The sequence below is a fragment of the Ochotona curzoniae genome, unplaced genomic scaffold (genome assembly GCF_017591425.1).
Source record: "Ochotona curzoniae isolate NIBS_2020 unplaced genomic scaffold, NIBS_Ocur_1.0 scaffold_4701, whole genome shotgun sequence".
Taxonomy (NCBI): Eukaryota; Metazoa; Chordata; class Mammalia; order Lagomorpha; family Ochotonidae; genus Ochotona; species Ochotona curzoniae.
Genome location: NW_024467122.1, coordinates 16,577,215 through 16,680,276, shown reverse-complemented (window position 1 = coordinate 16,680,276; position 103,062 = coordinate 16,577,215). Strand labels below are relative to the sequence as shown.

Sequence of the window (103,062 nt, the reverse complement as noted above, 5' to 3'; positions counted from 1 at the left end):
ATGCAAGGTGAAGCCTTTAGCCACTAGCTACCACAGGTAATTTTTAAAATAAAAGACAGATAGTGGCAAAAGTTGTTAAATCTGTGAACAAGGGATGGCTGTGGCAGACCAATGGCCACCGGAAGTTTTAGCCCAATAGGCAAATGAACAATTTCCACCTCTATGTATGTGCTGGTGCTCGGCAGTGTTGTGCAGACTGACAGTCTCTCCCAAGCTACATGGATCAGTGTGACTCATGTTGCCAGATGTGATCATGGGAAATAACCATCAGCCAACCAGAAGGCCATGAACAAGAAGGCCTCCTGGAATTGCTTCACCAGAAATGAGAATGTCAATTTGTGGCACCTTGGGTTCATTGAGAGCTTTGCTGAAATGACCAGGGGCAGGAATGAGTGGGACACAGGTGTGGGCACCGTCCTGTCCTTCCTGGGTTTTGCTGCCCTTGTTCTGATCTGGGAGAAGCAGCTTGTGTGTGGCCCAGCCCGTACATCCCTAACAAAGTGGATGCTAGACATGGAGGTCAGCCCCACCAAGGGCTTTTCTACCTAGCGGGCTCCAACAAGAGCAAGTAGAGCTCCCTACTGTGGCTCAGAGCTTTCTGTGTCCTCTCTTCAACCGCTGCTGTGGATTTGCTGGAAACCCACACGTCCAATAGCACCAATCCTAATAAATGACCCGCTTGTATGGGAGATGGAGGGGAAAATGCAAAGAAACCAAAACTTGCATGCATTGCTTGTGAGAATACAAAATAATACGACTGCTTTACTTTAGAAAATAATCTGGCAGTTCCTCAAAATATTCAGCATAGAGTTCCTCTGTGACCTAGCAATTCCACAAAGACAATGCGCATCCACATGAAAACGCATACATGGATGTTCATAACAGTGTAATTCACATTAGCCGAAAACAACCCAAAAGCTCATGTGGCCATCCACTCATGAATGGATGGCAAAGTGTACCTATACATACAGTGGGATATTGTTCTACCATAACAACAAATGAAGCACTGTCATCTCCTCAGCAGGGATAAGCCTTAAAAACACACAAGCTTTAGGAAGCTACAGACAAAAGGTCACCTACTGTATCATGTGAAATATTCAGAATAAGCAAACACACAGGTTTATATATGCAACTATTGGGGGCTACAAGTAACGGGGAGCAGGGAAGGAATCCTAACCCTAATTGGCAAGGGGTTCTGTTTGGGGTGATGTGCATTCATAGAATTAGACAGTGGTGGCAGTGAAAAAACTAAAAACTGGTTTTTCATTTTCACTTAGTTTTTTGTGAAAAACCTAAAAATCACTGAATTGCACACTGTGAAAGCATGCATTTTTGTGGCATGGGAATTCTATCTCAAGAGAATTTCTCTCTTAAACATTAAAAATATAATTTGTAAAAGTTTACAAACAGTAGCTTTCAGAATGAAGTGTTGTGAGGTGTTTTTCTTTGAGATGGAATGCTAAAAAGCAAGCTGGATAAAGCATCAAAGCATTCAAAAAGGAAAAGAGAATCAAATTCCCCTCTAGGGCGGCTAGGAGTACAGAGATCAGTGCCAAGTTCTCCACAGCAGCATCTATTGCCAGTGTGTGAAGACATACAGGAAAGTGTGTGGTACCCATCAGATTGCATCCACACAGTAGGTAACAGGTGGACCACCTCAGACATGCATGGACTCAGAAAGCACGACTCTACCAGTCCTCCCTGAGAAAACCATTTCACATGACATCTTACTAGTTAAGAGAGAATCGAAAGAACTCGAGAGTGAAAGAATTACATAAACAGTGTAAACAGAAAACAAGCTGGAAAGTTACATTTAAATAAAAGGCAGGTGTGGTGGCTCAATAGATTAATCCATTGCCTGCAAGTGATGGCATCCCATATAAGTGACAGTTCAAGTCCCGATTGCTCCGTCTCCCATCCAGCTCCCTGTTTATGGTCCAGGAAAGCAACAGAAGATGGCCCAAGTCCTTGTGTCCCTACACCCATGCAGGGGATCCAAAGGAAGCGCCTGGCTTCACATCAACTCAGTCCCACTTGTTGTGGCCATTTGAGGAATGAGCCAGCAAAAAAGACTTCTTTCTCTGTCTCTCCTTTTCTTTGTTTTTTTTTTTTTGTTTTTGTTTTTTGTTTTTTTTTTTAAAGATTTATTTTTATTATTTTTTTTATTGGAAAGGTGGATATACAGAGAGGAGATACAGAGAGGAAGATCTTCCATCCGATGATTCACTCCCCAAGTGAGCCGCAACGGGTCGATACTATGCCGATCCGAAGGCAGGAGCCTCTTCCGGGTCTCCCACGCGGGTGCAGGTTCCCAAAGCTTTGGGCCGTCCTCTGCTGCTTTCCCAGGCCACAGGCAGGGAGCTGGAAGGGAAGCGGGGCTGCCGGGATTAGAACCGGCGCCCATATGGGATCCCGGGCGTGCAAGGCGAGGACTTAACCACTTGCGCCACCGCGCCGGGCCCTCTCCTTTTCTTTGTAAATTTGTTTTTCAGACATTTATTCAACTAAAAATAAAATCTTTTTTAAAAAAGAAAACTATTTAAATGTAATACCAATACTAACTAGAAGTCTCTGTTACAGAGGAACATTTGAACAATGCAAATTGGGACAAGAACACAAGTAGCTGAAATCAAGAAGAGAAAGGGAAGCAGGCACAGAGGAGACAATGACATTATTTAAGCTAAGCCAGAGTAGTGAAAAAAAATCAACAACTCACACCTCTTCATGCTGTTATAGCTTTTCATTTATTTTTATTTGAAAGGCAGATTTAGAGAGAAGGAAACAGAGAGAAAGCTTCCTTCTGCTGGTTCACTGCCCAAGTGGCCTCAATTACCAGAGCTAAGCTGATCTGAAGCCAGGAGCCAGGAGCTTCTTCTGGGTCTCCTGCATGAGTCAGGATACAAGGCTTTGGACCATTCTCCACTGCTCTCTCAGGCTACAAGCAGGGAGCTGGACAGGAAGCGGAGCTACTAGGACATGAACCAGTACCCATATGGGATATTGGTCTTGTTGGTGGAAGATTAACCAATTAAACATTGTACTACCACCATGAAAATGTGGCGATTTTAAGAATCACAGCATCTGGGAGGCAAGAAAGCCAGGATGGGAGAGGCCTGTGAATAGAAGGAATGCCCAGATACCGGCGTGGTAGCCTAGCAGCTAAAATCTTCGCCTTGCATGTGCCAGGATCCCATATGGGCGCCAGTTCTAATCTCAGCCACCTCACTTCCCATCCAGCTCTCTGCTTGTGGCTCAGCTCCAACCATTGCAGCCACTTGGGGAGTGAATCGTAGGATGGAAAATCTTCCTCCTGTCTCTCCTTTCTGTATATCTGACTTTCCAATTAAAAAAAAATGAATGAATGCACATATGGAAGAAACCTGATGGAGCTTGTTTGCCACATGCACACACAATGAAAGTTGACATATAAAAGGAAGATGGGGGCACGGCGCTATAGCCTAGAGGTCAAGGTCCTTGCCTTGAACATGCTGGGATCCCATATGGGTACCGGTTCTAATCCCGGCGGCTCCACTTCCCATCCAGCTCCCTGTTTGTCTCCTGGGAAAAGCAGTCGAGGATGGCCCAAAGCCTTGGGACCCTGCACCCATGTGGGAGACCTGGAGGAAGTTCCTGGCGCCTGGCATTGGATTGGTGCAGCACTGCCTGCTGTGGCCACTTGGGGAGTGAATTATCAGATAGAAGATCTTCCTCTCTGTCTCTCCTCCTCTCTATATATCTGACTTTGCAATAAAAATAAATAAATCTTAAAAAAAAAGAGGAAGATGGAAGATCTTTCTGTCTCTCCTTTTCTCTATAAATCTGCCTTTCTTTCCAATAAAAAATAAATCTTTTCTAAAATAAAATAAACAAAAATTTTACAATAAATATATAAATATGTAACAATTTACCAGTAGGTTTTAACCATAATTAATAGCAAGAATGGGGCAAAGCATGGCAGCCTAGTGGCTAAAGTTCTTACTTTACGTGCACCAGGATCCTACATGAGTGTCAGTTCCTATCCTGGCTGTTCCACTTCCCATCCAGCACCCTGCTTACGGCCTGGGAAAGCAGTAGAGGACAGTCTAAAGCCTTGAGACCCTGCACGAATGTGAGAGACATGGAGCAAGCTCCTGGCTCCTGGCTTCAGTTTGGTTCAGCTCCGGCTGTTGCAGCTACTTGTGGAATGAACCAGCTGATGGAAGATCTTTCTCTTTGTATCTTCTTCCCTCTGTAAATCTGACTTTCCAATAAAAAAAAAATCTTTAAAAAAAATAGCAAAAATATTTGTAATAGAAAGTGAATATTTTAGTTCTAGAAAGTTCCCTTGGAACTTGATTTAATTTGAAGAATCCAAAAATGGACAGAAAATGTGAAAATACTATTTATCATTTACTGAAAATTAATCAGAATCAAGCAAAACATTTCTAAAATTACAAGTCAGCAGGATATTATTTAAGACTTTCAGCAATACTTGCACACTCCAACAAGGGAGCTAAAATTACACAGTGAACACTATGGATTTGGTTATTTTTACACAGAACTTGTTATAATACTTGACATGGAAGTATATGCAAAATTATAGCTCTAAAGACATATTTCTATGAATGAATTCACTACTAAATGTTCACTTTCATAGTGCTTGCCTACGACTCGTGAAGTGGCACAACTCAGCAAGAAAGCTTGTCAAGTTTAGACACAATGGGAGTACTGGGGCACACGTCTACCCTCATGGACATTGATGATCTAATGTCTGCCGGGCATCGTCTCCAACACAACAGAATCTGATCACACCTGCTCATCCCTACTCCCACAATTCCTCCTTCAATTAGGCAGTAGCCATTTTGGGAGGGTGTCTAGCTTACCAGAGTAGATGATTTGTTTTCTAGTCAACAGACACTTCCAAGTGGCAATTTAACTGCCATCAAAAAATAAATAAAAGGTGGTACGAATTCTGTAAGATTCTAGCAGTTCAGGAAAGCTGTTGTTATTGAATGGCTCTCCCCTCAGTTGCCTGGGGAACTGCATTCTAATGTCACACATCGAGCTGTTCTCTCTCGAATGTAATTGTAGTGTTTTTCTGACACTACAGTTAAAGCTGTTCAAATGTTTGGCTTCTGGCAAATATTTCCTAACATCATTCATGACAGTGATGGAACTGAAGCAATTTTAATGCATTTTTAAATCCCACTAACTTTTAGATAACCAAAGAATCCTCTATAAGTTGAATACATCTCTATTACCAGATGTGTCTAGAAAGATGCATGTCAATCTAAAGATCTGATGTTGTCAGTCTTTGTAAGGCAGCATCTTGGAGGCCAGTCATGAGGTCCCACCAGGGACGCCAGACAGCAAAGTGAAGCCCAACTCCAGATGGAGCACTGCTTCTTGGCAATCACACCAGAGGACAATCCCAGGACCTTTTTGTCTTCTTTCATTATGAGATGTCCAGTTTAGTTCAGAGAGGTACTGGACCTGAACTTAGCCTAAAAACAAGCAAGATTTCAAGTTCCCTGCAGTTACATTGACCACGTGCAAAGTTCTGCCCAATGAGTTGCTGGATGGCACTTCTGGGCGAGGTTTTCAAACTGGCTGGTGGCAGCTAACAGTCCCTTCTCTCCTTCACATTCCTTCTTTGTCAGGAACACAAAACATATGTCAACAGATTAGCCACCTTGTGCCCAGGAGGCCCTGGGCACATGCTCAGAACGACTCACCAAAAAGATCCTGTACCTCGGATCAGTGACAGGGCCTCTATTCTAGACCTGCACAACATTCCTCGGAACTACTACTACTTAGAGAGAAAAGAATAGATATTACTGACCCACTGCAGTTGAAGCCCTTTCATTAAGTCAAACACATTGCAGACTGATAGAAAATGAAGTTAAGCCTAATTGTAATGAATCTCAGTAGCCAGTCAAACTCAACCACATTAGCAGTCCTTTATCCACAACTGCTAGGACAGCTTGAGCAAGAATAACCTGACACAGGGAGAGATAGTTGGCATAGCAGTTAAGCTACCACTTACAGCTTCCATGTTGCAATGCCTGAATTCATTCCTGGCTCCTCCACTTCTGACTCAGCTTCCTTCCTATGTACATCCTGGGAGGCAGCAAGTGAAGGCTTCCCAGTTACACACTCCGGGGAATTTTTTTTAAAAAGATTTATTGGAAAGTCAGATACACAGAGAGGAAGATCTTCTGTCTACAGATTCACTCCCCAAGTGGCCACAATGGCTGGAGCTAAGCTCCAACCTGCAGCCAGAAGCCAGGAGTTTAATTCTGGGTCTCCCAAACAGGTGAAGGGTCCCAAGGCTTTGGGCTGCCTGGACTGCTTCGTCAGACCACAAGCAGGGAGCTGGATGGGAAGCAGGGCCGCCGGGACACGAAAGAGTGCATATATGGGATCCCGGCATGTGCAAGGCGAGGACTTTAGCCTCTATGCTACCGTGCAGGGCCTGGGCAATTTTCTGTAAATAGATATACTTGGATTTTTGTTAAAGTCTGAAGGAACAATGTAGAAAGGGGACTAACACTGTGCCCAATAGATCTCAATGTGCTCAGTTTTTGTTGTCTAATCTGGACGTCAAAGGATGTTGAAAGATATGTAATTGAAAAATCTCTAAGAATGAAGTCCAGTTTTCAAACTTTCAATGGTTTGTGCTGCTGTTAACACGATTGCGAACTGTTGGGGTTGGCATAGCAATTGGAGCTACACTGTTATCTGCATCAAGAAAGGATGTTGGGTGGAAGACATGAAAATTCACACCCAAGAGCCTAGACCCAGATGTCACTTGATTGCAGTCCTAGTTTCGGGTCCCATTGGAGGGGTCTTGGAACCTTTCCCTTCTAGAATCCACTCACCATTTAGGTCTCATATGTCAATTTACAACTAAAGCTGAGTTTCCACTAAGTGCAAAACAAATCCTCCCTTGGAAAAGCTTGACCAAAGACCTGCTGATCCCAGCAAACCCTGGCTTAGCGACCCTGGTTTTTGCAACCCATAGAAGACATTTCAAATGAAATCCTCATTTCCATGGCTTTCTCTCACTATCCCAGCTTTCTCATCAGCTTAGCTACAGGATTTCATCCACTAGAGCCTGTGTCTGTTTGGATTTCAGTCAGTGTGGATTCCATGAAAGGGACAGGGGACACCCTGAAGGCCTCTCATTCCCCAATTCAAGTTCCCTTATTGACTCCTTCAAATGGATCACAATTAGACCAAAACCTTTCTGTTGAAAATAAAAATAAGATATTTATATAGACAAGCAAAATGTACCTTCACACAAAATCTGAAAATCAGCTTAATTTGGTTGAGCCTACCCTCCCCACCCCTCATTCCCACCCTGCCAGGGAAAAAGTAAGAAGTGACCTCTGAATTAGCTGCAAAGAGGAGATAAACGCAAAATGTCAAGTTCAAACAAATGGGGATGATTACTTGGGGGAAGTGAAAAGGCCACAAGCAGGGAGCTGGATGGGAAGCAGGCCTGCCGGGATTAGAACCAGCGCTCATATGGGATCCTGGTGTACAAGGTAAGAACTTCAGCTACTAGGCTACTGTGCTGGGCCCAGTCCCATTTATTTTTAAATTATTTATTATTTTAATGCTATGAAATTAAGAATTGCATCAGTAGCTTGCACGTATGGATCACTTGCTATTTCTATTGGACAGCCCAGACGAATGTGTTCCAGACCTCAGGAATCCTCAGCTCTTCCAGATTTTTGTAATATGTACTATTACTGGTAGTGTTCCTATTATTCACTTAATAATGACACATTTTACTCAACAGCTATTTAAAGGAAACTGGAGAGAATGGATTTAAGGTATTCATATTACCCACAATTCGCAATACACATTTCTTACCTAATTCTAGCAGAAAATTCTGCTAGGTCCCTTCCCTAAGAAGTGCTACCTCAAGCTGCAAAGCTCTGGCCAGGAAGGACCATGGCCTTAACAGCACTCCTGAGCCAGAGGTGGCTCTGAATGTCAGAGGGAGGGACTGCCTTGGGGATGGGGCCAGCTGACTAACAGGCATCTCAGGGACATCTCAAGGACAATGGCCTGTTAGGATTATCAGCACAGCTGGGTGATAAAAATCTCTCCCTCTTCCCCAGTCCCCTCAAAGCAGCAGGCCCATCTTGCTTGGCCAACACACATCTCCAGGACATCTCCCGGACAATTAGCCTACTGGGTGATAAACACCTTCTTCTCTCCCCCAGCCCAGAAAAGCAGCCAGCTACCTCTCCCTCCTTGGAAATTCCTCAAAGGACAGTTTGTCCAGACTGACCTAGGGGAGTTGGAACCAGGCTTCATTTGGTCTAGAAAAATAATGTCATGTTCACCATCCCTATATCCCAACAAATTTCCTTTTTTTTTTTAAGGTATATTAATTTGAAAAGTAGAGTAAGAGACACAGAAAGGTTTCCCACCCACTGATTTACTCCCCAAATAGCTACAATGGTAAGGGTTTGTACCACCGAAGCCAAGAGCCTGGAACTCAATTCAGTTCCCCTAGGTGAGTGGTAGAGGTTCCAACACTTGGGCCATCTTCTGTCTCCCCAGGTGGCTTGGCAGGAAGATGGATTGGAACTGTAGTCATCAGGACTTGAACAGGCCCTCAGATATGCAAGGCTGGCATCACAAGCAGCAGGTTAACTTGCTGTGCCACACTGCCAACCCCCTGTTTACATTTTAGTATTATCCCCTGATCACAAGAAAATGGCCATTTGGCAGCTATGGGGATAAAAGCCCAGGGTCAAATGTAATAGGCAGGCACTCTAAATTTCAGCTCTGTCCTTACTGTGTGACCTTGGTGGAAATACTTAGCTCTTCTATGCTTCAATGCTTCCCCTCTACTTGACAAAAGCAAGAGCAGTCTTGAAAATAATAATATGGGGCCCGGCGGTATAGCCTAGTGGCTAAAGTCCTCGCCTTGAACGCCTCGGGATCCCATATGGGTGCCGGTTCTAATCCTGGCAGCTCCACTTCCCATCCAGCTCTGCTTGTGGCCTGGGAAAGCAGTCAAGGACGGCCCAAAGCTTTGGGACCCTGCACCCATGTGGGATACCCAGAAGAAGTTCCTGAATCCTGGCTTCAGATTGGCATAGCATCGGCCGTTGAGCTCACTGGGGAGTGAATCATCGGACAGAAGATCTTCCTCTCTGTGTCTCCTCCTCTCTGTATATCTGACTTTCCAATAAATAAATAAATCTTAAAAAGAAAATAATAATACGTGCCAGAGTTGTGGCATAGTTGGTTAAGCTGCGTCTTAACAGCAGCATCGCATAGAACACCAAATGAGCCCTGAATGTACCATTTCCAATCCAGCTCAGTGCCGATGCACCTGGGAAAGCAGTGGGAGATGGCCTGGGTGCTTGGACCCTTGCCACATGAAGACTCAAATGAAGATCCACACTCCTGGCTTTGGCCTGGCCCAGTCCCAGCTGTTGCTACCATTTAGAGTGACCAGTGGATAAAGGATCTCTCTCTCTCTCTCTCTCTCTCTCTCTCTCTCTCCTTCCTTCCCATCTCCCCTCTCTTACTCAATATGTGCAAAAGACCTCATAAAGAGACCGAAGTGACAATGATTGAAATGATCCTAGCAAACAGTTCTCCTTATTCTCTTTCTGCAAAAAATGTTCCTTTAGCTTTAACACAAAACAAGAAGAAGCCTTTCATCTAAGGAGAAGACGGGAAAAAAGAGGCTAAATGGCGCCTGTGTAGCTGCACCTGTCTGTTCACTTACTTAGTGTCACCATTTCCTGGGAATCAATATAGTAATTTGCCTCTGGACATAGTTTCCCAGCAACCCATACCTTGAACCAATTTAAGTGAATTTCCTTTGTCATTTAGGGCCACTTGGCTCCTGCATCAAGTGGCTTTTTGTAGGCTTCCATAAATATTAGTATTATGTGTGCTGCTTGAGGGAAATGAACAAATGTTATGTTTGTACCTCGTCTTCCTCCTGAGATTTGATAACGCTGAGCGAAGTGCTGTCAGCTGCCACCGTCGCTTTGCAGGCTGTTGGCCGCATGTCTTTGGTGGTCTGCAAACTGAGCCCAAGAGCATGTCTCCTTAGGGTCCTGCGCTGTTCAGGAAAAGGAGTGATTCCAACCGGAAGCCTCAGCAATCACCATGAGGATCACACAGACCCAGGGAATCATCTGAATTTCCCATGCAAGATCTAACTTGACATTTTCTCTTTCCTCCCACCGGGAGCCAACTGGCAGGCCCCTTTCAGGCAAAACGACAGTCAAGTTATTGCCAAATCATTTAGCAAATAGTGTATGAATTTTCCTTGTGTTAAGTGTAAATATTCTTTCTTTTAAATTCCCTTTATCCTTCCAAGGTTGATATTTAAAAACAAAAATTTGTGTTTGAATCCTTCAGGTCAGATATTTACTTTGAGATCCATTAGGTGAGTTTTGGGGATGGCTAAGTAAGCGTCTCATGTTTGACTTCTAATTTTTGTTTGCCTCATTGAAATTGTATGCAGTTTGTTTGACAAATTACATTTGACAGAATTAAACGCTCGCATAATTGTACCTACCACAAGATTATAATTTATCTCAGTGTATTTTTACATTTTTTAAGAGAAGATTATCCATGGCCCAGTGCAGTAGCCTATCAACTAAAGTCCTCGCCTTGCACGCACTGGGATCCCATATAGGTGTCAGTTCTAATCCTGGTAGTCCTGCTTCCCATCCAGCTCCCTGCTTATGGCCTGGGAAAGCAGTCAAGGATGGCTCAAAGCCTTGGGATCCTGCACCTATGTGGGAGACCTGGAAGAGGCTCCTGGTTCCTGGCTCCTGATCGGCTCAGCTCTGGCCATTGCAGTTACTTGGGGAGTGAATCATTGGACATAAGATCTTCCTCTCTTTCTCTCCTCTCTGTATATCTGCCTTTCCAGTAAAACTAAATTGAAAAAAAAATTTAAAAAAAAAGATTTATCCATTTTATTTGACAGCCAGAATTACGGGGGACTTGGGGTAAGTGTGAGATCTTCTGTCCACTCCAAGTTGAAGCCAAGAGCCAGAATCTTCTGTGTGTCTCCCAAATGGGTGCAAGGGCTTAAGTACTTGGGCCTTCTTCCATTGCTTCCCCAGGTATGTAACATCAAGCAGGGAGCTAGATCATATATGGTATAGCCGGGACTCAAAACAAGACCCTATGGGATGCTGATACTGTGGGCAGTTGCTTAACCTACCCCATTTACTGACCCCTGTTTGACAGTGTTAGGCTTTTCCCTTTAACCACTCTACCAGTATTACAGTGTGTTATACAAATTAATGTTAAAACAAAATTATCACAGCTACCTTTAAAAAATACCTTCTTACTATCAACTAACTTCAAAATTTCTTTTTCTTTATTTGAAAGTCAGAGTTACAAAAAAGAAAGGAAGAGGCAGAAAGGGAAAGCAGAAGGGGGGTGGTCTTTCCTCTGCTAGTTCACTACCCAGAGGACCCCAATGGCCAGGACAGCACCAGGCTAAAGCCAGGGGCTTCATCTGAATCTCCCACATGGATGGCAGGGTCCCAAGGATCTGGGCCATCATCCACTGCCTTTCCCAGGCCATGAGCAGGTTGCTCTATCAGAAATGGAAGTCAGGACTCAAACTGGTGCCCATAGGGCATGCTGGCATCACAAGTGACAGCTTCACTTGCTGAGCCACAACACTGGCGCCATTATCCAGCTAGGTTGATATAATCTGTTGCTGATCATAGATAGCACCCTTCTTTATCATTAACTGTTGCTCAAGGACAATAGCTAAGATGACCTGGGTCAGGATCTTAAACCGGTGCCTAGTGTAAATAAACAAACGACTCCTGGCTTTTAGGGCACTTTTCCTTCATCTGCCTTTATGGAAACTTAACACACACACACACACGGATAGCACAAGCTAAGTAAGATACTTAGCTTCTCCAAACACAGCCTTGCTTTTCTGTGTAATGGGGATAATAATAGTTCAATCATTCCAATTTAGAAAACCTGAGATCAGTGCCTCTCACATAACCAGCAATCACCAATACCCTCATCAATGAGGTGTACGCTTTCAACAAGATTCCTTTCCAGTCCACAACCAATGAAAAAGGAAGAGCTGGAGGAGCAAATTACAATGTGCTCTGGGACAGCACTTCGGGGGCAGCTCAAGAAATACAAGTGGCACACAAAATTGTCATCTCCTGGTCCAGCAGCGTCAGGCCTGCCTTTGCCAGGGGCAGAGCCACTGACAGATGACACAGCTGCTGTCTGCGCCGGGCTGGGCGGGCGCTGTGCCCCCAGGCAGGTGGTTCAGCTGGCCTGACTCTGTGGAGGCCCCATCAGACAAAAAGGTTTCCTGCTGACAGCAGGATGTTTACCCTTCTTTAACTCTCATTTCAGATATTGATGCCAACAGGATTTACTTTTAGCCTACTGATATGAAAGGAAAAAAACAGGACCAGCACATTGGCACTGCCAGCTAATCCTCCCCCTGCAGGCGCTGGCATCCAATATGGATGCTCGTTTATATGCAGGCTGCTTCACTTCCGATCCGGTTTCTGGCTAATGGCCTGGGAAAGCAGCAAAAGATGGCCCAAAGCCTGGGACCCTGCTCCTGGCTCTGGACAGACCCAGCTCTAGCCACTGTGGCCACTTCCATTTTCAATGTGAACCAGGAGATGAAATATCTGTCTCTGTCCCTCTCCACAACTTTTTCAAGTAAAATGGAAAGAGGGAAAGGAAAAAAGAAAAGAAGAAAAATTTAGCCTCATTCACTCCCCTCCCCAATATCATGATTAGTTTCCCTACTCATCATCCCTACGTTTTTCAATCAACAAATGCAATTCTAAGTTTTTGGCCCAGCCATGATAGAAAGTGACTTGAGAACTCTTATTATGTAATTCTGCACCTTTGACCCTGCTTCTGAAGGCTACCTCTCTCCTTCCATATCATCAATTTGTAGTATTTTTGTTCTGTTCTAGAGGATACTTCAAAACACTTCCTGAAAAATAGGAAAGGTAAATTTCTTTAGATGCCCAAAAACTTGAAATTCACACATACAAGAGGTCATCAGAAACTTCACGAAAAACAGCCATTATGAAATAATTCTGTGCACATTTGAAAATGTGGCTTGCATCATCAAAATAAACTCACCTGAATTCCAATTTCCAGACTTCTCGGAGTTCCCTTGTAGAACAGTCGCATGAGGAGGAGAACCCAGCACTAGGGTCATTTTTTGTTTTCTTCCCAGGTGTTAGCAGGGAGCTTGATCAAAAGTGGCATAGTCTTGAGACCCAAACAGGTGCTCCACATGAGATGCAGGCCTCACATGTCAGGGCTTAAAGCCCTGTGCTCCCCCTCCCAGCCTCCGACATGCAGTTTGACTATAGGAAAGTGGGGCAGGACAGAGTACACTCAGAGTACACATTTCAATGTGGCCTAAAGAATCACCTCCACTGGGTGTCCCCCCGGAGAAGGAGGGATCCCGGCAGCTGCTTACTGTGCGGCAACTCCAAGAGTAGCAGAAAAGTCAGCTCTTCCTGCAGGTTTTCCCACTTGGAAGGTTGACAAATATGAACATTTCAGTGATGGTCCCGGCTTTGACCTGGCCACCATTTGGGAAGTGAACTAGGGTAGGAAGATTGATCTATTTCTACCTCTCTGTGTAACTCTTTCAAAAAAAATCATTAGAAATGAAAATAAGAAAGCTTCCTAGTTTTTCAAACACTGGGTCGTACCTGTTGACTCGCTGTCCTGGCGCCCAGGTCCCTTCTCCATGGCAGGAGGATTATGGGGGACTGCTCTGGTTCCCCCTAGAAAACATGCTTGTTTTCTTTCAGCCAAACCTTCTCATTCGTTGAATCCAACAAAATTGAGATTCCTTTCATGATTCTTAAGTTTCTTCTAAAATCCCAAGCCGGGATCCCTGTGACATACTGCCCGGCTGTGCCTGCAGGTGGGGAGCAGCAGCAATGGCAGCTCCCCTGCTCTCCTGTCCAGGCCTACTGCCAGGAGTGGATTTCCAACACGTGAACACCAAGCTTGGAACCATGCTACACCGCTGCCATGTGTTGGGAGCTGCTCTCAGGTTCCACAGGGCAGGCTGCGCTTTTCTGTGGCCGCAGTTCCTCCTAAGGAAGGTTCCCTCGCTTCCATGCAAGATCCACGGAAAGAATAGCCTGGGGAGCATCAGCTGAGCCACACCTGGGACCTTTCACTGAGATTCCAGGTGAATCCTATCCCCACTGCCTACTGTCGCTTCCCTGGCTTGCTTCATTGGGAAGCCTTCTCTTTCCTTGGCCAGTTGTCAAACTTGTTCCCTTGGTGTAGCTTGGTGAATCCAATCTGGCTTTCCCCTGGCATGACAGGGACTCATGTACTTCAGCTGCCTCGCATCCCAGGGTGAACACTGGCAGGAAACTATTCAGTAGTGGAACTAAGACACAAGGCCAGGCACTCCGGTATGAGTTGTGAGCATTCCAACTGGCATCTTGTTTAACCTTTGTACTATCTAGCTATCCAAGAAACAGGTCTTCAAATTACAGTAGCAGGGCCCAGTGCAGTAGCCTATCAACTAAAGTCCTCGCCTTGCATGCACTGGGATCCCATATGGGCGCCAGTACTAATCCTACCAGTTCCACTTCCCATCCAGCTCCCTGCTTGTGGCCTGGGAAAACAGTCGAGGATGGCCCAAGGCCTTGGGACCCTGCACCCACGTGGGAGACCTGGAGGAGGTTCTTGGCTTCTGGTTTCAGATCGGCTCGGCTCCTGCTGTTGTGGTCATTTGGGGAGTGAACCAGAGGATGGAAGATCTTTGTCTCTCCTTCTCTCTGTAGATCTGACTTTCCAATTAAAAAAAAAAAACAAATTAATTAAAAAAAGAGCAGCATGTTATTGTAACCCAAATTTTGTCTTCTCTACTTGTTTGTACTTGGCGATTCGTCTCTCAGTAAGAGTACACACTGAAAGGCTGACAGATGCTTATGATCTGAGCAGAACAAGTCCTCAGGTGGGTTAAACTTGATGCCTTGTAGTTGGTTAGCTCACACCTGAGAGACTCAGAAATGCTGTTGCTTTAAGACAGTGGCCACAGGCTTGCAGAAATGTCAGCTGTACAGCACAATCTACAATAGCAAAGACATGGAAACAAACCAGATGTGCATCCAAGAGAGAGTGGTTAAAGAAACTGTGGTACATCTACTCCATGGAATATTATTCAGCTATTAGGAAGAATGCAATTATTCTATTTACACCCAGGTGGTCCCAACAAGAAACCATTATGCTCAGTGAAATGAGTCAATCACAAAAGAACAAATACCATATATTCTCTCTCATATAAGGAAGCCAACATGGAAAGTGTAACTCCAACAGTCCAATCTATACTGCTTTTTTTTTTATTGTTTGTTTGCTTTTTTGGCTGTATCCCATGTGTTTTGATGTTTTCATTTCAGTTTGGTTCCTTCCAAATAATCTCTCTTCTCTAGTAGAATTCATCACGTGCTCATGAAGTATATGATGGCATCATTTTTACCAAGAGACTTCTGTGTTTCCTTTTGTCACACACGTATTGGTCACTCAGTGGCGTATTATTTTTTCAGGGTGCGATAATTTGTTGTTGATGTTGTTGTTGTTGTTATTGATGTGGCTGGTATGAAATGATGGCAATCGGAAAAACAGTAATATTATTTCAACTCCAAACAGCCTGTATCTCATGCAATAAGATATTGTGAAGTAACCAATGAACCAACAATCGATATGAGTCAGATTGCTTATGATCTACATGAAAGAACTGTAAAACCTAATATACTTGTAAGACCCTATGCTGCTTGGAAATGGGGAGAGAGAGCAGAGAAATCTTCCATTTCCTTAGAATGTGAGAGGAAGATGGGAAGTATAACTTATCAGGAACATAACAGGTAACTTATGGACAACAGACTCAAATCAGCATTAGACAATAGTAAAACTACAAAGATATACAGGTGGAATCAAGAGCAATCCTGACAACCTCTTAAAAGGAGGTCATATGCACACAGCAGGGGAAGACCCCAGGGTGGAGCAGGTGGACAGGAGGAGGCTTGTATCCCAACTCTGGGGACTCCCGGGTCCTCACTCCTCACCAAGGACTATCAGTATGGGCACCAAGGACTACATCCCAACTGCCAAGCAGACCATGGGAAACTGGAATGCCTTCGGAGGCCGAGAACTCTGAGGTCATCCACTCCCGTTTGGATCTACCACATGGGATGGAAGAAGCCCAATCCCTGCCTTGCAGGATCCAAGGTCATCAGCACAGTAAGCTTCCTTCAGGACTAGGGAGAGAGCTTTCTCTGGTCCTCACTTAGTTCCAACTTTGGATCCCCACCCTATCTTGCAATGATCATCAGGGTTGCTCCGAAGCCCCCCACCTCAAAACACACACACACACACCAATTGGAATAGACAGAGAACAAGGAAAGCTTAGAACCAGACAGGAAATGGTCAGCGTGGACTCACACATGCCTTACTAGGTAGGGACAAAGATTAGTTATTCCTCACTAAAGTATTGAAGTTTCTCTGCACACCCCTCCTAAAACTGTTCTGCACTTCAACTGTTGACATATGTCTTGTTAGAGTTATAAGCCAGTTTAGACTATCCCAAAATCTGACAAGTTCGGCAAAATTAAGCTTCAACACTATAAACTGCTGAATGCTAAAATGAAAATAGTCACGAGACAGCTAAATAGTACCCTATAGCCATTTTAAGGTGTGTAGCAGCCGGTTCTGTGTATAAACCAAAACTGAAATGTCAATGAAGTAGTCAGAGGATGTGGTTAAGAACTTGCATTTTTTAACATATCGGTTACTCAATACCATGTCAATTAATTCCATAATGTTGTAAATTGTTGCTGATGTTATGTTGTGGCTTTTAATTGATTGGGATGATATTCTGCCAGCTCTGCTTTCAGACCAAAGATGGTCTCCCCAAGAAACTGCTGAATTTATCTGGACAAGATGCTGGGTCAATGCTTGCAATGAAAGAATCTTAACTGACCTTGAACTGTAATACTGCAACAAGGTGGAGGAATTCACCATGGGGAGAGGGCACGGGGAGGGGTTAGGGGAATCCCAGAGCCTATGAAACAGTGTCACATAATGCAATGTAATCAATAAAAAATAATATAACAAACAAACAAACAAAAGAAATGTCAGCTGTAAACAAGCCAATAGGAAATCACAGTACGAACAGAGGCAGCAGAAGATTGGACAGGAAAGGGGCCTCACCACATTTCTTCATGACTCTGGCTGTATTTTTATTTTTAGCACGACAAATGCTACTGGACATTTATCCCAGCCAGACAGCCAAGTGTGTGTGGCCCAATTAGCTGCAGTGCTATGAGTTTCAGATGGATACACCAGAGCTGATGAGAAAACAAATTGGTTCTGCCTTGTCACCACTTTGAAGCCCTGTTTTCCATCAGAAATGACACAAGTGGTTGAACAGCCAACAAACAGTGGCTTAACCCAGGGGTTTTCAAACTTGGCTGCTCCTTGAAATCACCTGGAAATCTGGCTCTTCCTTGGTGAGTCTGGTATTTCATTGGTTTGAGGTGTAGCTTGGGCATTAAGAGTGGTTCTCAGAAGGCTTATGCTATGGCAGAGTAGGTTAAGCCACCTCCTGCAGTGTCAGCACCACTATATAAGAAGTGGCTTATGTCATGGCTGCTCCACTTCCAATCCAACTTTCTCACAATGTGCCTGGGAAAGCAGTGGAGCATGAATACAGCAAATGGCTCAAGTACTTGGGTTCTTGCCACCCCACACGTGAGATCCAGAAGTTCCTGGCTCCTGGCTTTGGTTTGGTCCAACACAGGTTGCTGCAGCCACTTGTGGAATGAACCAGTGGATGGAAGATCTGTCTCTCCCTCTCTCTGTTACTCTGCCTTTCAAACAAATCTTTTTTAAAAAATAGTTTATTCCTTTTTATTGCTAAGTGGTTTACAATGGAATGGATGTATCAATTTAACCATTCATCCACTGAAAGACATTTGGTATTTCACAACTGTGGACTATTAGAAAAAAGCTCCTATGAACAGTCACGTACAAGGTCCAGTGTGAAAGCTTCTCCAGACACATGCCTAAGGGGTCAGTTGTTGGGGCATGTGGTAAATCCATTTTGGCTTTCAAGGAAACGGAACTATTTTCTAGGATGGTTGAGCAAATTCATGTGCCTGTAGCAATACACAAGTGACCCAGTTTCCTTGTAATCCTCATTGGCATTTGGTCTTCTGTTTCCCATCTTGGTTATTTTGATATGTTATACCACATGTTTTAGTTGTAGTGTGCCTTTCTGGAATGGCTAATGATAGAAAATACCTTTGCAATGTGCTTATGTGTCATGTAGGTGCATGTCTTCTCATATTTTTTTTGTTTTTCTTCTTGTGCTCATTTTTTCATAGAAGTGAACAGATAAGCAGGATTTATTGGGGGCAATCCTGCTAGAACTCTTCTGCTCATTTTCTAACTCGATTGCCTGTTTTGTTTTTGCCTTGCAAGTTTGAGAAGTTTTATATATATTTTAGATACACCCAGCTACTACCTTAATCAGCTGCCATAACATTTAATTGGAGGGGGAAATGACATCATGAGCGTCTCTATCTCGTGGGACCACATTAATACTCCTCCCTCTTTAGAGAACCCTTCTCTATCAATCCCAGTCCAGCTGTCTTTAACACTGGGCAACCAGTGCCAGCCTTGGGTCAAACATTTTATTTGCAATTAATCTTCTCTATACTCTTCTTTCAGAACTAAAATGCCAGTTCTTCATCCTTCTTTCTCTTAGGTTTGTGTTATCAGAGCCACAGAAGTAGCTTTGACGATGACAGTGTGACTTTCCTGTTTTTAATTTTTCCACATTTCCCGAATTTGCCTTTTCCACTTTCCCACAGCTTAAGCTTTCCCAGGTTGTGGCTGCAGCATTGCCTCTATAAGGCCACACAATCAGGCCTAACATCGTAGCCTAGTGGCTAAAGTCCTCACCTTGAATGCACTGGGATCCCATACGGCTGCCGGTTCTAATCCTGGCAGCACCGCTTCTCATCCAGCTCCCTGCTTGTGGCCTGGGAAAATTGTGAAGGACGGGAGACCTGCACCTGCGTGGGAGACCTGGAAGAAGCCCCGGGTTCCTCATCGGCTCAGCTCTGGCCATTGTGGCTACTTGGGGAGTGAGTAAATGGAAGGAAGATCTTCCTCTCTGTCTCTCCTCCTCTCTGTATACCTGCCTTTCCAGTAAAAATAAATAAATCTTAAACAAAAACAAAAAAAAACACAGTCTTGTTTTATGAATTACAATTCTGCTTCCAGATCCAAATTTTAAGTATCTGAGAGAGACATTGGAACCTCTGCCCACCCCCTTACCCCTCTGCTGGAGTTGGCTGTGCACTGCCAGTGCAGTTGTGGCCTTGGGAAGTGATGGCAAGGGCTATGAGGGTTATTGCTTTGGGGATGTGCTCTGTGCAGGCCACCTAAACAGGAAACTTTCATCTTTATAACAAGGATTAGAAGGATGGGAAAGAGAAGTTAAGTGGTTTCCCAGAGCCACCAGCTGTGGTGTCCACAGAATCAGCAGACAAACCCCACTTGCACCCAACTCCAAAGCTCGTGCTGTACTGACTGTGCCAATCACCTCACCAACGAGGTTCCTGCCTTCAGAAACTCGGGTCTCTTGGGGAAATCAGCTAGTGTGCACAATCAAAACAGACACATAAATTCTGACAGAATTATGAATATACAAGGAGGAAACACAAGATAGCACTCCATTGAATTCAACACAAGATGATTTTAAACTGGTCAAAAGGTGTAAATAGAAATACCAAAGACTGTTCAGCACCACTAATCATCAGGGAAAGCAATCAAAACAACATCACCTCATTCCAGTTATTAAAAAGGATATTATAAAAAAGACAATAGGTAGAAAGTGTTGACAAGCATGTGGAGAAAAGGAAACACATACACAGCTGGTGGTATGTAACTAGCCTAACTGTTGTCAAAAGCAGGGAAGCTCCCCACAAAATTTAAACACTGAATTACAGAGTGGGAATTGAGCCAAGTAGTTGAGATGCTTGCCTCCCATACTGCAGTATGTGAGTCCCACTTTTCAGTCCTGGCTCCTGACTCCAGCTCTCTGCTAAGGAAGCCCTTGGGAGACAGTGGCGATGGGTCAAATGGCTGGGTTCCTGTCGGCCCACCTGAGTCCTACAGTGTTCCTGGCTCCTGGTTTCCAGCCCGGCTCAGCCTTATCCACCACAGCTATCTGAAGCTCTCTCTTTCTAATTACAAACAAAACTACCAAGTGACCCAGCAACCCATCTCTGAGTATATATCCTAAGGAGATGAGGTCAGTAGGCGTGGAACAGTGGCATCTGCAGTCCCGGGGTTACTGCAGTGCTCTTCATAGTAACCAAGAGAGGGGGGCAGCTTAAGTGTTCATCAACAGATGAATTAATAAAAAGACAGTACATACACCCCTAGGAAAAGATGAAATACTATCATCTGCAACTTAGGTGGAACTAGAGGCCACGTCAAGTGAAATAAGCCAAACAAAATCACAAATACCACATGACCTCACTAATGTAGAATCTCATTGAAGACAGTAGAATGATGATGGCTACTTGAGGCTAGGGAAAGAGTGGAAAGAAAGGTAAAGATGGATTAATGGGTCCTAAGTTACAGTTAAAAAGTTCTGGTGTTTTAGACCCAGTGGCTAATCCTTCACTTCATATTGAGCTCCCTGCTTGTGGCTGGGGAAAGCAAAGGATGGTCCAAAACCTTGGGACCCTGCACCTGAGAAGGAAACCCAAAAGGGGTTCCTGGCTCCTGGTTTCAAACTGGCTTACCTCCAGCCATTGTGGTTACTTGGGCAGTGAGCTATTGCATTATTCCAATGAAAAGAAAACTTTTTTAAAAAATGATTTACAGGGCCCGGTGGTGTGGCCTAGCAGTTAAAGTTCTCGCCTTGAACGTGCCAGGATCCCATATGGGTGCTGGTTCCAATCCTGGCCACTCCAATTCCCATCCAGCTCCCTGCTTGTAGCCTGGGAAAGCAGCAGAGGACAGCCCAAAGCCTTGGGAACCTGCACCTGCGTGGGAGACCTGGAGGAGGTTCCTGGCTCCTGGCTTTGGATCAGCTCAGCTCCAGGCGTTGTGGTCGCTTGGGGAATGAATCATCGGACGGAAAATCTTCCTCTCTGATCTTCTCTCCTCCTCTCTGTATATCTGACTTTCCAATAAAAATAAATAAATCTTTAAAAATTAAAAAGCATGGAAGATCTCTTTGTCTTTGTCTCTCCCCCTCTCCTATCACTCTGCCTCCCAAATAAAATAAATCTTAAAAACAAATAAACAAAAACCTAATGGCAAAGCAGAATGAAATGGCCAGGAGCTTAATATCTAATATGCAAAACAATATCATGTGTCACAAACTAAGTTGCTTAATTTGATTCTCATCTCAACTGTATGCAGTACGTATTATTTATACTGTTCTTACAGATGAATAGGTGAAAACCAGAATTTGCCTGAGGTTAAGCAACTGCATGGTGACGGCATGGGTCTTCAAACCTGGCTGGACAGCCTGGCTCTGGAAGCTGTGTTTTGGACCACTATGCTATAATGTCTCTCAGTACCAGTTAGTAATTAGTAAGTTAGAACTTTATATTCTCCTCACCTTGATCAACCTTTGGCTCCTGGCATGTCTACATTTTCAATATATTTTGATGCTTTTAATCTATGAACTAGTGTCAATTTTGAGCTGATTCTATTTTACGATTTCATTTCCCCCCTCTGTACTTTTGCCCCATTTGTTTTAGTTCTTGCTTAAAATAACCTAAACCATCTAATTAAACCTGTTTGTTTGAATTAATAGAGGAATTAAACCCTTCTCTAACTCTACTCTCTTATCAAGCCCTTAAAGACGCGCAGACAAGTACTGCCAGTGCTGATAACTGAGTACCATGCCAGGCACGCAGTATGACCTGGGTGCCAATACCAGCAAGGCTACGCCTCCAGTTCTTTTCCACTCGGTCTATTACTGGAGCAAGATGCGAGTCGCAGAAATTATGAAGGTAAATATACAGTTTCCAGAAATAGTTCCATTTCATGGAAATACAATGTAAAGACCATATGAAGTCAAATAGGAAAATCAGAAATCTTTATTTTTCTAAAACGAAACCCAAGCTAAGCAGACAAGTCAAAGTGATAGACAAAGAAATTCCTAAAGCACACAAACAGGAAACAGTCCTGTCTCTAAGACTATTCACATGCTAGGGCCCATAATAAAAAAACACCTTTCCCAAGGTCTAACACAGACACAGGTCAGTGCATGGCAACACACTTGGAAGAGACCGCTGCAGGACTTCCCACCTTGCACAGGACATGACCAGATAAGGAAATCCCTAGAAAGTACTGCAATTTGCAAAGGTTTTAAGACTTTGGCTTTGATGACTTTTGAAGATGACAAACTAAACTAAACTGGCTTTCTGAGAGATGTGGTGGTGACCTCAAGTCAGTAACCACAATCACAAGGTTTCTGAATGGCCCTTTAGTCGGGAGCAGAGCAACCTGTATAAATGGTTTATACATGCTCTGTTACCTTTAACAATAAAACTACATTATCGTACAAACAGTTGTCTATAAATTATTCTAGAAATACACGAGTGTACTAAAAATTTTTCAAGACACCAGAGTCATCAAAAATGAGTGGCAAGTCTACCACTTTCCACAGGCCACTTTCTACCTTCATTCCTGCTTGAATGCAAAAGCTGACAGTTTCTGATTTGCAGAAACATGTAAAGGTTTTTGTTTTTTAGGCCCATTCAGATTCTCCTTGGCTTTTTCCTTGTGGTCTTCTGTCTCTTCATTTTCATCGGGCACACGCTTTCGCTTCTTTGCTTCAGCTCCCTCAGCAGCATTTGCACCCTTGGCCTTGTCAGTCCACGCCTTGGCAAACAAAGAAAACAGGAGGAAAATTCTTTTTAAGGCAATGCTCATATTTACATGAAGCAGGACAATTAGCACCTGAATTAATCATCAAGGGTTCTCAGTGTTAACAGGCTTTTATTACTTAATAACAGAGAATGTTAAAAATTTTTCAATATGCTTCCATAATATTTCAGTCTAATCTTTTTAACCAAAGTGCAAAATACCTCAGTAGCAGCAGCAGCAGCTCTTATTTTTAATGAAATGGAACATTTGCATTTTCACATACAACAGTAATAAATAATGTGGTAAGATCCAGTGCTGCCCTCACCCAGTTTTCCCTGATGGTGCCCTCTTAGCAAGCCGAGGACAACTGCAATAACTCGGATACTGACACTAACAACGCTGAGTTTCACTCAGTGCTCAGTCCTCCTCATGTTGCCCAGCTCTCCAAAACCCTACCTCTAAGAAAAATCACTGCTCCATTCTTCAACTTTAACACACTGTCATTTCAGGAATAATACATATTGAATTGCACAGTATATGCTCTTCTAGGATTGGTTTTTATTCACTCAGCACGAGCCTAACAAAGTCGACCTGTTTCATCTGCCTCTTGAATCTCAATTTTAAATGGTTTTACGATTTCATTTCCTTGAAGAAGAGGCCTTACGAGCTAGAATTTCCACTTTAACAAGGGATTTAAGGACTGACACTGTGGCATAGTAGATAAAAATGCCACCTACAACATCAGAAACTCATACTGGTGATGGTCCAAGACCTGTCTTCTCCATTTTCAACCCCCTCTTACTACTGTACCTGGGAAAGCAGCAGAGAATGGCCCAAGTGCTTGAGCCCTTGCACCAGAATGGGAGACCCAGAAAAAGCTCCAGGCTCCTGGCTTCAGTCTTGCCCAGCCCCAGCGATTACTGCTATTTGGGGAGTGAACCAAAGGATGGAAGATCTCTCTTTCGAATAAATAAAATAAATCATTTAAAAAATGGATTTAAGCAAATATTTAGAATTTCCATAAATATTGATCCCATTTTTAAAAAAGATTTATTTTTATTGGAAAGTCAGATATACAGAGGAGGACAGACAGAGCAAGATCTGCCTGCTGATTCACTCCCCATGTGACCGCAACAGCCAATCCAGAGCCAGGAGCCAGGAGCTTCCTTCAGGTTTCCCACGCGGATGCAGGGTCCCAAGTCTTTGGGTCGTTCTCGACTGCTTTCCCAGGCCACAACCAGGGAGCTGGATGGGAAGCCAGTACATGAACCAGCACCCATATGGGATCAGGGCGCATGCAAGATGAGGACTTAAGCCACTAGGCTACCGTGCCAGACCCTACTGATCATTTTAAAGCACTCAAAATCACAACTAATGCCAAGTATTCATATGTAGTAAAGGATTTCATTCAGATGCCATTTTATCTAACTCTTTAGAATCTTTTATCCCTTCATAAAAATAAACACACAATTGCTAATGAGTTCAAAATCAGGTTAGAGGTGGTTATACCAGTTTCTACCTTCCTCATTATGCAACCCCTTTGTTCACAAACTCTAGTTCATCCAATCACGATCCTACAGCAGCAGGTGCCCAGGGAATACACTGCTATACTTGAGAATTCAATTGGCAAACTACTCACATACCCTCCCCCTGATCTGCAGGCTGCCCCCTCCTTCACACCACAGCCCACCAATGTCCTAAGCTCCAGGTAAAAGGTAGAAGTCGCACACAGGCTTTTCTCCCCTCTAGAAAGGATTGTTCTTCTTTATTGCTCCATGCATTAAGCAGATGGCATTTTTCAAAATTATGCTTGTATGGCTAGCACTGTGGCACAGTAAGCAGAGCTGACGCCTGTGGAATCAGCCCCCCACAAGGGTTCTAATCCAGCTCCCTGCTAAAGCACCCGGGAGAGCAGCAGAGGACAGTTCAAAACTCGGGCCCTCTGCACCTACATGGGAAACACAATGAAACTCCAGGCTTCTGGCTGCAGCTTGTCAGCCCTGACCAGCCCTGGCCGTTGTGCCCAACTGAGGAATGAATGGATGGAAGATTTTCTCACTCCCTTTTAAACAAGTAAGTAAATCTTTAAAGAAGAAATTGTACTTGCAAGGATCCTAAGGAGTATTACAAAGATATGAATGATTCTTTTCCTTTGGATTTATAGCTAACATACCTGTTCTTGGGGTATTCCTTTATATAGAGTAACCCCCTTACCTTTCTTTCTTCAGTTGACAATACTCTAAATCGAATCATTCCCTCTTTTATTATATCTGCTTCATCTGAAAAATCAGGATTGTCAGACAAGATACTGCTTCTGTTTTCTTCCAGCCACATCTGGAACCCAGTCTTTGGCCTAAAATAGCAATTAAATAAAAGCAAATGACACTTGAGACAAATGTAAGGTACCTTTATGATTGTTCAAGTCATTCATTAATCTTCGTATGTGTATTCAAGTAAGCAAAACACAACCACAGCGGTTAATGTTTACGTAACTTCAGATGGCCTAGACACTACAGGATTTATGAACTAAATGTCCTTTTAAGGTCCTTCAGGAGGATTCCTCACATCTGTATTTCCAAAGCACCTAACTGTGAACTCTGCACTTTCCACTCTGCACGTTCAAGGTGAATGCTGACGAGCTCAAGGTCTGCATCTGGTCTGGTGGCTTTTCCCACCCGTCTCTCATAGGCTCTTCTTCCATCTTCCAGATCAACTTTAAAACATCGTCACAGCCTCTTTGGCTCCATTCACTTCACCCTGACTTTCACAACCAACCTCTACATTACCTGCACTATTTCATTTAAATGGCAAAAATCCTATTACAGAGGTATCATCTTCATACTGTAGGTGAAAGAATCAAGACTCAGAGATGAATCAACGTCGCCCAGGTGACACAGGTAACAAGTCTAATCTGGGATTGAACAGCCAGGAAATGTGACTCCAGACCCCCCATGTTCAACCACTCTGCTGAAGCTGAATACCAAGTTGAAAATATCAGGAGAATGATTGTAACATTTTACACAAAAACAAACAAAAGCTATAAAATTACATTACATAGAAAAGCTTAAACTTGAAAAGATTAGAAAAAATATATCTATAAAAGTTATTCAGACCTGGCGCAGTAGCCTAGTAGTTAATGTCCTCATCTTGAATGTGCCAGAATCCCATATGGGCACCAGTTCTAATCCCAGCACGCCCTCTTCCCATTCAGCTCCTTGCTGTGGCCTGGGAAAGCAGTTGAGGACAGCCCAAAGCTTGGGACGATGCACCTGCATGGGAGACCCCCAAGAGGCTCTGGGCTCCTGGCTTCAGATCGGTTTAGCCCAGTTCCAGCTATTGCAGCCGCTTAGGGAAGGAATCAATGGATGGAAGATCTTCGTCTGTCTTTCCTTCTCTCTGTATATCAGACTTTCCGATAAAAATAAAATAAATCTTTTAAAAAGTCTGCCTTTCAAATAAAAATCCTTTTAAAAAAATAATTAAATGTTTTTTTATTTAAATCTTTCAATTTTGGTAAAGATTTATTTTATTTATTTATTGACTTAAAGATTTATTTATTTATTACAAAGTCAGATATACAGAGAGGAGGAGAGACAGAGAGGAAGATCTTCCGTCCGATGATTCACTCCCTAAGTGCGCACAACGGCCGATGCTATGCTGATCCGAAGCCAGGAGCCAGGAACCTCCTCCAGGTCTCCCATGCAGGTGCAGGGTCCCAAGGCTTTGGGCGATCCTTGACTGCTTTCCCAGGCCACAAGCAGGGAGCTGGATGGGAAGCTGAGCTGCCGGGATCAGAACCGGCGCCCATATGGGATCCCGGGGCATTCAAGGCGAGGACTTTAGCCACTAGGCTATAGCGCCTGGCCCTAAAGATTTATTTTTAAAACTTAAGTGACAATAACCGCTTGCCTAATTTCTGCAAATACACAAGTTTTAAGTAATCTTCTGCAATTCTATTTGCTGAAAAGTATAAGACAGATCAAAACAAACAAAACCAATGCTAAACGAACTGTGAGAAACAACATGATCCATTTAAACTATACTTGGGAATACGTCACAAATCTAGGTAACAGCCGCTCCCCTAAGTTAAACTGGTTAACATTAATAATGACAATAACAATAATAACAATGAGGGAAGAAGCACTGAGTCTAGCAGTTAAGGTGCTTATGTACCACCCTGGAGTGCCTGGGTCTGACTCCCAGCTCTGGCGTCTGACTTAGCTTCCTGCTAACGCAGCGCTCAGGATGCAGCAATGATACCTCCAGCAGCAGGGTCTCCGCCATCCAGAGACCTGGAGTGCATTTCTGGTTCCCAGCTTCAGCCTGCTTGCTTTAAGGCATCCGAGAGTGAGACAACAGCTGGTCAAGCAATCTCTCTCTCTCTGTACACTGATTTATTTATTTATTTGAAAGGCAGTGACACAGACAGGAAGGAAAGAGGGATGTTCATTTGCTGGTTCAGTCTGAAACAGACTGAAGCCTCAGATCAGCAATCCCTTCAGGATTTGGAACACAGCAAGCAGGGACCCAAGTACTCGAACCACCACTCACTGCCCTCCCGGGTGCATGAACATGAAGTGGGATCAGAAGCACCCAGGCCAGGACGTCAACCTGGACAGCACTGCAAGCTGCAGCTTAACGCGATGTTCTGCAAAGCTGACCCCTAAAACATTTCAGAGGAAAGGAGAAAGAAAAAGGAAGGAAGGAAGAGAGAGAAGGAGGGAGGGAGGGAGGAAGAAAAGAAAGAACAGGAGAGACACACAATGCTAAAAATGAAAACGTTGACTTAAAATTAAACTAAATTCAGCACACAGCAGATACCTTGAAACACAGAAACACACAGGATTGGTGAACACATCAGACACAGCATCACAATACTACTGAAGGGCAAGCACACATTCTCTCGAGTCCTACAAGAATCCATCTTCTAACTACTTCTGCTTATGTGAAAGCTTACACTCATGCATCATCCTCTTCTTTATTCATTGTAACTTTAATATTAAAAAAAAATATGTTAGAGCCTGGCGTGGTGGCCTAGCAGCTAAGGTCTTTGCTTTGAACATGCAAGGATCCTATATGGGCACCAGTTCTAATGCCAGTGGCCCAGCTTCTCATGCAGCTCCCTGCTTGTGGCCTGGGAAAGCAGTCAAGGATGGCCCAGAGCCTTGGTACCCTGTACTCACGTGGAAGACCCAAAAGAAGCTCCTGGCTCCTGGCTCCTGGCTTTGGACTGGCACAGCTCTGGCTGATGTGGTCACTTGGGAAATAAATCATCGGACAGAAGATGTTCCTCTATCTCTCCTCCTCTCTGTATATCTGACTTTCCAATAGAAATCAATAAGTCTTAAAAAAATAAATAAAAGGGGTTGGAGCTATGGCAGAGCAGGTTAAGTCATTACCCACAACGCTGGCATCCCACAGGGGCACTAGTTTGAGTTCTGGCTGTTCTACCTGCAACCTAGTTTCCTGCTAATATGCTGGAGAAAGCAGTGCAAGATGGCCCGAGTGCTTGGGCTCACACAGGAGATCCAGAGATAAAGCTCATAGCCGGCATTCGGGCAGTGAACCAGCAGAAGGACAATTTCTCTCTCTCTGTCTCCTTAAGCCTGCCTTTCAAATAAATAAACAAATGAGTAAATACAAGTGTGTATGGCTGGTACTACGGGCTTTTCACTAAAGGACACTGCATCTTGATGCTCAGTGCTCCCGTGTATTGACCTTTGGTTGTCAGTGTTGTCAGGACACGGAGCTGAGTTTTCAGAGGATGAATTTTTAGGATTTTCTTCTTCTTTCACTTCCTCAGTCGTATCAGCCTGAGAAGATTTTTTTTGGAAATACGATGCTGCAGATGCCTGGAAAAAACAAGTGGGTAATGCAACAAAAGTTCTGAAATAAGTGAAAAAACATTTTAATAATTCAGTATTCTTCTAATACCAACAATTAAAGTCTTGAGCTCTCAGCTGAAACATACACAGGCACTCATGGACACACACAATCTATACTTCAAATTTCACATTTTCTCAATAAATTACATAAAATGGAAAAGACTAACCATAGATCTATCTTGCTGATGACACTTCTGAGGTGAAATGATTATGACAATAGACAGAAAAATCAGAATGCAAAACTTGATACAAAGCAGTATGCATCTCTACTTCCAAATCAGACAGACTCCCAATGAAACTGTTCAATATATCTTGATAATAGGATGCTGTACTCCCTACCATTGTCCATATCAACAATGTCAGGATACAGCAAAATAGCAGAATAATGGAGGGGAGGGGACTTAAGGAGAAGGGCTGGGGAAATTCCAGAACCTATGAACTGTATCATAAAACAATTAAATAAAAAATGAGTAGGTGTTGACATTGTACCACTCACTACTAAATAAGGATATTTGTATCCAAACCATCTAAGCTATTTTTAAAAATATACAGATGCCCGAGTCCCTGGGGATGGGGACATTCTTTCAAAACATTCATTTGTTTTTATTGGAAAGGCAGATTTAGAAAGATTTTCTGTCTACTTGTTTGCTCCTCAAGTGGCCAAAACAGCCAGAGTTGAGCTGAACCAAAGCCAGGAGCCTGGAGCTTCCTGTGGGTTGCCTATGTGGGTGCAGGGTCCTAAGGCATTAGGCTACCCTCCTCTGCCTCCCCAGGCTACAAGCAGGGAGCTGGATGGGAAGCGGAACAGCTGGGACACGAATCAGCTCCTTATGGGACATTGCACTTGAGCTGGAGGATTAGCCAGTTAAGCCAACACAGCCCCCACACCGAGGGTACATATATTTTTGAAAACTGAGTTTGTGAAGTTGGTGCTGTGGAACAGGAGGTAAAGGTGCTGTCCATGACATCAGCATCTCATAAGGGTACTGGTTCTAGTCTATTTGTTCCACTTCTAATCTAGTTCCCTGCTAACGTGCCTGGGAAAACAACAGAAAATGGCACAAGTGCTTGGGTCCTTGCACCCACAGGGGAGACCCGAAGAAGCCCTGGGCTCCTGGCTTGGGCTAGGCTGTTGTGGTGATCTGGGGAGTCTAAGAGAGGATGGAAGATTCTCTGTCTCTCTGAACTGTGCCTTTCAAATAAATAAAAATTAATTTTTAAAAAAGTGATTTTGTAACAAAACCATGTAAATAGAAAATTGTAAACAACTGGCACCTCCCATCCTCTACCCGAAATACTGAATTGATCACACTGTTCACTGCGTCGAATGGGACCTGAGATGGTACCTGCTTAGACTTGGACTTCGGAATGAGCAGAGGTTTTATAACTGGAGACTTATCGTTACTACTTGCGGCTCTATTGAGTGCAGTGGGCTTCCTGGATGATTTGTTCATGCTGTCTAAAATAGTAGTGGAACGTGGTGAATTCACTGACATCGCTGGTTCTTTAGAGCTGCTTGACACCTAAGGAGCAAACCAATGTTGGCATTAAACAAATGTCTAATGAAGAAAAAAGACCATTTTATTTTCTCCTTAAATTTTTGCTAAATTTGCACTATATTCTCATAGTGCAAAAAAGAGTTCATGTAACACATTCCAACTAAGATCAATTCATACCCCAAACATCACAGTCCTAAGAAAAACAGAAGTACGCTCCCAAATCCCGGAGACTCAGAATGTCAGGAAGAACAAACTGGTGCGCTGCTTTCTCCTCTGTGTTGTTTACAATGATTACTCACAGTCTGGGGAGGGTCATCAGGCAATTTGAAAGTATTTCTTTGTAAGGAAACGTATTTACATAACAGAAAATGTCACCAGGAAGAGTTTACCTTGAAGGGGTTTACTCGTCCTTGGCTGTTAGAAGTCACCGCACCTTTCATAAGAAAAAAAAAAAAAAAACCTCACTTACTAGTGGGGTAAAATGACTTCTGTCCACTTTAATAAAATATATACTTCACAACTTCTAAACTATTAACAACTGTAGAACATTTTTTTCCTATTTCTAAGATCATATAAGACCTACTAGATGGTAACCAGCCCAACTTGCCACTATGAAACACATACAATATGCACAGATCTATCATTTGATCATGTCATCATGGATGAACAGCCCTTCATTTTAAAGATTTATCTATCTACCTATCTATCTATCTACCATCGGAAAGACAGATATACAGAGAGGAGATATACACCGAAAGATCTTCCATTTGTTGCAAATGGCCAAGTAGCACCGCAACAGCTGGTGCTAAGTGGATCCAAAGCCAAGAGCCAGGAGCTTCTGCTGGGTCTCCTACGCGGGTGCTGAGTACCAAGGTTTTAGGCAATCCTCCACTGCTTTCCCAGGCCAAGGAGCTCAATGGAAAGTGGAGCAGCCAGGACTAGAACCGGTGTCTATACGGAATCCCAGTGCATACAAGGCAAGGATTTAGCCACTAGGCTATTGTACTGGGCCCCAGCCCTTTAATTTAGTTAAGGTTAGATTGTCTCACATTCAGGATACCGCTCCCTCCTATTTGTCAATGCCCTTGACCTATTAATTTCACCTCTACCTGTGACTTTTCCCTTTTCAGTGGATTCTAGAGTCTCTATCCCACATTGCTTCCATTTTCTCATGTTTCCCATATCCAAATGTTTCAGCGGCTACTCAAGAAATTATTCTTACTGTCTCACTGCTCATGTCTCTCTGGACAAGTGAATTCAGCTTCCGCCTGTTACTCTACAGAGCCTCTACTTGCAAAGCCCTTATAACGTCTGCACAGTCAAATCTGGTGGGCCCTTCATATCATCTGATGTGACTTCTCCTCAGCATTCCACATACTTGAACGACCTTTTCTCTTTGCAACTTCTCCTCTTGACTTCGGAGAGATCTATTCCCCAAGTTACCGCCCCATCTCTGGACCAGTGGAATTGCTCTCCTTCAATCGCCCCTCCCTTCTTTGGTGAGAGCTTTTAAAAGCAGGGGGATCCCTAAATCTATCCTCATTTTACATCTTACTCTACAATCTCTCCCAGTGACAACTCACACATGCCTCAGGTTTGAATCACTAGACTTAGGGCCCAGCGGCATGGCCTAGTGGCTAAAGTCCTCACCTTAAACGCACCAGGATCCCATATGGGCGCCGATTCTAATCCCGGCAGCCCCGCTTCCCATCCAGCTCCCTGCTTGTGACCTGGGAAAGCAGTTGAGGATGGCCCAAAGCTTTGGGACCCTGCACCCATGTGGGATACCCAGAAGAAGTTCCTGGATCCTGGCTTCAGATCAGCGCAGCACCAGCCGTTGCGGTCACTTGGGGAGCGAATCATCGGACAGAAGATCTTCCTCTCTGTCTCTCCTCCTCTCTGTATATCTGACTTTGTAATAAAAATAAATCTTAAAAAGAAATCACTAGACTTAGACCAATAGTTTTCACTTTCTAGCACTACGGTAGGCTGCTTTCCTGAGCTCCTAACCCCCACACCTGGTTGCCCACATGACCATTCTATCTATAGCGATGCAACTTCTTCCCGTCTCCATCTGTCTTCCCCTTGCACTTCCTTGGTCAGGAAAAGACACCACTATTCATTCAGAAGCTGAAAGGGATTCTTTACCCCGGAGCATAAGCATGGTCTACATCAGCTCCAAGAAAACCTCTACAATTAATCCACTCTTTTCATCCACACACTGACCAATCTCATCCAGACCACCATGGAAGTCTCTCCCCATCCAATCCTGCTTAGCACGGTGCACCACACCACGCCTCTGTTTACAACCTGCAACAGCTTCCCAGCAACCTTAAAGGTCAAAATCTTTAATATGGCCTGCACGGATGTGCAGGCTTTTGCTCTTGCTCAGCGCTCTAAAATCTTTCAGCCACACGCCGTCTTTGTCCGCTGTGCTCGTCATGCCAGCCCGACAGCCTTCACATGCGCACTTCTGTAAGTCCCACTGCTTTTCCGCTGCTCCAGCCCCCACTCCCATCTGCTTAGCTAACTCTGGCCTACCACTCAGTCTCTGCTCTAAACACTCCACGAAGCCGTCCTTGGAGTTTCTATCCACCTCCAACCACTGATGAGATTATGGCCATTTGTGATAAGTCCTTTATGTACATGTTAAAGTTGCTTTTTTCACTCAAGAAATACAGGGATGTAGTTTATAAAAGTCAAATAGTACTGCAAGGGTTAAGAATAAACGACAACAAAAAGCACAGTCCCCAGCTCCAACTTTCTCTATCTCCTAGTCCCATTCCCTAAGGTAACTAAGGACCAATTCCTTTAAATTATTTCCTCTGCATTCTGAACGTTCTTCTGTGCTACCCAGCTCCACCTCAATAGCTCTTTTCCCAGCTGGACTGAAACAGCATTAAGACAGATCAACCACGTAGGTCACCTTGCCTTTTATATCCCCCACCCTGTAAATGCCTGACACACAAAAAGCAATTTTCTTTTCACTTATTTTATTGGAAACTCAGAAACACAGAGAGGAAGATCTTTCATGTGTTGATTTACTCCCCAAGCAGCCGCAACAGTCGGAGCTGCACTGATCTGTAGCCAGGAGCCAGGAGCCTCTTTTGGGTCTTTCACTTGGGTGCAGGGTCCCAAGGCTTTGGGCCATCCTCGACTGCTTCCCCTTGCCACAAACAGGGTGGGAAGTGGGGCTGCCTGAATTAGAACTGGTGCCCATATGGGATCCTGGGCATGCAAGGTGAGGACCTTAGCCACTGCGCCATCGCGCCAGGCCCCAAAGTAAGCATTTTAAAAATAGTTTTACTAAATGACCACAAACATTTCTGATCAAGAAACAGTAATAGGGCCCAGCGGCGTGGCTTAGCAGCTAAAGTCCTTGCTTTGAACGTGCTGGGATCCCATATGGGCACCAGTTCTTGTCCTGGCGGCCCTGCTTCCCATCCAGCTCCCTGCCTGTGGCCTGCGAAAGCCGTCAAGGATGGCCCAAAGCCTTGGGACCCTGCACCCACATGGAAGACCCAGAAGAGGCTCCTGGCTCCTGGCTTTGGATCAGCTCAGCTCCAGCTGTTGTAGCCACTTGGGTGAATCAGCAGATGGAAGATCTCCCTCTCTCTCTCTCTTTCTTTCCGGATATCTGATTTTCCAATAAAAATAAATCTTAAAAAAAAAAAGAAATACTAATAAAAAGCCTACAGCAGGGTAAGGTGAATTTGAATTGACATATCACTTTAAAGACTAGTCACAAAACTTTCTTGATACTACAAACTGACAAAGATTCCTTACCTGACTTAACAGCAGGCACATTGGAGGAACTGGCACTTTTGGGAAACAAGGTTTGTCCTATGGCATAGTGAAAATAAAACCATATTACAAGTGGGGCATTAAGTCATCCTGGTTGTCTCACAATCAGAGAGTGAAAGTCTCAGATGAGTACGGGTATTCAGACTCCCTCAGCCAGGTAAAAAGGGAAAAGTCAGATACAGCATTTGTCATCTTTCATTGCCTTGAAAGATATATCTCACCATGCCGATGTAGGTCTGGGTTTTGTTCTGTTTCATCAGTTTCTTTATTGTCCTCAGAATCTTCTTCCATTTGGTTTCTGAGTTGTGGCTGCTTCCACTCTGTAGCAGTATTACTGTAACTAACAGACAGTATAATTTCATTACAGGCTAGGCAAAGGCCAGCTTAAGATTCAGGATGGACAAGGAAAAAAAAATCAAACAACCAAATACTTCCTACCCTGCATTCAGCTTTTTCCTGAAATCCTCTTCTTCCTCCTCTTCCACTTGAGTTGCTGCCAACTCTGATGCTTTTTCAACAGCCAGTTCACTAAGTTTTTGAGCCAGTATCAATTTCCGAGAGCGAGAAGCATATTTAATGGCTAAATTCACAGCATTTTGAGTCATTAGATCAGCAAGTTCCACACATCGGAATTCCCGCTCCAGTTTACAAGAAAGCTAGCTCAAAAAGAAAAAGAATCAAATTACATTACATAAACCTTCTCAAAGACTACGTCTACTCCTAGTAAAGCCAAGGGAACAGCTGTCTGGATGCCGTAGAGGCCAAGATCTGAGTCTAAGGAGCAACGTCACCATTTCTGAAACTGGAAAGCACGCTGTCATGAATGGTGGGTCAGTTTGACCCGACAGCATTTTTCTCTAACTCTGACTTAAGTGAATAAAATAACAGTGCATTTTACAACTAATGGTAGCTTAGAGTCAATTAAACGTAACGCAGCATCTCAAGGTAGTAACTGCCAGGGAAGTAGGAAGTTTATTTAAAATTCACATGTGATTCTATGTTTCCCAGTTGCCTCCCACTCCAACAGGATAGGAAATGTAAAGAAATAAATGGTAAACATTCAGAAATAGTGCAAGAAATCTATCAAGTGAATTTGGGTGGCACCAGTAGATTGATTCATTAATTAATTTAAAAGTGCAATTGTCTACAATAGTCAACTACCAGAAACAGCCACACAACTTCCAAATTGACAAAAAAAAAGTCCCTTTTACAAGCTCTATTTCTTTATATTTACAATATGAAACAAACGGCATTCACATAATATGATTTAGAAAACACTGTTTTCCAGTTGGTATAAACTTTGACAATGTAAAGTGAGACAACTCAAATAAGAAAAATTGCTGCTTGGAAGACTGCTAAGGGTCTCCTGACTCATGGGGTCGAAGGATTACTTAGATATCCCATGTCTGAGCATGAGCAGAGGAACGTGAGACACCCACACCTGGAAGCCCCTCTCAAGATCTTTAGTACCATGTGCTTGTAATCAGGGTGCAACTATGCCTCAGGCCAGTTGGAAATGAAGAAACAGTAGTTGGGTTTTCACAGACACCAGGCTGAACTAGATTTGGTCAAGCTAATCGTATTTGCTTTCTGTGCCAGAAATCCAAGAAATGCTGCTACAAAGGAAGAGCTTTTCTAAGCTTCAACAGCAAAAAAAACACAAATGTGTTTGTATATATTTGTTGCACAAAATACAGAGGTTGTTAGCTCCTAGACCACACATGACACTTTGGAAAACTTACTCCACAATAAAGTTTCCTTAACACTGAATACAAGGCACTGTTGTATTGAGGTGAAAGTGATCAGTACTACTAAGCTGGAGTCACCATTTGCTTCGCAGTCTCACTGTTCCCTCAGAACTTTCTCTCTTCAATAGTCAAACTGCCAGTGACCACGCCAGCATGTGGCACACACAGTGATAGGCACATGTTCACTGTCCTCAAGCATTTACAAGTCTAGCACAAGATGAGTAGGAAAGAACCTAAGTGAGGGCACAGACACCTGAGCTTTCAGACATTCGGCTTCAAAGATCAATGTAAATACTCAAGGAACTACACATAGCTTCCTAACTCAAAGAAACTAAACACGAGACTTTTTCCTTTTAATTGGAAAGTCAGATCTACAGAGAAAAGGAGGGACAGAGAGATCTTCCAACTAGTGGTTCAGTCCCCAAACGGCTGCAATCGCCAGAGCTGAGCTGATCAGAAGCCAGGAGCCAGGAATTTGTTCAGGGTCTCCCAATGTGAGTGCAGGGTCCCAAGGCTTTGGGTCATCCTCTACTGCCTTCCCAGACTACAAGAAGGGAGCTAGATGGGAAGTGAAGCAGTTGGGATATGAACTAGCACCCATATGGGATCTCAGCCTTTGCAAGGTGAGGATTTAGCCACTAGACTACCGTGCCGGGCCCTAAACCCCCATTGAGTCTTAAATTGTTTGAATCAACTGGAGACCGTGGTAAAAACAGACTGATGAGCAAAAGGACGGAAGCAACAAGGAAGTTTACTTTTATGGTGATCATGACACACCGGGCAATTTTTAAATATTTTAACTACACCTCAATTGGGAAATGGAACTTTTAATAGAGAAAACCATCACTTGGGAATAACAAGTTGGAGCCAGCACCATGACTTAACACCTTCAAGCACTGTCATCCATGTGGGCACCAGTTCGTATTCCAGTTGCTCCACTACCTATCCAGCTCCCTAATTATGGCCTGGGAAAATAGTGGAAGATCACCCAAAATCTTAGGAACCTGCACACACATGAAAAACCCAGAAAAAGCTCCAGGCTTCAGATCAGCTCAGCTCTAGCCGTTGCAGGCACTTGGGGAACGAACCAGTGGATGGAAGGTCTTTGTCTCTGACTGTCCTTCCCTCTGTAAACTTGCCTTTCTAACAAAAATGAAAGAATGTTAAAAATAAATCTTAAGTTGGAACTTAGTGCTAATACATACCTTTAAAAAATAGAACCTATAGAAAAGCATTTAACTTTAATGCTTTTCAGCATGTTTACTTACCGCAAGCATTTTCATTAAAAGTTCCTGTTGTTCTTTGATTGCTTGATTTTTAGTACTCTCTTCATATTCATAACCATTTTTAGCTAAATAATCAATGTGGTTGTGAAACATAATTGAACGCCAAAATTGTTCCTACAAAAGTGAATAAAATTGCTGGTTGAATAAAACTGGTGATTATCAGTTTACCACCAGGCAAGTTTTTAAATATTTATCATAAATTCCATTTTTGAATTAAATATTTTATGAAATCCTTCTTTATTTTACTTCAAATTCCAATGTGACAGAATAGCTGAACTCACCTTCCATCCTTATAAAATATAAAAGGGTGAGTATGTGGACAGCGATCACAGTTATGCTGCAAAACTAGGTTTTCAGCTGATTTCTTTTTCTCGTAACTGATGACATGATGTCACACGATTCCTGATGACTAGAGCTAAAACTAGGATGATGCAAGCTAGGTACTCAAATGTCTCAAAAAGCCTACAGGAGCAGCAATGGCAACCAGTTGGTTTAGTGATAGGAGCCCTTCCCCCTCCCTACTGCTAGTCCTCACTTAACACAGGTCACCAGCATTTTAAAGCCTTGAGGTAAGACTGCACCTACCTCCATTTGTCCTTTCTCTGTCGCAGTCTGGCAGTAGGGTAGCTTAAAGGGTAATATTGCCACAGCAGGGCGTGGAAGGGTTGGAGGAAATCGAGAACCCTTACAAGGAATGCACCTGTCAGTAAAGAACAAGTATCATCACATACACAAAAAAAGCTTGCATGTTATGAAAATGGCTACAATGAAAAATCTTCCAAACACTAACTTGAAATAGTAATATCAGCTCAACATCTGGCTTAATAATATGACAAGCTTTCTTTTTCTAAAGATTTATTTTTATTGAAAAGGCAGTTATACAGAGAGGAGGAGGAGGGACAGAGAGAAAGATCTTCCATCCACTGGTTCACTCCCCAAGTGGCCACAACAGCTGGAGCTGAGCCAATCTGAAGCCAGGAGCTCTTCTGGGTCTCCCACGCGGGTGAAGGCTCCCAAGGCTTTGGGCCATCCTCAACTGCTGTCTCAGGCCTCAAGTAGGGAGCTGGATAGGAAGCAGAGCGGCTGGGATTAGAACCGGCGCCCATATGGGATCCCGGCGCATTCAAGGTGAGGACTTTAACCACTATGCCATCATGCCAGGCCCAACAAGCTTTTTTAAAAAAAAACTATTTTAGGCATAAAAACTGTCCTTCCACAGATGTTAAGAATTTAAACAAACACACACACACACACACTATTTGAAAGGCAGGGTTATAGTAAGCAGGACAGAGATCTTGCAACCATTAGTGCACTCCCCAAATGGCTGCAAATGGCTAGAACTGAGCCAATCAAAACCAGGAGCCAGGTCTCTTTGCAAGGGCCTAAGGTCTTAAATCCATTCTCTGCTGCTTTCCCAGGCTATCAGCAGGGAGCTGGATCACACTGGAGCAGCCAGGACAGAAACCAGCACCTGTATGGGATGCTGGAGCTAGACAAGGAAATTTAACCTGCTATGTATGATGTCAGCCCCGCATTTTTAAGTACTGCACCCATGTTGGAGGCCTGAAGTTAACTCCTGGCTTCAGGCAGGCTAAGAACTGGCCATTGTGGCCATTTGGTGAGTGATCAGCAGTTGGAAGGCCTTCTCTCTCTGTAAATCTGCCTTTCAAATTAAAAAATAAGAAAAAATATTTTGTTAAGTCTCCTCTAATCAATCACTAGGGCTGGTGTTAAGGTACAACAGGTCCAGTTACATGCAATGCCAGCATCACATTGCTAGAGCACCAGTTTGTGTCCCTACTTCCAATGCAGCTTCCCACTAATGTGCTTGAAACGAGAGAAGATGGTCCAATTTACTCAGGCCCTTGAGTACCCATATTAACCAAATTTCCACCAACCATAAGGGTGATCTGGACTGAGTCCTGGATCCTGGCTTTGGCCTGGAGCAATCTCAGCCACTGAGAACATTTGGGTATGAACCAACAGGTGGGAGCCTACTCTCTCTCAAATGCAACTAATTTTTAAAAAAGATTATAACCTGTGTTTCAGCAGCTTAAACCACAGCTTTGGATGCCGGCATTCCTGCTAATACTCTTGGAAAGGCAGAAGATGACAGCCCAACTACTCGGATTCCTGCCACCAACGTGGGAATTCTGGATGCAGTTCTCCTGGCTTTGGCATGGCTGAACTCCAGCTGTTGTGGGCATTTGGGGCAAGAACTCTCTCTGTACCTCCCACTTTTTCTGTGGTTCTGACTTCATAAGACTTGGTCTAAAACTTCTCTGACTCAGTAAAATATTCAGAGGCCCATCATGAAGCGCACTTACTCAACTTACCAATGAAAAAGAATTAACAAAAGAACTACATATCTATCCTCAAAATCATTACAAAACTACTGTAAAACCACAGTTGTAAACTATAAATGTTATTTCCTATTTTCATCGAGTAATTTTAACAGTGCCTTGTTTAATGCTTAACAGGCATTCATTTAACTTAGAATAAAGCTCTTGATGGGCCCAGCGCCGTGGCCTAGCGGCTAAAGTCCTCACCTTGAATGCGCTGGGATCCCATATGGGCACTGGTTCCAATCCCAGCACCTCCACTTCCCATCCAGCTCCCTGCTTGTGGCCTGGGAAAGCAGTCAAGGACAGTCTAATGCTTTGGGATCCTGCACCCGCGTGGGAGACCTGGAAAAAGTTCCTGGCTTCAAATTGGCACAGCACAGGCCATTGTGCTCACTTGAGTGAATCATCGGACAGAAGATCTTCCTCTCTGTCTCTCCTCCTCTCTGTATATCTGACTTTTCAATAAAAATAAATAAATCTTTTAAAAAAAATAAAGCTCTTGAGCCTGGGCAGTAGGACATAGAGAAATACTAGGTAAAAATTAGGCACTTGGGTTCAAGTTCTTTTCTTTTTTTTTTTAAGATTTATTTTTATTATTTTTTTATTGGAAAGGCGGATATACACAGAGGAGAGACAGAGAGGAAGATCTTCCGTCCGATGATTCACTCCCCAAGTGAGCGCAACAGCCGATACTATGCCAATCCGAAGCCAGGAGCCTCTTGCGGGTCTCCCACGCGGGTACAGGGTCCCAAAGCTTTGGGTCGTCCTCGACTGCTTTCCCGGGCCACAGGCAGGGAGCTGGAAGGGAAGTGGGGCTGTGGGGATAGAACCGGCGCCCATATGGGATCCTGGGCGTGCAAGGCGAGGACCTTAACCACTGCGCCACCGCTCCGGGCCCTCAAGTTCTTTTCATAAGCACCTCCTAGCATTGTTAAATACCCACTAAAACAGTGCAAGTAAGTGGCAGTATTCAGGAATCTTTTTCATGAGATGTTTAATACCTTTCCTTCTTAACTACATAACTAAAATACAGACATGATTTTTAGAGTTCCAGGAGAAAGTGCCACGGTGTAGCCAGTTAAACCACCAACAGCAATGCCTGCACACTCCCATATCAGTGCCAGTTTATGTCCCAGCTGCTCTCTTGTGATCCAGCCGTCTGCTGATGGCCTGAGAAAGCAGCAGATGGTCCAAGCACCTGCCTTCCTGCACCCGCACGCTTTGGCCTGATCTAACTCCAGCCGCTGCAGCCATTAGGAAACAAAGCAGGAGATGGAAGATCACTTTCTGGTCTTTCCATCTGTCTCTGACGCAGCCTTTCCAATCAATTTTTTTAAATCTTTCAAAAAAAAAAGTTCCATTTTTTAAAATATAATCACCCAGGAATAAATCAAATTTGAGAACTCTCCTGTGATGATTCTGTCATGCACCTATTCACAAAAATCACTTTTTACTACTCTGGCTATATGAAAAAGACACAACATGTACACTCATAAAGTAAGTACCATTATAAATAAATAAATAAATAAATAAATAAATATGCAGACATTAACAGAAGAGGTAGGCATAGTGAGAAGAATGTTAATTCAAGATTCTCTTTTCTGTAATACAAGTTCTATTTCTTTGCTTAAAAATGTTACAGCTCAAATACTTTGATATACAGACAGCAAACAATTGTCACAAAAAAAAGGAATACTGACTAGGATTTTATTTTATTGGTACATTCTAATTCACACTTACATCAAAAACACTTAGCCTTACACATTTGAACCACAAAGACTTTTCTGTTATTTATACCTCTCTTAGCGAAATTACAAGAAAAAACAAACATACTCTGACTGTAAATCTGGTAGGTTTGCCTATGAATGACTTCCTAGAAATCATTTGGTTGAGAAAATGTGGGGGGAAAAATAAACATAATCTACAAAGGAGGAAAAAAAATTTCACTTTAAACCTTTTTCAAAGTGATCACACAATCTGTTCTTTATTATAGCAAAGCAAGAGTTGAAAAACATTAGGTGGAGAAAGCTGGGACCAATCCCAGATCAACCTAGCCACACTCAGCAAGCTTTGCTTTCTCTGTGTACATTTGGCTCTCACTCCAAGGACTTTGTTCACACCTCTACTCCAAAGTACTCACTCAGGAACAGGACAATGGTTTTACAAGCCTATTTCTTCCAGGTCACAAGCCTTATTCACTTTTTTATAGCGCAGCACATAGAATCAGTACTTCAAAGATAGCTTGTAAAAAAACAAATTTTAAATAAGTTTATAAAGTTTATTTTGGTACAAAAAGTTTTGAAATCTACCCATATTTTTTTCATAACAGACATTTCTCATGAATTTGTCGGAGACCCTGCACATGCATGGTTCAAGTGCTCAGGCTTGGACAGCTGGCAGAAGCTCCTGGCTCCTGGCTGCAGCCAGGCCCAGCACTGGCTGGTGTGGCCATCTGGAAAGCAAACTGGCAGATGGACAATCTCCATTTCTTTCTGCAACTCTGCTAAATAAATCAGTCCTTTAAGGCAAGACTTTCTTACCGTTATTTCATATGACAGAGAATTAAGCACTCTTTAGGCCATGGACAGAATATGCCTCCTTCTTCACTATCTAATTCAAAACACTCTCATGAACCTACAATCTCATACCCACAAACAGCTAACTATTCTCCAGCCGCCATACCCACCCTGCCCCCTAGTCTCTGGCAACACCAATCTACATTTTTTTCTCTCATGATAGCCTGTTCTGGACATTTCACACGAACGGAATCACATAGAATGTGGCCTTTTGCTTCTGGCTTCCTAGACTTAGCATGATGTTTTCAAGATTCATCCCTGTGGTAGTATAGTCAGTACTTCATACTTTCTCATAGCCCACAGGAGAGGGAGGAGGAGGAGGGTGAGGGAGGAGGAAAAGAGTTGGCAAAGTGAGAGACAGGAAGAAAGGAGAGAAGGGAAAAGGAAGAGGCAAAGGGAGAGAAAAGTCTCGTTGGCCTGTAACTCCAGATTTCCAAGTGATACGGACCCCACTTCCTGAGCCGTCACCTGCTGCCGGCCAGGGTTCTACATTAGCAGGAAGCTGGAATCAGGAAGAGCTAGGACTTGAACCCCTGCACTCTGAAATGAATTCTGGGCGTGTCAACTGGTGGCCTTATTTTAATACCAAAGGCCCATTGCTCTCTCTTTTTCAGTAAAGTCCTCCTATATGCCAATGGGTGTGAAAGACTATAAGTAGTCTTGACTTGTAATTCTCTAAGGAGAATGATACTTAACGCCTATCAGTGTGTATCTTTTTCCAAGAAATCCTTTTCAAACCTTTGAAGTGGGTTGTCTTTTTCTGAACTGTAGTGCTTGGGATCCTCTAGTTACAAGTCACTTAGCACATCTACTATTCACTTAAAAAAAAAAAAAACTAGATAGTAATTTGCTGTATAGGTGCATAGCATATATTCGGAAATTTAATTTCCAGTCTCTTGATAATACTAGCAATTTCACACACACAATATCTCTTACATATATCATTTCTCACACGTGCTAGCAGCAGCACTTCCCAAGCTCATGTTCCCGCGAATCACTCAGGATCTTGTAAAAGGACAGTTTCTGATTCAGCAGGTCTGACAGCAGCAGGGATTTGGCATTTCCAACAAGCTCCCTGATAACACTGATGCTGCAAGGCCATGGATCATATTTAAAATAATAAGTATGCGTGGCCTTTTAAAAGTCCAAGGAAAATGTGTATCACAGAAAAATCATGAGTAATTTCAACGTGTATGTGTGTCAAAGCAAATTATGTTTTGCTTCCACTTTCCATGAACTTTTGTACCTTGGTTCTAGGGTATCTGTGAGACATAGTCTAGTTACTGGGTCCAAAACAAGATACACACTTCCACTTTGGATAGCTCTTAACAAACTGCTCTCCATAGGGGCTATGCCCGTTTCTATTGCAAAAAGCAATGAATGAGCATGGTTAATTCCTCAAAGCCTCACCAAGGAAGACCGTCATCAAACTTTCAGATTTTTCTGATCGGGAAAATAAAATTCAAAGGAGGCCAGTATATCCTCCGCCTATGGAGCTGACTTCCCGTATAGGCACTAGTTCATATTTCAGCTGCTCCACTTTTTATTTACTAAAAGATGTATTTATTTTGAACGTCAGAGTTATATAGAAGAAAAGACTCAGAGATCTTCCAAGTGTTGGCTCACTCCTCAAATGGCCGCAATGGCCACAGCAGGGTGGATCTGAAGCCAGGAGTTTCTTCTAGGTCTCCCAAAGCAGTGCAAGGAACCCAGTACCATTTCCTCAGCTTTTTGCAGTGGAGCAGGAAGGACTTGAAAAGGCACTCACATGGCATGTCGATGCTGCAGACAGAGTGTTAGTTTGCTAGGCCACCGCTCCAGCCCAATTCCTCCACTTCTGATCCAGCTCCCTGCTTACAGCCTGGGAAAGCAGCAGAGGGTGGCCCAAGTCTTCGGGAGCCTGCACTCACATGGGAGATCCAGAAGAAGCTCCCGGCTCACAGCTCTAGACATGCCCAGTTCTGGTCATGGTGGTCATGGAAGTGCATGGAAGACCTCTCTTTCTCTGTAATTCTGACTCTCAAGTAAAAATGAATAAATAAACAGAAAATTGTGAGGCAAGAATTCAGCCTAGTAATTACGATGTCCATATCCCACACTAAAGCACCTGTGTTAAATTCCCAGCTCTTCTTCCTTCCTGATTCCAGTTTCCTGATAAGGCACACTCTGGGAGGCAATGGTGACAGATTAGGTATCTGGGGTTCCTGTCATTCACACAGAAGACTTGGGTGGAATGTCCAGTTCCAGCTTTGGCCCTGGCCTGGCGCTTGTGGGCATTTCAGAAATGAACCAATGGATGGGAACTTGCTCGCTCCTTCTTTCTGGCTCTCAATTTCTTTCAATTTAAGAAAATTACTTTTTGTTGGCTTATATTTACAATCAATGATCCTGATTATCTCTTCATATATTTAAAAGCCATTTGTATTTCCCTTAGTGAATACTGCCTCTTGACATTCAACTTACAGTCTGTGACATAAATGGCTCCAAGTAATTTTTTAACGTTTATTTATTTTTTATTGGAAAGGCAGATTTTACACAGAAAAGAAGATCTATCATCCACTGATTCACTCCCCAAGTGGCTGCAATGGCTGGAGCTGCGCCTATCCGAAACTAGGAGTCAGGCGCTTCCTCTGGGTCTCCCACATGGGTGCAGAGTCCCAAGGCTTTGGCACATGCTCCATTGCTTTCCCAGGCTAGAAGTAGGGAGCTAAATTGAAGGTGGAGCATAGAGAACACAAACCAGGGCCATATGATATTCCAGAATGTGCAAGGTGAGGATTGAGTCACTGAGTCATAACACTAGGACCCAAGTAATGTTTTTTGTTTTTAATTTACTTAGTTTAGAGCCCGGCACAGTAGCCTAGCAGCTAAAGTCTTCACCTTACATGCACTGGGATCCCATATGGGCCTAAAACCTTGGGTCCTGAACCCACATGGCTGAACCAGAAGAAGCTCCTGGCTCCTGGCTTTGGATCAGCTCAGCTCGGGCTGTTGTAACCACTTGGGGAGTGAACTAGCAGACAGAAGATTTTCCTCTTTCTCCCCTTCTCTCTGTAAATCTGCCTTTCCAGTAAAAAACAAAATCAATTTTTTAAAAAAGAAAAGTTTTCTTTGGCTAGTGTGATGGCTTAACTAGGTAATATTCCACCTGCAAATGCCACCATTCCACATGGGAGCCGGTTCATGTCCCGGCTGCTCCATTTCCTCCAGCTCCCCACTTACAGCCTGGGAAAGCAGCAGAGGATGGCTCAAAGCCTTGGGACACTGCACCCACATGGGAAACCTGGAAGAAGCTCCTAGCTCCCTGCTCCTGCCTATGGATTGGCTCAGCTCCAGCCATTGCATCCACCTGAGGAGTGAACCAGTAGATAGAAGAGCTTTCTCTCTGACTCTACTTCTCTCTATAAACCTGCCTTTTCAATAAGAGTAAAGAAATATATAAAAAGAAAAAAAAGCTTTCTGAGGCCTGGCATTGTGGTGTGGTGGGAAAACTACCACCTGTGATGCCAGCATCCCATTTGAGAGGTGGTTTGAGTCTTGGCTACTTAATCCAGCTCCCAGCTAGTATGTCTGGGAAAGAAGTGGCTGATGTCTAAGTGCATCCACGTGGGAAACCAGGAAGAAAATCCTGGCTCCTGGCCCAGTTCTGGCCAAAGCAGCCATTTGCGGAGCAAACCAGCAGGTGAACTCTGCCTATCAAATAAATCTTAAAACAAATTTTGTGTGATCAGCCCACCTAGAAAGTATCCTTCTGTTATTGTGCACCGTGGATCTGGTCAAAGTAAATAGCAGAATTTACCCCAAGCAATATTCTACTGGCTTGCTTCTGTTTTCTGATTCTCCAGATTTCACCCTGGGAAAGCAGAGGACTCTTTATTCATGTCCAGGCCATGTCATTCAGGGGTTGAGCAGGAGGGAAGAAGGCATGGAAGGACGGATAGGACACCTAGGCCACAACCCACAGAAGGCCCAGGAAATCATTTGGTCTGGTCCTGCCAAGGTAATCACAGGCGGGACCTGGAATTCAAGAAATCTGTAGTAGACTGATGTTTATGATGATAATTTTGTATTGCTCATGAATTTTATAAATAACCAAATGGCCTTTGACAAAGTTTTCCCACCACTGTTTTAGATAAAGAAAATATCACATATCAAAAAGGAGGAAAATCTACCAACAACTAAATTGCAGCCGAATGGACTGAGAAGTTTACACTTAAAGTCACCTATTAACTTTCTACTTGTTCTCTGCTCTGTTGTGCCAACTAAACAAAAACTCTCAAAAGAAAAATCGGCAAAATTATCAGACTTTTAATTCTAAGTTAAAGCTCAAAATAACTGTCACAAAAGATGAAACACCATGTTAAACCCGAATATCTGCTCCCTGTCTCAAATGAAGCCAAAGCCACTCCAATGAACTTAATTTCAATTGTGTTCAAAACTTTCAAGTAATCAGTAGACAAGTTCAAAGTGAGTATATGTATATTTACAATTTAGTAACTATGTAAAGCTAATAAACAGAGTAAGATGAAAGACAAATACACTCAAAAAGCCTCATACAGAGATTTCAAGTACTTTTTAGAACCAACTAATTTGGGCCCAGTATGATGGCTCAGTGGCTAAATCCTTGCCTTGCAAGCACCGGTTCCCATATGGGCACTGGGTTTGTGTCCCAGCTTTTCCACTTCTCTCCAGCTTCTTGCTTGTGGCCTGGGAAAGTGATGCAGAATAGTCCAAAATCTTGGGACCGTACACCTAAATGAAAGAAGCAGAGGAAGCTCCCGGCTCCTGACTTTGGATCACCTTAGCTCCGGCCATTACAGCCAGTTGGGGAATAAACCAGCAAATGGAAGATCTTCCTTACTCTCTCCTTCTCTTTATAAATCTGTCTTCTCAATTAAAAAAAAAAAAAATCTTAAAAACAACAAAAATAAAAAAGCCCAATCAATCTTACCCACCTTAGTTGCTGGGGATTTTCATGGATGCCAACTACCCAATAGTGATCAGATTTTCCTTTGCAGTGCTCTCTGGTATTACATACGGGAGTCCACGTGTCAGCAAGGCCTCTGTTAAGCATTCGAACCCAGCCTTCTGAGTCCACATAACAGGGAGTACCTAGACACCAACATAAAAAGGAAGCCCTTGGAAATGTCTGTCAGCATTCATTTCAAAAGCAAAAGGTAAATAATATAAGATTATTTTTCTTAACATTTCATTAATCACGCAGAATAGGACCTAAGAAAAATTGTACGTAATATGATTGGAATTGGTACAAATAAAGAGAAAAACCTGAGTTTCAGTGAAAGTATGCCACCTGCTGGACTGTAACAAAAATAATCCTTAAGTCACTGTGATTTTAAAAAAGAGAATCTGAAGGCACCCAGTTAACACTTAGAAAAATGATCAGCACCCAACATGAAGTGGTGACAATAAATATGGCTTTGATACTCTTGTTTCAAACTCTCTTTTTAGTCCCTGTCACTACTCTGTCACCCAAGTACCAATTAAGCAATTATATATAGGAATCAGGTAAACATTGTTCTTTCCCATCTCAGGAAATAAGTGGCAACTTACATAATCACTGTTTTACATTATCACACTGCAAGCACCAATTTCTAGAACATGAGTCTGGTTCTTAGAGAGAAAATAAAATTATACAAATGAGAGCTAGTGATGTACATAGTATTAAAGCATTGACCAGGTGAGTGTTAAGAGTTGAAAAAAAGATGTCCACATGGGACCCGTCATGCTGCAAGGATCCCATATGGGCGCAAGTTCATATGCTGGCTGCTCCACTATACATCAAACTCACTATTTGTAGCCTGGGAAAGCAGTTGAGGACAGCCCAAAGCTAGGGACCCTGCACACACATGTGGGAGATCTTGAAGAGACTCCATGCTCCTAGCTTCAGACTGGCTCACCTCTAGCCGTTGCAGCCGCTTGGGGAGGGAATCAACGGACGGAAAATCATCCTCTCCTCCACTCTGTATAACTAACTTCACAACAAAAATAAATAAATCTTAAAAAAAAAAAAACACAAAAAACAAAAAAACCCCTCAGAGTCTGGCGTGATAACGTAATGGTTAAAGTCTTTGTCTTGCACGCACCGGGATGCCATATGGGCACCTGTTCTAATTCTGGCGGCCCCACTTCCCATCCAGCTTCCTGTTTGTGGCCTGGGGAAGCAGGAGTGGATGGCCCAAAGCCTTGGGACCTTGCATCTGCATGGGAGACCAGGAAGAGCTCCTGGCTCCTGGCTTCAGACTGGGAGGCAGCAACACAAGGACCCAAGGACTGGAACTGTCATCTCACGGCTCCCACAGTGAATGTCAGTAGTGAGTTGAATCAAGGCAAAACTGGATTCCAGGCACTCTGACATAGCATTCAGGCATTCCAAACAGTGGTTTAATCCACTGAGCCAGAATGCCCACTCCAGAAACGACTGGTATTTTAAAAAACAAACAACAGTTTACAATGATATAAATAAAGGCCAGAAAATGCTAATAACAGAAATATTAGAGACAGGGATTTACAATAAAGTACTGCTCGGTGTCCTTCAAGACATCTGTAGCTTAGCGGCTAAAGTCCTCACCTTGCATGCACCAGGATCCCATATGGGTGTGGTGTGAGTTTGTATGTTGGTTGCTCCACGTCCCTTCCAGCTCCCTGCCTGTGACCTGTGAAAGCAGTTGACGATGGCCCAAAGCCTTGGAACCTTGCACCCATGTGAGAGACCTGGAAGAAACTCCTGGCTTCAGATCAGCTTGGCTGCAGCCGTTAAGGCTACTTGGGAAGTAATCCAGCAGATGGAAGATCTTTCTGTCTCTCCTTCTCTCTGTATATATGTTTTTCCAATAAAAATAAATAAATCTAAAAAAAAAGTCTGTCATAAGCCACTAAGAAAGGATCTGTAACAACAATGTCCAAGAAAAACACGAGTTAAAAATTTATTTTTAAATTCCTATTTCCAGAAAAAGGTGGGGGTAGAGGGTCAGAATAATGGTGCAGGAAATTAAGCCAAGTTTACAATGTCAGCAGCCCACATGCAAGAGCCAGTTCAAGTTCTAGATGTTTCTTTTTTTTTTTTTAAGATTTACTTCAAAAAGTCAGACATATATAGAGTGGAGGAGAGACAGAAAAATCTTCTGTTCGATGATTCACTCCACAAGTGAGCGCAACGGCCAATGCTGTGCTGATCCAAAGCCAGGAGCCTGCAGTTCTTCCAGGTCTCCCACACAAGTGCAGGGTCCCAAGCCTTTGGGCCGTCCTCGACTGCTTTCCCAGGCGTCAGGCAGGGAGCTGGGTGGGAAGTGGGGCTGCTGGCATTAGAACCAGGACCCATATAGGATCCCAGCATGAGCAAGGTGAGGACTTTAGCCACTAGGCCACCACAGCAGGCCCTAGTTGTTCCATTTTCTATCTACCTTCCTGCTAGTGTTCCTGAGAAAGTAGCAGATGCCATCCCAAGCCCTTAATCTCTGCCTCTCACAAGAAAGGACAAGATGAGACTTTGTAGCTCCTAGCTTGGGTCTGGCCCAGTCCTGCCCGTTATACATTAAGGGAATGGAAAGCAGACAGAAGAACTCTGTCTCTGCTATTCTGCCTTTTAAATAAATAAATATTTTTAAACTTATTTTGAACATTTTAAATTCACAATATTGAAAATATTATTCATATTTTATCAATAATAGAGACCTTTTACATATTTGTTGTTGTTACCAAATCTTCAAAACTCAGAGTATTCTCTGCTTGGAGCACATCTCAATTCAAAATAGCTGCGTTTCAGGCACTCAGTAGTCATATGTGGCATAAGTTACTCCAGTGGACAGTACAGATTTAGAAAATTCCTAGTTTTTTGTGTAGAATCTGCTGGAAAAGACACAACTTTACCACTGATTTACATATCCTTGCTATCTAACAAACTCCCGAGAAGTGTTCTCAGACGTTTAACAACGGCTTGCTTAACAATAGCAGTTTTTCTCCAGTCTTGTTTATGTACTGAAATTTTAAAAATGAAGTATAAGATAATTTATCTTTAAGTTAATTACAGATAAAATAACACAACAATTTCTTATTGGAAAATTTCTATGGTATAAAAAGATTCGTCTTGCCTTCAGCTGAAAACCCAACCCATGCAAGGTAAGATTTCCTTGTAAGAGGAAGAGGGTCTCCACGCAGAATTTGCTTCTTCTTTTTCCCCAGCTCCAGCAGCTGAACTCCAAGACATTGATCCCCATCGAATCCTGTACCTAGGGAGAAAATAAATCACTCATCAAAGATTATTCTATAACACAGTCTAAATTATTTTCCAGAAATCAATTTTATGATAAATTCTGAGACTAATTCACGTTACTTGTTACAGGCAAACCACTTGAGGGATAAATCAGATATTAGAAACAAGTTAATATTGGCCTGGCACGATGGCTCAGTGGCTAAATCCTCACACTGCATGCACTGGGGTCCCATGTGAGTGCTGGTTAGTGTCCTGGCAGCTCTGCCCCCTATCCAGCTCCCTGCTTGTGGCTTGGGAAAGTGGTAGAAGATGGCCTGAGGCCTTAGAACTTTGCACCCCCAGTGGGACCCAGAAGAAGCTCCTGGCTCCTAGTTTTGGATCGGCTCACCTCCAACCATTGCGGTCACCTGCAGAAGGAACCAGCAGATGAAAGATCTTTTTCTCTGTAAAACCACCTTTCCAATAAAAATAGATAAATCTTAAAAAGAAGAAACAAGCTAAAAATTTCTTTCTTTATTTATTTAAGATTGATTTATTTATTGGAAAGTCAGATATACAGAGAGGAGGAGAGACAGAGGAAGATCTTCTGTCTGAGGATTCACACCCCAAGTGAGCACAACGGCCGATGCTATGCTGGTCCGAAGCCAGGAGCCAGGAACTTCCTCCAGGTATCCCACGCGGGTGCAGGGTCCCAAAGCTTTGGGCCGTCCTTGACTGCTTTCCCAGGCCACAAGCAGGGAGCTGGCTGGGAAGTGGAGCTGCCGGGATTAGAACCAGTGCCCATATGGGATCCCGGGGCGTTCAAGGCAAGGACTTTAGCTGCTAGGCCTCGCCGCCGGGCCCACAAGCTAAAAATTTATATAGTCCATTCAAAAAATTATTAAATGGTTATAAATGATCATTCATTTGTTCAGTGCTAGGCTAAGCCAAGGCACAGTTTACATTCAATTTCAGGACAAGACAAAGAAATTCAAAAACAAAAGAATGCAATAAAAAAATAAATATGATCAGGCACTATGGCACAGTGTGTTGAGGCACTCCTTGGGATGCCCATATTCGGCTAACCCTGGAGGGCTTGTGCACTGGAAGGCTCCTGTGCCTGGTCCACAAGGGAGACCCAGATGGAGTTCCTGGCTCTCTGATTTGGCCTGACCAAGGCCTTGCTGTGGCAGGAATTTGGGGAGTAACCCAATAGATTTCTTTCTGTTATTCCACCTTTGAAGAAGATGAAAACAAACATTTAAAAAAATTTTAATGATATGATATAGAAAGCACATTAGTCAATTTTAATTGGATAGTCAGAGGTACCTTCTCTGAGAAAATTTTTTTTTTGTTTTTATTTTTTATCTTTATATTTTTATTATTTCTGGGCCCAGCGCGATAGCCTAGCAGCTAGCCAGGATCCCATATGGGTGCCGGTTCTAATCCTGGCAACCCTGCTTCCCATCTAGCTCCCTGCCTGGAGCCTGGGAAAGCAGTCAAGGACAGCCCAAAGCCTTGGGACCCTACACTCATGTGGGAGACCCAGAAGCGGTTTCAGGCTCCTGGCTTCAGATAGGCCCAGCTCCAACCATCGTGGCCGCTTGGGGAGTGAACTCTCGGACATAAGATCTTTCTGTGTCTCCTCCTCTCTCTATATCTGCCTTTACAGTAAAAAGAAATAAATTTAAAAAAAATTTTTTAAACTATTTCTTGAGAGAGCTATAGAAAGCTCCCATCTAGTTATTTCGTCTACAAATGGATCAGACTAGACTCAAGGACGGAGCAGATTAAGCAGAAACTTAATTCGGGTCTCCCAGGTTGGTGGCAAGGACTCATCTACTCAAGCCATCACCTGTTGCCACTCAGGATCTCCATTGGCAGAAAGAAAAAAATCAGGCACAGAGCTGAGACTCTAACACAGGTACTGTGTGGGCCGCTGAACCTGCAGGTCAAGTTCCTTCCCTTGAGAATGTAAAATTTACACTGAGCTAGGAACTGCAAGCTGGAATCATGCAGCCACGAGGGAAGAGACACTGCAGTAGAAGGGGAACGGCTCATGGAAGGTCAAGTGAAGACTGATATGTCTTTCAGAGCTCTCAGGGAAACTTCAAGTAGGCACCTGTGTGAGCCTAGAGCCACAGCGGCAGTCAGGCCCGATGTTATCAACTTAGAAGTCACAGGCACAGAGGTTTACTGCAAGCCACGAGCCTAGACAAAACCCTGCAAAGTAGTTTGTGATTAAACCATGTAGATCAATTGAAAGTTGCAATTAGCATTAAAGAAAGCTGAAATTAAATAGATGGTGTTCAGGAAACTTTCATTTCAGTCACATTTGCAGACAGGCACAGAGGAGTAAAGAAGCATCTATTTCTCACTGTGGCTAGGCAGCCTAAAGACTGAAGACCCCAAGCCTCGACAGATGACAGCTGAAGCCATGCCCCAGCCAGAAGATCAGCAAGAGGCAGAAAGGAACTGCCTGGGAGAGAAAAAAAATCAGCAGGCTGCTGTTTCAGAATCCCGAAGTGTTTCTGACAGAATCATCAAAAACAGCATCAAGAACCCAACAGCAACTGAGATACAACCAGTGTCAGCACAGTCGCTGGGCCCCGAGGGCGGAGGAGGGAACCCGGAGAGCAGATTTTTCAGTTTTCCACTGTTGGTTTGGTCCCTCTTCCCTAGGTGTTGATCTATTTTGGAAGTATTAAAATTCTGAAAACTCTTTTTGCTTACCAAGAGATAAGATTTAGACATGGAACTAATTAATCAAATTCTACCTATTCTCAACATACTTCTGCTATAAAATAAATGCTTTCATTTTCATTGTGTTAGTAAAGATAATAAAACTACACTCAAGTATCATACTGTTACAAATACTATACAAATGAAATTAAATAAAAAAAGGTTCAAGTTATATTAGTTTTACTTCAGGTTATGACTGGGAAAAAATTTTACCTCTGTGGTAAACAATGAAAAGCTGTTCTCCGTGTCCTGCCATGGACACCACTGGCCCAGGAAGGCTGAAGATCTCTTTCTGAACGCCACCGATAGTGAACAAACGAAGAAGCAAGGCACTCGTGGCAGCGGCCACCCACCCCTGACCGAGACATATGGCTTCAATGTCCTCATTCTGAGGCATGTCCACTATCCACTCTTTGCTTGAATCCCAAGAACTAAAGTGCAGACAGTGAAGCTTGCTAAAAATTAAAATCAGACAGAAAAAAAAAATCAAGCTTTCACATGTGACATTTTTACACACACCTACGATCATCATATCTAATGACAAACCAAGCAGCTTATTATTCTATTATGCACAACCAGTAAAAAAAAAAAAAATGGGTAATGCTACCACCTGCAATGCCAACATTCCTTATGGATGCCAGTTCGAGTCTCAACTACTGCACTTTTTTTTTCTTTAAGATTTTTTTTTTTTTTACAAATCAGATATACAGAGAGGAGGAGTGGAGAGACAGAGAAGAAGATCTTTCGTCCAATGATTCACTCCCCAAGTGACCGCAACGGCCAATGCTGTGCTGATCCAAAGCCAGGATCCAGGAACTTCTTCCGGGTATCCCACGCGGGTGGCAGGGTCCCAAAGCTTTGGGCCGTCCTCGACTGCTTTCCCAGGCTTCAGGCAGGGAGCTGGCTGGGAAGCGGGGCTGCCGGGATTAGAACCAGCGCCCATATGGGATCTCAGGACGTTCGAGGTGAGGACTTTAGCCGCTAGGCCTCGCTGCCGGGGCCCAACTACTGCACTTCTAATTCAGATTTGTGTTAATGTGCCTCAGAAACAGTGGAAGATGCTCCACGTGTTTAGGGCAGCCTCTGCCCCATTTAGGAGACGTGGAAGAAATCTCCGCCCCTGGCTTCGACTTGGCCTGGCCCTCACCATTGTAGCCAGCTGGGTACAATGGGTACCAGCAAAGATCTTTCTCTATCTTTCCTATTTTCTGTCACTCTGCTTTTCAAATAAATACATGAATGTTTTAAAATGTTAATATGAAAAAACAAAACAAAAAATACTACACATATTGCCATCATGGCTAAAAATAGATGTTTTCCATCTTTTTTCTTTGCATGTGCATGTATGTTATTATTAAACACAATTCCAAGCTTCAGAGTGTACATACCACAAGTCAACAGGCAGTTATGATTTTCTAATCAGTAACTTTAATGTGAGATTTAAAGCTCAGGATATCTAAAACCAAAATTGTACATGCAAATAAATGTTATAATTATACAAAATATCCCAAGTTAACGGCACTGGGAGTCAACATCAATTTATACATTGATTTAATTCAATAATGAAGAGTACTGAATTGATTTTTATAATGTATAAATTAGGAGATGAATTTAAGATGTTACAATGTTCTATTATGACTATAACATACACTCAATCACCTCAGGGTCTTTCTGTTTTTAAGGTTTACTTATATTTTTGCAAAGACAGATATACAAAGATGAGACAGAGAGGAAGATTCACTCCCCAAGTGATCACAACAATTGGAGCTGAGCCAATCTGAAGCCAGGAACCTGGAGCTTCCTCTGGGTCTCCCACATTGTGCGCAGGAACCCAAGGCTTTGGGCCATGCTCGACCATCTTCCCAGGCCACAAGCAGGGAGCTGGCAGGATTATAACCAGTGTCCACATGGGATCCTGGTGCAAGCAAGGCAAGGACTTTAGTCACTAGGATATTTTGCCTGGCCCTGAGGCTCTTGTTAAAAATGCAGATTCTGACTCACAAGGCCTGGTATCAGGTCTTCCCTCTGCATTTTCAACAAGGTCAGAGAAGATCTATACCCCTAGTTTATAGAACAGTTTTATTAGAAAGAAGCAAATATATACATAAAATCAGAAGGATTTTAATTTCATATTATCTAGGAGATAGCTAAATCTGTAAGTATTATGGTTAGCTGAAGAAAAGAGAATAAAATGGCTACAGCAACAAAACTCAGAAAACTATTTCCCTTAAAAAATGTATTTGACAACCAATGCATTCCTGTAACAATTCTCCCACACCCATTTCTCCACCCATTCATTTACCCAATCATCAATCAATCAATTTACCTACTTACCGACCTATCAAATATGTAAAGTCTAAAATATGAGGGTACTTAGAAAAGTTTGTCAAAAGAAGGATTAAAAAATAAGTTCATTCTGATGTAAAGTTTTTTCATAAATGAATTTTTAAAATATATATACTTTTTATTAATTACATTGCATTATATGATACAGTTTCATAGGCTCTGGGAATCCCCCACATAAATGAATTTATATGAGCTTTTAAGGCCCTTCAGGTATGATGGCTCAATTAACTAATCCTCACCTTGCAAGTGCCAGGAGCTCTTATGGGTACTAGTTCATGTCCTGGCTGCTCCACTTCCCATCTAGACCCCTGCTATGGCCTGGGAAAGGATGGCCCCAAAAGCCTTGGGACCGTACACCCACATGGGAGACCAAGAGACTCCTGGTTCTTGCCTTCGGATCAGTTCAGCTCCAACCATTGTGGCCATTTGGGGAGTGAACCCAGCAGACAGAAAATCTTTCTCTGTTTTTCCTTCTCTCTGAAAATCCGTCTTCCTAATAAAAATACATAAATCTTAAAAAAAAAAAAAACTTTTAATAAATCAAGCAAAAAGCATGAATTCACAAAGAGTGTTATTTTTCGTGTGCTTTATTCGTTTTCAAAAAAAACATTTTAAATCTGATCTATAGTGACAACAAGTAAAATCAACAGTCATTCAAGGCTGGGAATGAATTAATTGCTAAGGGTTACAGAACATTTTTGAGTGATTTAAAAAAAAATCCGGGGCCCGGTGCAGTGGCCTAGCGGCTAAATTCCTTGCCTTGAACACACCAGGATCCCTTTAGGGCACCAGTTCTGGTCCTGGCTGCCTAGTTTCTTATCCAGCTCCCTGCTTCTGGCCTAGGAAAGAAGTCGAGGACGGCCCAAAGTCTTGGGACCTTGTACCTATGTGGGAGACCTGGAGGAAGATCCTGGTTCCTGGCTTTGGATTGGCGCAGCTCTGGCCATTGCAGTCTCTGTCTCTCCTCCTCTCTATATATCTGACTTTGCAATAAAAACAACTAAATCTTTTTTAAAAAATCTATATTTTGATTACGAAACTAGCTACCTGGATATATATATATTCACATTTGTAAAGGCATAAAAATATACATCTAAAATAAGTGTATTTTACTGCATATAAATGATACAACAATAAAGCAAGATTTTAAAAATGTTTTCAATACATACATTCATCTACCTAAAAGACAGAGGTAACAGAGAAAGGACGAGAAGATGGAAATGAGAGAGAAAAAAAAAAAAACAGAGTTGGGACAATGTTGGGGTTCAATGAACCCGAGCGAGACTCCAAGTGAGTGAGATGATTTTAATATCTAGTCCAAGGGGCAACCTCTTGCCAGAAGCAAGAAGTGCCCTGAACGAAATAATCGTGGGGTTCTTATAGTAAGAGAATCAAAAGCTACACGACAGTGAGCAAGTGTGTGATTAAGGTTTAATAATGACACAAAATGGAGAGCGTGTGATAGGAATTTACAATGTATAGGCTTAGGGGTCCTGATCATATCACTTCAACGCAGACAGTAATAAAATGGCATGCCATGAAGGTAGCTGTCTTTCCCGGAAATCCAAAAACTCCAAGGTTCTCCCTGTCTCCTGACCGCCTCCTGGTCTTCCAGGAAAAAGCTTTGCGCGTAACAGGACGCAGGTGTCGCTTTGGAGATTCCAGATTCCCAGGAGTACGGTCACCTTTACAATGAACCCTTTCAGACAGAGAAATTTTCCACCTGCTGGTCTACTCTGATGGCTTTCAGGCTGAAGGCGGAAGCCTAGAACCCCTAGAACCCTAGAACCCAGGGGGGTAGCAGAGCCCAAGCACTCGGGCCATCCCCCACTGCCTCCCAAGGTGCACTCCAGCAGGCCAGGACTCTGACACTGGAGACCAGCACAGCAAACAGCAGCTTAATCCTCCTCATTACAATGCTGGTCCCTAGGCTTTCATTTAAACAAGTAGGTTGTATACAGAGAATAATCTAGAAAAATACACAGATTGTTAAGAGTAGTAACACCTGATTCTAGAAATTGTGAGAAATTTTCATTTTCTATTAATTCCATGCTGCCCATCTACAGCCCTATCCATGAATGTGTATTCCTCTTGTAATAATAATACACATTGACAATATAAAACAAAAATTCCATCTGCCCTGCATTAGAAACTATGTCACGTCCTTTTGAGATAAAGTTGGAAATTGCATTAAGAGGATAATTACATCAAAACAGGCATTTTTTTCTCAAGCATTATGGCTGTGCTGGTGTTCATACTGAACAAGCCGTTATGAAATTTCAAACTGCAGAAGAAGTAATTTTGTTTTGTTAACTTTTACCTTTAATTCCAAGTTATTTCTAGCAGTTTAAGAGTGCCAAATTATTCCCAACAGTCTTCAATTTACCTTGCTAGTTCATCCGTGCTTTCACAGGCCAACAAAATAGCTTCGTGGGAAAGATCTGCTATTGTATAATTCAGAGTGTTTGACAGGTGTGTCGCATGGTGTATGGAAGTATCATGGAATTCCACATCTATGGCATTATCTTGCTCATCATTGTAACAGCGAATAATTCCAATGGAGTTCCACACCTACAAATACACAAGATCAAATACAAGCCTCCAAAGAACCAAAGACCCTTAAATCAATACACTAAATTTGCATAAATTCATGAATAATTCAGTCTACATCAAGTTTTGGTCATGAAAGCTACCACATCTCATATAACTAAATAGCTTCAAGTAACAGTAGTAATGTCAAAGCAATGACTAATTCACACAAAATTGACACTAACAAAAAAATTAGGAACTATTAACACAACTGATGGCAATAAAAAGTCTTATTATTTTATTAAATATTATCCTTGATATTTACATAAAAAGTGCTACAAGGCCTGTATCTCTCAAAAGAGAACAAGCAAAGAAAGCCCTTATACTAGAAAATCTCACACAACGAATAAGCAGAAATACTGAAGTTTTTAAGCTCTCAACCTTAAGGTAAAAAGCTAAATCAAGTATATTCAGGGCCTGGCGCAATACTGTAGTAGTTAAAGTCTTCGTCTTGAATGCACCAGGATCCCATGTGGGTACCAGTTCTAATCCCGGCAGCTCAGCTTCCCATCCAGTTTCCTGCCTGTGGCCTGGGAAAGCAGTCGAGGACAGCCCAAAGCTTTGGGACCCTGCACCCGCGTGGGAGACCTGAAAGAAGTTCCTGGCTCCCTGCTCCTGCCAATGGATTGGCTCAGCTCCAGCCATTGCGGCCACTTGGAGCGTGAACCATCAAACGGAAGATCATCTTCTCTGTCTCTCCTCTTCTCTGTATATCTGGCTTTCCAATAAAAATAAATCTTTTAAAAAAAAGTATATTCAAACATCCACTCAGAAACATATTGGCGCTGGTGCTATGGAGTAGTGGGTAAATCTGCCCCTATAGTGCCAGCATCCCACATGAGTAAAAGATCAAATGCCACCTGCTCCATTTCTGATTCAGTTCCTTGCTAATGTCTGGAAAAGTGATGGAAGATGGCTCCAATGTGTGGGCCCTTGCAATTGGACAACCAGGAAGATCTTGGCTCCTGGCTTCCATCTGGCCCAGCTCTAACCATTGTGGCCATTTGAGGAATAAACTAGCAGATGGAAGATCTTTTTTTCTCTTTCTCTCTGTAGCTGCCTGTGCCTTTCAAATAAAAATTAATAAATCTTAAAAACAAACAAAACACCTCAATCCAAGGCTTACCATGAATCTGTGTGTGAGATGCACAGGGGTAGAAGCAGACTGGAAGGGCTTCTGCCGGGGAGTGGGCATGGGCCCTTCGTAAAGCGGCTGCTGAGATGCAACAACAGGCTGATTACGAAAGCTGCCAGCTGGTTCATCGCCTGCCTCCTCTTTGAGTAGACCAGCTTTCAGCATTGTTAGATCTATAATACAAAGGATAATAAAGATAATCATAAATGTTAATGACCTGGGGGAAAACTCTGTGGAATCTATAATCTTTTTCATTTTTTTTTTTACTTAAAAACAGCAGCATGTTATTTGTCTTTTTCAATGTACGTTGTGACAAGAGACAGGGCTGATACAGCAACAATGGCAGTAAAACTGTTAAAGTCATTCGTTGTGAACCATCATTTACTTATAGTGAAAATACTAATTTTATTTAAATCTTTATTTTTTTTTAATATTTTCTAGAAAAGTTCTTCATGTGAAATGGGAATGCATAAAGTGGAATAGTCACCTTTACAAAAATAAACAGCTTGTTTAGTTCTCCAGTTGCAAATTATAAGTTGACCCAATTTTTTTCATAAATGCCTCTTTTACTTGAAAACCAAATGCCAGTAACTGCTGAACAGACTTGGTTATCTGGCAAACATTTTCATGCAAATAAAGTAAACCTGTCAGATAAGAAAAGTAGCTGACACAATTTGCTGTCACTGATAAAATTCGAATTTTTAGGGGAACATTAAAAATTTGAATTGACCACCACGAACTTGACAACTTACTAAAACTTAAAAACTTATGAAAATATTGGTGATACTACTAATAATTTATACTGGATAATGAAATTTGTCAATATTACATAGGTTTAGAAACATTTCCAAATTACTATTGCATATGTAGCAAAATCAAACAAAGCAAAAACAAATCCACTGGAAGTGTAAGTTAGACCAACGGATGTTAATGTTGAAGAGTTGAAAGAGTTCATTAATATTTTTAAATACACCCGGCAAACAATCTTGAAAAAATATTATCATCATCTGCTGAATTTTGGCACAGCAACAACGAATATCCACGATTATTTGGACAGGTTTTTTTTTTTAAAGATTTATTTTTTATTATTTTTTTATTGGAAAGTCAGATATACAGAGAGGAGGAGAGACAGAGAGGAAGGTCTTCCATCCAATGATTCACTCCCCAAGTGACCACAACAGCCGATGCTATGCCGATCCAAAGCCAGGAGCCTCTTCCGGGTCTCCCACACGGGTGCAGGGTCCCAAAGCTTTGGGCCGTCCTCGACTGCTTTCTGGGCCACAGGCAGGGAGCTGGAAGGGAAGCGGGGCTGCCGGGATAGAACCGGCGCCCATATGGGATCCTGGGCGTGCAAGGCGAGGACCTTAACCACTGCGCCACCGCGCCGGGCCCTGTACAGGTTTTTAGAACACTCATTTCCCAAACTAGATTTTAAAAATAGGTGAGGGCCCGGCAGCGTGGCTTAGTGGCTAAAGTCGAGGATGGCCCAAAGCCTTGGGACTCTGCACCCATGCAGAAGTTCCTGGATCCTGGCTTCGGATCGGCATAGCATCAACTGTTGCGCTCACTTGGGGAGTAAATCATTGGACGGAAGATCTTTCTCACTGTCTCTCCTCTTCTCTGTATATCTGACTTTCCAGTTAAATAAATAAATCTTAAAATAAATAAATAAAAATAGAAATGGGTGAAAAAAACAGATTCAAAAAATTAGTAGAAAAAGATGTTTTTACAAGTTCATTTTGTACAAGAGTTTTAAAATCCATGCACAATTCTTTTGCAACATGAATTTCCCCTGAACCTTTTGAAGAAAGGCAAATTTGTATAAGTCACTTTTCTCCGCATTCCTCAAATAAAAGCAACATCTGGAGATGTGTACTTCTAAAATATCACGGAAAATAGAATTAAAAGTAATTTGGTGCAAAAAGTTTTGAAATCCATACATATAGGGGATCCTAAAAAGTTCATGGAAAATAAATACTATGAAAATTCTCAGAAAATTTCTAACCATTTTATACTAAGTGATCCTATATCTAATGACTTTTTTTTGAAAGTCAGATTTATGGAAAGAAGGGGAGAAAAACAGACCTTTTATCCACTGGTTCACTCCAGCTTCACTTCCCTTCCAGCTCCCTGCCTGTGGCCTGGCAAAGCAGTAGAGAACAGCCCAAAGCCTTGGGACTCTGCACCCATGTGGGAGACCTGGAGGAATTTCCTGGCTCCTGGCTTCGGATCTGCTCAGCTCTGGCCATTGTACCCACTTGAGAGAATGAACAGGTGAATGGAAGATCTTTCTCTCTGTCTCTCCTCTCTGTAAATCTGACTTTCCAATAAAAATAAATAAATCTTGGGCCCGGTACAGAGGCCTAGCGGCTAAAGTCCTCGCCTTGAACGCCCCGGGATCCTATATGGGCGCTGGTTCTAGTCCCAGCAGCTCCACTTCCCATCCAGCACCTTGGTTGTAGCCTGGGAAACAGTTAAGCATGGCCCAAAGCCTTGAGACCCTGCAACCCGTGTGGGAGACCTGGAGGAAGTTCCTGGCTCCTGGCTCCGGATCGGCACAGCACCGGCCGTTGTGCTCACTTGGGGACGGAAGATCTTCCTCTCTGTCTCTCCTCCTCTCTGAATATCTGACATTTTAATAAATAAATAAATCTCAAATAAGCAAATAAATTAAATAAATCTTAAAAAAAAAAAAAAAGAAAGAAAGAACTTAATCCAGAAGCAGATGAGTTTTAATTTCTAGTATGTTAAATAACAATACATAATAGGGCCCAGCAGTGTGGCCTGGCAGCTAAAGTTCTCGCCTTGAATGCGCTGGGATCCCATATGGGCACCGGTTCTAATCCCGGCAGCTCCAGTTCCCATCCAGCTCCCTGCTTGTGGCCTGGGAAAGCAGTCGAGGATGGCCCAAAGCTTTGGGACCCCATAGCCGTGTGGGACACCCGGAAGAGGTTCCTGGTTCCCAGCTTCAGATCGGCATAGTTTTGGCCGTTGCGCTCACTTGGGGAGTGAATCATTGGATGGAAGCTCTTCCTCTCTGTCTCTCCTCCTCTCTGTATTTCTGACTTTGTAATACAAATAAATACATCTTAAAAAAAATACATAAGTTGGTAAAAGATTATTCTTAGGAGTCCTCAAAACATTTTTAACGTATAAAGGCATCCTGAGACCAAAATATTTGGGGATCGATCACTGTTCTACAAATCCAATGTGCTTTATTCCACAAATCTTACAAGTTTATTTTAATGCATACAGCCCAATTTGCCATTTCACACTGGTAACCTATTTGATTATATTCAAATGAGTTGTTTTATCATTTAAGCTATTACAATGAGCACTTTAGAGGTTTTAAATCATCATTTTTATTTCTTTAATAAATACAATAATATTGAGAAACCTATTTCTTCTGGAGTTAAACTGGTAGTTTGTGCCTTTCAAAGAGTTTGTCTACTTTATCAAAGCTGGCATATTTATAGGGAAAAGTTGTTCACAATATTCTCCTGTTTGATATCAATAGAGTGCTTTTATAGAAATATGAATTCCATATGTAATTTTAAATTTTCTCGTAGTGATATATTAAAATGAATAATTAATCTAAGACTCTGCATTAAAAATACTACCATTTCAACATATACTCAATATAGAAATGATAAAAGCATATCTTACACTCTTATTTCACCCAGTCTTCCAAATGTGGTTGCATTTGATACTTAACGATGCATTTCTCTTTGGAATAGCCACATTTCAGGTGCTCAATGCCTCATGTGGGCAGTGCCTACTGTAAAAGGCAGTACCACTCTATGAGCTCTACGGTGATAATACCTTTGTTACTTTTTTTTAATAGCTTTTCTTGCTGTTAATTTCAGTGAATTCTGTCCTTCATTATTTCCTTCTTTTGGCCTGCTTGGAATTTAATTGCTTTTTCCAGCTTGCTAAAGCAGAAACTGTATTTTTACAATATTGTAGGCATTTAAAAAAATAGTTTAAGTAACATATTTCATAAAAAAAGAAAAAAAAATGATCAACAGGGTAGATTATGACATACACAAAGCCTAATTCCTACCAACTGAGTTGTCATCATCTTCCAAGACGTGGCTTCGCTGTCGAAGACGCCCTGACGTCAGCATGAAGTCATCAGCATCCTCATCATCATTTGCAGTCCTTTTTGAAAAAGGGACCTCGACTGCATTGTCGCTGAGGAAATCACCAGTGTTACTTGTATCGTCTCCATCAAAGAGGTCATCGTAATCCTTTTCCACTCTATTAGATACCTTGAATAAATTAACATAAAACAGACATTAATAAGCTATTTTGAAAAATTGAAATATTCAAAAGGCAATATTAAAATGTACACCTATCAAGTCTGCCAGGAACAATTAGTATATATATTTATTAAGGCTGTATTTGTATTTCTACATTAAGATTTAGTCCTGGGCCCGGTGTGGTGGCCTAGTGGCTAAAGTCCTCGCCTTGCAAGCACTGAGATGCTATATGGGTGACGGTTCATGTCCCAGCAATACCGCTACCCGTTCAGCTCCCTGCTTGTGGCCTGGGAAAGCAGTCGAGGATGGGCCAAAGCCTTGGGACCCTGCACCCATGTGGGAGACCTGGAGGAGCTCCTGGCTCCTGGCTTTGTGATGGTACAGTTCCAGCCATTGTGGCCACATAGGGATGAAATCAACAAAAAGATCTTTCTCTCTGTCTCTGCTCCTCGCTGTATATCTGACTTTCAAATAGATAGACAGATAGATATTTAGTCCTATATTAAATGCCCAGGCCCTTGATATAAACTCTAACATGAACATCAGCAGATTAAAAAGGGCAATGTCACAAAATTTTTAAATGGCAGGAAACATTGTATTCTAGAAAATGATGTTTAATAAAATTTGTGAATTTGTGTATTTAAACACACTATTGGAATAATTCATAAGTAATCACAAGAGGATTCTTTGTCATTCCTCATTTAGTACTAAGAGCCCATGTGTGCAATCAGCAAAAGCTGCTTTCTAATTCCCTTATTGAAAAACAAGAGCTTTGTCAGTGGTGACAGCCATAACGCATTAGTAGGTATTGTAGCAGAAAAATAAATGGTAAAAGCAAAAAGGAAAAGTGGTCAGGCCTGAGCCATGGAACAGCACATCAAGCATCCTCCTACAAGCACTGGCATTCCCCATGGGCCCTGGTTCATGTCCCAGCTGCTCCATTTCCCTTCCAGCTCTGTGCTGACAGCCTGGGAAAGTAGGACAGGCTGGACCAATGCTTGGGACCCTGCACCCACACGGGAGGCAGAGAGACTCCCAGCTTTGAATCACCTATGGCCGTTGCATGACATTTGGAGACTAAACCAACAGTCAGTAGACCACTCTGTCTCACTTCTCTCTGTAAATATCTGCCTTTCAAATAAAAATAAAATGAATCTTAGAAAGAAAAAGAGAGAGAGAGAGTTTGGCACGATGGCTCAGTGGCTAAATTCTCGCCTTGGATGTACCAGGATTCCATATAAGTGTCAGTTTGTGTCCCAACTGCTCCATTTGCCATCAAGCTCCCTGCTTGTGTCCTGGGAAAGTAGTCAAACATGGCCCAAGTCCTTGGCAACAAGAACCCATGTGGGAGACCTGGAGGAAGCTCCTGGCTCCTGGTTTCAGATCAGTTCAGTTCCGGCCATTGTGGCCACTTGGGGAGTGAACCAGCGGACAGGAGATCTTTCTTTATGTATCTCCTCTCCATAAATTGTCCTTTCCAACAAAAATAAGTAAGTCATAAAAAGAGAGTAGTCAATTTAGGATAGAGAAGTCGGAAGATTTCACATGAGGTAACCTTTTAACTGAATTACTTTTTCTTGACTTACCTTGTAACAGTGTTACTCATGCGTATATATGTGCTGAACAATTTTCAATGGTTCACTTGGAAAATGCAAATAGCCCTCAGCAGAGCTGTCAAATTATTTCTTTGCAAAGTAAATCTTTCCGGCTCTAGTTGCTTCTTCCATATTTGTACTACTTTTCAATTTCATTCATTCCACTTAATAGATCTGCTTAACCTCGCTGGATCAAAGATGAGTATTTAGTGCCTTTCACACCCCCAGGTGAGTGTACACTGTCTACACCAAGCCTGCCATCTTGGTTCAATCAGCATAGTTATTTAATTTACTATAATCTTGTGTTATTCATGACTGGACAAAAAATAATAGCCAATAACACACTACAGTATTGTGCTAGATACTTTTATGTAATTCGTCCCATCCTAAGTGGCAGGCACTATTCTTATTTTCATTTCATGAATGGAATATATAATAATCACTTTTCCTTTCTCTCACAATGTTCTGCTTTCCCTTCTTTAAAAAACTTCCCTCTCGTCAGGTCTTTTCTCTTGGGTACATTCCTCAAATAATCCGTCAAATCTCCTGCCTGAAAAGTCTAAGGCTGGCTGAAAATGTTCTGGGCATCAAGTATTAGCAAGCTGGGAATTTCAATACTCAAGTAGCTACATTCTAACTGGACCCTCTGTTAATCTGAACCTGTGTTTTCAGCACAGAATTCCCTATTCATCTCTTCCCCAGTACCACTCCACTGGACCCAGCATTTCAAGTGCTGAATGCCAACACGTGAACATTCTCTACTTTACCTTTTCCAGAGAACAACTCTCCAATACCTTGCCTGAATGTCCGTGGGGACGCAAAAGGGCAGCTACCTAAATGCACCTACTGACATCAAGACTCAAAGGATGTACTTGCTCATTACAGCTATGCTGTTGTCAGCCTTGCTCTCAGAAGTATCTAGTGCCATGGAAACCTGTGTCTTTGGGAAGATAGTCAGGCGTCTGAACTGCACCTCAACTTCTCCCATGAGATATTAAAACTCAAATTTTTGAGAAAGTAGTTTCTTATACTTTAATTTTCTACCCTCTACAACGTAATTACTGTCACTACTTCAACTCTGTTCTATAATCTTCCAACTTTTAAAAAATTCCTTTGGTGTCATTTTAATGGTTTCAGGAAGAGCAGAACAAATCCATACGTTAAGTCAGCAATTCTCTGAAAACCTAAACTAAGACTTGAAATAGGGACATATGCCATGTAAGCTAAAGAGTAAACCAAGGCAGGAGGTGTACAACAAGGTAGTGCATTGACAGAGTTCAGCAAAATGCATGACCAAGCAGAGGAAGTGAACAGGCAGCTTTGAAAGCTAAAGCTATCTTGGAGTAGAAAAAGCTTATAGGTCAAACTTTAAAAGTTTTATCTATAAGACATTTGCCTAACAATCACCAAAACACCAGCACACTAAAGTAGCATTCACATAGCATAGTCTTTGAAAAAACATTATCAGGGCGGGGGCAAGGGGGGGGGAGGCACGTTAAGAAGAGGGGGAAGAAATTTTAGTAAAATGCATTTGGGAAACATTAGGTTGAACAAGTTTAAGCAGTTATCTTTACTACAGATTTACTATTAAGTATCCAACATAACATGAATTGTCATTTTACAAGAAAATAAGGTAGCGTGTAGTGTCATCCCAATCTTGGAAGAAAATATTCCATGTTTGTGTAGTGGCCAGCATGCCCAGATGTTCATGGGAGTACGACAGCTCATTGAGGCCTGCAGAGGACATCAAATACCATGGATGCAGGACAAACTGGACAGCTCATTCAGCCAAGCTTTGATGCAGTATCAGGACAAGTGGAGACTCTAGGGTAGACTATAGCAACCAATGTACCTTGGAACAACGAAATCAATACCATCTCAATTACCAAAATCACTTAAGCAGTACCCAAGGAACATGCTCCACAAGGGGGATCCTGGGATGACAAAGTGGCAGTCCCCCATCTCCAGGTACCCATGTGGTTAGGTTGTAGGAGTGGCCCTCTCCCCTGCTCTCCCCTCCACCCCCAGATACAGAAAGAAAAAAAAAAATGAAAATAATTGTCTCATCCACTTTCCCCCATTCCCCAACCTTCCCCATCCTCATTAGAACGTGTCCCCATCGGACACATTCATGGTGGCATGGCTGTAGACTCCCCATCCTCATCAGTGGTCCACCTGAGCATACATCCTTCTCAACTATGTAAATGCACATTGCTCGTTACCTTACTGACTGATGCCTTCCCACTGGTGTCACAAACATTCTCGAGGAGCCCGAGATTGCCCTCGGCATCAGTATAGGATATTCGACCACAAGTAGGATGCCAAGCCAGGCCACAAATGGCATATCCTTTCTCGTGCTTCACCCTAAAAATTAAAAGTAGGTTTTTCATAATAATGTCAAGGAAAAATAAAGTGTACATTTCTTTAAGTCAATTTTAGTAAGAGAACGTTAAATGACTTCTGAATACCTTATAATTGTATATCCTATTCTAACACTTGAAAACGTGAACTCTTTCCTAATTAAAAGAAAAAAACAAAACCAACAGAGGGTCAACCACAGTAGCCTAGTGGCTTAAGTTCATGCCTTGCATGCGCCCGGATCCTATATGAGCACGAGATATAGTCCTGGCACCCTCACTTCCCATCCAGCTCCCTGCTTGTGGCCTGAAAGCAGTCGAGGATGGCCCAAAGCCTTGGGTCCCTGCACCCATGTGGGAGACCCTGGAGAAGCTCCTGGCTTTGGATCGGCTCAGCTCTAGCCATTGCAGCCACTTGAGGAGTGAATCAGCAGACGAAAGATCTTCCTCTCTGTATAACTGAATTTCCAATAATAAACAAATAAATCTTAAAAAACAAACAAAAAAAATTAATAGGAATGAGCAAAGAGATAAAAAGAACATTGAATCATACCTTTCCACACAGTCTTTGGTTTCCACATTCCAAACTACAATTAAGCCATTAATACTGCCTGCAGCTAAATACTGCCCACAGGGAGACCAGGTAACCACATTGAGGGTCTATAAAGAGAAACACTGTTAAACAACAATTTAATAGAATTTGAAACCAAATATTCATTTTATTGTCAAAATCAAAACTTCAAATTCTTGTAATATGCTAATTATATTTGCTTATTTTTAAAATTTTCAATAAAATTCAACTATCTTTTGTTTAGTCACTTCTATTTTGGTCACCATGAAAAAAACATTCTAACACAACATTAAAAACACAATTTACACTACGTTAAACTCTCCTAGAGAATATACAAGGAATTCACTCTGCACTCACCATCAAGATAAGAAAACTAGCAAGCAGAACCTTAAGCCAGGGTAAACTGTTGGGATTGTTTCTTTGATTGCAAAATATGTACATATGAGCGTAGGAAAGGAAAAAACAAACAGATCAACAATTTTTCTTGCTCTAAAGTTCAAGAGCCTAGGATCACCAGTTTCCTTGAAATTCACTTAACAAGAAAGGCCAGGTACTGATAAGTGGAGAATAATTTATTCTCACACTACGCTAGTTAAATGTGGCTTCTTATAAATTAAGATTTCTTTATCAAATCTCACAAAGGAATCACAGAGGACCAAGCAAAGACCTATCTAGTGTCCAATTATTGGTCAAATGAAGAAAGACAGAAGAGATAGAAGATGGAATGTGCACGGTAGTATGGCAGTACCACCTTTCCAGTAACACTGAACTGCAGCTTACATCCATCACGCAGTGAACGTTCCCTACAGCGTACTGAGACGGTCGGCTAGAAAACCTACCTGAGAGATGAAATTATCCGACAGCTCAAAAGGATTACTCCAAGTTTCTCTTCTGTATAGTTTAACAGATTTTTCCACAGGAACTGCCAGTAACTATTAAAGGAGATAATTTAAATCAAAGTCTGTATTAAATTCAATTTAAAGAGGAAAAATGGCAAAAAAAAAAAAAACAAATTTTACCTAGACAAATGTACAAAATACAAAAGCAAATTGATACTTTAATTGGCAATGATCACAACACAGAAAATGAGATAGAATTTTAAGAAGCAAAAATATGGGTAACAACAGTTTACTGTTTGCATCAAAAAGAAAGAAAAACGGGGGAAATTTACAGTTCCTATTATTACTATCAAGAATTTTACTTTACTTGAAAGTCAGAATTACAGAGGGAGAAACAGAGACATCATGTACCTGCTGATTCACTTTCCAAATGACTGCTACAGCCAAAGCTGGAAGCTAGCAACTTCTTCCAGGGCTCCCATGTGGGTGCAGGAGCCCAAGAACTTGGGCTATATTCAGCTGGTTTCCCAGGCCACAAGCAGGGAGTTGGAAGTGCAGCAGCCAGGACGTGAACCGGTGCCCATATGGAACACTGGCACTGCAGGTGGAGGCAATGCTACCACACCAGCTCACAGTTACTATTATTTTTAACTAGCTCTCATCTGTTGGTTCACTCTACAAATGTCTTCAACAACTGGGAATGAATCAGGCCTAAAGCATGAGCCAAAAACCCAATATAGGCCCCCACGTTGTGACAGGAACCAAGCTACTTAAGCCAGGACTGCTACCTCCCACGGTCCACTTTAGCAGCAAACCACAATCAGGAGCAGGAGGAAGGCCCTGAACTAGAAACTCCAGTAGGTTTATGACAGAAATGCCTCAGCCATTATCTTAACTGTCAGGTTAAAGACCTCCCCATTGTAAAAACTGGAAAACTAAAGTCACTTGCCTCCCCACGTTTTGGCTGCCAAGCAAGTCTGCAGATCGATTTTGCGTGTATCACATCGTTGCATTTCAGTAGCAGTGGCCAACTCACAGCACATGTCTGTTTTTAAAAATGAAAAAAAAAAAATTGTAAAACTCAGTATATTTAAGTGGTAGTTTCTTCAAATTGATATGCCATTCATTAAAAAGCCACTTAATGCACTTTAATTTAGTTGTAATGATACCTGATTTACCTAAATTGCTTGAAGTCATTCAGAGGAATAAAAGTACAAGACTGTGATAATAAATAGTATTTCCTGTATAGAACATGCAATATACTCATTGGATAAATGTACATATACACCTTATATTGATCCATCTACAAAAAGACGTAAAACCTGAAAAGCTATATACCATGTTAAGGTGGCAAAGTCAGTTCTTCAATACAGTTCAATGCAGAAGAATGAACTATGGTTACTAAGCTATAACCATGAGAGATAATTTTTCGTCAGCCACATTATCTCTAAACAGCTGAGTTCTCTCTGTTCCCTCTGCCGATCCAGGGAGCATGTTCTTTGTACCCCCTTTAAACCCTCAACCTTACAGTAAGCTGTATATGTTCCCATACTGTGATTTTTATACCTGGAGCACCTACTACAAGGCCAAACACACATCTACTTATCTTGCAGATTCATCATGACTGGATCATACTGCTTGAATTATAAAGCTTAAAGATGAAATGCAGAGTCTATTGCTTCTTTTGTAATTGGTTACAAAAACAAATAATCTATATTAGATTGATTATTGTGAAATTCTGTAACAAAAACTAAAGAAAAAAGTACTAATTTGATCCAAGATAACATGTAACACTCAATATAGCATGGAAATGAGCAAACAGTGCTGACTTTAAGTTGATGAACTTACCTGATCTGAAATTTGCCACACTCTGACAGAGCCATCACAACTGGATGATGCCTGCAGGAAGTAACAATAACATTAGAATACTGGTTCAACCAAATAAGCAGCTTTTTACCACGTGGGTGACATTTTCATTAACTCTCATAGAATTTCAAATACATTTAAAAACACATAAATTACCAGAAAGACATCCTTAGGATCAAAAGAGAGACTTAAAACAGGAGCCTCATGTCCTCGAAATGTTTTCTGTTGGCTGCTATCCATCACGTCCACGATTTTAACTAGGAAGTCACTGTGAATAATAAGAGCAATGCCCATGAATAAGTGAGAATGCAAATACCTCTTGTAAAAGTTGCACCCCAAATAGTTCAAGATCAATAGTACATACTACAGCAGTTTCTTTAGAGCAAATTGTAAATTTTGGCAGCCAAATTCAATGAGTTATCTTTAGCTTTGGCTCTATAAAAATTGTGAAGTCAAGACTTTCCATCATTTTAAAACATAAACACTCCCTAAATGGCATTTTTAGTTACACACTAAGTTTCTATTATTTGCTGATTTAATCTAAGCTGCAACTATTTTTTAGAGTAATAAGTTTTCCTCTCCCAAAAATTCAACCAATTACTTTTTTTTTTCCTATGACAAGCACTAAGGAAAACTGTATAAAACCTGAATTATTGCATCCAGGTTTTGCCTAATATAACTTCTAAAAATTACATCAACTCATTACTTTTCCCAGTCTTTTTCCAAATTTATCAAACGCATAGTGTGGAAAATAATACATTTCAACTGGCAAAGCAGCACAAACTTACGCTCAAAAACCTTCACTACAGGTGGGCATTTTGGGCAGAGGGTAAGACTGTATCCGGGGTTTGGCATGGTGGCCTAGCAGCTAAAGTCCGAGCCTCAAATGCACCGGGTTCCCAAATGGGTATCAGTTCTAATCCTGGCAGCTCCACTTCCCTTCCAGCTCCCTGCTTGTGGCCTGGGAAAGCAGTCGAGGACAGCCCAAAGCCTTGGGACCCTGCACCCGTGTGGGAGACCTAGAAGAAGCTCCTGGCTCCCGTCTTCTGGCTTCAGAACAGCTCAGCTATAGCCATTGTGGCTTCTGCAGAAGTAAATCATGGAATAGAAGATTTTCCTCTCTGTGTCTCCTCATCTCTGTATATGTGACTTTCCAATAAAAAAATAAATCTTAAAAAAAAAAACACAAAAAACAGCATTTCATTAAAAAAAAAAAAAAAGACACTCACTATCTGGATGTCACATCCCTCTCAGAGTGCCTGGGCAGAGTTCCCAGCTTCCTGCCAATGTGTGCCCTGGGAGGCAGCAAATGACAGCTCATGTAGCTGATTCCCTGGCACCCATGGATTAGACGCAACTTGAGCTAAAGGCTCCTGCTTTGGACCAGCCCAATCCTGGCAATTGCGGACATCTGCGATGGAACAATCCTATCTCTCTGCTTTTCAAATATATCCAGAAAAAAAAAAGACCTTTACTAAATATGAATATAAAAATGAGGTAACCTCAGCCCTAGAAAAATGAGGTAACAAGCATACTGAAAATACTATCAAAACAAATGGATAAACCTTGTTGCATTAAACACCATTTCATTTTATTTGATATCAAAAAGTCTTACCTAGACCCAGCTGCAATTTTGGAACCATCTCCATTAAAGACCACATGGTTTGCATTTGTAGTGAAACGAGTCAGTATACCATCTGGAACTCCTTCTGGAAATGTATGGACTTGAATAGTATTGTTAGAAACTGCCGTGACCAATTTTCCATTCTAAAAGAAAAAGAAAGAACACCAACAAATTCACATAAATAAGAACTTTTCCATAGTTAAAAATCCTGTAAAAAGAAAAAATTATAAATGTACATCAAGTTAAGAAAAAAATAAGGGCCCGGCAGTGTGGCCTAGCGGCTAAAGTTCTCGCCTTGAACGCGCCAGGATCCCATACGGGTGCCGGTTCTAATCCTGGCACCCCCACTTCCCATCCAGCTCCCTGATTGTGGCCTGGGAAAACAGTCAAGGACAGCTCAAAGCCTTGGGACTCTGCACCTGGGTGGGAGACCAGGAAGAAGTTCCTGGCTCCTGGCTTCAGATCGGCACAGCAGCAGCCATTTCACTCACTTGGGGAGTGAATCATCAGATGGAAGATCTTCCTCTCTGTCTCTCCTCCTCTCTGTATATCTGACTTTCTAGTAAAAATAACATAAATCTTTAAAAAAAAAAAAAAACAATGTGCAAGTTTCCTAACATATACCCTCACACACACACACAAAAAAAATCTGCTTAAAAAGTAAGAACAAAAACAAATAAACCCCTTCCTTCTAGGGGCAACCCAATGGCTCAACTGGTTAACACTTTGCCTGCAAGTACTACAGGTGTCGGTTCAATCCCTGGCCACTCCAGTTTTCATCCAGTCCCTGCTTCATGATCTAAGAAAACAGCAGAGTGGCCCAAAAGCTTTAGGACCCTGCAACCACGTGACAGACGTGGAAGAAGCTCCCGACTTCAGATTGGCTAAGCTCTGGCCATTGTGGTCACGTGGAGAGTAAACCAGTGGACAGAAGATCTTTCTATCTTTCCTCTTTGTAAATCTGATCTGCCTTTCCAATAAAAATAAACAAATCTTTACAAAATACGTAGACATATTTGAACAGTATTATAGGTATCATAAAAATGGAGATGCAGGGCCTGGGGCGTGATGGCGCAGTGGTTAAGGTCCTCACCTTGCACGCCCGGGATCCCATATGGGCACCGGTTCTATTCCCGGCAGCCACGCTTCCCATCCAGCTCCCTGCTTGTGGCCTGGGAAAGCAGTCGAGGACGGCCCAAAGCCTTGGGACCCTGCACCCGCGTGGGAGACCCTGAAGAGGCTCCTGGCTTCGGATCGGCATAGCACCGGCCGTTGCGCTCAGTTGGGAAGTGAATCATCGGATGGAAGATCTTCCTCTCTCTCTCTCCTCTCTGTATATCCGCCTTTCCAATAAAAATAAAATAAATCTTAAAAAAAAAAAAATGGAGATGCAATAGAACTTTGCACTTAGTTATGGTCTCAGTGAGGAAAGAGAACATCAAAAGGCAGGCCACAGAAATCACCATAGCACTGCCCTACCTTTTCACAATAAAATCATTGTAGGGCGTTTTGGAGATCACAGTCTAAATACAGATCCCACGGCAGACAGTGGGATGTGTATCAGCAAAGGGTCGCAGACGATTGCCACAATCTAGAAGACAGTGTGGAGCTGACTTTCCCCGAAGCCTTGACAATAGCCAACTCCGCTGCTAACCTTGGTCTCTGATTTCTTGCCTTTTGACCTATGAAATAGTTAATTTCCTATGCTTCAAGCTAGTAGTAGTGATGGTGGTTTGCTATACCAGCATTAGCAAACGGACACAAGTTTTCTTCTTCACATGCAACCAGGCTTCAAAAAGCTCATGGAGGACTCGGCGTGATAGCATAGTGGTTAAGGTCCTCGCCTTAAACGTGCCAGGATCCCACATGGGCGCTGGTTCTATTCCCGGCGGCCCTACTTCCCATCCAGCTCCCTGCTTGTGGCCTGGGAAAGCAGTCCAGGAAGGCCCAAAGCCTTGGGACCCTGCACCTGCATGGAAGACCCGGAAGAGCTCCTGGCTTCAGATTGACTGAGCTCCAGCTGTTGCGGCTGCTTCAGGAGTGAATCACTGGACAAAAGATCTTCCTCTCTGTGTATCTGCCTTTCAATAAAAATAAATAAATCTTTTTTTTTTAAAAAGTTCATGGAAAATAGCTTTCCCAGGCCACAAGTAAGCAGATGGATGGGAAGAACAGCAAGAACATGAACTGGTAACCATACAGGATGCCAATTCTGCAAGTGAAGGTTTAGCCTACCGTGCCACATTAAGCCTATTTGCCACTGATAAAGCAGTCCATGCCTATTTAATGCTTGAAAGGCAGGATGATGAGAGAGAGGCAGAGAAAGATAAAAATCTTCCTTCCATGATTTACTCCCCAAATGGCAACCTGGAGACCAAGCAGCCGGTCTGGGTCAAGCCCAAAGCAAGAACCCAAGTACTTGGGCCATCCCTGTTGCCTGCCACACACATTAGCAGGAAATTGGATCAGAAGTAGAGCTGAAGGGACTCCAACTGGCTACACTTCTGATACACGTCCCCACGAACAAGTCTGAAGATGGCACAAGATTGCCCACATGGTCCCTGCCACCACATGGGGGACTCAGACAAAGGTCCCAGCTCCTGGCACCTACTGACCCATTCCTGATTATTGTAGTAATTTGGAAATGAACTACAGGATGGACAATCTTTCTGTCACTCTTTCAAATGAATAAAACAAATTTTTTAAAAAAGGTCAGATCTAAAATATATATATATATATATATTTTTTTTTTAAAGATTTATTTATTGGAAAGTCAGATATACAGAGAGGAGGAGAGACACAGAGGAAGATCTTCTGTCCCTCCGATGATTCACTCCCCAAGTGAGCACAACGGCCGATGCTATGCCGGTCCGAAGCCAGGAGCCAGGAACTTCTTCCGGGTATCCCACCCAGGTGCAGAGTCCCAAAGCCTTGGGCCGTCCTCGACTGCTTTCCCAGGCCACAAGCAGGGAGCTGGAAGGGAAGTGGAGCTGCCGGGACTAGAACTGGCGCCCATATGGGATCCCGACGCCTTCAAGGCGAGGACCTTAGCCGCTAGGCCACGCCGCCGGGCCCTCAAAAATATATTTAACTTGGGAGCAGTATGTTGGTTCAAGAGGCAAATGCAGCATCCCATGTGGGTGCCGGGTCATGTAAGCTGTCCTCCTAGTGTGCCTGGGGAAGCACTTGAAAGATGGCCTAAGTCCTTGGCCACCTGTTCCACGTGGCAGGCCTGGAAGGAGCTTTTGGCTCCTGACTTTGCCCTGGCCTCCCCTCAGCCATTGCAGGCATGTGGAGGGTGAAGCAGTGGATCAAAGAGCTCTTTCTCTGTAACTATAGCTCTCAAATCAAACAAATCTTTTAAAGAAAGCATGCATACTCAAAACTTATAAAAATCATTTTTATCCCAGTATGAAAATCATATCGGCTGACATAACCGCTTTGAATACCTTCAGAGCACATGAATACGCCTTTTCTCCAACATTAATGGACTTTGGATCATCATCATCCAAGTCTTCCCAGATCCGCACATCTCCATCACTCCCACAAGTCACAATGTAACTGTGAAGGAAGCACATGCATTAACAAGGTATCCAGCTGTAGGCCTGAGAACCTTCCAACTGAACTTTTTGTCTTTTCATTTATCACTTTTAAATGAAATAAAATCAAAGTATTAGCCAATATTTTTCTTGTACATAAAATCTTCTATGATACAGCCTGTTAACTTTACTACGTGCGTTAAATCCTTTCTACAGTTCTTGTCTGGCATCAATTTTCTGTAATAACGTAATAAAGGACTATGTCACCACTACAGCACCGGGAATCACGTCCACCTCGCACCACTGCTTCCCCGGCATCGAACAGTGTGCAGATGAAAACCTTAACAAACTTTTATTGAATGAATAAATGGATGGATGCACAGTCCATTCATCTAAAAGATTATAATCCATCTTCCCCTTCCAAACACTTTCTTATTGTAACCTAGAAAACAAATCCTTTCAAACACAACATTTGAGGCATTCACTCCTGAAAAGCAAAAATGAATAAGTCCCAGGAAACAGCTGCTTCTTTTAGTTTCCAAGAGAGACTGCGAAAATATCTGCACTTCCTAGGGACTACTAGCAGGAGGTATGCTGAGATGCACAAAGTGGCAGGTGCCACCTGGGAAGGTCAGTGGGAAATTACAGACTAATCATATAATAAAATTAGTGAGATAATAATAATAAAACAAAAAGTTAATCTGGGCCCTGCACAGTAGCCTAGTAGCTTAAAGTCCTCACTCTGAATGTGCCAGCATCCTATACGGGTACCAGTTCACCAGTTCCTGTCCCAGCTGCCCCACTTCCATTCTAGCTCCATGCTTGTGGCCTGAGAAAACAGTCAAGGATGGCCCAAGGCCTTGGGACCCTGCACCCGCATGGGAGACCCAGCAGAAACTCCTGGCCCCTGACCTCAGATTGACTCAGCTCTGGCCACTGTGGCCATTTGGGGGGTGAACCAACGGATTGAAGATATCTTTCTCTCTGTAAATCTGACTTTCCAATAAAAATAAATCTTTTCTTTTTTTTTAAAGTTTAACACTAAATTATTTCTTCTTAGATTTATTTATTTGTTTGAAACACAAAGCAACAGAGGTAGATCTTCCATGTAGTGGGCTACTCCCTCAAATGCCCACGCTGGCCAGGGTTAGGGAGGGGTAAACCAAGCACCAGGAACATCACCCAGGCCTCCACAGGGGTGGCAAAAACCCGAGCACTTGCCCCATCATCTGCTGCCTTCCAGACATGGCAGCAGGCAGTAGTTGGCAGCTCAGACTTGAACCAGGCAGGCACTCCACATGCAAGGTGGCAAGGTGGGCATCCAAAATGGTGTCTTAGCAGTGCTTTAACACCTTTCCAAACATTCTTTTTCTTTTAAACACTTATTTATTTTTATCAGAAAGACAGATTTTACAGAGAGAAGGAAACAGAGAAAAACATCTGTCCACTGGTTCACTCTCCAAGTGGCGCCAGTGGCTGGAGCTGAGCTGATCTGAAGCCAGGAGCCAGGAGCTTCTTCCAGTTCTTTCATGTATGTGTACGGTCCCAAGGTTTGTACCATCCTCTGTTGCTTTCCCAGGCCATAAGCAGGGAGCTGGATGGGAAGTGGAGCAGCCAGGACAGGAGCCAGTGACAATATGGATTATACTGCCATGTGCAAGGTTAGGACCAGCCAACTGAGTCATTATGCAGGGCCCTAATTTTTCATTAAATACTACAGTGATACAAACAGAAATTTTGGTATATTAGAACATTTCAGGGGGGAAAAAAAGCAATATCCTTACTATATTAAATTTTGTGTTTTAAAACACAAAAGTACTTGGAATCATATTTCAAATTTGTAAAAACAAATATGAGGACCTGTCCTCACCTTGCACACACCAGGATCACACATGGGCTCTGGTTTGTATCCCAGCAGCCCCGCTTCCCATCCTGCTCCCTGCTTGTGGCCTGGGAAAGCAGTCGAGGACAGCCCAAAGCCTTGAGTTCCTGCACCCGTGTGGGAGACCTGGAAGTAGCTTCTGGCTCCTGGCTTCGGATGAACTCAGCTCCAGCAGTTGCCGCCGCTTGGGGAATGAATCACCTGACGGAACGAACAAACTTTCTCTGTCTTTCCTCCTCTGTAAATCTGACTTTACAATAAAAATAAATTTAAAAAATTTTTTTAAATTACAATTTAAAAAAAATGTGAAATACACAAAAACACTACCATTGCAGAAAATGCTTTCTCTCTTCGCTGGCCATCAATAATTATTTTTTACACCTCTGAGCCTTTGAAGAATGTTATACAATAACTGCATCACCAGTATGCTAAGAAATAAGTTGTCTCAACCTTAACTGTGTTTAGTCCAAATCATGAAGAATCTTTCATTGTAACATGCAAAATTTTTAGGGAAATGCAATCAATGAAAACAAAGTTGAGTCCTGGGAAAACACTGACATCCGTCCCTGCAAAAGCAGGTAAGAACTGTGCCAGCTGCATTCAAAAACGCTGAAACGGTGAATGATTTCATGGCAAAACTCCCTTAAATGCAGTTTGGGATATCTTAACCCGTGGGGGGAAAAAAAAACTTTTGCTGCAAGTTTGATTTTTAATTGAATAAATCTACATGCTGTGCCATAGGAAAATACAGCCATCTTGACTCAAAGGAACCATATGAATTGTCATTAAAAATACCGAGGATTCTATTACTGAAGAAAGGTCTTCTGAATGGAGAGAAAAGAGTTTATTTTAAATATGTGTGTGTGTGTGTGTCTGCGCGTGTAGACGGGGGAAGCACTGAAATATTCCGAACATCAAGATTCTTTCAGTGAGTCGAATTTGTTAATTTTGCCAGGCACCTGAGAAACTAGAAGAAAAATCTTTCTGATCTAATCAGATTACTAACACGAAGCACGGAGAAGGGGGGAAGCCGCTGGCGTGGCATGAGTCTGGTATTTAAGATTGTAACTTTTCCAGGGCGCTCAGAATCCAACAATAAGAAGGAAACCTGTAGATTCCAAGCCGATCCGCCCCCCGCCCCCACATCTGCCCAAGTCTCCCCCAGCTGACAGCACGCTGGCAGAGCTGGCCGCCGGAAACATCCTTCCTCAACCAACCTTACCTCCCAGAATCATCAAAGCAGACATCCGTGTGTCCCTCTGTATGTCCGTATCTCATCGGTTTCTGAGTGGCCGGCATCTTTTCCCTTTATCTATCTCAGTCAGTTTTAATTCAAAGAGGAGGAAAGCCGGAGGCAGAAGGGGACGCTTGTCCGGAGCCCCGTCTCCCCCAGGGGTGTCCACCAGCCAGGGGGCAGCCCTCTTCAGGGTGAGGCGCGGAGTGACCGCGCCGCGGAGCCTGAGGTGAAGACACGCGCGAACAGCCGCTTCCCGCGCTCCGGCGCGCTGCCTCCGCTGCGCCTGCGCCGACCGCCCACGCCCAGCGCAGCTTCACTGCCCGGTGCGGTCGCCGGGTGGTGGCGTCACCGCGCTCCGGGCGCGAGGGACCGAGCCGGGGAGAGAGGGAAGGCAGGAGGGATCCGGACGCGGAAGTGGCGGCGGCGGCAGCGATCGCGGCGACCGCGAGGTCTCGGACTGGCCCCGCGCGCCGAGGGACGGGCTGCAGAACACCACCCGCTTTGGAGAACCCGAGCGAGAGGCAGGAGCGCTGGGGCCTCCTGTTCGCTTCGGCGAACTCCCATAGTGATGGCGATGGTGATGGCGACTGCGCCTCGGACCGCCCCAGTCCAGCTGCACCCCGGGAGGTGAGTGGGGGCGGGGAAGGGTGGCCGCTGCCCGGCCAGGCAGGCTTTTCGGTCTGGTCCTTGCCTCACCCGGGTTCACCTCGCCGACAGATCTCTCCGGGTGCCTGATCGGATCGAGCCCTTTGCTAAGGAGGGTCTAGTTAGAAAACAGATCTTGTCCGGAGGAAGAGGAAAGCCAGACCCTGTGAGCATCCCTCGTGCGGCCACCTTGTCTCTGCAGAGAGGAAGGAGGCACGAATTTCGGGTCCTGGTGGCTGCTGTCGCTTCCTACAGGTGTGGCACGTCCGGTAATGCTTATTCCTGGCCAACTGTGTCGGGAAAAAAATCCTTCAGAACAGGGTCACTTGTTTTTCCCTAATCACATACCCCAGTGAAGTTCATGGCCGTGCGGGATGGAAGTCTTAGGATTGAACTGTGTTGCTGAAGTCTTGGTTTCATCCTTGTGATCTGTGTGCTTCAGGTGTTCATGCCAGCGAGTTCATGCTGTTCTTGTGTCTTCGCGTTCTCCATGTTGGCAGCCCGCTCCCTGATGAAAACCTTCACATTCGTATTTGAGAATCTTTCTGGGATGTGTGTGTGTGTGTGTGCGCGCGCGCGCACGTGTATTGTGGTATCTATCTTCTGATCTCGATCAGACTTATTTTATGACTTTCCTGAGGCGCTTTTCCATGGTAGGGATTTCCCTGCTCTTTCTGATTTCATTGTGAAAGTCGCAAGCGCCCTTTAATAAGCAACGGTGAGCAATGTTCTTCACCTTGCGTCATTTTTTTCTTTTTAGTACCAGAGCTGCAAAAGGGCTTGCTAGAGTTTGTGCATGAATGAAGAGGGAAAGTGATTGATTCAAGAAGATTTTGAGATCGGCGCGGTGTTTTTCCGCAAAAGCAAAAACACCTGAGATGATGCTTTCCACATGTCTTGATTTTATTGGACATCATTTGTTTTGAGATGGATTGATCTGAGTATTGCTGGATGGAGTATGGATTAAAGATGAAACATCCGGCTCTGTGTTGAATAAATCATGATGAGATTTCAGGGAGGAAGTATGCAGAGCCCAGCAAAAGGAGAATCTGCAAATTGCATAACAAGAATTGTATCTGGAAAAGACCTCCACGGTGATACTGTTAGCACCATGTAGCTTCCAAACTGCATGGTGTCCTTACAGCTGGCCTTTCCCTGCCCCAGCAGGCAAGTGGTTGGATCATAGGGTAAGAGAAAAAAAAATATCTTTTGCCAATTTCACATGGATAAGGAGAGTGCAAGGCTTAGCCAGACATCCAGTGTTTAAATTTTCACACTGAGACACTGTGTGACCTTGAAAAGCTTCCTCTGTTTTCCTGAATGTGTGATTCCGTCTCTAAAATGCAAACCATACCCCCAATGAAGTTTAAGAGTCCATAGAAATTATTAGTGGATATTCTCACTGTCTCATGTTATTATGAATGAGGCATTGTGAGTCAAAGCTTTGTTTACAGTAGGTTTGTTTAAATCATTCATTCTCCAGTGAAATTTTTCAAGTGCCTGTAAATAAGAATGCCTTTGATGGGTTCGTGGTCTTTTTGAGGGCAATCAGCATTCAAACAGTATGCTGCAAATGATAGTGAAATGCTGAAATGTGTAACCTACATAGCCCCAAGATTGTCTAGTTATTTTAAATGACGTAGAAGAAAACAATACAGCTGTGTCAATGACAGGGTGTCAGTTTTTCCCTAATTGAGTTATTCATTATTAACAGAGCGGTGGCTCCTGTAAGCAGGCAGCCAGAGGTGCCAGTGGAAATGACGCAAAGATCACAGGCGTACTTGCCGGAAGGGTTGGTTTGTTGTGACCACCCAGGGTAGTATTACACTTAAAAATACTGTTGGTCTCAAGGGCAGTGTGGTGAGGAAATATGGATGCAGTATCACTGGTGGTATTAGCTATATGAATACTATCATCTTAGAGAATCTGTCCAAATGGTTTCATCAGTGTTGCCTTATAGAAGGAGTTTCTAAAATGTTTTTCAGTAAATCCTGTGAAAGAGAAGGCTGAAAGAGTAGCAATGACCAAGCACAAAGTATTGAAAAAATAGCGTTAAAGTTAGATTGGAGAGATGAAATTTTTTATATCTCCTGATCTTATATATCCTGAAATTTATTGGCCTATTTATTTAGGGGTTAAAAAAATTACTTTGGGGCCCGGCGGGGTGGGCTAGCAGCTGAAGTCCTCGCCTTGGATGCATCGAGATCCCATATGGGCGCCAGTTCTAATCCCAGCAGCTCCACTTCCATCCAGCTCCCTGCTTGTGGCCTGGGAAAGCAGTTGAGGACGGCCCAAAGCTTTGGGACCCTGCACCTGCGTGGGAGACCTGGAGGAGGTTCCTGGCTCCCGGCTTCAGATCAGCACAGCTCCTGCAGTTGCGCTCACTTGGGGAGTGAATCATTGGACGGAAGATCTACCTTTCTGTCTCTCCTCCTCCTCCCTGTATATCTACCTTTACAATAAAAATAAAATAAATATTAAAAAAAAAAAAAGTTACTTTGGGCATGTGCGAACTTGAAGGGATTCTAATAAAGAAAAAGCTGCCTGCTCTGCTCCCAGCCACCAGGTTCCCCTGTCTAAACCAGGATTTGATTATTGTGTTAAACTGATGGGAGATCATGCCTGATGTTGTCTGTGTTCATGGATGGAGAAACTAAGTCTCAACAGACGCACACCTAAATATCGGAGCCCACGCTGGTCACCTAGTCCAAGGTGTCCGCCACACTGCTTCTCCAAATCATAGCTGAGACCATAAAACTCAGAATTTAATCAGACGTGTAAGGACATAAAACAATTCCATTTAAGCCTAGTCACTTTTTATGAGTTTGTGGTTGAAACTTGTTATCCAACCTTAAAATCCACATGTAATGGTTACAAAATGGTGAAAAGAATCCGTCATCAGCCTTGTAAAAAGCTGCCTTCCATTTCTGTTTCAATTTGTTCATTTATATTGCAAGGGACTACAACTTTTGCAATTAAAAATTTGGTTACTTACATCCATATTTTCAAAGAATTTCAAACTGTAGGATGTTTTTAGAGGAGCATGTGTCGTGTTAGGCATACTGTCGAGTATTTTATGATATTTCAGAGACACCAGAGCTTTCTCAGCTCCAGGTTTTGGTTAAGTTTTGTGTGTATTTTCTAGCCTTGTGTGTAGCCTCTGTTTCCTCTTCCATTTTTCCTCATTTTGCCATTTCCCATCTCTCATTTTAAAAAATGTGCTTTTCTAAGTGAGAGATTCTGAGTGATAGTAGGAGGCAGCTAATAGTTATTCCCATTAGACTCAGTCAGTTATGGTGTTCCCATACGTTGTAGTACCATCCACAGACACCTGAGCAGGCTGCCATCGGAGCTGATAGCCAGATTTTGCAATGGGAACATTAGAGTAAGTGAGATTTTTCTTTTGTTTTGCTTTAATCAAAGACCAGTCCTGGTGAATGGCAGTCTGAGTTTTAGTCCACACTGGATGACTTAGCAGCTCGTACTGTTTCATATTACATACGGTCAGCTTTTAAATATGATATAGTACAGATAATGAAATTGGTTTTGGACTTTGATGTTTGTAAATTTTGTTTAAATAACTTCAGTGGTCTTTTTCTTCCCACATTATATAAACAATTAATTCTTCCCCATTCCCTTACTGCCTTCTCAGAAGAGGGTAAGAGATTGTAGAAAAAAATTTAAGTCTTTGGATCTTTTTATTTATTTTTCTTTAAGATTTATTTATTTTTGTTGGAAAGTTAGATTTATAGAGAGAAGGAGAGACAGAGAGGAAGATCTTCTATCCACTGGTTCACTCCCAAATGACCACAATGGCTGGAGCTGAGCTGATCTGGTCTGAAGCCAGGAGCCTCTTTCTGATCTCCCACATGGGTACAGGGTCCCAAGGCTTTGGGCTATCCTCCACAGCTTTCCTAGGACACCTGTAGGGTGGGAAGTGGAGCAGCCAGAATATGAACTGGCGCCCATATGGGATGCTGGCACTTGCAAGACAAGGACTTCAGCCACTAAGCTACTGTGCCAGGCCAGTAGAATTTTCTTTTAGCAAATTGATCTCATAGGAAAAAATAGTTCAAGAATATAAGCAAGAATGTCAAAACTGCTTGCCTGTAGGTTACAGATGTACAGCTTTTTACCCTCTTTTAAAACTTTCTGAATGTAGGGCCCGGCGCGTGGCGCAGTCTAAGGTCCTCACCTTGCACGCCCGGGATCCCATATGGGCGCAGGTTCTAATCCCAGAGGCCCCGCTTCCCTTCCAGCTCCCTGCCTGTGGCCCGAAAGCAGTCGAGGATGGCCCAAAGCTTTGGGACTCTGCATCCGCGTGGGAGACCTGGAAGAGGTTCCTGGCTTCGGATCAGCATAGCATCGGCCGTTGCACTCACTTAGGGAGTGAATCATCGGACGGAAGATCTTCCTCTCTGTCTCTCCTCTCTGTATATCCGCCTTTCCGATAAAAAAAAAAAAACTTTCTGAATGTTCAACATAATATATGAGGAGAGTACTGATTCATGATTTTTAGAATTAAGTAGTACAGATTGAAGGTGCCACACCACAGCAGGTAGAGTCAGCACGGGCTGTGCAGACACTCCAAATGGATTCTCACTGCTGTCACTGCTGCTCCACTTCTGATCCAGATTCCTGCCAGTGGTTTGGGAAAAGCAGCAGAAGGTGGCTAGCGTTCGAGTCCCTGCCACACAGGGTGGGAGACCGCACACATGCAGGATGAAGCTCTTGGCTCCTGGTGTTGACCTAGTCCACACCAATGTGGCCGTCGGGGTGGGAAGTGAACTAGCCAGTGGGAAACCTCCCTCTCTGTCTCTTCCTCTTTTCTCTGTAACTTTAACTTTTAAAAAAATAATCATTGGGCAGAGTTAAGCCTCCACCTATAGTGGTGACATCCTACATGGGTGCCGGTTTGAATCCCAACTTCTGTGCTTCCTATCCAGCAAAAAGAAGGCCCAAGTCCTTGGGCTCCTGGGCCCACATGGGAGACCCAGATGAAACTCCTGGCTCCTGGCTTCAGATCAGCCCGGCTCTGACCACTGTGACCACTTGGGGAGTGAACCAGGGGATGGAAGATGCCTCTCTCTTTTTCATTCTCTCTGCCTTTCAAATAAAAATAATTCTTTTTTTAACATGAACAAATCTCTGATCCTTGTATTGCCAGTTCTTAATTTTTCATTCCTTCTTCATTCAAGATTAATCTTCAGTGATTAGTGTTTAAACCTTCTTAATTTTTAGCTAGTAAGCTTATCAAATAAATGCTCGTTTCAGTTCCATAAAAAAAGGATTTAGTGTTAAGTTATGCAGGAAGATAGCTTACAGAAGCTTCTTTATGAAAAGGCATTCTGTGTAATTTGTTAAATATGCATTTAATCCTGTAGTGGAAAAATATTTCCCAAAATTATTTGTGATGTGGGATGCCAGAGCTACAGGTAGAGGGTTAATGTGCTATGCCACTGCACTGGGCTCTCACCTTACTTAACCAGATATCCATCAGCATTGCAGACGTAAAGATTTCCGTGATTAATTAAATTGTGTATAATAATGCCACTAACCAACAACAGAGAGAAGACAAATAAATTCTAAGACTTTTTTTAGTGGAATGATCCTAGTTGGTACTCCGTTACAGCTGTGGTCACAGTGGCTCCTGGGCCTGGGAACTTAGCTTCTTGGAAGTCTTTTGTACATACTTCCCTCTTAGACATTTGCCTCTACTAGACCTTTGATTTCTATACTGCATAAGGCTCATAATAAAGTCATTTGTTGTCTTCTGATTCATTTATACAGAAAATTAATGATAAGTTATTTGGAAGTGTTTGTTATGATCCTAATCCTGTACTCTTTACCATCCAGATTTCACAGATATGTAACTAGTACCAAAGCACCTTTTATTAAAACTCATCTGTAGTCTTTATGCAATAATAATCATTTGATGTGTGTGTGTGTGTGTGTGTGTGTGTGTGTGTGTGTGTGTGTGTGTGTAAGGATCTTGGGGGAGGGACACAGTGGTATTGCCTGTAATACTGGCTGATGCTGATGCTCCACTTCCGACCCAGCTCCGTACTGACCCGGGAAAAGCAACCAGGCTTGCCTCAAGTGTCTAGGCCCCTGCCACCCACATGGGAAACTAGGATGAGGCTCCTGGCTCCTGGCTTCAACCTGCTCCAGCCTGGGAGGTTTCAGCCATCTGGGGAGTGAACCAGCAGGTGTAAGATATCTGTTTCTGCATCTCTGTAACTGACTTTCAGATAAATAAATAAATAAATAAACCTCCAAAATTTTTTTTAACTAAAATACTACAATCCATGAATCCCTTCCAGTGACTTGCAAGCCACTATAGTACAGTGAAAGTCAGTAAGAAGTAGGAAAAGTGGGCCCGGCACAATAGCATAGCAGCTAAAGTCCTCGCCTTGAATGGGCACCGGTTCTAATCCCGGCAGCCCCACTTCCCATCCAGCTCCTTGCTTATGGCCTGGGAAAGCAGTTGAGGATGGCCCAAAGCCTTAGGACCCTGAACCCATGTGAGAGATCAGGAAGAGCTCCTGACTCCTGGCTTTGGATCTGCTCAGCACCGGCTATTGTGGCCACTTGGGGAGTGAACCAGTGGGTGGAAGATCTTTCTCTCTGTCTCTCTTCCTCTCTGTATATCTGCCTTTCCAATAAAAATAAATCTAAAGAAAAAAAATAGGAAAAGCCTTTTAGAACTCCTAGATTTCCCTCGGGAATCTGACAGAGTGTTGATAACATTCTCAATTGTGTTTCAGAATTGTGTTTATTTATTTTTTCAATTTCAAAGGCAGACAGCCCACAAGAGGAAGATCAGCTAATCGAGTCCCTGGCTCACTCCCCAGATACCCACAATAGTCAGGACCAGTCCAAAGCCTTGCTCAGGGCCGTGATCAGGGCCTTTCATGTCAGTAGTGGGGACCCTGCTCTTGGGTGACACCTGCTGCCTTGGGTTACCGTTAGCAGGAAGCTGCAGTCAGAAGTGGAGGCAGCCCTCAACCAGGCCTTCCCAGACAGGAAGTAGGCATCCCAAGCAGCTGCTTCACTTCTCTGCCAAACTCCCATCCCACATGTTTAAATTTTAGACAACTACAAATTAAACGTTAAGTTTTATTCCTGCTTGAAGACTTTGACATTAGAGTACATTCTAGACCATTTATTAATTTGTCAAGACAACATTTTTTAAAAGTGAAACTTCTTGAGTGTGAATTCGAATTTATTCTTAGCTACGAAACAATAACTAGTTGGAAGAAAATTTTCAGTTATATTAACTCTTTGAGTACAGGTAACTGTATGGAAAACTTACCTGAGTCAGTGATATGGGTTATATTATGGACACCCGCCACATTAATACATCTTAGTACACTTAACCTAAAATCCAGAGGCACTTGATTGATTGGTATGTATTGTATGCGAGTTGGTAAACTGCACCAAAGGAAGCCTGTTTGGTTAACATACACGTTACATATAAGAAAACTTGGAGATGATTTTCCAAAGGAAAATATCAGATTGTTCTGCAGCTTCCAGATCTGTTGAGTTCCAACTATATCTGATACAGTGATTACTTTTCACTTTGAAAAATTAATTATCTTCATGTTATATTCCCTACAAAATATCTGTTGTTAACTGCATTCGAGACAGAAGTATTCTGTGATCTTGTCAAGTGCTATGTGAGGTCTTCTAAAAGCCTATGGGAAAAATTGAATTAAAGGTAATGTGGCAGGCCCGGCGCCAAAGCCTGGTAAGTAAAATCCTCACCTTGAACGCACTGAGATATCCCATATGGGCGCCAGTTCTAATCCCGGCAGCCCCGTTTCCCTTCCAGCTCCCTGCTTGTGGCCTGGGAAAGCAGTCGAGGATGGCCCAAAGCCTTGGGACCCTGTACCTGTGTGGGAGACCCAGAAGAGGCTCCATGCTCCTGACATAGGATTGGCTCAGCTCCAGCATTGCGGCCGGTTAGGGAGTGAAGCATTGGACAGAAGATCTTCCTCTCTGCTCCTCCTCCTCTGTATATCTGACTGCAATAAAAAGGGGATGGGGAAGATAATGTGACGGGTCCGGTCCTGTAGCCTTGCAGTTAACATCCTCCTCTTGCACATGCCAGGATCCCATATGGGTGCCGCTTCTGATCCCAGCGGCCTCGCTTTCCATGCAGCTCCCTGCTGGTGATCTGGGAAAGCAGCTGAGGATGGCCTAAAACCTTGGAACCCTGCACCTGTAGATAAGCCAATGGTGGCATAGTTGGCTAATCCTCCACTTGCAAGTGCCATCATCTTAATGGGTGTCCTGGCTGCTCCGCTTTGCATCTGGCTGCCTGCTTACAGACCACCCTACACCACATGGGTGATCCAGAAGAGGCTCCAAGCTCCTGGCTGCAGATAGACTCAGCTCCCTTTAGGGAGTAAGTCAGCAGATGGAAGATCTTTCTGTCTCTCTCTATATATAAATCTGCACTTCTATAGACAGTGTGGTTCCTTTGAAAGGTTTTGAAAAGTTCGAAGATTGAAGTATTGCCCCCGGGAAAAGATGACCACACCCTCCAGAAGAGGAGAAAATGAAGGAAGAAGCACCACGATGAGAAGTGGCAAGGTGGCATGATCAGGGAGCAGGAATAAAGTCAGCCAGCCAGCCAACTGCCAGGCCTGAGTGTACTCCATCAGCAGTTCTTCATGTTCTGCCGGCTTACCGTGTTCCAGGAATGCAGTCAGTGAACTGCCAGAACATATTGTTAAATACAATTTGGCTGTGCTGAGTAATATTTCTTTGAAAATTAGAACGGAAATATTTTCCCCTAAGGTTTTTGAGATGATTACATAGCCATGTGCTAAGTCAAAATAGTATAATCACCAAATGCTCTTCAGTGTTTAGAATCAGAGCTCTTTTTTTATTTGGCAAGTCTGTCATTAGTTCACACTTTTATGAACTTGCCAGTCATACTTGCCAATACAGATGGTTGTTTCCAATCCTAATGTTTTGAAAATAGGCTAAAGAGTCTAGAGATAAACAGTTTCTTGACTATTTTTTTTTTCCCTCCATTTCATTTTCTTTGGAAGATAGAGTGGCCAAGACTGATTTTCTATCTACTGCTTCACTGCCCAAAATGTTGCCATTCAGATCTGGACCCAGCCAGAAGCAGCAGCTGGGGACGCAGCCCCAGTCTCCCTGGTCTGGGGCAGAGACCCAAGCACTTGAGTCATCGCTTGTCACCTTTCCAGGTCGTGCACTGGCAGAGCTGAGAACGGAAGCCAACACCTGCGGCTCGGATGTGGGCTGTGGGCATCCCAGATGGCATCTGTCTTAACTGCTGTGCCAAACTTCCATTCCAACTGTTGCTTTTGTTCTTTTTTTTCCCCCTGTGTTCCTCTGATATAATCAAACGTTATTGGGGATGTTGCTTGATTTCCCCAGTCACAGAATTTAATTTATAGAATATTTGAAATTATAGAGACCCTACCCTCCAATTTGGGGTTACATTTTATTCCACTTCAGAATACTTAAATTCCACCGATGCTGTCATTGCTGTTGTCATGACGTTCCTTGTTTTACATTGAAACTTCTAGTTTGTCTGTCTTCATAGAAAAGATATTGTGTTACAGAAATGTACCGGCTATGGTTTGATTCGGCATGTTGTGACTGTTTCCATCTGTTCCCATGGTCACTGGTTAGGCCCCTGTTAACAGCCAAAACCGTGAAGCAGATCGAGAGTAAGTCTGCTTTTCAGGAAGTCTTGGACTCTGCAACAGATAAACTTGTTGTGGTTGACTTCTCAGCCACACGGTTCGGACCTTGCACGATAATCAAGCCTTTTTTTTTTTTTTTTTTTTTTTAATCAAGCCATTCTTTCATTCCCTCTCTGAAAAATATTCCAGCGTGCTGCTTCTTGAAGTAGATGTGGATGACTGCCAGGATGTTGCTACAGATTGTGAAGTCAAATGCATGCCAACCTTCCAGTTTTTTAAGAAGGGCCAGAAGGTGGGGTGAATTTTCTGGAGCAAATAAGGAAAAACTTGAAGCTACCCTTAATGAACTACTATAATGCTGTTTTCTGAAAACATGACCAGTCTTCAGTTGCTGAAAACCTGTAATTATTATTATTTTTTTTTTACAAAAACATAGGAGATAGGGAACTATATATACAACTGCCATCTGATCATAAAGAACAATAGAAAATCAATTCTACACTTAAAAAAAGAAAAGAAAACAGAATATACTGGCTTGTCGGTTCTAATCCTGGCGGCCCCACTTCCCATCCATCCAGCGCCCTGCTGGTGGCTGGGGAAGCAGTCGAGGACGAACCAAACCTTGAGACCCTGCACCTGCATGGGAGACTTGGAGGAAGCCCCTGGCTCCTGGCTTCAGATTCGCTCGGCTCCAGCCATTGCGGCCGGTTAAGGAGTGAACCATCAGACAGAAGATCTTCTTCTCTGTCTCCTTCTCTCTGTATATCCGTCTTTCCAATAAAAATGAATAAATCTTAAAAAAAAAAAAAAGAAATGTACTGACTTGTTTTCAAATGATCGAGATACAAGGCAATGTGTGTAAAATGCCATTTTTAAAATTCTGTCTTCTTGGGCCCGGCGCGGTGGCGCAAGTGGTTAAAGGTCCTCGCCTCGCACGCCCGGGATCCCATATGGGCGCCGGTTCTAATCCCGGCAGCCCCGCTTCCCTTCCAGCTCCCTGCCTGTGGCCTGGGAAGGCAGTCGAGGACGGCCCAGGGCTTTGGGAACCTGTACCCGCGTGGGAGACCCGGAAGAGGCTCCTGGCTTCGGATCGGCATAGTATCGGCCTGTTGCGCTCGCTTGGGGAGTGAATCATCGGACAGAGGATCTTCCTCTCTGTCTCTCCTCTCTGTATATCCGCCTTTCCAATGAAAAAATAATAAAAATAAATCTTTAAAAAAAAAAAAAATTCTGTCTTCTTTACGAACTACTTAGTCTGATCATGAAGTTTACGAGTTGTGAAGATGAATTGACAAGGCTGCATTGACAACGCTACCTGGTGGTGATTGTTTTTTAAATAAATTGTTACAGAGACAGGCTTTAGTCTAGTGGCTCACACACCTACATTCCATCCCAGAGGACCTGTGTTCATCACATCTCAGCCTTTTGGCTAAGGTCAAGTGCACAGTACTTGTCTTCAGTTCCTGGCTGTGGCTGAACTCCAGCTTTCTGCTAAGGAAACCCCTAAGAGGCAACAGTGGAGTCAGCACCGTGGCGTAAGCATAACAGGTAGAGCCAGCCCCTGTGACAGGAACATCCCATAAGAGTACTGGTTCAGGGCCCAGCTTAGTAGCCTCGCAGCTAAATCCTCGCCTTGCACACACGGGGGTCCCATATGGGCACCAGCTCTAATCCCGGAGGCCCTGCTTCCCATCCAGGCTCCTTGCTTTGGATCAACTCAGCTCCAGTCATTGAGGTCACTTGGGGAGTGGATCAACAGATAGAAGATCTTCCTCTCTGTCTCTCCTAAGTCAAAAAAAAGAAGAAAGAAAAGTACTTCTTGAAGTATTGTGGGCGTTTGGGGAGTGAGCCAGCAGAGGGAGGGTGACATGATCTCTGTCCCTCAAATAAATATTGTTTTAAATATTAACCTCGATTTACATATATGTGTTTGTTTTAAAAACGGGATGGGGCAGGCAGAGCTTCCATCCATTGGTTCATTCCCCAGAGCCCTAGTAACCAGGGCTAGGCTCGAGCAAGGTAAGGTAGTAGTATCAAAAACCAACATGTAGATTTGTGACTGTCTTTAATTTCTTCAGCCTTCTATACAATCAAATTGAAACTGAATGACATTTGAGCATATATTACAATAGAGAGATGAGACTTGGATTTTTCTGAAAATTAGCTGTGGAAAGAAACTCAGACTCAAAACCAAGTGGCACTCTGACGTTTTTCATGTGTTAGAGGAGTTTATTGAAATGGGAACGGCGTCTTGGGACTGTCTTGCAACGCTTCTAATACTCTGTCTGTCTTATGTAGTAATTGTAACTTCTTTTCCCCATCTCATATCTAATTGAGTCTTAAAATATAAACTACACAGAGTAGACGACAAACAATTAATTACTTTTCTCTCTCTTTGCTTAGACACATCCAGAAAGTACCCCGAAGAAACATCCTACTGGAAAAACTGAAAAAGCACCATTTATAACCCTGGACTCTGTGGATAATTTCTCAAAATGGCAGAAAGTGGTGAAAGTAATAGTCAAAATGTAGATGTAAGGCCCAAAACTAGCCGAAGTAGAAGTGTGGACAGAAAAGATGGTTATGTGTGGAGTGGAAAAAAGTTATCTTGGTCCAAAAAGGGTGAGACCTGTTCAGATGCTGCAACAGTGAGCGCTGTGGAGAAAGCTGACGTTCCTCTGAGGAGCCGAGAACGGAAGCACAGCTGCGCGTCCATCGAGCTGGACTTGGACCATTCCTGTGGGCACAGGTTTTTGGGCCGATCTCTGAAGCAGAAACTACAGGACGCTGTCGGTCAGTGTTTTCCAATAAAGAATTGCAGTGGTCGGCACTCTTCAGGGCTTCCATCTAAAAGAAAAATCCATATCAGTGAACTTATGTTAGATAAGTGTCCTTTCCCACCTCGATCAGATTTAGCCTTTAGGTGGCATTTTATTAAACGACACACTACCCCCTTAAATCCCAAATCAGATGAATGGGTAAGCACAGATTTGTCTGCAAGTGAACCGCGGGAGGGTCACGTAAAACAAAGAAGGAACATGGAAGAGGTAGACTGCTTCTCACGTGCCAGTGTCCCGCCCTGTGTCATAACTACCAGTGGTGCTTTGTGTGCAGTTGGTCCTGTGACTGACTCAGCGATGAACCTGGCTTCAAGCCAGAGTATAGAAGATAGCGATATGGATTCTGATGATGAATTTGTAACACTTTGCACAAGTTCCAGAAAAAGAAACAAACCCAAATGGGAAATGGATGATGAGATGCAGCAAATGGAAACCCCTCCTAAGTACCACACACAGATTGATTATGTCCACTGCCTTGTCCCGGACCTCCTTCAGATTAACAATAATCCATGTTACTGGGGAGTTATGGACAAATATGCAGCCGAAGCTCTACTAGAAGGAAAACCAGAAGGCACCTTTTTACTTCGAGATTCAGCACAGGAAGATTATTTATTCTCTGTCAGCTTTAGACGCTACAGCCGTTCTCTCCATGCTAGAATTGAACAGTGGAATCACAACTTCAGCTTCGATGCCCATGACCCCTGTGTCTTTCATTCCCCTGACATCACTGGCCTCCTAGAACATTACAAAGATCCCAGTGCCTGTATGTTTTTCGAACCACTTTTGTCCACTCCTTTAATGCGGACATTCCCCTTTTCCCTGCAGCATATATGCAGAACAGTTATTTGTAATTGTACAACTTACGATGGCATTGATGCCCTCCCAGTTCCCTCTCCTATGAAATTGTATCTGAAGGAATATCACTATAAATCAAAAGTTAGAGTTCTCAGGATTGATGCACCGCAACAGCAGTGCTAGGAAAAGGCCAGGAACATGGAAAGAACTGGATGGAGATTTTTGACTAGTTTTGTTTTGGTTTGGTTTGGTTTGTTTTTCCTTAGGCCAATTTGAATTTTTTTCCAAGTCAGTTGACATCCACAGTGGTCCCCTGGTCAGATTCTTCCTCCAGGTTAGTTGGTTTTTCATGTGATGCGCTGACTGCTTAAGGCTGTGCCTTAGAGGGTAGCTGGTTTTTTGATCAGATGCTTCTGGTTTTTGTTTGTATGGATTGTATACCTACACATTTTTTTCTTTATTTAACTTATGTATATGATACAGGCATATTTGGTAGGCCTTGCAAGCCACGTTTGAAAATGCTGTATCACATCCTGTTAAAATCATTATATTTGTTTCTACATGTAAAATATTCTGTTAATTTATGCTGCCAGTGGTTTTTTTTTTCTCTTTTTTATTACACTGCATTATGTGACAGTTTTTTAGGCACTGGGATTTGCCAGTGTTCTTAAACATAACATATAGTTCCCCATCCTCCTCTTTGCGTTGTCTTAAAATTCTTCAGTAACATGAGTATTGTTATTCACCACTCATACTAACAGAATTGACATTTGTAACTTACTAACGGGATGTTAAAGGTAGCAAAATGACTTAAAATTTATGTTTTTCATGTTATATGTTAACCACAAAGCAGGATTTCTGAATAAGATGAACCCAGTCGGTAAGGCTCAAGTGAGAACATTACATTCCAGAAGTGCGTTCATCCTGTAATGCAGCAGGACTGTCACTGCTGATAACATGTCAGCCTGAAAGAGCTAAACCACCTTGACAACGTGAATTTTATTCCTTTCTGCAGAAGCTTCAAAAATAATAATATGTTTGCAGCTAGTAGTTACAAAGTACTAAAGCAGCTGTAAGGTTTTTCTGTATTATGAACTTGCTTCTACTTAACCCTTTTATAAAAACTTTGAGCCTGTTCACTTTAAGGGAATTCCACAGTTCATAAATGGCCGCAAGTTTCTAATAGTAACCAAAGAGTACCTGCAGAGATTTTTGTTCCTTTAAATTTAACCTGAATGCAAGAGGTAAGCAGGGAGCTCAAAATTGAGAAAGCTTAATGCTTTTTTTTTTTTTAAGATTTATTTTTATTATTTTTTTTTTATTGGAAAGGCGGATATACAGACAGGAGAGACAGAGGAAGATCTTCCGTCCGATGATTCACTCCCCAAGTGAGTACAACGGGCCGATACTATGCCGATCCGAAGCCAGGAGCCTCTTCCAGGTCTCCCATGCAGGTGCAGGTTCCCAAAGCTTTGGGCCGTCCTCGACTGCTTTCCTGGGCCACAGGCAGGGAGCTGGAAGGGAAGCGGGGCTGCCAGGATTAGAACCGGCGCCCATATGGGATCCCGGGCGTGCAAGGCGAGGACTTTAACCACTTGCGCCACCACGCCGGGCCCAGCTTAATGCTTTTGATCTTCAAGTTCCAAACTATTATTCTCTTTAGGGTTTATGTTTTTAATGTGGCTTCAAACTAAACCTCTCTGACTGCCACGTGGCTTATGTCACACTAAGTAGTAAGACAAAAGGATAATACTTAAAATTAGTAAGAACAGGGCAGCATTTTAAAAACCTGAGCCCAAGGTAACTAACAAATTACCTGGAGTGGTATGCTAACTTCTTAAGGCGTCAGTCGCTGATAAAATCTGTACAGATTGCCCAGTTTTCCTTCTGATGAGGTATCTACCCTTTATACAAATTGGCATTTTTAACATAAAAAATTGACTTTTTGATGTTAGTTTGGTTGTATTATTAAACTGCGTCTACCTAGATTTGAAGCTCTCAAGTGAGACCGAGTGTTTCTTGTGTTTATGTTGAAATAGCTTTACCCTTCCTTGCATTTCTGCTGATCACATCAGTATGGCATTTTTCAATAATAGCTTTCAAATACTTAGCAGTTACTGCAAAATGAAACCAGGAGTGTCTGTTTCCGTTATCTTACAGGTTTGGGTTTGTCTTCTCAGTGATCTCAGGTTTCCTGTTCTCAGTGAGGGGGTAGCACTCAGGGCCCTTCCCTGAGCAGCTGTGAGGCCCCGGTACCCTCACCCCGTTGGGGGTCAGTCTCTATGTTAAAGATACCTACCTTTGAGAAAGGAGAGGGTCTCCTACTGCCTCTTCTCTGTTGTAGCACTTTTGCAGATCACTAAGCAACTTACCTTGGCCAATTCAGCATTTCCTTAAATAACCCACCTTTGGCAACAGAAAAGTAACAGTATGATACAATTCCACCCTAATTATAGTTTTTATCAGACTTTGATAAAAAAGACTTTCTGTTTCTGTGAAACAATTATTTTAAATATCCTTCTTTTTAAAATAACTTTATCAGTACAGAAAACCTAAAAAATGACTAGCTTCTGAATATCCTGTTAAACAGTAGTTTTATAACAAAAAATGAGATATAATTATGTTGTCTTTTATAGCAGTAAAACTTAGTGTTTATATTAAAGTCAAACTCGCTTTTCATATCATTCCAACTGATTGCTTGTGATATATTTTCTCTGGCTTTTCATTTTTTTTTTTCAACTTCAAGGTATTAACAGCTTAACGTTTTCAAAATACTGCCGTATAGGTGGCCTTGAAGTATCTACTAAGTGAAAATAGAGAAAAGACACTCGCTCTGACATGGTTGGTGTTTTTCTTCGGTACTTGCCGCAATGAAAAGAAATTTGAAAGTAGAAATATAAAGACGTGAGAAGGGGCTTGTTTACCATGAAGGGAAAGGAGTAGGGAAAGATTAATTTTCAAACCATTAAGCAATTGGAATTTAGAATGGTAATCACTTTGTGAAGATCCATTTGGAGGAGCATCTAGTATTCGAAAACTAACTCCTAAAAATGCTTAAAACTGCATTTATTGAATTATAGAAAAAGAGCAGATCTTCAAAGGAACAGTACATGGTGATACGTGGATATCCATCTAAACATGTTTTGTGACTGTGTTAAACCCTGGGAACGTGGGAAAATGGGAATTGCAGTGTTAAAAGGCGTTCAGTGTGGTGGAAATATGGAGAGCATATTGGTGAGAAAATGGAGCTAACAGAAATATAAAAAAAATATTAAAATTAACAGTTTGCACATTAGCTCAGGGAAAAGCCTTGAGTGAAAAGGAGCTGCTTAATTGCTAATAGCTAGTCTGGACCAGACACTTAACTGCACTTTGGGGATCACTGCATGCTAATCAGGGTATAAACTTGAACTTTTCCTTGAAGTTTCACAGGACATACCCCCGCCTTAAAAATGAAAAAGTAAATAAACTACAGCATCTTGGTTCGTATTATAAAAACTGAAGTGTATAAATATTCATGTGAGTTTTCCCCCCATAATCATGCCATTCATTTATAATTCATAATTGGAATGGTTTAATTTAAAGGCAGACCTAATAGGAAGACACTTAAAGGAAGCTCTTAGTCAGCTTGTGGCTAGATTTATCAATTTGATGATCAACCTGTGTTCTTTGCTGGATTTCCGTTAATGGCCAGCTCTGGCCAAACATGGCTTTCAGTTAGTTTTGGCTTTTTATTATGAATAATAGAAAGAATGACTTAGTAATTAGAAGCTCCTCTTCAAAAGTAAGACAAATGTGGCAAAAAAAGAAGTCATATCGTTACACAACTTTCATTTCTTTTGACACAAGAAAAAATAAATCCTTATCAGTTATTCATGAGCCAAAGCCATTAAGGAAATAAATCAAGTTACCAACTTTCTATCTCTGAAGTTGAAATCATTTTATAGATCCATGTGATCAAAAACTTCCTTCCCGTGAAACAAAAGGATAACATTCTTACAGTCTTTGTTTTTCATTCAAAATACTCACATGTGGTTGTAATCAAAATCCAGTAAATGGGTTATGCATTGATTCTGGTAGAGAAAATTTCACGTGAAAGTAGAATGAGTTATAAGACATTCTGGAAACACAACAAGGAAAACGGTGTTTAAATGTGAAATAGCCTGGGTAATGCATGCTAAGTTAATTCCCAACTAGGGCAAATTGCTATTTCTGCTTTGGGAAAAATTGAGAATTTTTGTTTAAACACAGTTTTACATTAATTTTCGTTTGTAAGGCAAGGACAGAAAGCACAAAGGGTTTTCTTTATTAATGCCCTGTTGGAAATGAACCTATTGTGCTGATGCAGTAAGATTAGATACACAAAATGGAAGTGACTCTAAACTGACTTTTTAAGTAGAAATATAGGTGGTGGGTATAACCCAGTAGAAAGGCATTTGGGACACATGTGTTCTATTTCAAAAAAGTACATGTCGTTTTTTATTTACTTTATGTTTTTTAGATTACTCAATCTTGATGTCTTTATATCCCAAAAATCTAGGTAACTATACTAGTCCTTTTAATTCTGAAGGATAATTATTTCGTGAGAAGTGACCCTTGGAGCATACTTGAAAGTAATTGCTATACAGCTCTAAAATACTGGTGTGGTCATAGATTTTCATAATATTTCTGTGGTGGAATCCGCAGAATTATTCTCTTGTTACTCTGTAAGAGACTTTCTGGGCAGGATTTGACAGTAGAGAAATGGATACAATTTGCACTGATGTCATAGCATCTGCAGTTAGAACAACTGCTGTTTTTCCTAGACATTGTAAGATCTATGTAAAGTTGCTATCTTAAAAGTTGACTGCATTTTTGCAAGGAATACGATATGCCCGTTGCTGTGGTTATAATCAGATCTGGTTTTCGGACTTGAGAGCCATGGTACAAAACCCAACAAGAATTTTTCACATTATACTGAGTGCTAAGAATTGAATAATTCTCAGCCAAGTGTGGATGATACGTGCTTGTACTTGCGTATACAGAGTTTCAGTATCAGCCTCACCAAGCTTGTCAATCAGGCTGTTACACCCTCTCCTGCCCCCAAAACAAGTAGACTTTCCAGTTTATTTTTAATCCTCAGGTTGAATGTTTCTTACTGGATGTGAATTCAAATTTGTTGATCTGAGTGAATTTTCATTTCTGAATTAAAACTGCAAAATCCAAAGGCTTTGTGTCCTGTATTTAAAGAAACATTGTGTCTGCTTACTTCACACATTAAACCTAGGGTCCAGGAAAGAAAAATTTTAAAATATGTTTTACACAATTTCTGATAGTGTACTGTTTGTTGCATTGGTTTCGGTCTTCCAAAAGCTACGTCAACATAGGGTGGAATACGAGGGAACAACGTGAAGGCTAAAGGGGAAGGCAGGGCTGTCCATGGCGTCCTGCAGGCACCGGTGGAGAGCTGGAAGTGGCTGAGTCTGGAGCGCTTCAGACTGCAGTGTCTCCTGGGAAAGTGCAGGTGCGACTGATCCTGTAAGGGGGGCAGTTAGGCAAGTGTTGACAGGGCCACATTGGCCTGACCTAGGACACCGTCAGTACCGTTACTGGCCTCTTGCAGGCAGGGAATGCTGGGCACTGGTGGTCAGTTTGGCAGAGCCAGGGCTGGGATGCGGAAGTCACTACCTTTTGGGGCATGGTTTTTTTATTTTACGTGAAAGCAGGAAGAGCTTTGATCTGCTGAGTCATTCCCTGAATGTCTGCATCAGCTCTGTCAGGGCAAGACCAGAACCAAGAACTCCATCCTGGTCTCCCACATGGGTAGAAGGAGGACAAGCACCTGAGCCATCCTGGCTTCCTTGGCACATGCATTACAGGAAGCTGGAGAAAAAATGGAATGCCAGGGCAGGGTCATGAGCAGTGGCATAACCTGTGCCACAACAACGACCCTGAGGGTGCACCCTTTTTGACAAAAAGTCTTAAAGTTTTAGCAATATTCTAAAGCCAGAATTAATGACTAAAGTTCACAATGAACAAAGTAAAATTCAAGATTGGGGCTCATCACGAACTTCCCTGTTGCCTCGGGTCTTGTGGCCCCAGAAAACACTGCCTGAGGGCATTGTCCATAGGTTTTGATCCAAAAGTATGCCTTCCCTGGACATGGGTGTTAGGAGATTCTCTGTTGCGCCTTTTTATTATGAAAATTTTACTGGAGCGTATCCAGGGATGTCTTGCTTCCCGGAATATATAGTGGAAACGTCCTCCTGCCGGCCCACTAATTCCTTACATCTGAGGCAAAACCGAAGCCCTACAAGCTGCTGTAAATACAAAAAAAAAAAAAAAAATGCATACAATGCCTATAAATACTACACATTATACAGTTACCCTGATGACTTCATTAGGAGTTAGTAAATTCCATGATGTATGGAGCCATGTGTCAATCATCTGGGTCTGACGAAATAGGTACACAATGCTTTGTCCCCAAATGACGTGAGATAAGCGTTGGTCAAAAAATATCGGCAAAACCAGTTTCTCAGCGTTTGCAAAGGACTTCCCTGTCCTGCATTGATTTTTTAGTTCTTGCCACTTTGGGCGGAGTTTCTTGATCCCCGAGTCACGCTGCAGTCGGCCTGCATACCCCAGTCAGCATCCAGGCCTGACTCTAAGACCCAAGGGGAATTTGCGTTCAGCAGTTTGCTGCCCTGCTGACTCACGACAGGCGTTTCCTCCCTAATTTTCCAAGGAGAACCCGGCCACGGGGTGGGCACGCGAGATGCCAAGAGCTGGGTCGGCGGCGGCACTGCCGCAGGGCCACGTGCAGGGGGCGCCGTGCGAGGCGCAAAGGGGAACGGGAGAGCCGAATGAGGCGGCTTCCGGGGAGCCGCGGATCCGGCGGCGGGGGAACCCCGGGCGGCTGGCCCTACTGGCCAACTCGGACTTGCCGGCCGTCTGCCCCTCGGCGCTGTCCCCCAGAAAAGGGTCCGCGGAGCTGACGTCTGGCCAGGTGAGACTGCCTCCTGGAGAAGGACCGGGGAGCTGAGGCAGCGGGGACCTCAAGTCATCGTCGGTGCTTGGGTCCTGGTCGCCTCCTGTGCTAGGGCTAAGTGTCTCCCTTGGTCAGCTTCCTGCCACGCGAGCTGTCCCCCTGGTCGCTAAAGGCGCGGTGGCCTCGGGGGACCCTCGTGGCCCCCTTGGGGAGCGCACCTTCTGCCTGGGGGCACCGTTCCCCACACAGGGTTGGAGCATCACAGCAGGCCCACGGGAGCGACACGACACGGTCGCCTCACTGCCCGGGACGTGCCCACCGCCTGCACCGGTGTCTGTCACGCGAACCCGCGTCGCGCGCAGAGGTGGCCTCGGCCAGCGCTCAGGGCTGCTTTGCTCAGTCTCGGGGTGGGGCTGGCGGTGAGGGACAGGAGGGATGGACAGTGTTGTGGCCTCAGGTGTCTCAACTCCTGCACAAAAGCCCCCCGGACACTGCGTGGACTCGGGAGTGTGAGAACGCGCTTCTCTTCTCTCTGGGAGGAGTGGGTGACGCCCCACCTGCTTTCCGACCAGAAACCTTGGAACAGGTGTCTTGCGGCATTCAGCAATCTTTGCACTTGATTTAGAGATCTCATTGTATAGACGGAGGTAACAGAGCCGGGGAGGAGGGCTGGGAGGCAGGTGAATGGCTGTGCCGCTGTGGGTGTGGATATTCCTTCGACCGGGGTTCACAGAAGCCATAACTAACCTCAGATGTTGCCACCGACTAAGCTTTGTACCTAAACAATTCAGTATGTGGTGCCCACCTGCTGCTGTCCCAGAACTGTTGTGGCACTCGTCTCCACACAGCATCCCTGACCTTGGAGAACCAGGGTTTCTTTTTTTTTTTTTAAAGATTTATTTTTATTATTTTTTTTTTATTGGAAAGGCGGATATACAGAGAGGAGAGACAGAGAGGAAGATCTTCCGTCCGATGATTCACTCCCCAAGTGAGCGCAACGGGCCGATACTATGCCGATCCGAAGCCAGGAGCCTCTTCCGGGTCTCCCACGCGGGTGCAGGGTCCCAAAGCCTTGGGCCGTCCTCGACTGCCTTCCCAGGCCACAGGCAGGGAGCTGGAAGGGAAGCGGGGCTGCCGGGATTAGAACCGGCGCCCATATGGGATCCCGGGCGTGCAAAGCGAGGACTTAACCACTTGCGCCACCGCGCCGGGCCCAAGAACCAGGGTTTCTTCAAGCAGAGAAAAACCAAGGTCTCGCTGACACTTTCAGACCCCGGGCTCTGCACACTGCACCGCAGCCGGTCTCGGCCGCTGGACCCTCCCCGCTGGACCCTCCCCGCTGATCTCTGTGCTCTGGGGTCTCACCGACGCACTCCGCGCCTTAGAACCCTGCCCTCCAGCCCCTACTCCCAGTGCTTATTCCTCTTCTGGCCAGCAGAGACCACTGCTTTCCACAAAGTGCAGCACAGTTCCCACTGCAGTTAACATCTGAATCCATGTAAAATGTATTTGAAATGTTCAGAATCTTTCAAAACTCTGATTTCTTGGTTTTTCCCTCGTGTTACAAATAATATGTAATCTTGTAAATAATCCTTTAGTAAATGCTGTGTAATTCAGAATTTATAGTCTTACTACAACACATACTGCCATCTTGCACATTCCTAGTATTACACACATCAGTACAAAAATTCTGATATTCCTTGATTTCTTTAATTAATACCTTACATGTACATAGAACCTTTTTATTGGGTCTGGTGCCATGGCTCAATAGGCTAATCCTCTATCTGCAGGCATCAGCATCCTATATGGGCCTTGATTCTAGTTCCAGCTACTCCACTTCTCATCTAGCTCCCTTCTTGTGGCCAGTGAAAGCAGCAAAGGATGGAAAATCTCTCTCTTGTTCTCTCTGTAAGTCTGTCTTTCAAATAAGAATAAATAAATCTTTTTTTGAAAAAGAGAATCTCACCCATTGGTTCACAAGGAAGACAAGGCTGGAAACAGAACGGACCCAGCAATCGCAACGACCAGCATGTGCATAAGCTGATTGGTGTGACGGACAGTGCTGGAGTCTGTACTAGCAAACTCACTCAAGAATCAAATCTGGGATCATCTCAGATGAAGTTTCTTTGGAGATCCTTCCAACTGAACTGCTGATCTTGGAACCCCATCAAGAGAATTGTCAGCCAGTGGACTCTGAATAGGTTTCATTGCGATTGGAACTGTGAGATTGGCAGCAATCCAGAACTGATGAACTATCAAAACTATTTGAGCAGGACCCTCAGAGCGCGCCTCCTGTTGGGGATCAGGGAATGGGTGGGAAGTTGGGTGGGGCTTTTCCCTTTGTTACTCCCCTAACCCCAGATACAGGGGAAAATGATAATATTAGCGTGGAAACAATGGTATTACCCACTTTCACCCTGTAGCCCTTGACCCTTTGTACCCTAATCAACTAAGATTATTAAAATAAAAAATAATAATAATAAATTTCAAAAGAGAACCTTATGATTGTGTTGTTTTTAGTCAGCTGTGAAGTAGGAAAGAATTATGTTGCAAATGATGAAATCATCTCTTGTTAAAAAAAATTGCTTTTTCTAATGCCTCATGCAAGTGTTTGATGTAGGCCTGCTGTAACTGCACGATCTCATACCGGTTGTTACTGCATCACAATGTCATGACCTTCTGGAAAACTGCTTGTCAATAGTCACTAGTATTTTGTGCAGTTCAACTTTTGTAAACTTCTGATGAACTAAGTTCCAATGTTTGTTCTAAATACCCTAAGAGTTTCCTAAATATTATGTTTTGCTTTTTCTCCTGTGCTTTGTTTTATTATTTTTTAAGATTTATTTCTTTATTTTTATTGGAAAGTCAGATATATAGAGAGGAGGAGAGACAGAGAGGTAGATCTTCCATTCGATGATTCACTCCTCAAGTGACCGCAACAACCAGTGCTTTGCCGATCTGAAGCCAGGATCCAGGAACTTCTTCCGGGTATTCCACACGGGTGCACGATCCCAAGGCATTGAGCTATCTTTGACTTCTTTCCCAGGCCACAGGCAGGGAGCTGGATGGGAAGTGGAGCTGCTGGGATTAGAACCGGCGCCCATATGGGATCCCGGCGCGTTCAAGGCGAGGACCTTAGCTGCTTTGTCACCGTGCTGAGTCCTTGTTTTATTCTTAATTTGAAAACGACAGAGAAAACTGCGATTTGCTGGTTCACTCCCTAATTGCCTGTAATGACCAGAAACTCAGCCCAGGTTG

The 103,062-nt window shown here is 43.0% G+C and overlaps 2 protein-coding genes and 1 pseudogene across 4 annotated transcripts; 2 read left to right on the top strand and 1 right to left on the bottom strand.

The window, feature by feature from the left end:
* Positions 1 to 22,117: 22,117 nt before the first annotated feature.
* Positions 22,118 to 79,110, bottom strand: WDHD1 (WD repeat and HMG-box DNA binding protein 1). 2 transcript variants are annotated; one of them, XM_040969319.1, is made up of 26 exons: positions 78,854 to 79,110; positions 75,660 to 75,771; positions 72,202 to 72,353; positions 70,743 to 70,854; positions 70,569 to 70,619; positions 69,670 to 69,765; positions 68,721 to 68,813; positions 67,864 to 67,970; positions 67,185 to 67,317; positions 65,597 to 65,607; positions 63,160 to 63,257; positions 59,088 to 59,269; positions 57,759 to 57,943; positions 53,240 to 53,481; positions 50,184 to 50,321; positions 47,031 to 47,187; positions 37,740 to 37,854; positions 37,137 to 37,268; positions 34,559 to 34,776; positions 34,342 to 34,460; positions 34,103 to 34,159; positions 30,706 to 30,749; positions 30,164 to 30,340; positions 28,651 to 28,784; positions 25,147 to 25,285; positions 22,118 to 22,947 (listed from the first exon to the last, which is right to left on the bottom strand). In XM_040969319.1, exons 1-26 carry the CDS (start codon positions 78,928 to 78,930, stop codon positions 22,747 to 22,749), a joined length of 3,282 nt encoding a protein of 1,093 aa, XP_040825253.1. In that variant the 5' UTR covers positions 78,931 to 79,110; the 3' UTR covers positions 22,118 to 22,746. The 2 variants fall into 2 exon arrangements, with proteins under 2 accessions (XP_040825253.1, XP_040825252.1); XM_040969318.1 differs by lacking the exon at positions 65,597 to 65,607 and having other exon boundaries at positions 22,119 to 22,947; positions 63,160 to 63,367; positions 67,176 to 67,317.
* Positions 79,111 to 79,267: 157 nt separating this feature from the next.
* SOCS4 (suppressor of cytokine signaling 4) lies at positions 79,268 to 93,938 on the top strand. Of its 2 annotated transcripts, none has more exons than XR_005882570.1 (2): positions 79,268 to 79,495; positions 80,274 to 81,694. XR_005882570.1 is itself a non-coding variant. In XM_040968688.1 (2 exons), the coding sequence occupies exon 2, from the start codon at positions 91,698 to 91,700 to the stop codon at positions 93,018 to 93,020; it is 1,323 nt and encodes a 440-aa protein (XP_040824622.1). In that variant the 5' UTR covers positions 79,268 to 79,495; positions 91,606 to 91,697; the 3' UTR covers positions 93,021 to 93,938. The 2 variants fall into 2 exon arrangements, 1 of the variants encoding a protein (XP_040824622.1); XM_040968688.1 differs by lacking the exon at positions 80,274 to 81,694 and adding an exon at positions 91,606 to 93,938.
* LOC121148576 lies at positions 88,569 to 89,763 on the top strand (annotated as a pseudogene).
* Positions 93,939 to 103,062: the final 9,124 nt, after the last annotated feature.

What these genes read in the sequence shown, in the direction of transcription:
- SOCS4 (XM_040968688.1), top strand. Translation starts at nt 91,698, where the DNA reads ATGGCAGAAAGTGGTGAAAGTAATAGTCAAAATGTAGATGTAAGGCCC.
- WDHD1 (XM_040969318.1), bottom strand. Translation starts at nt 78,930, where the DNA reads ATGCCGGCCACTCAGAAACCGATGAGATACGGACATACAGAGGGACAC. An exon ending in ATCTCACACACAGATTCATG is followed by an intron (nt 57,944 to 59,087) that starts GTAAGCCTTGGA and finishes GTGTATTTGTAG; the next exon opens with GTGTGGAACTCCATTGGAAT. An exon ending in AGGAAAAAGCTGAATGCAGG is followed by an intron (nt 34,461 to 34,558) that starts GTAGGAAGTATT and finishes ACTGTCTGTTAG; the next exon opens with TTACAGTAATACTGCTACAG.